The sequence below is a fragment of the Juglans microcarpa x Juglans regia genome, chromosome 7D (genome assembly GCF_004785595.1).
Source record: "Juglans microcarpa x Juglans regia isolate MS1-56 chromosome 7D, Jm3101_v1.0, whole genome shotgun sequence".
Classification (NCBI taxonomy): domain Eukaryota; kingdom Viridiplantae; phylum Streptophyta; class Magnoliopsida; order Fagales; family Juglandaceae; genus Juglans; species Juglans microcarpa x Juglans regia.
Genome location: NC_054606.1, coordinates 1,553,474 through 1,681,763, shown reverse-complemented (window position 1 = coordinate 1,681,763; position 128,290 = coordinate 1,553,474). Strand labels below are relative to the sequence as shown.

The window sequence follows — 128,290 nt, the reverse complement described above, 5'->3', positions numbered from 1 at the left end:
AACTTTTTATAATTTTTTTAAATATTATTTAAATATAAATATTTTTTAATTTTTAATTTTTTATCTAATTATTACTTAATTACTACAATCTTTTCAAACTTTTAAATAAAATAAAAAATAATATAACTTTTAAAATTTTAAAATTAAAATAATAATAATAATTTATATTAAAAAAATATTTAAATTTTATAATATTTTTATTCAACTTTTTCTATCTCATTTTTTAAAATTTAATAAAATATCTTAATTTAAATAATTTTACTTTATTCACAAATTATTTCATTACTATTTACAAAATTTTCATTTTATTATCTATTATTTTCAAAATTTACCATCGTAGAATAGACCACCCTTAAAAGAAAATTTTACTTGGGGTGAATGTCACTTCCAAAATTATTGGATTGTCTTTTTAGATAATTTTAAAATTATTATCTTAAAAGATATAGTACTTTTCAGAATTATTTATTTTTCTAGTATATAATATAGAATGAAACTTGAAAGAGACTTGCTCTGCTGTCTTTTTCCCTCTCCTGTTTTTTTTTCTATTTTCTGTCAAATTTTCAGATCACATCTCATCGTTTGTTGCAGGCCGTGATCCGATCCGAGACTTGGCAATCGCCATTGTTTTGTTAGCTTTGTCATTGTTCCAAGTTTTGATTAAACACCAGCCAGAGCTTTTCAGGTGAAGAAGAAGCTAAAAGCTGAAAGCAGATTGCCAAAAAGTTCAATGTAGATGCAATGCAGAATCTCTGAATCTCTCGCTGGCTTGCTGTTTTCACGTGCTGGTCTTCAGCTGATCATGTGCCGCCTCCTCATACTTCTCTGAAAGTCTACCCTCTTTCTACGTTCTCAACCCCACCACTACGCTCCACTTCCTTCCCCCTCTTGACTTTTCTCCCTGACTTTCATACTCCCACTTCAATCAGACACTCTCTGGTTTTGGTCTTTTTTTGTCTTGCTCTCCCATAAACCCCCTAACAAGGACGCCTGCATCTTTATTCTCTTCCATTTGATTCTGTTTCTCTATGTAGTGCTCATTCATGGGCTGCTTTCAGTCCAAAACCGCCCTCCTCACTTCCCCTGAGCAATACCCTCCCCTCCCTCAGCCCAACGCTGATCCAGGTAACTTTGCACTTCTCTTGCTTTTACAATTTTTTTTTTTTTTTAACAGTCGCATTTCCACCTACTCCTTTTACTACTTCTTCTTATTGCTGGGTTTAAGGTCATGGGGAGGAGATGGAGCAAGATGGCGCAGTGCCGGGATTCAAGGAGTTCGGCCTGGCGGAGCTTCGAGCGGCGACGAATGGGTTCGGCACCGAGTTGATAGTCTCGGAGAGCGGAGAGAAAGCTCCCAATGTGGTTTACAGAGGGAAGCTTCGCAACAATCGCCTGGTCGCCATTAAGCGCTTCTCTAAGCTATCCTGGCCCGACCCACACCAGTTTGTGGTAGATAATCGTGTGTCTGGTTTTTCTCTCTGATATTTGTGTTTGGGTTTCCGACTCTTGTTTAAAAATTTTGGCTGTAGGCAGAAGCTTCTGGGGTTGGGAAGGTTCGGCATAAGAGACTGGTAAATTTGATTGGATGTTGTGCTGAGGGAGACGAGCGGCTATTGGTGGCCGAGTTCATGCCCAATGATACTCTCTCCAAGCATCTCTTTCACTGTATGCTTTATCCTTCACTTGAATATGTATTCTGGGTTGAAGCTCTTTGCTTCTTGTTTAGTTTGTATCTATCTTTTTGTCTGTCAAAAATGTATTTTGGTTACCTAATAACCCGAGTTCAAGAAAAAACGGATGAAACCAAATTCAGAATTGCTACAGTACATTAGAGTTTAGAAACCAAAAGCCTTTTCGCATCTTTGATGGGAAGTAAGTCGTCAAATATTTACAACTGAGAGAAAGAATGTTCTAGAACCATTATAATATTCAGAAAACCATAAAGAGATCCTCCAATATCATCCAGTATAAAATAGTGTGGGAATTGTTTGAGAATTCCAACTTCTATAGAATGTTGCTATGAGTCATTACTGCAAAGTCCCCCTTTATTTCACTACTGATGTGTTGAATGGCATGGCTTGCTTACGCTAGCAGTCCTTATGTTTTAGCAGAGCAATTAGTAGACGTAAACTTGGTATGCCAAATGCATGCAGTTGGTAAGTGTTTAACATTTGCATTTGCTGGATTCATGCTTCGTTTGCCAATTATGTAAGCCATTTAGTTCCGTGGCACTATGCTCATGGGTATTATTAGGAGCGTATGGTATTTTGGTCATTTCTCATTCCCATTTGCATGCATGCTTATCTGTTATAGCAAAAGAAAATGTACATTTTTTTTATTGGTACCGGGTGTCCAGGAACAGCATCCCAACTAATGCCGGGGGTGCATGGGCCCTGGGATAATTCAAGAGGAAAATCCCCCATTCTGATGGCCCTTAGAGATTGTTTGCACCCAAAGGGATTTGAATCTTAGACCTGGGGGGAGCATACCTCCAAGCTCAAGGCCTTTACCACTTGAGCCAACCCCTAGGGGTTAAAAAAATTTAGATTTAATGCCAACAACTTCACACTAAATTCAATTCCATGACAGTTATGTTTTAAAACTGGATCAGAATCAATTTGAATCCTTATAAAGGCTAAGAAATGAAAACCTAGGGTCCGAGGAAGTGAATTTTTTTAGTTAATGGTAGGTTGTACGAATGAAAGATAAAAAGTTATGTTTTTTATGGATGTAGCTTCCCTGCATGTTGTGTGGGTTTAGGCCTAAGTGTGTGTGAACGGTCTAATTTTAGCTCTGTTCATTTTTTATTTTATATATCTTGGTATAGAAAATGCCCTAGTTAAGGGGGCTGGTTAAATGTTAAAATCTAATGCAAAAACCAGCATGAGATACCACAAGTATTGTAAGATGATACACTGATACATTTTTTTTTATCAGTAAGATGATACACGGATGCATATATGTATTTATTAAATATTATGATGTGCATGATTTGCTGGGTGCATATTTTCGTTTACCTGAACTCCCAGAGTTTTTGTGTGCCATTTGCTTATTTTGTTTGCATGTCTGAAGTAGGAAACTGCTGTCCTGGCTGCATGCTCAAGTTCTCTTTCTTTATAATCGATGATTGTTCTAGGGGTTAATATATTATGTTATCTTTTCCGTCTTCTTATGATAGTTTCCAAACATTTGTTATTTGCTGTAGGGGAGAAACAGCCATTGCCTTGGGAAATGCGTGTGAGAGTTGCATACTATATTGCACAAGCACTGGATCGTTGCAATACTGAAAACCGAAAAATCTATCACGACTTAAATGCATATAGAGTTCTCTTTGACGAGGTAAGCATTTGATAACAAGTATTTCAAAATGAAGATTGATCTCAGCTACAGTACAATAGGGTTTCAATAACTGTGAAATTAATGACATAAATACTTGAGTTTGGTGGACACTTGGGCACTTTGATGGTATATGCACTGTATCAATACATACCTATCTTAATACAAATGCATCCGACTTGTGTGTTTTTTAAACTACATTTGAGTAAACTAAGCCTGTTACTTGTGTAGTTTTTCTAGCAAGACTAAAAAAAAAAAAAAAAAAAAAAGTTTTTCTAGCAAGATGGAACAACTAACATAATCAAAATAAAGCAAATATATGGTAAAAAAACCTTTTTGTCTTGTAATTATTATACAATGCCGGCATCGGAAATGAATGCTACTTACAAAAGAAATTATTGTATTCCTGATATTTCTAATTTTATCAAACAATATACTCATAATGCATCGAAGTTGGAGTTTGATGCATTCCTCCAGAAAATTATAGAGATGGAGCAATTGTAAAAGTAAGGAATTTCTCATGGAAATTGAGATGTTTATTAAATATTTTTGGAAAGAATAAAAAAATGTAGGATGATGGAATTGGATTTGCTTCGATGCTTTGATTGTTACAAGATTTCTGCACTGCTTTTTGGGGCTTGTTTAGAGCTCCAATGGGATAAACAGGGTGACCCTTATGTTATATCTAGTCAAAACAGTGTTTGCTCAGGAAAAAAAAAATGGAGTGGTGCATATCTCTTAGTATCTTTGATATTTACTTTCATTATGATTGTTGGAGAAAGAGACTTATAAAAAAAATGATTGTCGGAGAAAGAGTGGAACTACTGTTACGCAGAGTGAAAATATAAGCTACTTAAAAAAGTGATGAATTGCAATAATCCATTAAAAACATCTGCATTATTGATATGAAAGATTATTGATTGCCTCCTTCATATTGAGGCAATTTTCTTTTTTTCTTTTTTCTTTTTTTTTTCATAAACTTGCTGTGTATTTGGTGTTAAAAGTGAACTTATGAGCTTATCCTTAAACCAAATTTTGTTCTTTTGTCAGGATGGTGACCCCAGACTATCCAGTTTCGGTCTTATGAAAAATAGCCGAGATGGAAAAAGCTATAGCACCAACTTGGCTTATACTCCACCAGAGTTTTTGCGGATAGGTACATCAATGTGATTTTACACACCTCTATGGTATTTGAAGTCTGCTTATAGGCCTTTTTTAACTTATTTATTTCATTGAATTAAGGAAAAATTACTAATCAGGAAAAAGTGGGAATGATGTGAAATTCTTATTAAAGTAAAGCAAACATGAAAATTGGAAACCTTTCTAGTGGGACCCACAAGATCAAGGTCCCACAAACTCACTAATGTTTTGTTGGCAAATTGTGTTACAAATGGAAATTTAATGACACCGATCTAATTCATTTTGCAATGATAAATGCATTTTGGCATTTCTTGACAGTTGGGAAAATAATTTGTAAAAAGTGACTCTATAACTCGTTAACGTACCGAATTTGTGGTTAAAACTTTTTGTAATCCAAGATTTTGTAATCAAGGTCCCACAAACTCACTAATGTTTTGTTGGCGAATTGTGTTACAAATGGAAATTTAATGACACCAATCGTTAATTCATTTCGCAATGATAAATGCATTTTGGCATTTCTTGACAGTTAGGAAAATAATTTGTAAAAAGTGACTCTATAACTCGTTAACGTACTGAATTTGTGGTTAAAACTTTTTGTAATCCAAGATTTGGGAAAAAATTAGGATGCTTTGTTTCCTTAATTTGAATATCATGGATGCCTTGATTTCTTATCTTCACCATATCTGTTTAGTTAGTATCCTTCCCATGTTCAAGAGAAAGTGAGGACTGTCTCTTAGTTATTTGCCCAAGTGACTATAAAAAAAAAAATTATTGGCCCAAGTGAAAGAGATGAGCCTCTGGATTGATTGATTGATTGGATCGAAGTAGGAAGGTGTTGATTGGTGTCAGATGTTTGGGAGTCATCACTTTGTGGTCATAAGTTACAAGTTGAAGCTGATGGTTGAAAGCATATATGATGTTGACTTTTTGCAGGCAGGGTCATCCCAGAAAGTGTGATCTACAGTTATGGGACTGTTCTGTTGGACCTTTTGAGTGGAAAGCATATCCCTCCAAACCATGTATGAGAATTCTGTCACATGTATCATCTTGATTGTTCTCCATTTCATGCCTGGTATTTGACAGTCGTTCAATTATCTGCTCTTAATCTGCATTGTAATCGATCCTCATCAAGAGTACTTTATGATGGTATTTATCTTGTTCTTAAGAACTATTAAACTGGATTTGATAAGAGGCTAATATCTAATTTGATTCTCTGCCGTGGTTTGCACTATTACCTTTCTAATATACTCTATTTTTAGTGATTGATCATGCCCATGATCGTCAAATCTTTGATGTCCATTGTGGTCATAATGGTACGCCATTACCTTGAATGATTATGATGCATGTGATCTCTCTCTCTCTGTGTGATTGTAATTTTGAATAAATTAAGCAACTTTGATTAATCCTTAAATGGACAACATATCAATGGAAACAAGGTTTAAACAGCATGTCCTCATCAACTTTCTATTTGTTTTCCCAGGCGTTGGATTTGATAAGAGGAAAAAACTTGTTGTCATTGCTGGATTCATCCCTGGAAGGACAATACACCCAAGAAGATGCAACTGAGTTGGTTGAGCTGGCCTCAAAATGTCTTCAATATGAGGCTAGAGATCGGCCTGATATTAAGTTTCTTCTTTTGGCAGTAGAGCCCCTACAGAAGCAAAAAGAGGTGAGGATCTGAGTGTGATTATTAACTTAAGAGTTAGTTGGTGTGCTATATCATTCTGAGAATGCTTGATTAGTTATTATCCTTTATCCTCACTGATGTGTTTTCTTTTTCATGTGCTAATCCTAGGTTGCATCACATGTCCTGATGGGCCTAACAAAAACGCCGATGGTGCTGCCAACCATGCTTTCCCCACTTGGAAAGGCTTGTGCCAGGATGGATATTACTGCAGTGCATGATATATTGCTTAAAATAGGTTATAAAGATGAAGAGGGAGCAGAAAATGAAGTAAGTTTCTTTCATTTCCTTACCATCCCTCCACAATTGCACCTAGGGGAAGACAGATTTGAAAATAAAAGATACTAAGGAAAATAATTAATAGCAGCCTTCCATAATCAAATTAGATTTTTTCCCTTCTAACTTTGGAAAGTAAAAAAACGTTGATGGTTTAATGCAACATTTTTTATTTGCTGCAACATCCTCTTGAAAGACCCTTGAATACCCACTGGTCTAAAGTCATGCTTCTGCTTATTAGTTGCGATACTAGTGATCTTACATAACGATCTGTTTTTCTTTACATCTGCTCTGTGTAGCTGTCATTCCAAGAATGGACACAACAAGTGCAAGATATGTTGAACACAAAGAAGTTTGGGGATATTGCATTTAGAGACAAAGATTTCAAAAATGCGATTGAGTATTATTCAAAGGTCGATTGTTTTATTTTTACTTATATATATAAAAACTTTTTTTTTTCTCTTCATAAAAAGTTAGAAATAAGAAACCGTTGACTTTCTCAGGATTGAGTTACCTTGAGAAAAGAATGACTCAGTTTTCAGCAATTTTCCTTGAATTGGATCGTTGAGGATAGACATAGTAACCTCCAACATTCTGATGGCATGGAAACAGTTCTGAGTGGATTACATTAATTTTCACAAGGGTCAGGCTTACCACAAATACTTGAGTAGATGGCAAAGTGTTTCAATTTGGAGGGTCTAACTTGTTAGCTATGCGATTCAACTCCCTAGAGTGTACATCAGGATGATATTACCGAGAGGTGCTACCTGGATGTATTCATGGCAACATGCACGTGGGTAAGGGCATGACTAATGATGTGAGATGAGTGATTGATTCTGTTTTCCAGGGACAATGAGCTTTTCTTTATTTCATAAATGTAGAAGGATATCTACTTATAATATATATATATATATATATATATATATATATAGAAGGATATCTCGCATACTTGGACTATGCCTACTTCACTCATCAATAAAATTCTTCTTTATGGATCATAAGAAGAAAAAAAGATCTTCTGACAACAACCAAACCACTATAAGGAGAACCATAGATAGTTGACTAGGCACAACTCTAACTGGAAATATATTCACCAGCCTGCATCTTGCATTTGTGAATATAGCCTTTCCTGAAGTTGATTGTTATACTTGGTTATGTGGAAAGTTTCCTGTAATTGCATTTTATCTCTTGTTACTTGGTCTGCTAAAGATTACTTTCAAGTCTAGTGTTGTGTTTGAATTTTGAGTTTCAGATACTTCTTAGCTGACTTCCATTATCTCGCAATTGCATATTATAGAACTTGATAATTTTAAATATGCAGTTGGTATCGATGATGTCTGTTCCTTCGGGAACTGTCTTTGTGAGGCGAGCCGTCTCATACTTGATGATTGGCCAACCAGAATTTGCCCTGAGAGATGCCATGCAAGCTCAGGTGTGCTTGCCGGAGTGGTCCACTGCCTTCTACATGCAAGCTCTTGCCCTCTCAAAGCTTGGAATGGAAACCGATGCCCAGGACATGCTTAATGATGGAGCCTCCTTTGAAGCAAAGAAGCAAAACAGCTGGCGCAGTTAGGATTTTCATGTAGTGGGGGAAGTCCATATCTGCCCTAATCTTTCTGCCCCATTTATACCATTATTTTGCCTTCGGCTGGGCAAGCATATCCATGTGAGAACAAATTTACTGTATGGTGAGAGTAGTTGTTTAAAGTTGACACCCACCATCCTCATTTGATTAGTTTCACAGAGAGAAATGTATAAAGCTTTTTAAAAACAATAATACAAGTTAATTTTGAGACTTTGTAGTGAACTTAAATCCCACATCACCTACCTAGGAAAATATCTAGGTTTTTTTTTTTTTTTTTTTTTTTTTCCAGTTTTTAGCAAACAACAAAAAGAGAAATATCTAGTTTTTATAAATATCTAGTTTTTTTAATATTTTTAGTAAAAAAGAAGCAGGTCTTATTGAAAGAATCAGACAATAATTCTTAAGTAATACATTATTCTATTATAGTACCATTAAAAGAGAAATCATACTCTTCACATTGAATAAATTATATCCAGGCACATATGATTCTTAAGTAATACATTATTCTATATTTGTTTTCATTTGTCCTATAACAAATATGTGGTGTATGGAGGATATGTAGAATAATTTAATTAGTTTAACAAGAATAAAAAAAAAATAAAAAAAATATTAAAATATGTAAAGTGTGTGGTGTGGGATGATTAGTAACATCTCCACACCTATTTTAATTTTTTTTTTTATTTTTTTATAATAAATATGTGGTATATAGATGATAAGTAGAATAATTTAATTAGTTTAACTAAAATAAAATAAAATAAAAAATAATAAAAATAATAATATTAAAATATATAAAGTGTGTGGTGTGAGATGATGAGTAATATATCTTTTTCTTTAAATAATAATAATAATAATAATAATATTAACAATAACAAACAATAAAAAAAAACACAGGAACCGGTTTAGATTCGACATTTGAATTTGATTTTATTTGCTGTTGGATGGCATTCGTCTAAAGGTTACAAAAGACATCTTCCCCGCGCTCTATTTCCTCTGTTTTGAAAGGGAAAGAAGACCAATTATTAATGAAGTAAGCAACACGCTGCAACAAGCCTTTGCCCGAGCTAGTATTAATATATATATATATATATATATATATATATAGTAATATTCGTAGACCAACACCCACAACAACGCTCATTTTCGCATTTCTCATCTTTCTCTCTCGGTAATATCTCTCTCCCCGTCTTTGAAATTCCCTTTTTTTTTTTTTTGGTGTTTTGTTTTGTTGATTATTTATTTTATCTTCTTCCTATATGATGATTCGAAAAACTTGAACTTTGGTTCTCGAGAATTTCTCTTCTTAATCTCGTTTCTAGGAGTTCGATTTTATTCGCTTATAGTGATATTGACAAGGGAAGCCCCTATCCTTTCTTTTAAAATATGTTTATGAAACTAACTTATAAAAAATATATATATAATATGTTTATGAAACTAAAGCTGTATGCTTCGTTTAGTTTGAATCGTGAAATCTCTCTCTTGTACGCTGAGGTGTGAAAATTCTAATTAATTATATATTATTGGTATCTAATGGCACCTGAAAGTTTTTTGGGGTCTTTTCGAAACAAGGACTGGTTTTTATACAATCGATGTGAAACTGTGAGAAGGGGAGAGGTTTCGTTTTGGTTCTTTTTCCTTTTTTTTGGATAGGCGAGGGATAATCTCCTAATATCTAAGGCTTTTTGCTAATTAATCAGGTAAAGACTCTGATTCTGGGCTTTTTTTATTGAGCAATGACCATGGCTTGGGCAGATATATTGGAGAGTTCAGTGGCAGTTGTAGTAGAAGTTTGAGGAGGTTTTAGGAGCTATAAGGGAGAGGATCTCCTGCTTCTCTTTGAAGCAACAGTTAATTTATTTTGTAGAACTGAAAGTGGAGGGACAACTAGGCCTGTGATGGATTTAACGTCATCTTTGTGTTGGTGATGCAGACTAGCTTGGTCCCATGGTTTACAGTACCTCCAACCCTGAAAAGTTTAATTGGGTGGCGAGTGTGGTCATGGGTTCAATCAAGCCTCTTAGCTTCTGTGAGTTGCTTACCAAATCAAAAGAAAAAAAAATATATAAAAAGATTAAAGTTTTATGGTACTAATTTAAAAATGATGGTTTAAACAAGGAAAGATTCAAGAAAATTATCTTGCAGTCACCTCAACATCTCGAGGATTTTGTTAAAATGGTGAGAGTTGGAAGAAGCTCAGTAGCTTGCACAGCTGCTTGATGTTTGAATGGCTTTCTCGTTTCTACTAGATTTTGCTTCATAATATTGGTGCAGCATAATGCTCAATATTTTGTTATGTTAGTTATGGTGGAGTTTCTGATGGGCTTGTTCTATATTGAGTGATCAAGAGTCCAAGTCAATGTATCAAAGAATTCAGAAACTTTAAAAGTTTCACTTTGTGAAGTCACAGCCTATATTGTATGCTCCTAGTTCAGGTTCTGAACATCTACAGCCTCGCTTTTCACCTCAAAATTTTAGAGAGAGAGAAAAGAGTTGGAAGAGTGACCTGGAAACAAAGTTGGATATGAAGGAATCAGGATTGTTGGACTTGAAAGCTCGGAGGAAGGACCACATTTTGCCCAGAAAAGGCCAACCCAAATCATCTGGAGGCAGAGAGTACTTTCTTTCTTTATTATGGCCGATATGATACATATGAAAAAAAGAGTACCGTCTTTCTCCCATTCGGTTTTCATGACCATGAGACCATGAATGGTCAAATTCATTATCTAGGCTAAATATTATCCAAGCGAGAAAATTTCTCCATGGTTTTGTGCTCTGCAGTGTAGTTGACAATATGAAGGATGAGATATGTGCTTTATCATGTTGCTTCATGGGTATATTGTTAGGTTGCCAAGAGACAACATATCTGTTAAATGAGCATGTTAAAATCTGAAACTTTGGATAGATGAGTAGCAAGATGATAGAAATGAATGCATTCATGAGGGGTAGGCCTCTATCAGGCACAAGATGGGAGAAAATTGGTTATGATGCTTTAGCCTTTACTGCAAAGATCAGTTGGTGAACTGGTGTGGGTGACCTGGTTTGGCATTATGGTGCTTCATTGTGGATGGTTAGACCAAAAAAGATTTAAGTCAAGATATTGAGAAAACAAAGGATGGAAGGATGGGTTGCTAGAAAGTGTCATTGAAAGTTGATTAGTGAACTGGTATAACTTTACCTTTAAAAAATGTGACAAATGATGTTTGAACTGATATTTTATGAAATTGGTTGAGTCTGATTTCTTGGGAAGGTTCTTTCAAATTGAAATTTGACCTAGGTAGGTAAAACTTAAAGAGTGTCTGTGCTGTGAATGGTAGCAGAATTTAGAATGCAGCGACGAGTGGTTTGCAAAATATTATACAAATCTTTTGATTATATATGGTTGAAGTTATTTTCCTCTTTATTCTCTTTCCAACTTCTGTGTTATGTTATGCTCGACAGGGATAATTCAATATTTAGTATCAACTTTTTTCTTTGCTGAATTAGTTAATGGGGGTATTTAGAGATTCTGTTAAAGTTCAAGGAGTTCGATGCATGAAGGGTCCTCTTATCTTTAGCTGATGAGGTGTCGGTCAGTGCCAGTCCCAATTGGATTTTTACTGACTGAATTGAGTATCTCGTTCCCTTGATGTTATTCTCATGGTATTTTTTCCTCCGATATCTCTCTAATAGTCCATTAATTGTGACCAAATGCATGCAGACCAAACAGATTGTCATTTTATGGATAAGACAGTACCTGGCAACGAGGTTCCTGAGGAGCTGACTCGAGAATCGCTTATTGCGATTTCTTATTCTCTTCCAGACAAGGATTCTGATTCAAAACTCTCATCTGAAACATTGAATGGTGAAAATCTTGTTGGAGTGATTGATAACAAAAGAGAAGAAAAGTACAGGTCTGAGCTGATTTCTATTTCCTACACACAATCACCAGACTCTGGGAGTCAACCTGTTACGCCTGGAGAGCACAAAGGTTAGCCTAGCCTGGACAGCAGGTCCGATCTTTATGGCTAGTTGTTGTATGTTGTGCTGTAGCACTGTCATAATATTAAGTGAATGGATACATGGCGCCTTTACATGTCTTTCTGGAAGTTGACATTATTGCAAAATAAACCTCACAAAGAATTCTGCACTGTTTTGAGTGAGGAAGCTTTATTTGGGCTAAATGATAGTGAAACCATGTACTCATCTTCCTTGCTATTTCCTTGTTTCATTTTACCACTTTTCTTTTTCCAATTGATCGAGTGTGTGACAATATATGTGTTGATGTTTGGCCTTTATTGTTCATGCCTCTTGGGGTGAGTACTTTCAAGTTCCACCCCCTAGGCTGTGGGTCATTTGCTGCTGTAGAAGACAGGTGCCAGCTGCAGGGCATTGCATTAGTTGTCTCTCCCAAGTGGGATTGGCTTTGTATCTTGTTACAAAAAAAGTAATGAGAAATGATGCATCGAGGGATGTCAATAGCAGAGGTTGTCCATTCGGTCAATCAGGTCGTTCATTTGTCGAGATTGTATGCAAAGAAACTTGCACTACAATGGATTTTACAAGTGGAGATCAGGAAATGACATTATGTAAAAGCTACGTGGATGGATGGATGTATGTATACCTTTGAAAATTCAATTATTAGTGGACGTCAAGCATTGATCTAAGATTTCAACCCACAACCTAGTATAGCCACAAAGCATTTTTCAAGTCAACCTCGGCTCAATTTTGTTCTAAACAACGATCTTCTATTTACCCCTGACTGACCATCGGTTTTGCCGACAAGTGGTGCTTCCTTCAATGTTGGTTTAATAAATTATTAAACCTCATAAAAGAATCTTGAGTTTCTGCATTACCGAAACACGACGATATCCGTGACTATTTGCACCGGGTAATCTTTTCCATAGATATAGGGAAAGTGAGGTTTCAAACTTTTAATTTATATTATGTGGGGGCGTTTTCCGAAGCTCAAATTATTGCTCCTTGAATTCACCTTAAAATTATTTGAAAACAAACAGATGCAACCTAATCGTGCGTTGAAAAAGAGAGAGAGAGAGAGAAATGCTAAATGTAATTAAGAAAAATTTACAAAAAAACTTATTTCTCAACGTGTCAGATTTAGGGGTGTCAAATAGTGTTAACGGGTCGTTTCGTGTCATGTCAAGGTATGTATATTATACTATATGGGTTAACCCTAACCCAATCCGTTAAACTTATCGTGTCAAACTCTCAAACCCTAACATGACCCATTAACATAATGAGTCGCGTCGTGTCAATCCGTTTTGACCCGTTAGTGAATACTATGAAATAAGTTAACATAACCCGATCCGATCCAACCCATTTTAACCCGTTTATAAAAAGAAAAATTATATTCATAATCCTCACACACCACACTTTTTTTTTTTCTTTTACCAAATGTGTGGTATATGAATGATGAGTATAAGAATTCAATAAGTTTAAGAAAAATCAAATAAAAAAAATAAAAAAATAAAAAAAAGTATGGTGTGTGGAGATGATGAGTAGCAAACTTCAAGTTGAACATACCCGAAATTAACCCATTTGACTTGGTTAAGTTTAGCATACTTTTATATAAATGTTAAAATCACAATATCTATAAAAAAAATATAAAACTAACTACAAATCTAAAATTACAATCTAAATAATAAAAATATCGAAATTAAAATTCTGACAATTTTATTTTTAAGTATAATGGTATAATTGTAACTTTAACTTTTTTAACGAGTTGATAACGGATCAACCTGTTTTGACCATAACCTGTTATTATCGTGTCGTGTTCGTATTGTGTTAACAGGTCGTGTCATATATTGTCATCAGTATGTCAATTATTGATACGCTGAAAATTATAAAATTTAAAATTTAAAAAAATATTAATAAAATAAATCTTATAAATAAAAGTATAAATATATATAGTACTACAAAAATAAATACAATAAAATACGATTTCTTTGATTTTGACCATTCAAATGCATCCATCTCAATGACAAAATCAGCCCAAGGTTTTTGGGAAATGGGAACTAAAAACTAATGCAAACTGTTCATCACCTCGATTTTCGACAATAAGACACTACCAATATTTTAGAACATGTTCTCATGTAAAGTATAACAACATTGGTTTTATACAACTTTCGTCTAATATGGTTTATCTGCGTTTGAAGATAGATTCAAAAGTCGATATTCGATCGCTAGAGCTTTAGAAAACAAAGAGCATAACCCAACCTATCTGATTTATTATTTCAGCATCATAATAAACTTATAAGGAAATTTAAGATGTCTGTTTTGATATCACGTGAAATCAACATTTATTTTAAAAATTTAAACTGACAGTAAGATATAGATTTAATTATTTATATTATTTAACAATTCCGAATTTGTAACTTATTAAAAAATAAAACAAAAAGGAAATTAAGAAAATTCTGAGCATTAAGACAAGACTAGCTAGCAATGGCGTAAGAACATCAATGTATATATATTATAAGTAATGGTGGTTTCGTGTGGACAAATGTCATAATCTAATTCTCTCTAATGGGGCAGGTGGGAAATGGTGACAGGCCTAACTAAATGTCAAAGGTATGATATATATTGATCTCTAAACTATATCTAGTACTGTCTGAGTTGGATTTTCACTACTACGTTTATCTGGTCATCATGTGTTCAAAGCATCGGAAGAGAACAATATGATATGGCCAGTTACATACTTTCCTATTGGCTTCATTCTACTTTTCACCTCCCATCACCCTTCCTAGAATTTCAAGATTTCATTTTTTTAACTGTCGATACTTTTTGAGTGTCTTATTGTTGAGACGTTACACGTTACCAAACAAATCAGATGTAGTGGAACTTGAATTGAAATCTCTCACTCTTCTTAATTTCATTACAAAGAATTGCTAAACTTCGAAAAAATCATCATTATAAATTAAGTTAGGAGAAGTATTAAAATTACAAAAAAAAAAAAATTATAAAAATAAATTCATAAACTAATATAATTTTATGTAATATTTTAAATTTATTTTATAATAAAAGTAACTTTATATTTTAACGTATCATATAAAATCAAATTAATTTATAAATTTATTTTTATAAAATCTTTTTATGAGTTAAAATATGTCTCTAAAGTTACACATCATCGCTAGCTACATGCTAAGAATACGATACATAAACCATATTACCGAGGACCGTGTAATTATCGTTGAAAAAAAAATGAAATAATAACCAAAGAATTGGGTTTTGTAGACACAAAGGGACAAAGCATGGCAGACATTAAGTTGGGTAGACAAATAACTCTATATTTGGATTGCAAGTTTATTTCAACTTATCTCATCATTATTAATTTTTTAAATTTTTACATAAAATATAATAATAATTTAATTTTTTAAAATTTTAAAATAATAATAATTTTAAAAAATAATATTTTATTTAATTTATTTAAAATTATTTTAACTTATCTCTCAATCCAAACCGAATGTAGCCTCACACCAAGGATTGCAGGCTTACCTATTTGATTGCAAAGCGTGGCATGAATGGAAAGGAAAAAAAAAAAAAAAAATTGCTTTTACGCGCGTACAAGGAAGAGAAGCCACTCTACAATTATGATGTAATTCTAGTGAAACTACACGAGATGGAGAGCTTTTACTTTCTGGTATTTCTTTTATTTTTTTTTTGAATACCTTTTGGTACTTTAGAGCTGTAATTAATTAAGGATTGAAGGAAGAAACACAATGATGAAGCACATGTGGTACGTAGATGCCCCTTGAAGTACAAAACGATCGTTTGACGGCATGCACCTGGCCGGCGAGAGATTGCCGGCCTGCCAATCAAGCTCTGGGATGAAATACCTTTGTATTGCTCATCTCTTGCTACTTAAAATCTCACGTAAGCCAATTATTTCGTTGCAATGGAAGAAATAATTAAGTTCACAAATATCGTTCGTGTATGTATATATATATATATATATATATATATATATATACACATGTGATTTATTAGATATAATTTATAATAAAAATAATTTTATAGTTTGATAAATTACATCAATTCACATCAATTTGTAAGATTATTTTTATATAATTACTTTATGATTAGATTTTTTTTTTTTTTTTACTATTTTAACAACTAACACGTTAACAGATATAATTATGTGAATAAAATTATAAATATATATATATATATATATCATTTTCTCCATTTTAGTACATATATTTCTACATTCATTAAGAATTATCCGTGATATACCATAAAATCAAATCACCTGGCGTAGACTTGCTTTTAATTCGTGGTGTTTTCCTTGTTCAAGCATTGATTACTTAAACAGGTGGATTTTTCCTTTTTTTTTTTTTTTTTTTTTTTCTTTTTTTTCTTTAAATTTTTAAGCTATAACATTATCATCTGCTTTTTCCGGCCATCACATTCTTCATTATCCTGTCTAGTGGGGGCCCCTACGTCTAAATCAAGATCAAGATGGACCTGCCTTGCTTAACTTAATTATTTTCCCTACAGAACAGCCGATACCTTGCTGTCCCTTTGTGAATAAAACTTAAAAAATAATTCTCAACCAGTGATCTGTACATAAAATAGAAGTAGTACTAGCTAACTAGTAGTAAAATTGATATAAACTTGTGACTCCCCAAAAGAATATACCGTATGAAATTTAAGAAAAAAGAGAACTAAATTGTTACAACATAAAAGATTATATAAAAATAAATTTATAAATTGATGTAGTTTTATGAGATTCGTTAGATTTATTTTATAATAAAAATAATTTTACAATCTGACGTACCACATCAAACTATATCAGTTTATAAATTTATTTTTATATAATTTCTTTAAAACTGAAGGATTTTCTAATTCCGTCAAAATTTCAAAAGGAGAAATTAAGCAAATCTGCCCATGTAGTGACTAAAGATATTCATGCATGCATCATTATTCTCTTTCTATTTTCTCTGCGGCAATAGATCATCAAGTAATTGGAGAACTTGCATTATGGCCAATCTATCAAATAACATGTCAATCAAGCTCATCAGGATCAGGACAAACATGATCCAGGGAAGGATCTGAACTACCATGAAGTACTTTTACAGGGTCTCGTGTTATGACTAGCAACCACTACTTCTCAGCTGGAGATTGTTCATTATCTCATCTAGACGGAACAAAAGTGTACTAATTAGACCTGATATTGTTGTTATTCCTTCTTATTAATTAATTATTTTAAAATATTAATTGTTACAGATTCAACCATTGATCATCCACCGATCATTCTAATCGATTTTATTTGATATTTGGAGAGCATTTGTTTAGAAAGTCTCAATCCTTGAGTGAATTGAAAAAATTTTGTTTTTATTTTTTTGTTATTTTTGAACAAAACAAAGCTTCCGGCCCCCTTGGCCCAACCAAAGATTCCTAGCTAGCTCCATCCATTGTAATTCCTAAACCATTGAAACCCTCAAAGCTGAAAGCTTTAGGTGTCCATTACTAGAAGGGAAACATTTGGAAGATATTTGAGTTAATGGAACTTAATGTAAAAATGTATTGCAACAGTAGTAAATGACAAGGATGGCACCAAACAAAAGCCTTTTCATATGTAGAATGGTTCCTTTACGTGTAAATCATACAATCACACTTTTGAGGAAATCTTTTATAGGAGATTGCAACTCAAACTAAAGCGATGATATATCCATGACATATTGGCATCCTGTCTCAACGAGTATGATTTGACTCGATCAATTAATGTAGAATATTAGTCATAGCTAGATATTAAAGCTAATAATCTTTTTGATATCATGAGATGAGATTGATTATGCCAATAAAGAATCTATAAATTGACACGAGTTTATATAATACATTATATATACTTTACAATAAAAATAGTTTTACAATTTAACTATCATATCATATCAAGTCAAGTTAATTTATGAGTTTATTTTGATAAAATCTTTTTATAGCGAAAGCATTTATCAATTACTTAACATCATCGGAATGGAAGTTCTTCCTTGAAGAATTCTCATGACTAATTTATGCCTGTTAAACCGTGTGCCCAGTCAAAAGATTTTTGTCACAAAGTTGTGAATTTTATGTAGAATTCTTCCTTGAATGGCTCGTGACACCCTGAGTACACAGAACATTACCATCGCGTTGATTGTTCAAGTTTGGCCTGATTTGTAATAAAGGAAAGAGGGTAAAGATATCTCTCAATAATTTATTTATTTTTTATTTTTTAAGTTTCTCATGGGCACCTTGGTTTTTGCTGGTATGGTAGTATTAAGTATCCCTTTTGGTTGTCACATGTAACATATTATTTCAGACATAGAGATTCCCACAATAACAATATTTTCCAGTACTCACCAAAATTGAGAGATCCTCGATGTAACTGATGAGGTCAGGTACCTAATTCTCATGGTTTGCACTTTGCAATGAAGAATGGTGCATGGCAGAGTGAGAAAACAGAGCCGGGAAAAAGAGTAACAGTTGGATCTATTTGCTCTAGTTAATGTTAGTGTCCTTTCCGTATCTGAAAAAACAGTTTGTCCTGGTATGCGAGGAGGACATGGGCTTCAGAATATCGACAGCCCAAAAATATATCAAATTATGAGCACTCAGCGCAGAGAGAGAGAGAGAGAGAGAGAGAGATGTGCAATATATATGCTTTAGAGATTCACAACGATTTGCAAGGCGACAAAAAACACAGATAAATGCCGGCCAGCTCTCTCTCCATCCTCATTCAAGCCCTCCTATAAATGTCACAGTGACATTCACAAACCTTTCTTTCTACTCCATCCGCCTCCTATACTACTAGTGTTCTTACTTCTTAACCCACCCTTTTTTTCACAGACTCGGCTCTTCTGTCTGTCTCTCTAACATTAATTAGTTGGAGAGTATATATCATACAAAAAAAAGTTGCGTGGGATATAGAATGAGAGTGATCAGAAAATCTGCAGTAATATTGTGAGAGATATATAATCGAGAACAAAAGACGGGGGCGGGTGGTTGCGCATAATATTAATGGAGTTGGGTATCATCTGGACCGTGGTGTTGTGCATATTGGGTGCTCGGGTAGCCCTGAGATGGCTGCTCAAGAACACAAATCGGTGGCTCCATGAAACCCGATTGGGAGAAAGGCAGTACTCTCTTCCTCCAGGTGATTTGGGTTGGCCTTTTCTGGGCAACATGTGGTCCTTCCTCCGAGCTTTCAAGTCCAACGATCCTGATTCCTTCATCTCCAGCTTTGTTTCCAGGTCACTCTTCCATCCCTTCTCTCTCTCTCTCTCTCTCTCTCTCTCTACACACATATATATATGTTATATGTATGTTATATGAGCTAAAGATAGCAGAGCTTAGGCCGATGTCTGAGCTCAAAGGATCGTTCTAACTTCTATGCTACAGTGGCACCCATAGCAGTGTTGAGAACCGGAAACCTACAAGGGCCTTTTCGTAATTTTCACTGATGTAACTAGTTTCGCATTTTTCTATTTATTTACCAAATTACCCCTTTTGTATGCCCTGCGTGTCGTCTCGAGTGTAGCTTAGCGAGCGAGTACGTACGGAGTCACCAAAACAAATCGTCCGACTCCGAGAGAGGAGACTGGTCCATTTTTGTCATTTTTACTGTCTCTTAAACGCAGTCTTTTCTTTTAAAATTAAAAAAAAAAACAAGTTCTAAATTCTAAAGACTTGGTCAGTCTATGATGCGGCGCAGAGCCATCATTCGTGATGAAATGCTCCAAATTTCACCGCCCGTTTGCATGCAAAAAGACAAAGTCTTGGTTCTGGGCCATCAAATCCAAACGGCTGCCTTTCGCATAGTTCAGCTTTAAGACGCCCGAGGTCCGCTTCATCATGTGGCTCTGTCTCTGTTTCTGTCTGACCGATGAGCCCAACTTCGTCTTCTAATGCGGCCTTTATAAATGGGTTTTATTATGTTTCAACTATTTATTTATTTTCACATTTGATAATTTCTTATTTTATTTTATTTTTTCATAAGATATGAAGTGTGTGCAATGAATAATAACTGATGTTCATAGCTGATGTTCGTGCAAGTTTGGTAAGTAGAATGAGACAAAAAATTCTCATTTCATTATTATAACATTTTCAAAATTTTATATAAAATATAATAAACAATTTAATTTTTTCAAATCTCAATTTAACTTTTTTAAATTTTAAAATAATAAAAATTTATCAAATAATATTTTAAACTTTCATCTAAAATTAAAATTTTTCATCACACTACCTAGACCTACACATTTTAGGATCAAAAGTTCATTTTTCTTGCTAAATTTTCACGAAGAATAATATTACTCGTTTAAAAAATATGACCATATTCATAAGAATAGAGTCAATGAGATTTATGAATGGTTTGTGAGAAGAAATATGTCAAAAAAAAAAAAAAAAAAAAAACAACAACAACAAATATAGTGTATTGCATATATATATATATATATATATATATATATATATACAATTGCATATTTATACAATTAATTAAGATTTGTCACATTTTAATTGCTGATGTGTTCACACTAAGCTTCAAATATTTTTTTAAAAAAAATATATTTTTTGGATGAGCCAAAGGCCCACTTTGCTAAATTATGAATATTTTTTTTAAAAAAAAAAATTATGAATAATTTTTGTTTAATTTATGCATTATTTTACTCCAATGATTGATTTGATCATCTAATTTCTTACAATATTCTTATACATCACTTGCAATGCGTCCTTTATTAGAATAAAATTTTATTGAAATTTGGTAGCTTCGATAAATAGGGGAATTTTTTAGCTTTTATTTAGTGGTTGAGAATTAGAAATATCCACCGGCCCCCTGCCTTGTTAGAATCTTTACTGCTTTGTTGTCCAAAAAGACGTACTAAAAGAAAAATCATTTTACTTTTATAATCTTTATTTAATTCTTTGATAATTAATTTTTGTTTGTTTTACTATCTGTAAAATCATTTGATTCCTTGGTTTCCGAAATAATGTAAAAATAATTGTTATATTTGCTTACCGCTTTTATTTTTATTTTTATTTTTTTTCATTTTTTGTTTTTTTCTGTGACTGCTTGTGTGGCAAAATGGGATTTCTCTATGTGATTCCGTAGAATACTTTTATTTATTTTGAAGCGAAAACTGAAAAAAGCTCTTTAATTGATATGTATCAGTATATCCTATCAATTGGTGAAGTTCTCGATGTTTTTGGCCAGAAGTTGATCTAGGGGGTGTGGTAACTGAACTTTCTCTGAATAATAATAAATAAAATAAAATAATAATAATAATAATAATAATAATAATAATAATAATAATAATGATAATGTAGTAACCTTTACTAATAATAGTAGCAAACAACTTTTTTTGTCAAGGTCCCACATCGTCTGAAGAAACTTGATCTCTTTGCTAAGGAAATATAATTTTTTTTTTCTGCATGCAACACTAGAAATAGGAGAGGGTTGCTCAGGATTAAAAAAAAAAAAAAAAAGTTAAGAAAAAGAAAAGAAAGAAGATTCCCACAAGGCACAATCGATCCATTTCTTTTAATGTCAACAAGTATACTATTTCAGAGTGGAAAAACTAATAATATAGTTGGTAGAATCATAAAGTCAAGAGACTTTTTCTATCATTGTCAAGAGTGCTTGTCCATTCAACAAGATATATGAAAATATGATGCATCATTGACATATTGAAAAAGAGAACCCAACATAAGAACAATATATAAGTTATAGCAACTACTGCCAAACTAGTAAAGAGTACTTTGCACTCTTATAAACTGGTTTTAGTGCTCAATTGAGTCATTGGATGAGTCAATTGAGCACTGAAACCAAGCTAGAGTTAAACCTCTGAAAAAGGGATATGTAAACTGCTGAAAAAAGGATGGCTCATTTTCTTTCTTCAAAGTTCAACATCACTTTACTCTTATTTTATATATATATACTTGATATGTTAATGGGACCCTGGATAATGATGCCATGCACTTTGGCCCGATGGTGGTGAATTTGGTCCTCATAATGGAACTGTTTGAATTATTCGTTGATTTCTTTTGAAGATGGATAGATGTGATTACAAGATTTCTTTATGCCCCACCTTTTAGTAGCATGCTTTTGGAAACTTTGCACCAAAATTTGAATCCTTTTAGCTTGAGTTTTTTTGGGACCCGTTTGAATACAGAGGTGAGATGAAACCATATCATCTCATCTCATCTAATTTTAATTAATAATTACATTACTATTCACAAATCATCTCATCTCATCTCACTATTCAAAAATGTTCAATTGTACTAGTGATAATTAGGTGTATCAGCATCTTACAAGTAAGTGAGAGGGAGGGACTGAATTAGAAGATCCCCTTAAGCTCAGACAAGAATTTTATAGGACTTTAATCCAAATGACGTACATAAAGTAGACTACAACATGATTTATTGTTGTCGATATAAATATTTTGAACAAAATTAAATGAATAATGAATGTTGTATGACTCGTTTTATTTGTTCATCGATCTTTCTTCCACGTAAGATGTTCAAGTTCATATAAGAAATTGAGGTGTTTTTTTTTTTTTTTTTTTTTTTTTTTTTTTTTTTTTTTTTTTTTTTTTTTTTTTGCTGCAAATGGTGTACGTACATATAAGTAACCACGTAATTTTGTAACAAAACTGCAGATTTGGACGCACGGGGATGTACAAAGCCTTCATGTTTGGGAGCCCTAGTGTCATAGTTACGGCACCTGAAACATGCAGAAGAGTTTTGACAGACGATGATTGTTTTAAGCCCGGCTGGCCTCGATCCACCATTCAACTCATTGGAAGGAAATCATTCATCGGGATTTCTTACGAAGAACACAAGCGTCTCCGAAGGTTAACGGCTGCTCCTGTCAATGGTAACGAGGCATTGTCCATGTATGCTAAATATATCGAAGAAAATGTCGTATCTTCCTTGAACAAGTGGACAACAATGGGAGAAATTGAGTTTCTAACCGAGCTTCGGAAGCTTACTTTTAGGATAATTATGTACATTTTTCTTAGCTCAGAGAGTGAACCGGTAATGGAGGCTTTGGAGAGGGAATATACAACACTTAATTATGGAGTTAGAGCTATGGGAATTAATCTTCCAGGATTTGCTTACCATAAAGCACTCAAGGTGAGTGAGTAATAGCTGGCATTTTAAAGGTTGAAAATCAATCCAAAAAGGATCACTAGGGCTACAAAAACATTACAATTGGTAATCATTATTTCAGGCTCGAAAGAATCTTGTGGCTACATTTCAATCTATCGTTGATGAAAGAAGAAATCAAAGGAAGAAGCTTGTTGTCTTGCCGGCGAAGAAAGATATGATGGATGCTTTGCTAGATGTGGAAGATGAAAACGGTAGGAAATTGACCGACGAAGAAATCATAGATGTTCTGTTGATGTACTTGAATGCAGGTCACGAGTCTTCAGGACACACTGCAATGTGGGCTGCCATTTTCCTAGAACAGCACCCAGAATATCTTCAAAAAGCTAAGGTACTGCTGAAACTTAACAATTGCTGATCAATAGCATTAACATGATCTAGTTCTTGAAATCAGTCCTTGAACGTGCAGACCTTCTTAATTCTTGGCCACACTTTTACTCGTTGAGTTTCAATTTTTGTTGTTCTTTGCGTGATTGAATCCTGTTTCCGAACAACTGCAGGCAGAGCAAGAGGAAATCGTAAGGAAGAGGCCACCAACGCAGATAGGGTTGACGCTAAAAGAATTTCGAGAAATGGAGTATCTGTCAAAGGTACATTAACACCCATTTTCGCCAGCTTCCTGCACTAACTCAATTTGGCATAACTTTTTTCGTACGTTCCTCTCTTTTTCACCTTATAAATATAATATTTTTATAATTGTAGGTGATCGACGAAACACTTCGCCTGATAACGTTTTCACTGACTGTTTTCCGAGAAGCGAAAATGGATGTCAATATAGGAGGTGAGTCTATGCTCAGGATTTTTCATTCCTTTTAATTTACTTCTCATTTATGGCTAATTCAGCTATGATGGTTTAGAGAGATATAATATGTGTATTTAGATGTTTTAACTGGAAAAACATGTTTAACAAGAACTACTCGTTCCGTTCTTTTCAGGTTACACCATTCCTAAAGGTTGGAAAGTCCTAGTCTGGTTCAGAAGTGTTCACCTGGATCCTGAAATTTACGTGAATCCAAAGGAATTCAATCCTTCCAGATGGGATGTGAGTAGAAACAACATGACCTTTTTTGCATCTTGCTCAAGTCTGTGCTGAGATTAGTATGCTGATTTGTTTTATCCTATGGGCAGGATTTTACACCCAAAGCAGGAACCTTCCTTCCCTTTGGAACAGGAAGCAGGTTGTGCCCTGGAAATGATCTTGCTAAGCTGGAGATCTCTATTTTCCTTCACTATTTTCTCCTTCATTATCAGTGAGTTATCTTGCAATCTTTTTTCTTCTTCTTTTATGCTACTCAGAGATTTCTATATATGTAAAAATAACATTTCAAATTAATATGTACTGATCATTTTGTTTTTGTTTTTGTTCAAATCATGGTACAACAGGATGGAACGGCTTAACCCCGGATGCCCAGTGAGGTACTTACCACACACAAGGCCAACTGATAATTGCTTGGCGAGAATCAAGAAATGTTCCACTTAATCTGTATAAGAAGAAAGTAAGTGGAAGCAACAATAAAACAGCATATTCATATTATAATTTTAATCAAGAGAGGAGTTTTATTTTTGTTTCGAGTCTATCTTTGTCCTCAAGTCCCAGCTAGATCGATGCTGATGGTATGAGAGTTCTAATAGGCTATATCGTGGTGTTTTGGATACCAGATCTTAGGTTTTATCTTCATGGCTACGTAGCATTCTCATGGCATTGCTGTTAAATGATTCTTGTAAGATCAAATGATATCATTACTATACGAATACAAGCATTTGAAATTATCTAATTCTCGAGCAAAGCAAGATATTGTCTTCAATCTTCCTGCCAGGGTGTGAAAATTAAATGACTGAAATCAACTGAAAGAATCATTCAAACATGCTTTGAGGCCGTTATTAGCAAATAATCATTCAAACGTGCCCATTGACTAAAGAAACTATAAACCACAAAGCCTCAAACATTTCACAGATAACTTCGATTAACGTTCACTGATTTGAGGCTACATTCAGTGTGAAGCTCCAATGGTGAAATATGAAATAATCTAAAGAGTTCCAGAAATAATTATGGGAAATGTGTATGAGTGAATGCAACAAGAGTCAGTAACACAAGCACAAAAGCTTGCAGAGACGTAAGGAGGACACCGGACAACAACGAAAAGAAAAAAATTAACTATGGAAATTAACACCTAGTTGCACCTTCTATAATTCTTTTTTGCGGCTACTTGTCTATGCCCAAACACTATAAAATTACACTAAGCAGCCCTTGTCGTTTCTTCTGGTAAATCATCTTCATCATGGTAGATGTTCTCTGCCATCTGCCAGATTTGAAGTATGTTATCCTCAGCTACGCTAGCAACAACCCAATCTTCACACGGGTTCCAAGAAAAATCGGATATTTTACTCGTGTGACCACCATGAATAAAGAGTAACTCTGGCGGTCCATCTTCAGCATCCTCTGGCGTTTGTTCTTCATCAATCCTGCCAAAAAAGAAATGCCAAGAAGAGTTGGTTTATAGGCAATATCTTCGTTCTTATTGGAAAAGATGGGTAGGTTATACAGGATCAACTTTATAGACAATATCTTTGTTCTTATTTACAAAGACTGGGTAGTTCGTCTGGCAACTACCTGCTAAGATCCCACACCATGAGTCTCCTACCAAGGCAACAAGAAGCTAATATAGTCTCATTTTTTGGATTCCAACCAACTTGGAAAACTTCCTCCCTATCGTACATCAAAGCAAAAAAAAAAAAAAAAATGATTTGAAAAATTAGCCACAAATGAGCAAATACATCCAGAAGTGCTAATAACATAAAAAAACAATTCAAGCAAAAATGATATAGAGATTTCTATCAAATCCAGACAAGAATTCTTACTTGTGACAATCAAAGGTGTGGAGTGCAGTGCTGATCTTGCGTAGATCAAACAACTTGACGGTTTTATCAGTAGACCCAGTTGCAACAACCCACTCGTTAAAGGGATTGAAAGCTAAGCAGTTTACCTGACAAGGACATGAAAAAAGAAGAAATTTTCACAGACCCAAAGAAAAAATATATATATGTATCGATAAGAAAAAACAAATATTCTCTGGACAACAGCCAAGGATAAGTTGAGCATGACAAAATATCAGTCTTTCAGCACTGAAAGCATCAAAAGCACAAAGGAGGAATAACTAATATTAACAATGTCATCCAAAAAAATAAAAGAAAGTTTCACCATCACACAGATTCAAAATGCAGGCTAGAGACGAAGAGAATTAGGTTCTCCCATGCTAGTTTGCATTACCTTCCCCTACTCTCCATATCATCCACAGCACCAAGAAACATAGTATTGACCAGGCAGGATTTCTATGCACAGTAAGGGCAATAAAAATAAAATCCAAGTAATGATGACTGGAAAAATGGTAGTGTCCCAAGAATACTTCAAATTTATGTAAGGTAGCCTGGTAGGCTTGCCTTACATGGGTAGGTGAAGTGTCCCAAGAATACTTCACCTACCCATGTCTGACAATTTGATATTGCCATCTTCTGGGCACAGTTTTGCCTTCGAAGAACCAGAATATAGTAACTAGTGTGTAGAAACTTAGACCATCTACAACAATTTGCCCATATGCATGTGCCACACTACAACAAATTGTAGCTTTTGAACAGAAATTTTTCCCGCGAATACTATTTGGTAACAAATAATTACGTTTTGTCACCAAATCCACGTCGTCAGAAGATTTTCGCCACAAATAACTATATTGGACCATTTTATTTGTCACGAGTTACAATCTGTGAAAATTAAAGACTTTTTCACACAAAATTAAGCTCATCAGAAAAAACTTGCAGGTAATATCTTTTTTACGATAACGTATGCATTCATTAGTGACGGAATTGATTGGTGACAAAAAATTTACAGCTCCCGCGAACAGTATTTGGTAGCAAATAATTATATTTTGCCTCCAAATTCACGTCATCAGAAAATACTCGCCGCAAATAATTATATTGGACCAAATTTTATTTGTCACGAGTTTTAATATGTGAAAATTAAAGAATTTTTCCCACCAATTAAAATCATCAGAAAAAAGTTTGCACATTATATTTTTTTTACACCTATTTACAATTCCCGCGAATCCAATTTGGTTGCAAATAATTATAATTTGCTACCAAATTCACGTCATCAGAAAAATATCGCCGCAAATAATTATATTAGACCATTTCCTATTTGTCACGAGTTACAATCTGCGAAAATTAAAGGTATTTTCCCACCAATTAAAATCATCATAAAGAGTTTGCACATTATATTTTTTTACTTTTCCCACAAAATTAAGCTCATTAGAAAAAGCTTGCAGATAATATTCTTTTACAGTGACATGCATTCATTAGTGATGGAATCAGTTAGTGACGAAAAATTAACAGTTCCTACGAATAGTATTTGGTAGCAAATAATTATGTTTTGCTACCAAATTCACGTCCTTAGAAAATTCTCGTTGCAAATAATTATATTGGACAAAATTTTATTTGTCATGAGTTTTAATCTGTGAAAATTAAAGATTTTTTTTCACAAAATTAAAATCATCAAAAAAAGTTTGTAGATAATATTTTTCTACAATGACATGTATTCAATAGTGACAAAATTGGTTGTTGAAAAAAATTTAAAATCTTAGATATAAACCTCCTCTTCTCTTTTCCCTCTCATCTCTCTCTCTCTCTCTCTCACAGCCAACAACCCCTCCCTCTTCCCTCTCTTCTCCTTCGGCCACAGCGGCGCCGTCGCAATGCAGCCACGCAGTCACCGGCATCAACCTCCCCTCGCCGGCGCTAACCTTCCCCAACCCCCACGTCTCCAGCCTCCTCCCTCCATCCCAAAACAGCCCCTCCCTCACCCGATCTGCTCTCCTCTTTAGCCCAGCGTCGCAGCAGCCTCCCATCGTCGCAGACCACCACCACCACCACCACCACCTTGCCGAACCACCCCCACCTCTGACCTGCCTTCCCGCACCCCTCCCTCCCTCTCCTCCTCACCGAATCGAGCCCCCTCCCTACACGAGTTCTATACCATAGCATGGCCCAGATCCGCAGCCAGTGGTTGCCGCACCACCTCCTCAAGGCTACCAGCCATCCACTGGCACCCCCTGCTCCCCCATGGCCAGCCCGAATCCCCTCTCCTCTCATATCTATGTATACCACTCTCTCCCTCTCCTACGTGCATCACAGCCTCCACCACCCATTTTGGGTTCTACTCCCCTCCACCACCCATTTTGTTTTTGTAGTTCTATCACACTCGTTCTTTATTGTGTGGTGAATTGTGCAGATGAAATCTTTAGTGTGGATAAGAAATCTGTAGAACCATTACTACTTCAAAACAAGGTAAGCTTCTATGGCTTAATGAATTATTATCAATTTGTTAATGTTGTCAAATGCATTTCATGCATATTTGATAAGCTATGCTATGTTGTAAATTGCATATGTGAAGAATGTGCTCTGATTGTGCTAGTTGAATATGTATATACTATGAACAATTAGTTGACATGATGTTGTGTACATAGAAACAAACTTGCATGCTTTTTATTGTGATCAGATCTTAGTTACTCTGTCACTGGTAATGGAAGTAGATCCTTGCAATACAGGCTTTAGGCTCAAATTGATCATAGCCGAGAAATGGGTAAAAATCTAAAGTACAGTTAATCACTTACAGTAAAGCAGCCCTTTTAAGCCTAATTTCTTCTTGTGCTAGTTTTTTTTGTAATGATGTCTTGTGCTCTGATAATCGAGATTGGGAAGGGAAAAAATCCTACTAATTAAAGTTGTGGCTTGGGTAGTTTTAATCATTGAAATTAATAGTTGCTAGCTTATTTTTTTTTCCTCTTATTTGGTTTTAGATGCTAATTTGTGCATGTTTATGCCTTGTATATTAGTCCATATTTTATACTCCTACTTTTGATGTTGGATGGTCAATGTCAATTGAACATCAATAAAGCTAGTTTGAAAGTTCTACACCTATTGTGATTAAGTTTTTTAATTAAAATATTTTTTTTTTTTTGGTGTAAGGGCTGCACCAGTTGGTAGCTAGCAATCAAAGTGGGAATATGAGAGGGATCAAGCTGGTGGGCCAACCCGGTAATCAAAGTACTTCATTAATCTATTTTATGTTCAGAGTAGTTTTTCTTTTTTTTTCCAGTTTTATGTTGTCTCTTCTTTGTAAGCCTAGAGAATTCCACATATGTGTACTTAGTCAATGTGACCAAATGTAGTTGTAAACTTTTCTAGTTTTACTTTTCGGCAATTATAAGCTTTTCTAGTTTTACTTTGCGATTCTTTTGCTTTCAACTCTACTTAAGTGCATAATATATTATTACTGACGTTAGTGTATTGGTAATATATTATTCACATTTTTGTACTTTAGGTATAAGGTTTTGATACTATTCTACTAGTATTTTTTTTTTAATTTCATAAAAGATTATTTCTAGCGAACATAACTTGTTGGAAATATTTTTTTGGTCGCAAATGCATATTTCCCGCGATTTCCACCATGGCCGATAAGTATTTCCGACCCTAGTTAACGATGGTTAGCATACTTTTTACGATGAAAGTTTCCACTTTTGCGAGGAAAAGAATTGCCAAAAAAAAGAGTATTTCTAACATATAAGTCAGCTACGACTTAAAATGGTGGGAAAAAATTATTTTGGACAAAAATATAGATTAATTGCGACAAAATCACTCGTGAAAAAAAGGCTAATTTGTTGCAGTGCCAGAGAGAGATGGATTCTTAACACCTACCTCACTTTGATGAGCGATGACGGATTGGACAGGCTTGCTAACTGATGGAGTCCGGAGATCCCATATAAGCAGGTGCTGATCATCACCAACTGAACCAAATAAGTATTCGTGCCTCAGATGCCAAGCTACATCTTCTACAACACCTTCATGAACCTAATATTGGAAATGGTAACATTTCCAACCCACGGTCAAAATGAAATTAGATCGGAGTGGCTGTTAAATTTTTATAAGAATGTTTAATTAACTTTAAAATGAAGTAATATATATATATATATATATATTGGTCTATAACTGAATGGTATTTTATCCCCCCCCAAAAAAAAAATGGGTGCACGTATGCTTCGCTAGCTAGATTGTCTGAAGAATAACTAGCATAAAAGTGAAATGCACCTTAAAAATTTGTGTGGCGTCGAGGCTTTTGTTCTTTGGACTTGCATTAATATCCCACAAGCATATCTGAGCATCATCAGAGCCACTCAGTAAATGGCCCTGCTTAAACTTACTCCAGGATAAGCCATATCCTTCAGTGTTGTGGCCCCTCAACCGTAAGTCAGGACTACACGCCCCATCTAGAGGAGGCTTAGATGGGTGTTTGCTATAATCAAAAACATAAACTTCGGCACTAACTGTCTTAGTGGCGATAATAAACGGGTTTTGAGGCATATAGCGAGCACGATTAACCTCTCCATCGTGATTTATTTGCTGGATTATTTGCACCTGCAAGAAAATAATTCAAACATCAACGAGCTGAAAAAACTAAACCGACTCAGAAGAATATATAGATAATTACGAATAAAACGTATCAGTAGTTTGTATCATGCGAAATTTGCCGTAGCAACTTTCATTTTCTGGCATTAAATTTCAACCAAAAAGAGAGGAGAAAAATTGGGTTTTTTGATATAACATATAGCAGTTTTCTAGAATGCAGAAAAACAACACAAGTGATAAAACACTTTCTCAGCCACCAAACAGACAACAAAGTTTGCTAAAGAAGTTAGTGAAAGGAAAATACGAACCTTGCCATTGGCGCAGCCGAAGCCACCGACATCGGCGCGGTCGTCATCGTAGTGGCGGGCGTCGTTCTCGGAGTCCTCGAGAGGGAGCTGGACCTGGGCTAGCATAAGGTAATTGGGCTCGTTTTCGGAGGTGTGGGTGCCGAGGATCATCTTCTGGACGGAATAATCCTTGCCGGGGGGCTCCTCTCGGTCCGGAAGCCACTCGACAGTGAGAGAAGGCCACTCGAGGGCGTGGGTAATGACCAGATCGTAGAGGAAGGGGGTGTTCTTCTTCCATATCTTGTACTCCTCATTTATGAGCCTCTCCTCGATCTCCCCCCTCATCTCCTCCTCGTCTTTTCCCATGTTCCTCCTCCTCCAGCTGCTGGATTGGAAGTTCTCTTTTCCTTCTAGGGTTTTTCTCTTTGTGGGGAGTTTTCAAGGATGTTCCCTCCACGACTGGGGCACTGACTGAGAAGTGAAACCCTAGAGGCTGGAGCTGATTACCACCGGGAAATGTTACCACCGTGAAAGTTCAGAACTTTGGGTCGGGGATTGTAAGAAGGATGAGATCCAAAGGTGAAATTACCAAAAACATGTGTAGGAACTACTAACTAGTTCACTGTTATAACTATTATTCTTTAATTAAAATGACAAAAACGTCCATATCTTAATCCAATAAATTAATATTATTTTTACATGCATAAGGAGAAATGAGTTGAAGAAAGAATATAAATTTAGTTCACTCTTGTTTAAAAAAATTGGATAAATTTAAAATTTATATAAAAAATCTCACTTTCTTAGTTGTGGACTTCATTTTTTCAAAAAAAGTGTGAAAAAATAGATAAATTTAAAATTTATGTTCACTTTTTAATTATGAACTCCATTTTTAAAAAAAATAAAGCCTAACTTCTTAAAATTATATCTAACATTACGTCTACGTAAAAAATATAACAAAAGAGATATACCATTTAGATATTAAGAAGTAAAGATCATTGATAATAAATAAAAATAAACTATATTAAGTGAAATTGAGATAATCAAATATACATATCCAAATTGACAATTTCTTATAATCAAATAGAAGAAATTGTTTTTAAATATAAGAAATTTGTTCTTATAATCAAATATATATATATATATATGATATCCAAAAGATCAGATTGTTTTTAATCAAATATAAAATGATTTTGTTATTGAAAACAGTTTTCAGAAATATTTTTTTCTTAGAACATATCCCTTATTTTTTGGGAAAATTGACAATTTCTTGATTGACATGTATGCATTACGGGCAAGCTCCTTCTTCTTCTTCTTCTTCTTCTTCTTTTAAAAAAAAAGGTCAATTAGGGGCAATTTGCAATTTGCAACTTGCAATTTGTCAGCTGTAATTGAGAAATAATAAAGCAAGCCACATAATCGCCATCATAGCAGGAAACGATGATTCAGCTACAAGACATCCACAAAATTCTGTATTTTCATGGTTTCATATTGTGCTCAACTGGTCACTTCAGAGTAACATTGCATTCCCTTGTATGTGTGTTAGAGAGAGAGAGAGAGAGAGAGAGAGAGAGGAGATGGTTCTCAAACTGTGATCGTATCAACAGGAATTTAACCACATTGTACGATGTTTTCCTATGGCAATCAAGTTGCAAGTACATGCTTCCTGAATCCTGGGAATAATAAAATAGCTACATGGTTAGTTTGACAAATTGGCTGCATAGTTTTATTGTTTTGATGTCTCACCAAGTTTACAAACACTAGTTTTACATGCTTTAAAATGAACTGCATTTTGGAAAGAAGAGTTGGAACAAAACCGTGGGTTAAGCCATCGTTGAATTTGATTATTCTTCATTTAGAAGTAAATCTGCGGCGCTACCGCGTTCTCGGTCACCTTGGACCTCATACTTTTTCTGATCTTGGGTGTGATTGGCATCCATCTTCATGAAATGGAAGCCCATTATATACCTATACTCCCCAGTCCCAACGCAGCGAGAGCAGTAGCTGAGACCACTTCCACCACAAGTCCTGCACCTACAATAGTGATTCAAGGAAGTTGATGGAAGGCCAAAATTGGATGAAATAATCATTGAGTGCACTAAAAAACAAAAAAAAAAAAAAAGAGTTCGATATGTCACCATTCTGGCCATTCGCCTTTAGGAAGCATTGCTAAATGCACAAAGTTCGTCCTTCCTATGATATTCAAGCTGAGAATAAAATTAGTAGCAGAAGGAATAAAGAAAGAACAAAAAAGTTTGACTTCGTTTTAATGTCACATGCTGCTTATGAAATGTAACAACAATCACTCAATGGAGTTTGATAAAAACGCAACGTTAACAACAATCTGCAATTCAACTAGAGCTACAGGGACAGACGTGATAACATGTCTACACTTGAGGAAATAAAATATAGCTCAGCCTTTTTTTGTGCAAATGATAAGTTACAAACACCTGCTAAGTTTTGAAACCACGACCTAATTTCACCCACATACTACCACCCTACAAAAAAGTTATGGTATCTACTAGAAACAACCTATATTTTAATGTTTAGGGTGCAAAGTAAAAAATAAGTGGTAGTTTGCAGGTAAAAAATATAATTTCTCCTCCTTTTCTTTTAACCCGAAAAGTTTATGAGACTTCATGCTGCTTAGCAAATTTGGATATTTTGAAGAAAAAAGAAGTTGAGTTCAACAATTTTTTCAATATATCTACAGCGTTGGGAAATAAAAGCTCGTGCCACACTTGTGACCTGACTTGGTGCAACTTAGATTTTGAAAAACTCAAGTTGCTTGTTGTGCTATGAGAATTTAGGTTCCCAAAATTCACACACTTTCTGACAGAAAAAGTGGAAGCTGAACATACTGTTAAGACGCACCCTAGCAACATTGGATGAGCCAAAGTAGCACTTCTTATGTCAGACTAAAATCAGAGAAGGCAATTATTGAAGTACTAAAAAAGAAAATTATCGTTGTTGGAAGGAAAAAAGATGGATTAATGTTTGACATAAAAAAAAAATAGCCATACAATGGAACTAATGTACACATTTGTGTGTGCACCAAGGAGGGGGAAGAGAGAGAGGGAGAGATACCTCTTCCACGACAATGATGGCAATCAGCCCTTCCACTCCCTTTACAGACTACACAAGGTGGATCTGGCTGCTTTCTTACTTCTTTCCGAACATTTGACTGGAAAAACAAAGAGGCAAAAAAGAAATAACGAAAGGGGCTGTAAAATAAGTTCATTTGCAAGTTAGCCAACATATTTATAATCTTTCACATATCTCATCCGAATTGAGAAACATAAGCTTAGGCTTAAACCTCATCAGATGCATTCCTACTCATAAACTATCAAGAAAGAAATACTTTAGAGGGTTTCGGGCCTGGATAAGCACTCTTTTGGGATAATTTCCTGGATAGCTTGAAGTTCGATCCTCCCAAAAAACAAGTGCAAAATAGATGGATCTGTCTGTGGCTAGTTCCCTGTGCAAGGGCAATCCTTTTTTCTTGAATTTGGCAAGCAAGGACGGGATTTTATCCAAGTTTGGGTTTGGATTTCGGTGAATATGTTAACAGTCAGATATCATTACCACTTCAACATATTAAAAAGTGGTGACTGCAAGGGTGGGAGATAATGTGGTTAGAGGTGTTTAAGTGGTATCTACGTAACACGAGAACATCAAAGGAAGACAGAAGTAATTTTCCATTATATCGCTAGAAAAATGAATGACATAAGAATACAGGGATTCTCCAACGTGAAATGAGGTGCATGACTTCTCACTGGAAACATGGGAAATAAAATTCAAATCCAACAAAGTTTATATCATAATCAGGTTAGAGGGCTTCAACGAGCACAAATAGCCTTATCTAGTAATGAAAGCAATTTGCGTTAAAAGGAAAAAAGTGCTGTAGATTTTATAACACACTTTGAGCTATGATGATGACTAATTCTATTTTGTAAAGGGAGAAAAAAAAGCACTTCCATTGCTTACAAAGCTATAGTTGCACCCAAAGTGGGAATCACAACAAAACTACATAAGCTCAAGCAATCTAAAGTTCGATACAAACTTCAAACTATCTTTGCATACAGTAACTAGCAATTAGAAAAAACTGAAGTGCCATTTGGCTCCTGAGAAAATGTGAGAAAGAAAGAGGAACTTGAAATTCAAATAAATTTACCCAACTAAAATTCACACTTCAATGAACCATTATTTTGATTTTTTTTTTTTTAATTTTTTTATAGGGATGAACCCAATATTTTAAAAAAAAGTTCTTATACTTAGAAAAACGTTCTTTATAATCAAAGAAAGAACATTCTTGCCTTTCCCACCAATTTTCTCGGCAACCAAACAGGGGATAAGAGAGATGAAGTGAACTTGCCTCCGTCCTGACGACCCAACAGGGCTTAGAGAAGGAGAGACGGGGCAAGGGGCTCGGAATCCGTGGAGCAGGCGCACCGTTAGAATTTTCGGCCTCCAATTGGACGGCTGTCAGTAAGCTCGATGTTCTCAATGCCATTCTACCAATGCCGACTCTGAAACACGGCGGCCATGGACCGTGCGTCCTGATTATCTAATGTTTATGAAACGACGAAGTCGTTTATCTATGTTCTTGGACCCCACAGAATATATCAGCGAAGCGAGGGACCGTTGTCAACTTGTCATATACACCCGCCCCGCATAGGCGGGCGGGCGGGCTACCCCACTCAGCCCATGCTAGGGTGGGGGCCCCGCCCTACAGGGAGAAGGACCAGTGGAGGGTAAGATGACCCCAACGGGATCCCGTCCCGCCCTCCCGCTCTACTCCACATATATAAAAAAAATATTTTTTTATATTTATATATATAAATAAATATATTGTATATAGATATATAAAATTTATTAAAAATTAAAAATTGTATTCAAGTTATTGCATTGCTTTGGCCTCCTGTTCAAGTATAACTATTGTATTGCTTTAGCTAAGGCAATACAATAGTCATACTTCAGCAATGTGAGACTTAGGCTTCATTTGGTTACCAAACTCACCTCAACTCATCTCAACTCATCATTACAACTTTTTCAAATCCCAATACAAAATATAATAAACAATTCAACTTTTTCAAATTTTAAAATAATAATAATATTAAAAAATAATATTCTAATAATATTTTATCATCACAACTCAACTCAACTCAACTCATTTCAACATCCACACACACCCTTAGCAGTAAGTCACACATTACTTAAGTATGACTTTTTTTTTACAAGTAAAAATATTATATATACCAAAAGGAGAAACCAAATACACTAAATATATACAAGAAAAAACATTGCCCAAAAAGCCCAAAAAGAACCAAACCCGACCTCAACCCCTTGTTTCCTGTAGAACTAAAACTCTACTCGAACACCCAACCCCAACCCCTTGATTTCCCACCTTCACAATGCCCTCCCTTTAGACTTCCCTCTAGTTGAGCTACCACCCTTAGTGTTATAGGTGATTACCTAAGAAAGACGTTGTAACTCTATGCTTTTCTTGAAACTTGATTTTGTTTAAATATGATTATTGTATTACTTTGGTCTTCTATATAAAGGTTGACCTAAAAGACCAAGATAATCCAAAATATAACTCTAATGAGTTTAAATTCTTTTTGTATCTTTAAATTTTAATTTATAATTTGGATCCAAAAAAATAATTTTGGACTCAAAAATAATTTTTTAGATTTAATGGGTTGGCCTAGGCGGGGGGTGGGGTTCCCGAGCACCCCTAAATTATATGATTCAATTATAATCTTTTAATAAACTAATCAAATTTAGATTGACTTTAACATGTGAAGTGTTATAGTTGCAAAATGATTTCATAAAATTAAATTTATAAACTGACATAATTTTATATAATATGTTAAATATATTTTACAATATATTGTATCATATGAAATCATATCAATTCGTATGTTTAATTTTACAAGATTTTATTTGTGATTAAATCATTTCTCTTAAAACATTACGCATTTCAAATGAGGTTAACTTGTTTGGTACAAATAATTAGATTGATCTAAGTGCTTGATTAACCTTATGAATACAATACAATCCGTATCTTGTATAAAGAAAAGAGTTATAAACATAAATCTCCTCTTTTTTGTTTTTTGACAAAGCAGCCTACTAGCCTAGTTATATCTATTCCCCAATAAATCCATGAAAAAAAAATCTGTCTTTATCAATTTTCAATAAGATGCATCCATTGAGTTTTTAAAAGCCAATATTCCCTTATTAATCTCATTAGTTACTAGTGGTCTTCGGTTTCTAGTAAGTGAATTGCATTAGGAAAATACCAAAGGCAAAATGGCTCCTATAAAAAAATCTCGCAAACTGATTATAGTACTATATCGTGTCAGTTAAATCCCTCCCTCTTCCCTTTCTAGAGCCCCCATCGCCAGTTCCCCCGCGCCCCATCAAACACCGTCGAACCTAGAGTCCCGTCGAGCCCAATCCCATTGAGCCGTCAACAACCCAGATGACGTTGTCAATAGACTATGGCTGTCACCGACAGCCATTGTTTTGATCTGAAGGATGTTTGAAAGATGTATACAGGCTATACACTTTTGATATAAAGGTTGTTTGTGATCGAATGTCAAATTTTTATAATTTTTGTACACAAGCTTTGTCGTTATTGGGGGCACGCCGGCGGGGTTGGGTTTAGGTTTAGCTGAAAATGATATTCATAAATAAATAAACTTAAATGAGGTCAATTTGTGGATCTATTTATGTTCTTAGTGTGACTCATTGCATTGTAGAAAAGGATAAGTAAATTTCATGCCAACTTGCGATGCAAGATGATGCGTGACATGTTGAGACTCGATTTAGAACATCGCGTTTTGATAAAGAGTATACTAATTTTTGTTATAAATTTAGGTTAGACATATTTCAAGCAAGTCTTTTGTAAATGACTAAATTAATTAAATGTGGACGATAAAAAAGAAAAAGAATAAGAAAATATGGGTATCCTATCCTTTATTGGCAGAAATAATGACTAAAGAAAACTGCTACAAATATAAAGAGATTATACAAAAATAAATTTATAAATTGACGTGATTTTACGTGATCAATTATATCTATTTTATAGTAAAAATAACTTTACAATCTAACGTGTGCATCAAGTTTATAAATTTACTTTTAAGTAATTTTTTTATGACTAAAATATTTATCATGATTAAATAATGCTGATTAAGTCGTTACAGGTTATTGGATGGATAATTATAATTTTCGCAAGGACTGGGGGACTCCCTTTATTTTTCCTTGTAAGCATATGGTCTTGGAAATGCAGTACTTGAAAATAAACTACAATGTCTTCGCTCTTGGGGCTGGTGTCCTCTGGCTTGGATAATAAGCTTAGTTAAGCTTAATTCAGTCAAATTTTAAATTAAATTTAATATCTAAATAGTCAATTATTAAATTATTAAATTTATTATAACTCAAAACCTTCTTATACATAAGATTTATAATTTTTTTTAACTTAAAATATTTTTATATATGAGATTCACAATTTTTTTTAATTTTTTATAAAAATATTAAACTCATCTTAACATCCAAACACACTTAAATTCAATTTAAATAAATATCACACAATTTTTTTTATTATTTAATTCACTACTATTCATAATCAACTCAAACTAATGTTAGCTAATCTGAGTTCAAAGGCTAAACGCAGCCAATCGAGTTACTGCACCTAAGGTAGTCGATTCATCTCCCCCAAGTCACGGTCGTGAGAACAATCAACCATTATCTCGGAAGGTATGATCTATGTTCCTCCACCGAATTTGATTGATACCCAGATATTCTTTGAAGCGGGGGAGCTAATTATGCATGTTTGCTAAGCTGGTGAAACTTTGTGATCTTGAGGAGTACTCCGTATGAGTTTAGAGAAGAAAGATTCCGACCGTTTTAGGAGCTTTCCTGGTGTGTCAAATTCTGCAATTCTTCCTGTTCAAACACAAGTTCTTTAATCTCTCATTCGATATGTTCTTGGTATGTTTTAGTGAAGAATTATATATATACTTACCTTCGCTGAGAACCAAAACATGATCGCTATCTATAACCGTGTGGATTCTGTGAGCTATAGTGACAACTGTCCGATCTTTGAACTCTTTACTAATGATCTTCTGTATCACTCCATCGGTTGCAGAATCAACGGAGGCTGTCGCTTCGTCCAGTACCAGAATGCTACTCTTTTTCAGCAAGGCTCTTCCAAGACAGAATAACTGTCTTTGGCCCACACTCCAATTTTCTCCGTTTTCGACCACTGTTAAGAAGCAGGCATGTTAGTTTTGGTAATTTTCTATTTTTCAAATGCATACAATCAACTGTTTCCATGGTCCATTTTGATGAACCTGACCTGTAGAATCCAACTTTTCTTCCTTAGCACGCACGAGATGACCTAGCTGACATTTGTTTAGAGCCTGAAAAGTTTGGAAGTTATTTCAGTGTACAATATGGAAACATTGATAATGAAGACTCTTTTTGTTGAGTATATTTATATTTAGATATTACAAATGATCATTATGAAACTTATTATGGAAAGTTTGAATTTTAACTCTTACGGGGTAATATGCCACCTCTTGAAAGATGCTGTGGATTCTTTGTTTAATTCATAGGATAGAAAATAGTACCTCCCATGTCTCATAGTCAGAATATTGCTTTAGAGGATCTAGGTTTGCTCTAACTGTTCCCTCAAACATTGCTGGGTCCTGCGGTATGATGCTAAGACTTGATCTTAAGTCATGAAGGCCTATCTTGCAAATGTCCACGTTGTCAATAATGATGCTGCCCTCTCTGGGTTCAACAATCCTGAAAATTGCTTGTATGAGGGTTGATTTCCCACTCCCTGTCCTTCCTACTACACCAACTTTCTTCCTTCCAGGAAATGTGCAGTTAATGTTTTTTAGGACAGATGGAAGATGTTCAGCATAACGAATCTGCAAGGCAGTCAAGTCAATGGCATGTGTCAGTAAATGCAAGGCAAACTTAAGAGGATAGGTTGAGGATTTCTTTTGCCAGATTTGTCAAACTACTATGCTGTTACTTCTTGGAATTTTGTTTATGATGGATGGATCATAAAAAAATATTTGGTGTTGAAGATTTTGAACTTTGTTTTGTCATGGTTTTAGCTTTGCTATAAAGGCTTACCTGCAAATTTTTGAAGCAAATTGTTCCAACCTCTGGCCAGTTGTTTGGTGGCCTGCTCTCTTCAATCACGAGAGGTGCTTCACTTGTTATGTTCGAGTACTGAAGGATTCTTTCAACAGATATCATCTTGTTTTCTGCATTGCATATGTTCCATATGACTGAAGCTTGCAAAACATTCAAATTGATCCCGTATGTTACTGCCAACCCTGCAATGCCTGTTAAAAGCCCAATTCCAGGTAAGTTTTCTCACTAGATTCTCTTATTTCAGTGTCTTCTGAAGAAACTATTACTTGTATGAAAAGGGGCAATTAATTGGGTAAGCGTCTACTCCAATGCCTTCTTGTTATGGAGGCATCTATCCTAATTTATCCTTCTCTAGGAAATTCTCAAACCCCAAGTATAAGATATTTACATTAAATTTACATTCAAGGGCAGATTTTCTGTAGATAGTTTCTAGAAAGATTACAGAGACTTACTTGGATTGATAATTCCTTCGGGGAGTGTGACTAGTAAAACCAATGAGAAGGCAAACACAAAGTTAGATAGTAAATTCAGTCTGAAAGAAAGCCATTCCATTGCTGACACATTGTGAAACCACGGCCTTGAGTGGTTGTCAACAAGACCAAGGTTTCCACCAATGAAGCGATTTTCTTGATCAAAAGCACGGATTGTTGCAGCTCCTGCTAGTGATTCAGCAAAGTGGTGGAGGATTGGTGCTCGTTGAATACCTGCTAAGCGGGCCAGTTCTCTTGCTGTTGGTATGTAATATTGCTGAAATAATCACAATTAACCATTGATCAGAATCAACAGGGGCCAACCAGGGCTCATGGAGGGGGTAGAGAGATAGAGGTCATTCCAAAGCTATTTAGAAACTCTGAATTTCTTTTCGTAGTGTAAAAAATGGAACAATTGTTGATTTTAAGTTTTCAAGACATATTTTATGGCTGTTTTTATCATTTATCATTCTGATTCTTTTTCCCTGTTGGCAGCATAATTCTCGTTAATAAACATGATGAATATTTAGATTGGTTTAGAAGTCAAGTTTTTTTTCCCTCATCATTGTTCCCACATATGAAGTAATCATCTCTGGTATGTCTAAAATATGAAAGAAAGTCTCTTACTTGGTACCATATGCAGATTGCCGTTACTGGAATGAAGATGACAAATACTTCCCATGCCACCTGCGACATCACTGCAATAGTTCCTAGAAGTTGTATTATTGAGAAAGCACACCAACCTACTCTTCCTGCCAATTCCAAGTCCAGCACACTCTGATCTGTAGATGCCTGCAAGTAATTTAACTTAAGGCTGTCAGTCTTCTTGAAATATATTGTTTTGGACTTATACAATATGTAGGCTGTGACTAATAGGTTTTTTTGTTATTTACCAGTTTACAAGGTGGGGAAGCAAGAGCTTTCCTCTTTAGTCTGTTCTCTCTCGGAAGCAAAAACTTGCTGTATATAACCCTTACAAAATTTTAATTGCAAAAATTACTTTGTTTTTTTCTGCTGGGTATTGCAAGTCCCTTTACTTCTGTCTATTCTCCCCCCCCCCCCCCCCCCCCCCCAACAATTGCTTAGTTATTCTTCTAACGTCTTAGTAATATTTTTTCAATAAGAAAATGATAGTAAACTTACTAATTGCATAAATCTTATACCAAGGTAATACTAATATCTACACTCAATTGAAATCAACATTAAAGTAAAAGTTACCCGGTTCAAAATTCTTCCAAATGGGGTTGAATCAAAAAATGCCATTGGTGCCCGGAGTACACTATTAAGCATTTTCATGAAAAGCTTTTGTGATGTCCAAAGTCCTGCTAATGCTACTAGCGTTGCTCGCACCAGCACACAAAGCGAACTTCCCACAGCAAGTATTACATAAACAAGCAATATGAAGTTCATTGACAGTTTCGGTTGAGTCTCACTTGTGGTGGGAGAAGCCCATGCCATCCAGTAATTACTCGCTATCTGTAATACTTGGAATGATGACTGTGCCATAAGGATGAATGGAACTAGGGCTCCACTTTTCACGGTTGTCAAGTAAGACCAGTAAACTTCTTTTCCAATACTTCCTTTCTCTCTTTCCTCATCTTGCACCAATTTACCTCCGTTTTCTCTTATTTCTAGAGAGAGATTATGCTCTGAGTCATGTTGTGTGTGCAGAAGGTCTCCATTTGAAGTTGAATCTGTGTTGGATTCATCATCAGCTGTTGGACATGGAGATGTTCTGCTTGAGTTCTCAACTGTAAGGATTGACTCTAAAGCTTCGCTATGAGCACCAACTAAAACTTCAAACCCTATTTGTTGCTTTAAAAGTTCTTCGAAATGTCCAGCTTGTACTATTCTCCCATTTTGCATCACCTGTTGAAATTTGTCAGATGCAGTCCATGAACCACAATCGATAGCTTTGCAAATTATTCAAAATTTAGAACTGCAAAGGTAATTTTCTTGTGAATTATATGTACATAAAAAATAAAATTAACTATACACCCTTCTTGTTCCTGATAGCATTGCAAATTATTCAAAATTTGGAACTGCAAAGGTAAATTTCTTGTGAATTATATGTACATCAAAAATAAAATTAACTATACACCCTTCTTGTTCCTGACTATCAGCAGAGTTCTCAAAAAGTGAAAAAATTCTAGAATCAGAACATTTGCTTCTTTTCCTGGCATCCTTTTCTGAGTTTTTTTTTTTTTTTTACCTGTGCTCTAGGATCTCTTTTTTCAAACAGTCGAAACTATAATGTCCTATTCTTTCATCTTTAAATGACTAAAGAATGGAATGAGAAATTTACCAGAATAAGGTCTGCTGCTGGAAGAAACTCTACTTGGTGGGTAACAAAAATTATAGTCTTTTCTTTGAGAATCCCCATGAGGCATTCCTGCAGAATGTATATGAATTAATAACCAAATACTAAATTCAATTGCATTGTTGCTTCAAACTAGGAGATTTGATTAGCTGTATAGTTACAGGGCAAAATCAGCTGGCATTGTCATACGACAGCTGCTAACATGGTCTACTAACCTCAAAGATTTGGGTGCCTGTATGAGCATCAACGGCACTGAAAGGGTCATCAAGTAGATATATATCAGCATCCTGGTAAACTGCACGAGCAATCTGTATCCTTTGCTTCTGTCCTCCACTCATATTTATCCCCCTTTCTCCGATCTCTGTTTGGTCACCACAGGAGAAAAGTTCAAAGTCCTTTTCCAAAGCGCATGCTTTAACTGTTCTGTCATACCTAGTACTGTCATATTGATTCCCGAAGAGAATATTCTCCCTGACGTTTCCTGTCAGTATCCATGGAGATTGAGGCACATAAGCCTTGGTACCACTGATCTTCACTGTCCCTGACAGCTTTAGTATCTCTCCAAGAATGCTTGAGAGCAGGCTAGACTTCCCCGATCCCACAGTGCCGCATATTGCCACCTTCATTCCCCTCTTCACATTTAACTGTATTCCTTCAAGAGTTGGGTTGCTCGACTCTGGATCCCAGCTGAATTTCCCACTGTCGACCTGGATGCTAAACTCTGTTTGGTCTTTTGGAACATACTCGATGGCGTCATTTTGAATTTCTTCTTCCTGGAGGTAGGAAGTAATTCTGTCCACGGAGACTTTTCCCTGTGCAACTACATTGAGCAAGTCGGGCAAACTGAATATTGGGTCTTGTAGCATTCGAAAGGTGGCCAAAGCAGCCAAGACTTTCCCAGCTGTGAGTTCAATCCCCAGTAGGATACATGTTCCAAAAGTTATTACAGAGATAAATGTGGGTGATCCCCAAAAGATAAAAGCTGTCAATGCTGACAGTCTCAGTGACTTCCATAACCAATTATACTCTATTTTCCTCAATCCTTCTAACATTTGAAGGAACTGACCGTCCCATGCTTGGAGTTTAAGAGTCTTCATGTTTCGAAGAACTTCTGAAGTGGCTTTCATCCTACTGTCTTTGGCTTCCATGATCCTAGTCTGGTATCTCTTCTGAACTCTTGTAAGTGGTATATTGCAAGCCATAACTGTAAAAGTTGCAGCTAAGGCACCCAATGAACCCAAGCCTAGATTTGTATGTAGAATGTAGATTGCCAAAGAAATTTGTACAGGCAGCATCCATACTATGTTTAAGTACCACATAAAGTCTGTAATTCTTTGGATATCTACACTCATATAGTTGATGATCTCTCCACTAGTATGGCTTTGGCGGGATCGGCTTGACAGGTGTAAGCCCTTTTTATAAATGCGAGATATCAGAGCAGCTCTAAGGCGAAGGCCGAGTTGGCGTGCCCCAAAAATCCATTGCCTCTGTGCTATTGTCTCAACCATTTTTGCTCCTAAAAATGCTAGTGCAAGAAGGTAGCCACTCTTTAAACTCTGGGTGCTCTTCTCTGATAAGAAGTTCACAAAGTCATCAATCAGGTATGGACCGACATACGATGCTCCAGCACTTACCACTGCAAAGAATGCATTGATTGCTGCTTTCTTCCTGATAAATAAATAAATTGCCTTGTAGATGGATGGGTTTGTAGTTCCATCTCTCACCTTAACCTGCTCTAGACTCTCGTTGAACGAGCAGGAGAGGAACTCTGCAGAGTCCCTGATATCAACGTCTGGAATTTCATCCTGTTCGAGGGGTTTCTTAATCCCAACTGCAAAGAGTGGATTGAGCCAAGAAAAGGTAACCAGTTGGATAAGAGTGGCTTTCCCGTATATAGATTCCCTTCTGTGTTCCGAAAGTTTATAATCGGGTTTTGATCCATTGAGAAGTGGCTCAGAAATGGCACCGGTGGGAATGAAGACGAAGCCTGTCTTTCCACGGATTGAAATGCCCAAGAGACTCGTCGATGCTAGCACACCAAGGATGTCTGCAAAATCTCGTATTCCAAGTTTGACATGATTTATTATTCTAAAATGGGTATCAAGAGCTGTGCAGATGATGGACAACAGGAAGATGCAAAGCCACCATGCTCTTAGAATCCATGGGAACTTAATGTTCCCTTTATTTGGGATTATGTATACAGCAACCAGCGAGATTACACACGACAGGGCTAGCGAAATCTCTGATGAAAAAGCCCAAGCCTTAGAGTTGCAACGAGTTCCACTACCACTGAGCAGCACCAGTAGCATTAAGAAATGAGTCCCCAGTAGCAAACTGGAACAAATCATAGCAGCCTTGTAGGCAATGCTCAGTTTTATCCTGATGGGATATTTGTCATTAATACTTCTATCCGTAACCTTTGTTTCGCGTTTGAAAATTAGGCCTGGAAGTTTTTGTGCAAGATGTAGTAAGAAAATCGCAGAGAACCCGAGTTGGAAAGCTATGCTGACATGCTCCCACAAGCAGGGTGAATCCAGCTGCGGCGCCCATGCTGTCCGAAATTGACGAATCTTCTCTTCTGTCAAACATCAATTAATGCATGATCGGCAAGGTGGACGTTGATCTAAAGCTGTTAGTAAATATCAAATAAAAGTGGTATGATCAAAGATTGTTCATTTGCAGAAAAGATTATTAATGCATTCGCGACACAACGTGGGATTTAGTATTTCTATTTTCCTCGAAACTGACATCCTTTCGTTGCTGAAGAAGGCCGGTATTTTCTCGGTCGTAAAGTCTTGTTCTCCCTGAGGTTGTTTGGTAAATTGAAGATCATGAGTCTTGGCTATGTTTGTTGCTCATACTACTTCCCTACTATTCATAAATTATAAACTACTATTCGTTACTTTTTCACTATGTATATCTATCTATCCATCGCCTTTTGTCCTCTCGATGTCATCCTGATCTTTGTTCAAGAAATCAAAAAAGAAATTCAGATGAGTCCTATGTCGGCTAAAAAAGACAGAAAACTAGAAAAGTCTGTTGTCCCTATATTACTTTTTTTTTCTGGGTACTTTCCGTCTCGGCCGCCCCCTTCTCCAATCTCCACCGTAAATGAACAATCTTGGTTTTGGAATTACGACATTTTTATATTCTAGCTAGGCTGATTATGAACTCCATGTGAAAGTACCTAAACAGATGCCGCCACATAAGGGAGTAATAATGGTAGGTGATACAGTTTCTAAACATGCATGGCTCCAGAGTGGCGAAAGTTTGAAAAAATAATATTCTTTGTGCATATGAAACTACTCAGCAATGTATTTAGTCCAATCAATAGTATAAAGAAAAAAGACTTGGAAAAGTCTACCTAATTTACATACCTTTCATATATATATATATATATATATATAGTTTATGCAATGACAACTTAGGAAACAGCCAATATATATATATATATATATAAGTATCGAAATTTAAATTTGATTTAGTTTGAAGGTCTAGCTGGCTAGCAAATTAGTCCATAGCCATAGGATTTATCCACCACTAGCTAGCTAGCAAAAATGTCGTCATCTAGTTAGGTGAGTTTACCGGAGAATGATGCTGGTGGAGCATTAATCAGCACTAGCTCCTTAGCATAGTTTGCACCGATTCGAGACACTTTGGCGAGTAGCTCTTGATGAGTTTTAAAAAGTAAAAAAGGATAAAGAAAATTATTTTTGGTCCTCGAACCATGCGTTGGATTTTGTTTTGCCTCTAAACTATTGATTGTTCGAATTTAACATTTTCAATAATGATATCATTGTCTTATAAATACCATCATTACGCCAACGCAAAGCTGTAATGAATTTAATATCCCCAAAATAAATATAGAACAATTAAAATTAGATAATATTCATGTGGTCTTCAATGTACGTACGTCTGTTGTTTGAGAACATGATCATGAATATTAATTATCGCATTGAGAATTATCATAATCCGCAATGCTAAATTGAAGTTCATGACTGAAACTTGAAAGTACTTGACAACACAGAGTTCAAGAACCAGAATCGTATTCAAATCAAACGATGAATCAAGAACTTAACAGAATGAAAGGGAGAGAGAGGGAGGGAGGGGGGGGGGGGAGGAGAGAGAGAGAGAACATAAGAATAAGCTGGTTGTCAGGTTAATGTGTATGCATATATATCAGTCAATAATCTGCAGCTAAAATAACAAAAACCAATCTCTGTTTCACATTTTCAGGACATGAGTACTGGAACTGCTTGATTAATTACTTCAATCATAACAGCAACTAAACGTCATTACTTACGGGTTAATCTGCTTTATATATATATATATATATATATATATATATATATATATATATATATTTTTTGAGGGAACAATCCCTTGGGAGTGGCTAGAACTTACGTGGTAAAGCGAGCATGTCCTCCCAGACCATGCTTAATTCCGGCCTCTCCTGCAGATAGCTTAGAGCTTCAGTACTCTTCCTTGTACGTACGTACGTAGCTGCTGATGGAATTTATATGTATATTGAAGGATATCAGGATCTCGGACTAATACAGAGAGCTTCGAGAGCAAGTTTCAGAGAGTTTGAGAGATCCTATTAGTTTGGCCATTCATGGTAAGGGGTGGGGGCTGTGGTAGAGAGAGAGAGAACAACTCTGAAACTCGAACACCACAAAGAATACCTCTATACTAGGAATTCGTTTTATATTGTGGATTAATTACAAAATTAATCCCTCTATTTTACGTTTTTTACTTTAAAAAAACCCAAGTTTTCAACTTTTGCATAATGTTTTGATACATAAACTCATCTCAACTCATCTCAAATTATCATTACAACTATTTCAAATCTCAATATAAAATATAATAAATAATTCAACTTTTTCAAATCTTAAAATAATAATAATATTAAAAAATAATATTCTAATAATATTTTATCATCTCAACTCAATTCAGTTAAATATTTAAACTAAAATTTTTAAAAACATTAATTTTTGGTTTTAAAAACATTCTAAAAGTTTTTTTTTTTTTTTTAAATAACAAAAAAAACTTCTTACAATTTGAGACCAATATAATAAAAAAAGAACCTTTTCATGCTTGAATCATTCTTTTGCGCGAAATTTAAGGTGCTAAACCTTAGCTATCCTTGTCATTTTCAAATTAATCATGAATGTCGTATGTCTGGGAGTGTAGAGAGAGATATCACGTGGAACTAATTTGAGGCGGCAGTACTGGCTGGTTATTTGTTTTTTTACGAGTATTGTCTGTTTTAAAAATTTTAACTGATGTTGGAGTTTTCTGCAGGTGTAGTACCGTACATTGAACGCATGTGAGGCGTAGCAATAAAACTAGCAATTTCTATTATTATTATTTTTTTAATTTTATTGTAATTTTTTTATTTAATAATTAACAAAATAACTATTAATAAAATTGTATATTTTTTAAATTTTTTTCTCAAAGATATTAAAAAAATATTTAAAAGAAAATAAAAATAAATAAAAATATTAAGAATAATAAAATAATGATAAAAGTATTCTAATTCTATCATTACCCATAAAAGTAGCGCCAAGCCGAAGTAATGGTGGTGCTCTGTACTCTTACAAAAAGTTGAAAGACATGAAACCTTAGTGATAGGCGTCAACTCATAAATTAAAGCTCGAAAGTGATCAGAAAGAAATAAATGGCTTTCAAACAAAGCTGCAGGAGAGAACCACGACCCCCACTAACGTGTTGCAGAGATGATAGATGGAGAGTTGCATATAGATCTATCTCTCTTCAGCTTTTCAGGGCCCAGAGTCCTTCCAAAATCACAACAAGCTTTCATGGGAATATAATATACAGAGTAATGATATATTCATAATATTTTATATAATATATTATATAATAATATATTAAATGATAGATATTTTAATAAAATTATATTATTTTTATAAAATATTTTATAAAAATACTATTCATTTAACACATTATTATACAATGTATTATACAAAATGTTGTAAGTAAATCATTTTCCTAATATATATTTATTTATATGGTTTGCAAGATCGATATATTTTTGGAAAATTCTTCTTATAAGTGAGTTTATATATTAAATCTTGTATTAATATTGGCGTGTAAGATATTTGTTTAATAAAATAATATAAATTGAGATAGAAGATCTTTTTCTTTTTTTATTTATTTATTTTTCAATAAAAAAAATTATGTCAACGTTGATACACGATTTAGTGTGCCAAATTGCTAATACTTAGTATGGTTCGATCATTTATAGGTACATGAATATATGACATGCACATTGCTGGGAACCTCATTGTTGTCTAGATAATATGATAGAATAATTCTATTTGTCATCTCCACACATCACACTTAATTTTTTTTTTTTTAACAAATATATAATATATAGATGAGATCAAGTAGAATAATTTAATTAGTTTAAAAAAATAAAATAAAATGATAAAAAATAACTTTAAAATATGTAAAGTATGTTGTAATATTGGAAGGATATCCTATCATCATTGGTTTCTTTCAGAACAAAATGGCCAGCACGAGTACGTAATTAATATTGAGATCTGCGACTTTATTGCTTTCGAATAATTGTGATGGACTCGGGGATTGTCAGGAATATACCCATTTTTATTTGGAAAAATCCAAATCCATTATGGGGAAAAGAAGCTACTTTAATTTTTTTGTTCTTTCTTTTTTTTCATTTGTTTCTGTTGTTGCATGCATGGTTGGAATGCAGGAATATTAGTTAAAGTAATTTTATATACAATTGTAAAGTATATAAGTATTGTATAGTTATTTTAAAAATAAATAAATTTATTATTAAAATTTTTTTCATATAGATATCGTATTTATTCAATCTTTTAAAAATGATTACACACTATTTACATATTCACGATTGTAACTATCATTTATCAATTAATTTTTTATTTTATTTTATTTTTTTTGGCGAGGTTAATAATATATTAGGTTGAGGCCATAAATCCCACATACTTTTAATGTCATTGATGATCGATGGTCATTAATGGAATGGTAGCTGTGGACTACGTAGTACTGATCAATGCATGAGTAGTACATTCTCTTTATTTGACTGATCCAATGATGTTGTATTAATTACATGCATATAATTCATTTTTCTTATTATTTTTCATATTTTCCATGGAGATCAACAATTATTTAAAATTAATTTTAATTCAGTCAAACTATATCAATTATCAACTAATTGATTGAAAAATAAGTTACAAAATAATAGTTAAAATATCATTATTTTATTGTATTTGGAGATATAATATATATATATATATATATATATAGTTGAAAGGGTCCAATTGTAACGAAGTGATCAAACTTGGAAATTAACTTGAGATTTCTATACTAATCCACCGGAAGTTGCATTGCAAGTTTCTATATATAAGCTAGCCATGATTCTTATTTAAAAAAAGAAAAAAAGAAAATAAAAGATGAAAATTATGATCAGGTGGTTCTGAAACGCACGTGTTTTGGTGGACTGGTGGTTTTCCAGGTGGACTACTAGCTAGTTGCAGTCTGTCAGATCCATAGGAAGTGATGTTTCAACATTGAATAATTGGTAAAAGGAAGATGTCGAGCACAATTATTGATAGCATGACCACTTTTTATGGACCATTTGTCTAATTATCGATCATCATGGGACCTCTTCATCAATCAATCTTCATGTTTTGTGCATCACTACTTTCTTCACTCTTTACTATATACCATACATTAATATATATATATATATATATATATATATATATACACACACATATACACACGCCTCTAAATTAGTAGGTGGCCTGCTTCAACTTTGAACCTTTTGGATCCAATAGCTGTGAATTTTTTTCCCTCTTTTTCGGCTTTTGTATTTTTAATTTAAATCCATAGCTGTATACAAGTACTGATCTTGGTACGTAAGACTCCAACAAGAGACATATATACATATATATATATTGCATTTGAAAAAATCTATTCATCATCTCAACTCCCATCATCTTCTCATCATCCCATTATGTGGCATTAAATTATAGGTTTACAAGTGAAATGTAATAAATAATTTCAATCACTTAATGCCACATCATAAGATGATGAAAGGATGATAGAAGTTAGGATGATAAGTAACATTATTAATTACATTTAGAAAGACGCGAAGACAATAATATTGTCGATGCCTCTTCAGACTCGCGAGGGATGCATCAAATTATTGTAAGGGTATTCTCACAATATTATCATGACGCAAATTAATGATCTATTCCATCAACAATATATTTCATTTAAGTTGTCAAATGTTATTTCATTTGTTTTATTTTATTAGAATTGTTATAGTTATAAAGAAATTTCATAAAAATAAATTTATAAACTGACGTGATTTCATATGATACGTTAGATCTATTTTATAATAAAAATAATTTTACAATCTAATATATCACATCAAACTATATCAGTTTATAATTTTACTTTAGTCTCCTCTTAATTGAACTACAAATCAATACGATCTAAATATTTGACATTTTCTATGATTTTCAATTGTGGGATACTAGGTAATATGTATGCATGATTTAAAGAGCATCGTCTCCAAAAAAAGCTTAGAATTATGTCCAAAATCTTTCTTATTTTGTTTCCTACACTTGGCAGGGAACGAATCCTTTACAAACATAACTTTAGGATGAACTATATAATTTTTAAGCCGTGAAACATGCATGAAGAACTTTATGCAATGATTCGATAAATATTGCATCCAATTACCTTTTTTCCACAAGGAAATTTCTGGCACACTTTCGCAAAAGCTGCATGCAACTTTAATGCTTGGGTTCCAATTATTTTTATTGTCATTCGTATCAGCACGTCCCATCTATATGTACTTGAAGATTCGAGGTCCGAATATATATTTTAAAAAAAGTAATGTCAGATGCATGCACCATACTACCATGCTAGCGCACTCGTTTTAGTCAAATTTATTATTAAAAAAAATTATTATTTTTTTTTTTACACAAATCTTAAATTTATTTTTATTTTTTAAAAATGTAAGATTTTAAAAAAAGATATTTTTTCACAATACTTTACATAATTATATTTTTAATAAAATATATTTTATAAAATAATTTATAAAATAACATCATTTCATAAAATTATTTTTATTTTAAAATATTATTGTGAAATACATTATCCAATATGATGCGCGTTTAATTATTGTTGTTTGGTTTGTATGTGTAATCACGCATAAGCAGCCATTGATCAATGATAAGATAAGTAGGATTTCTCCCTTTGTGCGTAAGCATGGAAGCTGTACATTTGTCGCTTACACACACATATATCCCTTACGGATAGTGCTACAATTACTACTCAAACATCTCGATTGAACTTCCCGCTATATGTGGCATGCTATTTGTTTTAAAATCATTTTATTAGGAAAAAAAAATTTTATCTCTTGCCCAACATCCTCCCTTCCCTTGCTCCTCATTTTGTCTTCAGAAGTGAAAATTCCAAACCCGACGTAAATATATGAAGGAGCTATGAACGAAATTATCCGAAAATAGATTTATCCATCAACTAAAAGGAGATATGAAGGAAATTATCTACTTTTAGGTCATGCTTTCAAAGTCCATTGACACCCAAGTAGTGAGATTATTTCAAAATATTGATTATCACATTACTTTACATATAAAGAAAATTATGCAAAGTTGTTGATTTGCAACACACACAACTAAATTATAAACTGGAAAAATTAATTTTCTTATGTTGGGAGGGAGATGGATAGCCATCAGCTAGCTATTCATGTATTGATCTATTAAGGCCAACTATCTGATACCCAGACCCAGTTATCAAGGCTAATGACACCATCAAGCTGGGCTTGGAAGCCAACAAAATTGTATCTTTTCATCAACTTTGATGTTGGGAATGCTGTCATGGTGACTGGTGGAAGAAACAGGGGTCGTGTTGGAATAATTACGAACAGGGAGAAGCAAAAGGAAATTTACTGGGACATTGGCGTGAAAATGGTGAGTCGACGGAAGCTTGAAGGGGAGGCGACAAAATGGCTTCGACGGAAGGGTGGGTTTCTCGAACTGGGATGGAGACTTGAAGGGAAGGCGACAGAAAGGGTGGGTTTCTCGAACTGGGATGGAGGCTTGAAGGGAAGGCGATGAGAAGGGTGGGTTTCTCAAAATGGGTATCTTTGGCCTTCTGATGGATGGAGGCTTGAAGACGAACTGGTTTCTCTTTGGCGGGATGGATTTTTCTGGCTTGAAGATGAACTATTTCTGGGTTTCTCTCGGTGCGAGCACGGGATGTGTTTCTCTTGTTTATGGGTTCGTTTATTAATGAAGACTCAGAAGGTTGAAGACGAAATGGTGCGAGCACGGGATGGGTTTCTTAGAAGGTTGAAGATGAAATGGTAGATGCTGGATGAGTTTCTCAGAAGATTGAAGACGAAATGGTGGGTGCGAGAATTTGAAGACGAAATGGTGCAGGATGGGTTCGTTTATTGAAGACAAAGAAGGAAGGTTGAAGATGAAATGCTCAACATGCGGTTTTAATTTTTAAACACTTACAACATGGCATTCCACGTCAAGCGGGAAGGGGGAACGGGAAGGGAGAGCGGGGCGCATAGCATTTTCCATTCCTTATATATACATGTACTATAAATCGCTTACACACGCATATGAATAAGAATAATAGTATATTTGTTTGACATTTTCTATTTCGCTATTGCTTATATTTGATTGTTATTACAGTTATATTCCTAAATGCTCAGTACAAAATTAATATATATATATATATAATCATTGAAGCATGTTTTAAAATAAAGATTATTATATAAAATGATATTATTTTTATAAAAATATTTCTCATTCAAAATATATAATTATATAAAAGATTATAAAAAAAAAATCTGTATATCACTTTCCTTGCTACAAAAACGAATTACTACGTGCATCCGAATAAGAGACATGAACAATTAAATTATGTTTACACAACTAGTTAAATCATTGTTTATAGCTCAGCTTGTTTATGTACATGCACATGAAGAAATTCGTTTTTTTTTTTTTTTTTTTCATTTATGATGTACTTTGGGTTAGGGAATATTGATGCAATTACAGATAACTATTTTTATTTAATAATTTGTGGTTTTAGGTCAGACATTGATTAGTGGACACATGTGGAATGTTATCACTCCACGTATGAGAGAGAGAGAGAGAGAGAGAGAGAGAGAGAGAGAGAGAGAGAGAGAGAGGGGGATCGAGATCAGATTTAATATTGCCTTGGAGGAGGGAAAAAAAAAAAAATAAGGAGGACTTAAGGAGGACTTGGAATGATTGAAGTTAGATAATCACGTGATATAATAGAACATTGGTAGATGGGAGAAAAGTTAGCATCATATGATCTCATCTTTGTATTTGCATCGTACGTAACGCAAATTGTCACATGCATGGAAATATTTCGATTCTGAGGAATTTTTTAAGTTTGAGAACAATAATATTCAATATTAGTGGCTGGGGGATAGGTCAGTACGCATGATGGGCTCGCTCTAATTCCTTTGTACATGCATCGCATTTTAATTAATTAGTTCAATATTATAAAAGAGATTTTGATGAAATGTAATGGTTAAAATTATTAGAATTAGGGGAAAAAACAAACAGACAATTAGGAAATACTATTTTTGTGTATTGAAGAATAATGCATGTCACGCCCAGAGATCATCTGCCAACCCAAAAGAGGCCAATGTAAATGTACAAAGTATCATAACATGAGGGCTAGGGATAAGAGGTAGTCAAGTGATAATCAGTACCTCAAGAGTAATAATATATGATGCCAAAGTGGTGATCGATCAGAGAGAGAGAGAGAGAGAGAGTTGGATTATCATTATATATACATTATTTGAAAACAAGAGGTCGTTTAATGGGTCACAAATGACATATTATATGGTAAATTAATTTGATTTGTACAAGAAATTTAAAATTAAAATTTTCTATAAACTATTCATATGATCTTGTCAACGGTCTAGATGATATGTTTCCACTTACAAAAATAATATATATATACATACACACACATGACACATGACACACACATGCATGACACTAAACTTTTTCTAGCTACGTGTCATATTCCCCTTATAATAATAAGAGAAACCCCCAAGAAATTTCAGAACTGATCAATCACCACTTTGACATGCACTTTCAACGATCTTAATTTACTGGTTTTATTAAATTTAAAGAGATAATCAACAGTGCCTTTATAAGATTATCGCTATTGATTGATAATATTATAGCTAGGTTATTTGGTGGTCAAGAATAAGGACAGCTTATACGTTGTGTCTACCTCTAGAAGATCATCTCAATCCATTTTTTGGACATAATTTCTTGGAACAAAGGAATAGATGGCTGCTTGTCCGCGTGGACAGGTCTTCAGGGAGATCTACTGGCGGCCTGGGAATATTTGCCCTGATCCAGCTGCATGCATCTTTGGCTTGATTGTTCATAAGTGATTATATATATAAAGATTTAATTATTATTCGAAGGAAAACACTCAACCAGTTTCAAATGGTTTCTCAGAAACTCCCAAAACCACTTTATGGAGTTTCCTGATAGCAAGCTGGTTTTTGGATTCGTGTATTAGGTTTGCCTACCTAAGAAAGGGACCTCGGATTTGGACATAATATATTTGGAAGCATTCGCCATGAGTTTAAGCTTTTATTAGTATGATCTTATCGGTTTGTATATAATAATCTAATAAATATTAGAGTCCTTTTTCTTTTTTTTTTTTCTTTAGTCGAGGGAGGGGGTTTCAAACTTCATACCTCCATTTTGAAAGTTAGAAGTTATGTCAATCAAGTTACAGGCTTTTAGCAATATTAAAATCTTTTTACGTACAAAGTCAGGGTAGAATGAAGGGTGTGCCTTTTACAGCAACTTACAAGTATAATTTTTAATAAAATAAAATTTTTATGTTTTTGATAAATTATCTAAACAGGTGAAAATAGACTACTAGAATCATTTGAGCTTGAGGTTTGATTGATCAGGCAATACTTTTCTTACTCAGAAATAAAATAAAGTTGATCAAGATGTGATCGTAAATATCGATCTTTCATTTATGAGAAAGACGTAACATAACTAGGTGGGAAACAAAAATATAATAAATGAAAGTTACTGACCCTCTGCTTCACAACAAGTGGGAAGGTTATATCATATGACAGCGTCAGGAGAATGGAGATGTCTACCTACGCGTAACATGATTAAACTAGCTAGGTCAATGTCTAATTGCAAAACAAAAGTAACACGACATGCCTAGCTAAGATCGAACATAATTTCCAAGGCATATACCGATTGCATCAAAACATGGACCTATGTGAGATGCTTGGTGACCGAATTCTATCATCCATAAGACGAGTAATTTTATTTATCATTCATTTAATTATCAGTATTTAACCAATACTATATGTGATATCGAATAATTAAAAAATTATTTGTTATTTGTCAATTATTGAATACTATATCAAAAAATAAATAATAGTGGAATTTTTCATAGACCGGGTGCATGTTTTGAGCAATTTTATTTTGGATAAAAAAAAAGGTTAGAATTTTGAAGAGAGGAGAAAATATAAGTGTTGGTTGTTTTGGACAAGAGAAATGCTTTAGTCACAAAAAGATTTTACAAAATTAAGCATGTATGTAATTTCACAAATTAACGTCATGACTTGATATGATATGTTAGATTGTAAAATTATTTTTATTATAAAATAGATCTAATATACTATATCAAGCCACGCCAACTTAGATTATAAGATTATTTTTTTAAAATTTCTTTGTGACTGTTGATGTGGTCGGATGTTGACGGAGAGCCGAGGCACACACATTAACAGCAAATCCAATAATGTTAATGACATCAATTATATAAACTTTATAAATCTTAAGAGGCTCTAAGAGCACTAGCATTGGACTCATCAAATTTATTTTCAAATTTTGATAAAAAGTACATGTTTTTAATATATCTAAAACTTCCTTATCCATAACTTCACATTGGATTAGTTATTGAATTCATCAAAATAGTAATATAATATAATTTTTTTAATAATAATATTTTATTTTATTTTCATGTTTTATAATTACACTAATCATAGGTTAATTAATAATTTAATTTGATTCTTACATTATTATTATAAGACGGTTAGAGATTAAAAATGAATAAAAAATAGATTTGATGAGTGAACAGTAACCCTTCAAATTTAAAGAAATATATCCATATATTATAGTTCAAAGTTTCACACTTATCTCTTTAGTTAATTAATAATGCAGTTTTCTTTTGATAAAATTTATCATATTTTATATTTGATTAGACTTTTGATGAAGTCAATGTCAATACTCTAATAAAAAAGAAAAATAAAAAAATAAAAAGGTGAACAACGACAACCGAGGGAAATTTAACACGGAAAGTCACGTGTACGTACGTACTCTGTAGCCTGTTGGGGTCAGAAAGAAGGGACAATGTTATACGGCCCGTTTTTGCATACTGTGGCTCACAGTCCTTGTAGCCAACACTGACCTGACCAACACTGCCGGGTGCCGCACGTGAATGCAGTTCGGCGCAGCCCAGCTCTATTAACTAAATTTGGCAAACTGTCCGTGCCAACGGTAAAAAAATTTAGAATAATGATATATGCGTAATTCCATATATAATTGTAAAATATGTAAATATTGTGTAATCGATTTGAAAAATAGTAGAGTTTATGATTAAAAAATTAATTTTTTTATATAAGACTCATGTTTTATTTAATTTTTTTAAAGTAATTACGTGATGATTGCATAATTCATAATTACAAATATCTTTTTTTATGATATATTCTGCTCATTATCTTCATATTATACATTATATATAATTTTTTAATTTTTAATTTTTAATTTTTTTTTCTTATCAAATATGTGAAATATGGATAATGAGTATAAGAATTTAACTATTTTAAGAATTATAAAATTAAATAAATTAAAAAAAGACTTGTAGTGTGTGGAAATGATGAATAACAAAATTCTTTTAACTAGTAAAAATTTTCTACAGGCTTTTTGTAAAATGTATAAATCTTGTACATGACATTACTTTTTTTATTTATATTAAAAATTATAATTGAATTAGTATTAAAAATGTTCTTTTTATAATTTAAAAATATAATATTAATAATGTAAGATCACAAGTGTAATATCTCTAAAAACATATATAAATCTAATTATTATGCTTAGTTATACGTTTGGCAATATTAAAATGAGAAAAGCTAAACCCACGAGGATCCGGTATAATTTTTTTTTAATTTTTTTTTATTTAGTGATTAAAGAAGTGTTTTTTTAATGGTGTGATTTTTTAAAAATATTTAAAAATATGAAAAGATAAATAAAAAAAATAAAATGATCTTGTCCGGCGCATTCTCGTGCCGGTGGGTGTTGCACTGCTCCCTTAAAATAAAGGGGTCGTGGGCTGAAAAAAACGATTTAAAAAATATAGTGGTGGATAATTAGACAAGTGACAACGGATGGACAACAGATAGAAGACAATACAAGAAAAAGAAATGATGTGCACCATGCTCATGTCCATACCAAAAATAAAACAAAAACATGAAGGTATCAATAATGATTTGACAAAAGGTTCTTGAATTGAGCTGGCAAAATAAATTCTCGATCGAACATTGTTGGATTTATTCAATAATTTCGACAAGATATATATAGCTAGCTAGGTGTGACTCTGAGAAAACAAGAGACATGATCATATATATATATATATATCAAAAAATAAGTATTTTTAATATTTTTTTACAATGAAAAAAATTATTTGTGATGAAAATAGATTTATTTTAGTTAAGAATAATCATTTTGTTAAAAATAATTAATCGTAAATAAATAATTTTCTTATAGTAAATTTATATATATATATATATATATATTGTAATTATCATCGATCATCATGGAGCTTTGCAATAATGTAAAATTATTGAGTCCCAACTCATGCATGCATGCATGCATGGATCAAGTAGTAGTGTCGCCTTTAGGCAGGCAGAAGAGACTAGAGAGCCACATTTATACAATGTTATACATACAGTACCCATGCACAATCCACAACACCGCGATCGATCATAATGACTTGTTGGAGTTATCTGATGATGATCTGTCTCGTGTTTTTCTATGACGATCTCTTTCTCTGACTTTCGTCTTCATCCCAACAGATACCCACCATGCACGCATGCAGAAGCACTCCTACTTTCGTCACCCATATCTGTTGTTCTCTCTGCCCAATAAAACCTTAAACCGCCATATGCTTCTTATAATTAAGGCGGTGGCCGGTTCTTTATAAAAACAGAAACATCATGGTCGACGCATTGATCGGCATGTCAAAGCCTCACAGGTCCTAGCTAGCTAGGTTTCTTCCTGATCATGGGCTCGGTAGATGGTCTTCTATTATGTTGATCATGCCGCTTGCACGTTAATAACAATGACAATGAGTATTTATAATGAATTATCTGGGTAAAAATGACTATTAATTGTGACGAAAATATATTTATTTTAATAAAAAATAGTCATTTTTATAAAAAATAACTGGTTATAAATAAACAATTTTCTTATAGCGTTGTACATTATTCTAAGAATCTTATTAATTTGATTAAAACTAAAATTGAACTTTTAAGAATTTTGTCATAGAATTACGTACGTACGTACTGCTAATATAATATAATAAAGGATCCTGATCTCATACGTGTGTAATGAGACATTGTCAACGTTTGGAAAAAATCTTGTTCAATCCTTCCAAAAGCAACCCAGTTCTAGGTAATGTAAAATGAGATCTTTGAATCCTAAATTATTGTGTTTAAAAATGTTTTTTCACGTTTCATCCCCAAGTGTCTGGGTGGTGTAGTTGGTTATCACGCTAGTCTCACACACTAGAGGTCCCCGGTTCGAACCCGGGCTCAGACATCTTGATTTCTTTGTTTTTTATTATAGTTCATTTCACTGGTGCGTTCCTTATTGAGTAGATGGATGCTATAAGATACGAGGAGGTATGAATGGTTTGGATCTTGTCAAGTGGACAGCTCACAGCGCTGCAACTTGGGCTAAAACAACGGATCGGAACACTTGGTTTGTAATTAGATCCAGGACTTTTTCAGATGGGCTTTGTATTTAGAAACTCAGCACATTTTCTTAGTCCAGCCAACTCATTTTTTTCTTTTTTTTACGGGTGGGTTGATCTTTTCCATGATTGGTTAAACAAACGATGAGAACGGCTAGAAACTATAATATTATCATCGTCTCATATTTATGTTCATATGATATTATTAATTTTTAAATAATATTTTATTCAAGAGCCGTTGATGGTGACATTTCAATACAGTAAGATGTGATTGTAATATATATAATATAACTCAAAATTATAAATATAGAAACCATAATCAACAAAAAGTACTACTCTTACAAACACACACATATATAACGACCACATGAATCTGCAGTCTAGTGTTATCTTGCCCATATATATATATATATATATATATATAACACTGCCCATATATGATCAAGATCATAGGTATATATTCATTATTTCCTGCATTTATTTTGGCAACAATCAAGTGCTGCAATTAAATACAATGAGGCCAGAAAGTCAGATTATCGATCAGTAGTACGTACTACGTACTTTGATACTGAAGAAAAGATATCATGAGTATTATCGTTGGAAAATGAAACTAGTTAATTTGCTCCTCCAAAGTGCCCTCACTTTGCTTATAATGTAAAGAAAAATTTTTTTTATCAGTCATTATTCATTATCCCACATCTTATATTTTATAAAAAATATCTCATATCTTATGAAAAAGTTATAAATATAGGATATAAGAATGAATAATAGCTGATGCATAGTTAAGGTCAGCTCAATGGTAAGACCATTTAAGCCATTGCCTAAGGGCGCCCCTACCCTATGTAAGGCCTCCAAAAATAAAAATGAGGTATTTTTTTTTGAAAAAAAATAAAAACCATTTCATTAAATAAAATTTTAATTAATTTTTATAGTTTTCAATGTGTGCAAGGCCATACTAAATTTAATATTTAATATACAATGAATTTTTTTTATAAGTAATACAATGAATGATTTATATTTTAAATAATATTTTTAAGATCTTGCTAAATTGAGGCACAAAATCTGCATTGATACCTCATTTTAATTTTTAGTAAATATAAATTTACAAAAAATGTATTTATAGATTTTAAATAAAATCTCATTTTACTATAAAGTTTGAAAATATTCTATATAATAATTTATATTTTATTTTATTATAATTATGAATGACTCACTTAGATCTCGCCTTAGACCTTAATTTGTATTGAGCCCATAGTAAATCTCTAGTGCAAAAGTACTTTATTTATTTATCATTATTTTAATGCTAGTTTTCCCTATCCCAAAATGGCCACACTTTGGCCCTAGCGTGAAATGTGTTTTTTTCTTAATATTTAAAAAACAAATTGTACTAACAATCACTCTGGAGGCTAGGCTTGCAACCCAAGCTCAAACAGTCGGGTTTATACCCAAACCGACCCGCAATGTTCTGGGCTAGAACTCAACCCGATCCGACCCGACCCGACCAAAATAAAAGCAGGTCGAACCCGTATGACCCGATAAATCTTCCCTTTTCACGGTACTGTACCTTTTTCGAAGGAAGAAAAGCCATGAAAGACCAACAGCCTCGACAGCGATGAGATACGAACTTGAAGCAAATTGTGGATTTTGTATACATATCGAAACCAAAAGCCATGAAAGACCAACAGCCTCGACAGCGATGAGATACGCATGAGGTACAAATTAGATTTCTTGGTGGAATCGGTAAAACAGTTCTTTGTTTATGTGTGCGTGTGAGATGGGCCCTTTGATTTTCGAATCCATCCTCCAGTGGCAAGTAATGTAAAAAATTACCTTTTGTAAGAAGCGATTGGCGACTTGCTCACAATGTGACAAAGGCATGAAAAGATTCAAGAAATGCAGAAAATCTGACACTGTCGGCTCTCAGAGAACCCACATCGGACTCAATCCATGGAAAGTTGTATAAGGCTCAGAGACCATCACTCGTAACTAAGCATGAATATCTGCGTTTTACTTTGGGCGAGTTGGAGAACTGAAGATGAGAATGGTTTACGGACGGGTTGAAATAAAAATACAAACCCGTTAACTAGTCGGGTTGGAGACCCGATCATATAAAAACCCGTCAAAATCAGGTCGGTCGGGCTACTTTAGACGGGTTCATCTGACTTTCGGATTATTTGCACAGCCCTACTGGAGGCAGAGTAGTAAATTCCATATGCGCATTATAATCTTTTAGGTTGTCTTGAATATTGATTGTCGTGGCAGATCATCATGTATGCATGGAAATGTTGCAGAGCTGCTGGAATTAATAACGTCCATGTAATTTATCAATTACATGCTATTTGTCTGCTTAATCATGAAGTTTATTGTGAAATCAAATATACTTATACTCACATCTTGCAATGAAAAAAATCCAGTGACTTACAAGCTTTTTTCTTTTTCTTCTTTTTTTTTTTAATTTTTTTAGAAGAGCCAATAGCCACTCACATAGTAGCCCTATTCCAATTTTATTAAAAAAACTCTCACTTCTGGCAGATGAATACTGTGGTAACAAAAAAAGGACATTTGGGATTAACAAAATATCCATTAAAAATCCCAAGCATCAAACCAACTAATAAAATAAAACAAACCTATACCCAGACCAACATAAAACTATATAAACATGCCTAATATAAGCCGTACCCATCTTGTCCAATCTATATAACCCTTTAATAACTCTAGGAAGTTGAGAACTATTTGTAAACAACTTATTCCTCCCCATGACACCCTGTCTAGCCAACGCATTTGCCTCTTTATTTCCTTCCCTATACAAATGCTTTATTGAAAAATCTACTCCCTCTAATAAGCCATTAAGCTTCTCTAAAAAATCTCACAAATACCATAAAGGACATTTACGAGATCTTATCCAATTCATTACAATATTCGAATCACATTCAATGTCAATACTATTAAAACCCATCCGTTTACAAAAATTTATTCCTTCCAACACCCCTCTCAATTCAGCTTCATTATTAGTACAAGAACCAAAACATTTTGAAAAACCAAAGATAATCAAACCTGTATAGTCCGATCTAAGGACACCCCCTCCACCAGCTGGCCCTGGATTCCCAAAGCTACTCCCATCCACATTGAGATTCAAACGCCCTTGTCTCTATTTTTGCCATCTCACAACTTGCGCATTTTTTTCTCAGCAATCTGCACTTCCAAGTTATTCAACACCCAAGCATCTGCATCATTCAAATGCTCCATAACAACCATGTTCTTACTCAACACCCCCACCCAATGCTTAATAGAGAACCAAACCTCTGCACTACTGTCTAATTTCCCCTCCATTCTAGCCACATATCTCATTCTCCACAACCTCCACACTACCAAATAAGGAATCAACCCCATCAAAGTCCTCAACTGGGAGTACCTGAAAGCTTTATTAAACCAAATCTGGACTCCTTCTTTCCAGCTTTGGTGCCTAAGGAATGGCACACCAACTTCCACCGAAACCTTCCTCCATACTTTAGTAGCAAAATCTCCCATATTCAATACATGCTTGAGATCTTCTATATTTCTCAATTGGCAACAATCACATGCCAATGCAAGAGACACCCCTACCCTTCTCACCTTTTCATTCACACTTAAACACTTAAAAGCTGCTTTCCACATACATATAGCAATTTTCTTTGGCAACCATTTGTTCCAAACCCACTTAGCCCATTCAAACCTTGGTGCTCTAAGTCTAATAACATCCCATGCCGATTTTGTATTGAAACAACCATTTTTTTCCAGGAGCCATAAGAGTGTATCCGATGAACTTCTAAGATTACCAACTCTTTCCATCACCTCTTCATCTTTATTAATACCCATCAGCCTTTGTAAATTTTCAACATCCCACACATTATTAAGTACCAACTCCTTTATTCTAATATGGGAATGTTCACCTTCTGAAATTTCTGAAAACAACGGACCTGAATCCAAAACATTATCATACAACAATCGTACTTTCCTTTCCCTGACCCTCCACTTAGACTTGTTTAATAGCTCAGGCATACACTGCAGTATTTTCCTTAAAAAAGAAGAGTCCGAACCATGTGCCTTACAAATAGCCAGATGCCCTCCTTTAACATACTTTGCTCTGAAAAATCTTGCTCATAGTGAATTTTGTGTTAATAACTGCCAACCAAACTTCATAAATAAAGACCTTTGCACTTCCGAAATATCCTTTACTCTTATACCACCTCCTCTACATGAACACACAACTTCCTCCAAGCCTCCCATTTCATTTTACCTTTCCCATCAATTACTCCCCAGAAAAAGTGTTAAACATACCTTGTATCTTTTTTTATCACCATCTTTGGTTCATTTAAAACAGCTAACAAATGCAATATCATGCTCGAAAGCACATGTCTTAACAACACTAGTCGACCTCCTTGAGACAATAGTCTACTTTTCCAGCCCTCAATTTTCTTATTAATTTTGAATTAAAGAGTCAAAATGACAACCCTTTAATTTACCTTCCACAATTGACACTCCCAAGTAAGTAAACGGAAATTTACCTTCAAGAAAACCAGTCTCATGTAGCAATTCACCCTTCCGTTGAGCACCCAACTTCTTTGAGAAAAAAATAGCTGATTTAGCCTTATATATTCACCCTTTGGCCAGTCCAGCTTTCATACTCCTTTAGCACCTCCATTAAATGTCAAACAGATTTTTTGCAAGCATTAGCAAAAATAACGATATCGTCCGCATACAATAAATGAGATATAATAGGACCACCACTTGGATGTGCAAACGGTAAAATACACTTCTCTGTCATCTTCTTGTTAACCAATCTAGAAAGAATTTCTTCCATGATAATAAAAATGTACGGGGACGACGGATCCCCCCACCTCAAACCCCTTTTAGACTTGAAGAAACTCCTATAAGTGCCATGCATCATAACAGAAAATCATAGAGTAGAAATGCAGTTCTGAATCAACTTACAAAAGCAATCTGGAAAACCAAGAGCATGAAAATTCTGATCTATCACCTGCCACTCCACTTTATCATACGCTTTACTTATGTCAAGTTTTAACATAATGTTACCACCTCTCACCCGCCTATGTAATAGTTTCAACATCTCTTGAGTAAGTGTTACATTTTCAAAGATACTCCTACCTTTCACAAAAGCACCTTGTTAAGGTGATATTAAATTCCCAATCACCAAAGATAGCTTAATTGAGAAACAAGAAGCCTCATTTAATTAGAAAAATATATTATCAAGTCGGTATGTAGAGTATACTTAGCTAGTAAAGTATTTTTTTTTTTTTTTTTGCTAAATCAGTGGTTGGAGATTAAACCGGCCACGTCAACTAGGTACGTACTGTCGAGACTTTTAATATGGATTTTTATATATATATATTATATAATTGAATGTCTCTACTTAGAATTGGAACGTCTTTGAGACGTTCGATGCATGGTTGAATATGGTATTTGATAAAAATATGAAAGGAATTAATAATAAATAAAATAAGAGTTAATAGAAAGAAAAGAAAATAACTTTATTATAAGGTGGTTCATTATTAGAGGCTAATTACGTCAACTTACCACCAAACCCTAGAAGCTACATCGATCTTTGCATAGAAAGCATGTTAAGGACAAAATCGGTGTCAAACGTACAAGTGCTAACAATATTAATTAACGTCTCAAGTATTTTTTTTTTGGTTTGTTGACCCATATGCATGCCAACCTGGCCTATTTGAATGTGAGAGGAGATCATGTTGGAGAGCGCAGGATCATTGTTGAGAAGAATTTTCATTTTCAATATATATAGATGATCATGATCAAGTTACGTACGTACGTTTTGTATTGGTTAATTCATTAGAGATGACCCATTAAAGAACTCAATGTTAAGATATAATAAACTAAATAAAAAATTCACTTCTTCACTCCAACTTAAACTTTTAGAAAAAATGTTGATTTCATATAATATGAGAACAAAATTCCTGAGTTCGGCCTATGATTATATAGATTCTAGCTAATTTAATTAAATATTCCACGTGTTAGGCACACTAAAGTATCAAATTTCACATTAGGTCTTGTTTGGATTCACAAAATATTTCAACTTATTTAATCTAATCATTATAATTTTTTCAAATTCCTAAACAAAATATAATAAACAATTCAACTTTTTCAAATCTCAAAATAAAAAAAATATTAAAAATTAATATTCTAGTAAGATTTTATTCAACTTTCAATTTTCATATATAATCTCATCTCATCTCATCTCAACTAGCTAACTATTCAAACTGTCCCTTACCTTAATTAATTTGGCGAACCTAATTTCAAATCTCTTGTAAGATAATCATATATAGCTTTTGTAAAACCGAACTTGTTGGCATAAACCATGTTCTATATTGGACTCTGATTTTCTCGACTCAATTGGTGATATAATCAAGATATAAGAAGAAGAGTACGAGAAGAGAAGAGGGCCCCCGGGAGGGGTGGGGCCGGGTGAGGGTTGTGATTGATAATAACTCTTGATCAGCTTAGTGGTGAATATTATATATATATATATATAATATAAGCAATTTTTAATCGGCAAAATTACATTGATTTCTGTTTTGTATACTGGTACTTATTCTTTTGTCCTTTGTATATTTTTTCCACTTAAATAATTATTTTTAATTATTTTTTGTTTTTGGGACAATGTTGGTCGCTCAGTGGCTTAGTGCCCTTGTTCCATGCTTGTCGATTAATGGGGCGTTTTTCGAGCTATTAATTTTTTAAACAAATAGAAAGTAAAGTTACTTTTCTTTATGCGAGCACCTACCTATATCATTAGACCAACCAAAAGCTAGCCAATGGTTGGGGCATCAAATCTAAGACTATAATCCATCTTAGAAAAAGAAAAGATAGAGTGCTCATGAATGGGGACCATGATCAATATTGCATATTCTATGTTTTTCTTTCGTGACATGCACATTTAATTGTGTGAATGATTTAACATCTCTCTCTCTCTCTCTCTATCTCAAGATTAACTCTAATAGTATATTATTAAACTTCTATTACGTACAGTGGAAATTATGATGAAACCCAATAATAAAGTAACACATGAGATGATCATATATTGTTTGTAAATCCAGATTATAAAAAGACCATTGGGTCGCAAAGTTTTCGCATACACGTGCTTGTGCTGGTTTTGATCAGCTTAATTATAATTTACTTTTGTTTTATTATCATCGACGAGCTAGATAGCTAGCTAGGCTGTGTCATAATTTACTAATTAAATTAATTAATAGTATAATCAAAACGAAGTAAATCATCTTTCACCTCATTAATGTCTTTCGGTACGGATTGAGTTATATATATCGATACAGCATAAAACGAGGATAACTCACTCACTCACTCTCTCTCTCACTCTGTCTCCCCCTCTCCCCATCCCCTTTTCATGGCCGGATTAAAAAAAATGTTTTAAATCTTTAACTTTCTTTTTGGTGTTGGGGCAAGATTAATACCTATCCAATAGATCCAGCCATCCTCGGGCGGGCATGGAAATATATATTATAGATCAAACCTAATCAACCCATGTTTTAGTACTTTATGAAAAGCTCATTAGAAAACTAAAAGTAAATTATACTCGTAATCTTTGATAATTTTATACACAAGCTTACTAATTTGTTGGTCCACAGAATTATGGCTGCCTGCATCACTTTTGTCCCTTTCCTGATCTTCCCTTCAGCTTCCCTTCTCTTTCTCCGCACTTGATTCCCTATTTTTTTTTTTCTATTCGTTCTAGGGTTTGAATTATTAGAGCCTTTCACTAGCTTCCTTAAAGAATCATAAAATAATGAACTATTATTTTTAGTTTCCCTTATTTTTCTATATTTTTTTCCTTTGTTTTCTGTTTGCTTTAGCTCTGTGTATGGCTGGCTTAGACTTGGGCTCAGCTTCTCGCTTTGTTCAACAGCTTCATCAACGCCCTGACCTTCACCTGCAAGGGCCATCCGACGATGATGACAACGACCAGAACCAAGACAATAGCGTCCCACAAGAGCTTGAGCGGGTTAACCCTAACCCAGGTCCAGGCGATGTTGTCGTGGGTCGCCGGGCTAGGGGTCGGCCCGCGGGTTCAAAAAACAAGCCTAAACCACCCGTGATCATCACCAGGGAGAGCGCCAACACTCTCCGAGCTCATATCTTGGAAGTAAGCAGTGGCTCCGACGTGTTTGAGTCCGTGGCCATGTATGCACGGAAGCGTCAGCGTGGGATCTGTGTGTTGAGCGGTAGCGGCACCGTCTCCAACGTCTGCTTGCGGCAGCCTTCGGCAGCTGGTGCAGTCGTCAAACTGCACGGCCGGTTCGAGATATTGTCTCTGTCGGGCTCTTTTCTTCCTCCGCCGGCGCCGCCCGGTGCGACGAACCTGACCATATTTTTGGCAGGCGGGCAGGGACAGGTAGTAGGAGGGAACGTTGTGGGAGCTCTGATTGCAGCCGGGCCAGTCATCGTTATCGCCTCGTCGTTCACTAACGTGGCGTATGAGAGACTGCCCTTGGATGAGGAACAGGAACCATTGCAGCTGCAACAACCAGTCTCACAGTCGTCCGGTGGTGGCAGCGGTGGAGGCGGTGGCGGAGTGAGCAACCCATTTTCGGACCCGTCTTCGGGGCTTCCTTTCTTCAATCCGCCGCTCAACATGGCGAATGGTCAGTTACCTGTTGATGGTTGGGCTGGGAACTCAGGTGGCAGGACGCCTTTTTAATTGACCTTTTGTGGTCAGAAATTAAGGTTAGGGCACATCTCAGCTTAGACTTGATCAATGTCTGCGTACGCACTTAATTCCTCTCTTGTTTAATTACGTTTGGTAATGTTGTAAACTTAATTTGTTCTCTGAATTCTGAGATTCTTCTGAGCTACTACTTGATCTGTATGAAATTCCGCCTCCTTTACTTAACTAGCTAGTAATTCAGTCAGTAGTTTGAGCACATATATCATGTCTCGATCATATGAAGGAGGAGTACTAATTAGAATGATCAATAACCTATATATATATATATATATATATATATATGATATCTAGGCTTCCTTCAATCTATATATGGGGTTAAGAAAAATGAATGAATTTATCCATTGACTGTTCTTGATCATGAGTATTATATTGGTTATGAAGTACTTGTACGTCCTTAATTAAATTAAACTCATTTAAGATATATATATATATATATATATATGCATGATATATAATATACATGGTTTCATTTCAACCGAAGGATAAGTACTAGTACTGGTTATCATGTGATGATCTTGTCCATAGCTTTTATTAATTAAATCAACAACTATATATATATATGGTGGTAATAATATATAAATTAATGACATTGCTGACCTACTAATTTGATTGACCTTCATCTCTTTGATCTTAAATTCTAGCTAGCTAGCAAGCTAGGCAGTTACTAATAATTATATTTTGGAAGTCTTTTCGTTTTTTTTGTTTTCCCTGGCAATTAGAACTCATAGATTCCGTGATCATTATTTCCATAAATCGAGTAGTACTACTAGGGTTTGCTGTTGGAGCATTTATTGTAATAATTGGATCATATTCTCTCTAATTATAAGCTAGCTAGGTTAATAATTTTTCCACATGATCATTTGATCGATGCATGGTTTCTTTGATATATATATATATATATATATATATATATATATATATTTATATGTAGTCACGACTCATCCCCTAGATCATCACAATTAAGCCAATATTTTCCTGATCTTGCTTGTTATCTTGAAGAAATTTAGGGCGAGCAATTAGCTAGTTAGCTTGCAATATGGTTGAATAATTGCTAGACGTCAAGTATACCAGTCTACAATCATCAAGTCACTTCTCTCTCGTACGTACGTAATGACTAATTAATCGCTATTCGCTAGTGTGGAATTGGATCTTAGACAATATATTATATTTAAAAGCTATGAGAACTTTGAAGAAATGCTTGTAGAATATTGCTGGTGTACGTTTTAGTTGATAAGCTAACTTTGAAGAAAAAGGATTTAGTACAACCTTTAGTTTCTTATGACCTTATAGATAAGATCACGTCAATTAGATTCTTAAAGGAAGGAAGAAAAATTTATAATATATTCAAACATATTTAACCTACAAACATTTATAAGGTCATAGCATAAAGACAAGTAAAACACTTATCTAGAAGCTGCAAGCTCATGATATGTGCATATATCGTTTCAATTAACCGTGAGAGAAATGGTTTGACGTGATCTGTAATACCTTGGACTTTCTCATGACATGCCGCCTTTATATCTTCTTCTTTTTTTTTTTTTTTTTTCATCCTCTATATAAATATAACCAAACTTAGTTCATTTCAATTTGTCACATGTACGTGTATATATATTCACATTGAATAATTTGTTAGTACTTCATCATCCTTGTTCGCTGTTTCTACTGATGATTCAGCCGGAGAATTCATGTCTTCATGTATCGATTGATCTTGGAGCATCTAACTAGAGAAAAATAGCCCAAAGCTTTATGAACACAGCTAAAATTTATAGATGGATTCTCTCTCTTCTCATGCTCCTTTTCATACGATCATCATGTGTTTCATGTTTTACACATTTAGTGATGATCACCATCTCCAAATTATATATATATATACTGGTTCATGTGAACTTTCCGGCCAGTTTTTTATTTTCTTGATCTGGTTCTAGTACTGATCATAGATTCTTTTTTTTTAATCATAATCACCAAATCAAACAAATTAAGTTCATGTACTCTTTCTAAGAAATTCTTGGTGCATAAAAGAATTACAAAAAATTATCTTAATTAGTAACTGACGTATATATATATATATATATATAATATATTAATATATATAGTTCAATGTGGTACAGTATATTATTTAATTAAGCCTTTTTATTGTAATATAAAGTTGACATGTCTCTTCAAATTACGTTAGTTGACAAGTTTTTTTCTTTTTTTCTGTTTTTTATTGTAATTTTCATTGTAGTCTTAACATGACTAGTCAATTTGCAAATGAATCTGATAATCGTTTGAATTAATGGAATGATTCTTCCTAGTTTCCACTTTATTTTAGATCGCCATTGCAAAACAGAACATCAAAGCATTATTATATATGCATTGGTGTAAATCTATGATATATATTCACCCTTTTATTTTTTTCCTATCCTTTTATTTTTTTTCCTATCTATTAATATAATTACCTGGATTTTATTTATATGTCTCTTAAAGCACTTCTCCCACGACCTTATTGGCGTGACTCAAAAAATGTCTTGCCTGGCCTTTTCCAATTTGATATAAAAACCATCCAGCATTAATCACCCCGGACAGCTATGTATGTGCATATATATATATATATATATATATATATAATAGCCTGGATAGGGATTTTTGCAGGGAGCGACCGATCGACCATGCACTTACAAGAAAATTTCAGAAAGCTAGCTGGCTGGCTATATGTTATTTTTCAGATCATCATGATCTTATATATGGACTAATCGATGTTCATGATTTAACTCTCCTTATAAGCATCATATGTAGTATTTTGCATATATTAATGTTGTTTTATATTCCAATTGATTAATGTAAGAAAAAAATGGGAATAATTAATCCTGAAATAATTGAAGTGACAAAACTCTTCAAGTATCACCCAGTACTCTTGATCATGAACTACCATGCACGTCCCATCTACATTACAGATCATGGGCATATTGAATTAAAATTGGGAGCATTCCCTCTTAAGTGGTAACCTAGCTGTCTCCACGATCTTTTGTGCAGGTCTCTTGATTAACTTCTTTACTCTTTGTTGATTCAGTTGGTAATTTAGCATCACCAGCTTTCTCGGTGGATTTGTCAATGGGTTTGCTGTCCTTGATGATCATAACCTTTCTCATTTTCTTTGTTCCCCTCCTTTTTCTCTGGTTTTGAGGCTATATTAATCCGGCCTGCATGCATGTTTGTGCACCTTCTTTATCAAGTACGATATATATATATATATATATATATATATATGTAGTAGTAGCTTAAATATCTGCAGGCTGCATGGCTAATCCTCAAGATGTCATGAGAGTTTGTGTTTTCAGGCGGTACGATCTGTTTAATTAAACGCGGGAAACACCTGCAAATGTTGTATGTTGGCATGCAGTACGTAATTATGAACCCAACATGGAAGCCCCTAATTCTTTTGGTACGTTGTTACCTTTGTGCATTAGAAGCCCCTAATTCTTCATGAGGTCTTGCTCCCATTTATTATATATATCGCACAGCTAGCTGGATTGGCTGCATGTACATGAGGACCGGGATTTAAATTTCCACAAGAATATAAGAACTGAGGATTTTTTAAAAAAATTTAATATATTTATGTCTACGCATGTATACAGAACGTCACAGTATGGATCACAAAATATAGGGGTTCGTATTAATTGCTATATATATATATATATATATATATATATCACATGATCTGCTCCTAATTCTTCAGGTTGTTTAGAATATAATATATATATTGATCTGTTTTCTTGTTATGACTATATATGAGGTATATACATACATACATATATATATATATATCATCTGTAACATGCATATATATATATATATATATATATATATATATGCATGATGCAAGAGTCTATGTCCATTATATTGGACATCTATATATACCATGCTAGCTTTTTGCTCTCAAAAGTTGATGAAACTCGCAATCATGCATGTGTTTTCATGTGATCTTTAAATGCAAGATGGATAAATCCGGATCCCCTCTTGTAAAATCCAAAAATATTGCCCCACGGAGTACTAAATGATCAAGAATACAAATCAAAATATATTGAAATGATCTAAAGATCGGGAGCATATTAATATATATATATATAAGGAATTATTAGCAATGCATTAATTAATTTGTAATTACTAGCTAGCTTGTGCATGCATATTGTGTCTACACGAAGAGCCTGGCAGCATTAATGCAGGTTAACCTTGTAATTAAACAGCTCGCTAGCATTGATTACTTCCTTAACCTTGTCCTTTCCTTTCTTAATTTGCATATTTTGCTTTATCTTATATTTCTCCGCTGTCAATATTATTTTAGCTCGCTCCAACTCCAATTAATATATAATATGGAATACAATAGAACAATTAATTATAAATTCGAGATTACTATAAATATATATATATATGGTCAATTTATTACTATTTGTGGATATATATGTCCCTAATAGAGAAATTATTAATAAGGCTTCATGTTGGTGGGATTTGCTGAGGGTAGCTCAACGGCTATTAGAAAGTACTTCAATATCTTCAGAAAATGGATAAGTACTGCATACTAAATTCTTTCAGCATATATGTTAAGATATAATATAAAATAATAAAACTTATCTCTTCCTATCGATGCGTTGAATAGATCATAAATTGAATATTTTGAGTCTCTTTTTCATTCTTTTTTTTTTTTTTTTTTGTCTAGTCAACATCCAAAAAATCAGCAGCTTACTCTTGATGATGATCGATCGGGCTCGATATAATTAAGTGCCAATTGTGCCAATATTTAAAGATCACTGATAAATATTCTTTTTTCATTATATTATAGATCTTATTAATAATATTTATAGCTTTCTTATAATATAGTGAAATATAAATGATAAATATTAATGCAGATCAATGTGAAAGAAATTAACCATTTAATTTGAAAATTAACAATTAAGGATATTAGAGATATAACAAATTTTTAATAGTCTCGATCCCAATTTGATGATCACATCACATGAATGATAATTATAGTACTAATTCTAACATGATTTTTGGACTATATATGTACGTACGTACCCAGTTTCACTAGCCATGCCATGACCAAGTTCACCTCAATTTATTAATTATTTTTTATTTGATGGACCGACACCAATTATTGATTAAGCCTCTGCAGCTATTTTAATTATTGTAAATTACCCAAAGTGTAATTGGTTGACTAATGGATCACCAACGGGAGCAGCAAAAGACTGATTCCCGCCTTTTGACAAATTCCATGCATTTCGTTTAATTAATTTCATGGAGGTGACCAACTTCACGAAATTATTATGAGATAATATTGAATTAACTTTGTAACATGATGTCGTTTGTCAATCTCTGCAGGCCTCTGATCTCGTAATTAATGAATATCCGAGGATCCCACATCTAATAATAAAAATAAAAATAAAAACTGAGAAAATGTCATGAGTTTCAAAATACGTCTAATTTTAAATTCTTTTGTAAATTTCTTGTCGTCAACTGGCAATAAAATTGTCCTACGTACTAAGAAAAAGGGAAATAAAAAACCAAAAGAAAAGTAAAATAAAAAGTCATTTTCGAGACAATCTATATATATATATATATATATATATATATATATATATGATGAAGTATATATGCATGCATGAATCTGGTTGGCCATTATATATATTTGGATATAATTCATGACAAGGTGGCCGATCGAATGGCCGAATTAAACATGAACACCTAATTTTGATGATCAGACCTAATTAATCCAGTAGTACTACTTTTGGTGGGCCAACTCGATCGTCCGATGTGCATTGCAAATTGCAACGCATAATTTGGTCAAGCAGTAGCAGTAGCAGCTATTAATTAATCAAAAAGTAATTGGGGTTTTCATACAGAGTATAGTAATAATCGATATTTTATAATTTATTTTCAAAAAATCAATAAAATCATGTTATTTTATTAAAAATAAATTTTAATATTGTAAAACTATCCTTAATTTTACGTAGAGTTATAAAAAAAAATTGTAAGTTATCATTTTCATTCCATGGAACATTATATATCCGACATTGTACGAAAGTAAATATTTTTCCTAAGATATCATGATATATACGACTGACAACAACACACACGTGTGTGTATATGAGTTATAACCTAGAAAGAGAAGAGGTACGATGAAAATAAATATTTTTTTCTCCAAATTAATAAATGACTTTAACCAATGAGCCCAATATATATAAAACAAAAAATATATTTGCAATTTTAAAATATGTAAATCCTGCGTACTCCTATTAAAAGAGTGGATAAATTTGTGATCTACATGAAAATCATTTTAGAATGGTGGTTCAAAGAGAGTGCTCGGAACTTACACAGCTTAAGACTATATCTAGCGTTACTTATATAAAAAGAAGTTATTCTATTCTTATACCGGTGTGTAAAACACATCATTCATATTACTTAAACGATAATATTTTATTTGTAAGATTTCAATTTTAAAATTTATTTTTCAAATCAAATTATGTCACGTAAGCACTTTACTAAGTGTGTTATCTACATCGGCTTATAAATATAATTTTTCTATAAAAGAAAATACTCTTTTATTTGAGAAACCAACTTAATTAGTTTGCTTCTGAAGTCCATAATATATAACATGATCAGGTTAATTAAAAAGCTTATATGTTTTGATATCCACTTATATCTATATATATATATATTGCAACTAATAATATTTAGTTATAAATTATATATAATGACCTATTCTAAATTGTCTAAGAATATAAAAATAAAAAAAAAATCTGGTTGAAGGGGCAAACGAAGGTGTGCCGTTTTGTTATTTGACTTGGCGATATTGACCTCTAAAGAGTCGGTCAAAAATTTCAGAACGCATACACTTAAAAAGAGAAACCCCTGGTTTGAAGTAAGATTAATACATATACATAGAAGTTTTACTACGTCGTATGAGAGAACCAAGCAATTAGGCACGGGAGGGAGGGAGGAACTTGAAAATTATGACTCCGGAAATTGGAATGGTCAGCTGATTGGCTTAGTCAATTCATTCATTCCAGTCAAATATTGTTTCTCCACATGATCTTAACGCCTAGCTAGCCAGCTTGTGATCACTATAAATACAAGCCTCCTACCCTCTCTACATCCATTCTCAACGCCTTTCATCTATAGCACAGAAATACAACGAAAGAGAGAGGCTGATCTCAATCCGTATTTCATGGCTTCCCTACAAACTTCACCTCTGCTATTCCCTTCATCTTCTTCTTCTTCTTCTTCTTCGAAGAAAATCCATGCTGCTATTCACGTCCCAAAGCTTCCAAGATTCTTCCAGCCTAATTTGTCGGTTCCAAAGATTCCAACCAGAGATCTGGTTGAGGATATGAACATAAGGGATACTTTCACAAATACAGTCCCGATAGAAAAAAGCATTACTAGTACCAGACCTATTGATGTTAAATCATGCAACTCCAGTGCTAATGTTGTGAATTCCCAACTCTATGCCATCTTAGAGGCCGTCTCTGACAGAGTGGAGATGCATGCCAACATTGGGGAGCAACGTGATAACTGGAACACCCTTCTTTTGAACTCCATCAACATGATAACTCTCACTGCTTCTACCTTGGCCGGCGTTGCAGCCATTGGGGGCGCCGGAGTGCCACTTTTGGCTCTGAAATTATCGTCCGCGCTCTTGTATTCTGCTGCCACGGGGATGTTGCTTATTATGAACAAACTCCAGCCTTCACAACTTGCCGAGGAACAGCGTAATGCTGCAAGATTGTTCAGGCAGCTCCAGAGCCAAATCCAGACTATTATTGCTCTACGTACTCCAACTCAGGAGGATGTGAAAAAGGTTATGGCAAGTGTCTTGGCCCTTGACAAAGCCTACCCACTTCCCTTGCTGGGAGCCATGCTTGACAAGTTCCCTGCAACATTCGAACCTGCTGTTTGGTGGCCTGAAAATCAGTTCAGAGAGACAAACAAATCAAATGTAGGGAAACAGCATTACATGAAGACGGAGAAGAATGGATGGAGTGAGGAACTGGAAGTGGAAATGAGAGATATTATCCAAGTTGTGAAGAGAAAAGACATTGAGGACTACGAAAGGCTAGGCAACTTGGCCTTGAAGATCAACAAGACTTTAGCCATCTCTGGCCCATTGCTTACAGGCATTGCAGCCATTGGCTCTGCTTTTGTGGGTAATGGATCGTGGGCAGCCGTTGTAGCAGTGACTGCAGGGGCTTTAGCAAGCACTGTTACTTCTTTCGAGCATGGTGGGCAAGTTGGGATGGTGTTTGAGATGTATAGAAACTGCGCTGGCTTCTTCCGCCGATTAGAAGAATCAATTGAAGGCACACTAGAAGAAAAAGATTTGCAGAAAAGAGAAAACGGGAAGTTGTTTGAGATGAAGGTGGCTTTGCAACTTGGGAGAAGCTTGTCACAGCTCAGAGAACTTGCAAGAAAATCAGCTTCTTCCCATACCGATGGAATTGAAGTAGATGAATTTGCAAGCAAGCTTTTCTGATTTCGGATTACCGGTCCATTCTTTGGTTTCTTTGATTCTTTTTTACACCAAATTCTTTGTATAATCAACAATGTAACAGAGAAATGTAAACTTTAATAATTCTTTGATTCTTTTTAAGACAAACTCTTGGTATTATAATCTCAAAACATTCGATACAAAAACGCCGATTCCAAATTTCTTGCACCAGCTGAAAGGGACCCCCACCCCAAAAAAGGTTAATTGACGATTTGGTTGATGGCTGAACATGTGCCGGCAGAATATTCAAAAAGTACGGTCCGATTGGACGGCTTAGATTTTCTGAAAGTTGACTATTCTTGCACAACGATTCACAAACATTTTAGGGGACAAAATCCCATATTACGAGACGGAAAATGCCATCATTAATATGGGTATTTTTACCTTTAGAAATACGGAGAAATGATATATATGTTTTAAGAAAAATGATAAACATATAACATTCTATATAATAATATTTTAAAAGAAATAGTATTTTTGTAAAATACCTTATAAAACTAACATCATTTTATAAAAATATTTTTATTTTATAACATGTGTTTTGAAAAGTATTGTGTGTTTATCACTACTCATATTTTAAATGCACAATTCTTGCAAAATTTTTATAAAAAAATAGATTTCATTTTAAAAAAGTATAAAAAATTTCTTTTTTCTTAATAAAATCTACAATTTTACAAAAAATTTAAATAAAACTTATAAGACTTGTATTTGACATTACTAAGAAATATATAGGATGGTATCTCTCTCCATCTGTTGCCTAGCGGAGATAATCGATATACTCTGATGATTTGATTCTATATATATATATATATATATATATGATGTCTGAAGAGCTCAAGGTTGGGAACTTGTAACTGCTGAACATGTTCAATGATATTCCACATTTGGAAATATTATATATATAATTAAATAAAACAGAACTGATCGGGAGGAAAAAACTTGGAGGAATGACATACAACATGGTATATTATCAATGAATATTACTGTTATTCTAATGATTTTACACCACACAATATCTACATAGTATAATTTGATTTAAAATATAAATTTTAAGTTTTAAAATTTAAATATTATTATATAAGTAATGTGAATTGTATATTTTACGCATCAATTTGAGAATAAACTAACTCATAATTAGTGAAGAAAAATGCTAGGGAGTCCGTTTTGGACTCCTTTTTTTTTGTCCGTTTGATTTTTTTAATTTTTTTTACTTAGTGATTAAGAAAATATTGTTTAATAATATTGTGAATTTTTTTCTTTTTTTTTAAATATTTAAAAGTGTTCAAAAAAATGATGTGAAAAAAAAAACAAAAAATCTTTAAAAAAAAATTTGCAAATTATTGTTTTAACACTTTTAAATATTTTAAAAAGAAAATTCATAATATTATTAAACAATATTTTCTTAATCACTAAGTAAAAAAAATTAAAAAAACCAAACGGGCAAAAAATAAGGGAGCCCGCTAGCATTGCTCAATTAGTGAATGATCGGCAATGCCATGAAAAAGGGGGTAAAAGAATATATTCATGATATAAATGCATGCATTTAGAAATGATACCATAATTAATGTTGAGCTTTCCTTTCAGGCTGAAGTTAAATTATCTTAAAGTTAGAAAAACTCTTTGAACAATATATAACATCTAATGTATCCGATCGACGAATATATATTGTACTCATCATTAAATAAGAAGACCGAATGATCCAAACAAACAGTACTGGATAAAAAATAATGAGAAATGATACTTGCAGTCGTGAGTGTGCAAGCGTCTTGCAGTCGCTTTGAAAAAATTGAATAAATATGGGACCCACATGAAAATAAATTAATTTTTTAATAGTGAACCTCACTCTTTTTCAAAACGACTGCACAGCATTTGCGCATTCCACGACTTATGTAGCATTTCTGAAAAATAATACGGAGTATTATTTCCTTGAACGCTTTCCAATTTTGACGTATTAGGAGTTAGAACCTCATCTTCTCCTCTTTTCCTCTTTGGGTGGATGTGGAGGAGATATTATATTTATATATATATATATATATATATATATATATATAGTAATGAGGTGTACAAACTTGGTGTATTCTTTTGAAAAAAAAGTGAGATATACCATACAAAAGTTAATTTTTTTATATGAATCTTATATTTAATTATTTAATTTTTTTAAAAAAAGAGTATGCGGCGCATACGTAATTTATAACTGTAAATATCATTATTTTTTCATACGAAATACAATCTTAACATTTCAATACATTAACAGAAATGGTTTGTTTTTACTAAAATTTGTTGTCTTTTTGGGACGAATAATTGTTAGTAAAAAAAATGCGTTTTTTGTTTATCATATATTAATTTTTATATTGGTATAGTTTTATTGTCATGAAAAATAAGAAAATTTAAATTGGGCATAAATATTAAAAGGATCAGATAAACATCACTCTAACAAGATCTTAAGAAATCTTCGAGCATTTCAAACTCCATAAACATAATTAAGCGAGATAAAAATGTCGTGAAATTAGGGATGGGAAAAATAAGAAGCGGCAGATGAGTGGTTATGTGCGTGATTCACTTGATCATACGTACGTTCTTGCTTGGTCTAGCTTGTTTTCTTCTATTCAAATTTGATCCACGAAGAGATAGCAGAGGATATATAATTATATCCATGATCTTTTCCTGGGAAAACTTAAGGGAAAGGGAAACTCGACCACAAACCATTACCATTGAATCCATATGGCAGCATGTCTTCGTTTTTGCCAAAACCCACGTTCTCATTCGATTTCAGCAAATCCATCAGCCATTGATGATTCTGCGGTTCCATCATGTCTTCGTTTCTGCCAAAACCCACATTCTGATCATTAGGTTTCAGCAACTCCGTTAACCATTGCTGATTCTGTACTGTTGGATCCATGGCCGTATCAGTTGTGTTCTTTGCTGCCTGATCATTCTTCTCCAGATCATGAGTACTACTGATCATATGGCTGCTCGTCGCTGTCACGACTTGAGGAGGCGGCATTTGATGAGCCTGAAGTGACTTAATCTTCTCTTCAATTTCCTCAATATTTTTCTCAACGAGCCATCCCAAGTCTTTCAAGTCGACAACACTCAGATTTTGCAACCCTTGATCACCAACCAAACTCCTGTACATGACTTGGGTCATCTCCTTCTCCCGGTTCTCTCTCTGCTGTTTCTTCAGCTGTTCCTCAGCTTTGCTAATCCTTTGCCTCAGGAAACTATCTTGGTTCACCATTTTTCTGCTTTGTTCCGCTTCGGGCATCTTCTTAAACCTCACAATTGCACGTTGGACTCCCATGGCGGATGGCCAAACCTCAGGTTGTGAGTCATAGGGACAGTAAATAATTGCGCATGTTTGGATTCCACAAAGGGTACTAAGCTCACTCATCTTCTTCATCAGTCCCTTCTTCCTTTTCTTGAAAGTGGCCTTCCTTGCACTATCATTTGTGATGTATGCAAGCTTAACTTTCTTTCTTGTCATGTCTGGATCGAGGCTAACTAGCTAGCTAACTTTGCTAGAGATGATTTCACAAGGAAATATGAGTTGGAAGGGTGTTAGCTTTTTTCCCCAAAAAGCATGGTATATGTAGTAGTAAATTAATGTAGAAGATATGGGCTAGTACTTAATGTAGAAGATACGAATCTTTTAAAATAGATGCCTTTGTTGATGTAGAAGATATGGGCTTGAATAGGGAGCAAGAGATATGGACTGGTTGGCAAATTAATTTTTTGTACTTTTAATATTTCGGTTTCCGATCAATTTATTGTAGACTTTATATTGAATAATATATCTTAATATATATATATATATACTATGATCTAATTTGAACTAGAAGGTTCAATATTCCATGACCATTTTAGCATTTATAAATTATAAGTGAAATATATAAATCAGGAAAAAGTATTAATGGTCGATCTAATTTTGATCAATATCATAAAAAATCATCATGAATTGACGAAACCTCTAGTACCATTTAATTAATTTAAGAGCTAGATCTACCACGAAGATCATCATAAAATTATCCTGATGCGAAATTGATTCCATATCGAGTGATCTTGATAATCAAATATTAATTCCATCGTACGTATACATACCCTTTTAGAAGAGATACGAAAATGATTATGATGAAATCATCCAGAAAAAATCTCCCTATTTAGAAGATAAGGGAAACGTATATATATATATATATATATAGAACAAATGGATAATTAATTTGGGATCGTTTATTATATCCTTCATTAATTAATTGGATAGATTCTCACAAACCGTGCGTGTAAACGTGCTTGCTCGATTCGCTGTACTTCTGGAACGTAATATTAATTTACACGTACATTCGCTAGACTCTCCCGATCTGTATCCATATGCGTGAATGCATGCATGGGGACGTAGCCAAGCCAAGTCACGATGATCATGATGATCAGTACTTATACGTAAAGAAGTACACAAATCACGTATTCTGTAGATTATAATCGAAATCTATTTTCCCGTCACATCATGATCAGTTAATACAAAAAAGAATATTCATATTATAAATTTTTTTTTTTAATAGTTGTAATGAACCTCACAACAACTCTAGATTATATATGTGTAACATGACCAACAATATTCATGTATAAGAGGCGAGAATGATCGCTAACATGAATCATGTGCATGTCAAATCACGAGATTCAACATACAATTGAACAACAACTATATAATTAGTTGACGAATGGTCGGGCAGAGTGGGTAAATGGAGCTCGATCTGCAGAATGCATCAGCACAGCAGGGGCGCTGCTGTTTCCAGTCTGGTCTGCCGGGGGTCGACGCCACTTGCATCGGGCTGCTTAGGCTCATGCTTGGCTGCTTCCCTTTCTACCAGCTTTTGCCCGGCCTTGGCCACATGCAATCCCATTGCAGCCTCGGCCTCTTTCGCCAGTCTCACCTCATGAGCAACCTCCATTCTAGCTTTTGCTATATCTTTTTCGGCCTGAGTTTTTAATTAAGTTGATAAGCATAACATTACATGCTTTTATTTGATACCGCATTTAATTACACTTCAAACTTTAGTTGGTAGCTAAGTAGTGAAGAATCCATAAATAATTAAAAATTGGCATTATATATATTTGTACTTATAAATACTTATTAGCAGTACCCCAAAAACAGTAATTACTATCAAAGTGCGCTGCTTTTATATATATATGATCATCATATGATATTTCTTCTTAATTACCTTCTCTTCGGCCTTTGCTTCGGCCTTGGCCTTGCGCATCTCACTCATGTCATGCAGCTTGTCCTTCACAGCCTGCATTTTCTCACTACTCTGGTCCCAGTATTCTTCACGTACAACCTACGAAAACTCGAATGAAGTTGTCTTTGTTTTTTGCGAGCAAACACATTAATGCCGAATGGCACCCCTTGTATATATATATATATATATAGAATTCCACAAGTTCCCTTCTCTCTCTCTCCCCTTATCTTGTGGCTCTGGACATGACAAGCGTCGTGTATGCAGATTTAATAGCAAGTTCTGGACACTTGAGGACACAGATTAATCTAGCGCATTCATCTAAGCCGTAAATAACGATTCAATAATGAGATCCAATTCTTACGATAAATTGCTGAAGAATGGCTCATCTCCTGCCCGACTCGATTGTAACCAATCGCATTTACCATTTTATCACTTCAGAAAATACTATATATAGTCCCCTTCATGATGCACACAGTGTATCAATCAGGAAAAACAACGTCTATTAATCTGCCTTCAGTTACATAACACTGCACCGAAGCAAGTGGGAAGAATCTATAAGAAACTGAAGCAATCTTAAGTTTGGCTAGGTCAGATCGTTCCTGAATGCACTAAACCACTGGCAGTACAATTCATATATCCTCTCTTTACATGTATCACTTCGCGTATATTCAACGCGTTCTACATGCTCTTCAGAGACATAGCACACCAACATTACAGTAACAGTAATCAACATGTTTTACATGCATCTCAATGACTCAGCACAGACATTACAGTGACAAGATAGCATGTCGATATCATCATTACACTCTTTCAAACTTGTTTCCCATTAATTCAAACGATCTGTCTTTAAATACTCGCAACTTTATTCATCCTAGGAAACTTGCAGCAGAAATACAGCCAAATTATTTGTCTTCTGATCTACCACAAAGTTCTAGCTTCCACGGTAAGTACTGAACGAGAATGGTGAAAGAAGCAGAGGAACATGAAAATGTTCCTTCCCCTGCGACTCTCTGATTTCAAACACAATAGAAACATAAGGAAAAAACCCAGCTGGGTTGTATTTACCAGTGTTGAAACTTATTCTGTATATCCCAGGGTCCACTACATTAACTATGCTCGTCAATTGACCACTTCGTCCATCATTATCTGTAGTTGAAGATCCTTGAAATATCCAACCTCCAATGTCTGTCTCACCAAATGATGGGCGGGGTTGAGTGCCCTTCCACATTTCCAAACGTACTTCAATCCCAGCAGCTGGACACCCTCGGGAAACATCCAAGACATGAGTTGTAATGGGCGGACGAGTTCGAGTTGGAATTTGAGATGTTTTCACAGCTGTTGCTTCAGAAGTGACAGTTAAATGGCCTCCAATAATGCTCACACGATCTTCTAGAAAAAAAAAAAAAAAAGGAATAGATTTGGCATGAATTCAAATGATAGCAAAACATGTAAGGAAGGGTAAGAGACCTATCTCACAATCGGGTTGGGAACAATTAAAAGTTGGCGAGAAGTTGGAAGCAAAAGGAACATATCATAGAAACTTCAAAGAGCCATAGAAATAGGCAACAATTTTCAGAGTAACTATAACTATAAATTAATCTAAGGAGAAAGAAACTAGGAAAAAGTTGATAGCATGTGACAAACTCTTTTAAATTTTGTTATATGACGCAGGTTTTGAGATTTAGGCAGCAGCCCCGTTCAATCCTGGACCACACCTTTTGGAGAACTTGCTAGGTGTAGGACCTTTGTAGCTGGTACAGAGATCACCACACTGCACCTACAATTTATCCCACTGTATTTGATTCTAAATTCTCTTCAGAGAATTTGCATGTTGGGGTAAAGCAACACCTAAACCTGAGATTTAATAATTTGACCAAGTATATTCCCTTTTCGGACATAGAAAAAGTTGTTCTAAAACAAAACAAAATATAAAGTACCTTCTACTTTCTTTGCAACAGCTGCAGGATACCGGTCAATTGTATCTTTGGCTTTGCTTGAAGAGAGCTTTGCAAGGCGTAGTTCCGTTATTTTCATTTGCTCCTGAGCAGCAATCTCAAACTCAATTATGGGCCTATTTGGGTAACGATTCTGCAAAGATAAAAGAATCAAAACTATTTACACCAAACAGCCACCTACAAACTCCATAGGCCTTCCAAATGAATTTCATCTAGAGAGAAATCAGGTACCATTTTACATTCAGTTGATCAATATGAGAAACAATTACGTAAAGTCGGACAGTATAGTTTTTAAACAAGCAGCATATTTTCCTCTATCTCATGAAATTATAAGCAAAAATCAGGTAACTATCTCCCAGCACTATAAACGTACGCTACAGAGCAAAAGAAGAACTGCCATACGTGAAATTGTTTACCGATTACATGGAACGAGAAAAATATCTTAAGACACCCTTGATAATTCTGGCACTTAATGATGGCAATCCCAAGTATTTCCACAAAATCACGTTCACCATATTATGGTCAGTTGAAAATCAAACTTTAACTTAAAATTTACCTTCAACTCTGAAAGTATTTCATCAGAAGTTCTCCCGGATGCACATATGAGAAATATAAAACCAAACTTTTCCCTATATCGAGCATTCCATTCAGAGAGTTCCTGCACAGGCCAAGTAGACATATTAATGCAACGACAGATGAGCAGATTTAAGTGAATTAAGTGTGGACATCCCACACCACCACCCCCCCTCCCAATGGAGGGTTCTTGATATATAGCAAGAAGAAAACATCAACTTGATTTGCTTATTTCCACAAAATGTATCAAGAGGAAGGTACAGGCCATCTTCAAATAGATACAGTCTATTCTATTTTGTGGCTACAGCATACTAACCTGTAAGGTAGACCCGGTAGCAGTTGCAATAGCAGTCGATTGCTCTCCCTTACTCCACCTACAAAAATTTTCTTGACCAATCACTTGCATTGCAAAGGCATATAAGAAGAATAATCATTCCTACGGCACAAAAAGCAAGAAAACGGGAAAGGGGCTGGAGATGACAACAAATTAGTTGGGAACTACAGAAGCCATTTCACTTAATTGCTCCTCCGATTTTCAATTTGTGGGTAATCTTATAATAAACAGTATTCAACTACACTAAGATTTAAATCAGTCCAAGAATAACAAAGCAAAGGAATTCAGACTAAAATTTTAACAAAGAACTCAACTGGGCACTAGTGGGACTTGTGCGGTGGTGGGGGGGAGCAGGGGTGGAATCACCGATCGGGGGATGAGCGGAAAAGGCTTGGAGCCAAGCATTAACGTCAACCTTGTTGAACCATATGTCTCTCGCAGCACGGACGGCTTCTTCCAGTGAAGCGAAAGGGGAGGCCAAAGCCATTTCCTTGGCGAATTTGGTGCTTCCGCAGCATGCTAGGAAGTCCTTCTCTTCGAAGCCTAACTCCATTGCTTGACTTCTCTCTCCCACTCCGTGCGTGTAAAAATCTCTGTTTTTTGTGAGAAAGCGGAGCCGAACGCTTTGATGGCTTAATGGTACACGGCCTTGAGTGCTCCATAAAAAATAAAAATAGAAAAGTCCGATTTTGTGGTTTAATTTTTGAGATTCTTTAACAATTACTAGTGTCAATTTTTATTTTTAACATTGAAGCTTAGTTTATGTTTTGACGTTTAAAAGTTAAATAATTTAAAATAGAAAAAAGAAAAAGGTAATTTATAAAATTTTAATTTATATCCTAAATTATCAAAATTATTAATTTATTTCCTAAATGATCTAAATTATTGATTAATTTGATTAACATCTTTTCGTTTTCTGTACAAAAAAAAAAAAAAAAAAAAAAAAAAACATATGACATAATTTTTACTATCAGATCTGAACTATTTAAGGCATAAAATGATCCCTTTTATTTAAGATCATGTAAATTGAAGTTAAAAACGTAATTTGTTTTTCAAATAAAAAAGTTAAAAAAACCAAGATGGAGATATGACTTCTAAAAACTTGGACATATTTATCATGTGTTTTTATTTGTAGTGATTCCTTGTTTTTATTTCAATTTATATCTCTGAAAATATTATGTAAGATTAATAAAATAAAATAGAATCGTTTCAAATGAATTATCGATTGACCTTTAGGAAAATTGGGAATTTTGAAATTATGTTGTGATTTATTGTGTCGGATATTGCCGCCATAGAAAACTATTCTATTGTGACTGTATTTAGGATGTCGACACTTATCAAATTAAACTGATCATGTTGTCAACGGCCCAACGGAGGTAACGATCGACCTGTGTGTGGGTAGCTTTACAAAAGCAAAAACAAAAAATGTTTTATTTTGATTCCAATGATCAAAATCAAAGAGAAAGTCTACTTTGCCTCCTTAATTTGATACTTCTATTTGACTCTTAGTCAAAATTTATTTTTTTATTTTATTTTATTTTTACTTAATGGTTAAGGAAGTGATTTTAAGTGTATTGGTGTATTTTTTTTATTTTTTAAATATATTTAAATATGTTAAAAAAATGTGAAAAGAAAAAAGAAAAAAAAAATTTACGCTGGGCGGTATGCCCAGCGGTCAAAATGGGGCGGCATAGTAGCCGTCCCCAAAATCAAAAGAGCACGGTTATATATCAGCTGTACTCTTCGCACACCAACTTACATGTTTGTTTGTTTGTTTTTTTTTTTCCTCTCTCAACACAGTGTGTTGCGGCTATAGCGCCTGATGTAAATAATTTTTCAAATCAAAATATTGGTTTCTTCATGTTCATTTGGCCGCTAAATTCATCTTTTATTTCCTTCTTTTTGGCCCTTTGTTATCTGGAAGCCCTCAAGAATATTGGAGCAGCTTAGTGCATGGTGATGGTATGGTTGACTCGTACTTCTCTATGGTGGATGATAAAGAGTGGGAATTAGATATTATAAAACTCCGTGCAAGCTCTAATATGCCTATATTGTCCATTGCAATGCTATAATTTTGGTATTTTTGAACAGCGCGACATTGTACATTGAGAAGTAATATTTGTAGTTACAGAATGCGCAAGCGCCGCACGAGATTTTTGAAAAAAAGTAAATAAATATTAGACCCATATAAAAAAAACTAATTTTTTAATAATAGATCATACTTTTTTTTAAAATGATTCATGCACGACGTTTGTGCACTCCATGATTATACGTAGTATTACTCTTATACATTATATATGTCTCTGCTAGTGTGCTGACGGTTTCTTGCCGGCTTATTGGTTTTTGAATCTGAATAATTGGGACTGCTTGCCCTGGCTTAGTTTTATTGTGCTTTCCGTGTAGGCTCTTTTGGCAGCTAATTGGATGGTGTGATTAATTTCTATCCATATTACATGTTATAAGCTTTGTAATTTCTATGTAAGCAGTACTGTGAATTAGTGTTACAGATTGCTTATGATCAGCTTATCATGCCTTTGTAAGCATCGTAGCTTTCAGTCTAGGGTTGGATGTTGTGCAAGGGTGTAACCGCTTTGCAGTATAAGGTACTGATCTTTGTATTGGTTTCTTCCAATGAATAAAATTATTAAAAATGCATATCAAGACAATATATCACCGAAGAGGTTGGACGTATGCTACTCATTATCCAACACTACACACTTTACATATTTTAATATTATTTTTTATTATTTTATTTTATTTTTATTAAACTAATTGAGTTGTTCTACATATCATCCATACATCACATATTTGTTATAGGAAAAATAGAAAAAAATAAAATAAATAGGTATGTGGTGTGTAGAGATGATAGGTAAAATTATTCATCATGGAAATTTTGTTTTGCTCATGTGTCACAAGCTGCATGCATAGCCTCGTTACTGGTCTCTTCGGCAGAATGCCTTGCAGCTTGCAGGAGCCATCCTTCAAATGCAGAATGCCAGTTCGAGAAGACATGACTGCTAGTGATGATGTTCTTTTGATAGCGGACCTGCTCTACAATTTATCATAACTTCCTACGGCAATGGAGTCTCACCACGCCAAAGTTCTCATTTCAGGATCAATAATCAATTTATTCAAATAAGCAGAAGTGTGCCTTCGATTGCCTTAAATAGAACTACTAACAAGTAATTGATCCTAGAATAATTAACAAACTAAAATTCTAAATATTAAATACTAACACAAATGGATTAACATCTTTATTGATAATCACTAATGGATTAAAATCTTTATTTCCTTGTAGATAACTACGACACTAATAGACTCCCTCTGATGATGCTGCTTTAGAATAAAAATATGGGCCCCTGCTTCTAAACTACCAAAATGTATTTTCTGGGTAAGAAAACACCTTAAATATGAATCTATAAACCTTACACTACAAGAAAAATGAGTTTTTGTGACTAATTTATTACGATTAAAAGACTATTTACAACTAATTTTAGTTGTAAATAATCATTTTGTTAGAATTAACTGATCGTAAATAAGCAGTTTTCTTGTAGTGTTAATATATAATATCTAGCTAAGATAAGAATTCATTGTAGTTTTGGTGGATTTTTAATAAGGTTTGGGCCATGGAAAATCTTAGGCCCATTTTTAGCTATTGAACATATCTGACCCGATCCGTAATTAGGGAGTTTTATAAATTATATTAAACCATTGTATGACCATACTGTATCTTTGATCTTTCATCTGAATAAAATTCTTTACAATTCTATGAATATAGGCACGTTGCCAAATTATGTAAATCTTGTATCCATATGTAATTAATTGTGTTTTTGTTTTATTTTTTCTCTTATATATCATTAGTAACAATTTGACCTTTTATGATCATAGAATAAATGATGAGGGTCTCTCTTCATCATGATATGAATTAATCTTAGTTGTAATGCTTTTATTTTGTCCAACGGAAAGATATCCATCGGATCAACACGATCATTAATGTGGTCTCTACCCTCTGTTTTCTTACTACACCTACTAATAATATATATATATATATATATATATATATATATATATATACATATATATCAAATTGTAAGGAATATATGACTTTGTACGTACAAGCTGTATATATATAGTATCAGTAAATATATAGAGAGTTCAATTATGAGTTGGGAAAAGTTGACATGACCTCAAATATTATTATATATTTAAATACTCATATGACCCAAAACCAATTATTTATTTATTGATGAAAAACATTTTTCTTTTGACTTGGCATATATGAGTTGTACGTACCGAAATATAAAAATATTTAAAAATAAAATAAACATCTTTTTAGCAAATGGTTGTTCGGTCCAAATTGGGAACTCCAGATCATCAAGTAGTACTACGTACTAGGAAGTAACAGATCGCCTAGCTAATTGGACTTCAAACCTTCGATCATAGCTAGGCATTAATTTATAATTAAAAACATTGACAAAGTAATTACGTACATGAGGCCATCGATCATCATGAGTTTAACTTGAGGTCTTGGTCGTATGACGTACTTTGAATTAATATGGACAGTACGTAGTTTTCCCAACTCCGAAAGGAGTAGTAGTATTTATTGTATTATGGGACCATAGAATTTAGGTGAAACCGTGCAACATTAACGCAGGTTGCTCGTGTTCTTTACAATCTTGAACCTTGTAGCTAGCTAGCTAGGTAATTGACCAGCGCCCAACTACCAACCTCTTATATATGCACCACACGTCTTTGAACAATTTCCAGAAGTCACTGTTCTGCATTCAACGTAAGCTAACTACAATTGAATATATCATGTACGTTGAGATCATATTGGTAGAATATACATAAAGAGAAGAGATCAAATAATAAAAATATATATATATAGCATGTTTTACGTACTTTCTTTTTTTAAGGTGGAAGAATCATGCTAGACGTTATGTGATCTCAAATTAGTTGCATGTCGGCAAGACTTGTTTACCGATTACTACACGAAAAAGGTTTACCGATTAATTCCTCGTTTTGTTTCCAATAATTAAGGGCATATTCTTCTAGTTTTTCAAGTAGAGCTATCAAAGAGATTTAGGGCATAGTTTGACCACCAAATTATTAAGTTTGCGGTCCACACAAGAAAGCAACATACACAGATACATAGCCCAACAAGTTTTTCTTGCATGCATGAGTATTTTAAAATAATTGCGATGTTCATGAAATGGATATATATGTATGTGTGTATATATATATATATATATATATATATATATATATATATATATACATACTAAAAAAAGCTAGCCCATTAAAAAAAATCCATCATTTCTTATTAAGATAGTTTCCTTAATTAATTTGACCACCATATAAGTACTTTGAATAAATTCAATAATTACATGAAAATTATGATGGTGTTTATATTTTCTTTTTTTTCCTCTAGCTACCAAATTAAATTCCATGGCAGAAGTCTAAATCGCCGTAATTGCCAATAGCCAGTGAGAGGATCATATTCGATTACATTATATATGTATCAGTGATCAATATCTCAATACATATATACATATGTTTGTTTTAATTTCATTGTAAGTAACGTGTACATGCAGATGATTCCATTCCTAAACTCAATTGAATTCTATCTAAGTTAATTAGTTTGATGGAGATTTGAGAGCATCCTTAAGGACTAGTAGTAGTCCTCTTGCATGGATTAGTTGATTAATCAAATTAATTCAGGATGTTAATTTGAGAGTAAGCGTTGCAATATTATCATCATGATTGGCGTACCCATCTGATCAAAATTATTTGGGAGATTAAATTTGTATTCGATCGTGATCTTCCTTATCAAACCAGGAAATTAAAAAAATCTAATCATAATATAATATATAATTACGGCCATGAGTTTAATTAATTTGCTTATTCAAGGGATATTTCTGGCCTTAATCATGTGTCAATAACGTTTAATCATGAATGAATGGTCCAAGGGGAGGATGCAATTCATTATCAATAAATACAAGAAACGCTAATTCCATGTGATTAATCAATAGAAAAAAAATGATAGCTAGGCACGTACAATATATATATATATATATGATCATGATCATAAGATAATATTCAGGAATAGATGGATATAAAGTACGTAACAAATTAAATTGAAAACTCCAAAATCCAAACCTCAAATTCGAAATAGAAAGCAGGGAAAAATGACCAACCATATGTATTAATTTGATCATGACTTAAACTCAAACTTTCTTAAGAAAATTATAACATTCTATATGTCTCTGTATTAATTTCAGTTCCATCATCATCAATATTTTCTAATCCTTAGCAAGCTATAATCATTCAGTACTATTCACTAATGCCAAATATTCCTTCAACTCACTAGGAAAACAAGGGTAGCGCCTCCATGAATTGCCATGCAACTTGAATATCTTTATCGTCTTATCCTTGGTTGAAGAGCGGCCATCGATGTGCAACAATGGCAAGAGCTTCTTCACGGATCCACAAACGACCATTTCCTCCAAAAGTCTGTCCGTAGGGTGAAAGCTACAGATCAACCACAAAATCTTCACCACAATCTTTGTCGCGGTACTCGAGAGATGCAACATTTTCTTGGAGATCGCAGCGATGCCCATGCCATGCTCCACTAACGCCTGCCTGCCTTCTGCGCATTCACATAGTAGTTTTAGCAACAGCAACGCTTTCTCGCATTTGGATCGGCTCGAGTCCGGGAGAAGCTCGATCAGAACACAAACTGCGCCGGCTTCTATTGCCCGTAATCGGCTTTTCTTTGAACCTCCAAGTATTTCTATTAGAACTTCTAAGGCACGTGAGCTTGCCTTGGTGCATATCTCGTCCGAAACCAGCTCTAACAAGGATTTGAAGAAATCTATACCTTGATCTTGAATGAAAGAGTTCCAATCATAGTTACTTTTGGCCATCTTTTGGAATATGGTAAGGGTGTATAGCCGGGCCTCAGCACTTCCTCTTTGGAGCATGATTTCCATGGACTTCATAGATTCGGGTTTGGATAACAATTCAAGGGTTTTTTCTTCCTCCGAAAATGGGAGTTTTTGCAGCACACCCAAGGCCTCTTCACAGGCTCTAAACGTTCCAAAATCGGAGCTCTCAGAGAGAATTTGTACGACTATTTGGACTAGTACTTCAACCCCATTAGATTGAATAAAATCGGCTTTGATCTCATCATCGCCTATTTCGATAATTGACTGGAGTTTCTTCAAGGAACTTACCTTGAAAGGCGAGGATTCAATCGTGTTGAGTAGTGACAAGATGTCATCATGCTTGACCGAAGGTTGAGACGTCGACGAAGACGATGACGACGAAGAGCAGGATTGCGATATTGCTTTATTTAACCAGGCAATGATGAGCCTCTTGAGGGTATGATTCGGGGTGATATCAAAGTTCTTGATGCTCTGCATTGTAGCCGGGCAGGTCGCCTTCTTGTAAGCAAAGAACCATTTCTCGATGTTCTTTCTTTCATAGCTGACGCCGGTGGAGATGGTAACCGGGTCTTTCATTAGCTCAATGGAAATGGGGCACAAGAAATCATAAGGTGGAACATTCATGGTTAGATCTGGTTTCCTCTCTATCTCGTCCATTAATCTCAATGTGAAAGAGAGTGTGAGGCTGTAGATAGCTAGGCTACATATATACGAATTAAAAGGGGTGTAGAAATTTTAAAGAAGGAAGAAATCAAAGTCAAAATCTAGTGGATGTCTTTGCTAGCTAGTTGTTAAACATGGAAACCACAGGGAAGGACATTTATTTATGGAAATTTGCAAAGTTTTCCTTCCTTTTTTTCATTAATACATATACATCTTGAATACTCTCTCTTTCCGGCCACTTGTCAGCTAAGTGCGTACGCCAAGTACTAATAATTTGTAGAACTTTTCCAGTGTACCCCAACATTTTCAAGTTTATTTTATTTCTATCCCTTCCAAAGACCATGGCACCAAATCAGGTTATAAACATTGAACATTTACTGGCATTACTGCAAATTACGTATATACATGTCTATATATATATATATATATATTTCTTTCTTTCTCTTTTCTTATATGTTTCTAATTACCTAAAGAGATCGAGTCATGGTTATATATTGATATATATATCTGGGTCTAGGTTGTCTGCATGCAGCCTCGTTGAACAAACTTAAATGCTGATAATCAGTCATTAATTTATAAATGCGTTTATGGTTTGAGCATTAATTATGTGTTTTTATTCCAAGGACGAGAAATAAGCAATATTACATGCTGTATTAAGTAGCTATATATATGAAAAATAATATTTGTAGTCGTGAATTACGTAAGTACTGTGCAATCTTTCTGAAAAAAATTAACAAATACGGAATCTACGTGAAAAAAAAAACTAATTTTTTAATAGTAAATTTTACTATTTTACAAAAAAATTGCATATCGCTTGCACAGTACTCTACAATTGTATCTAGCATTTACTTAATTGTAATAGCTAGCTAGATAGCCAACTCATTAACATTAACATATATGAAATGACAGAAAGCTAGAATTTAAATGTATTTTGTGCACTGATTCATCATTCAATAGGTTTCATTTAAAGGCCAGCCAGCAATCATGTAAAGGAGATCATCATCAAGTAATATGCAGGTTGCTAATGTAATTCATTATAACCATGCACAAGGCGACTATTTTAATTTCTCGAGATATTCCTCAATGTTTTAAACCAGTAGGAGAAAGACATACAAATAAAATATATATTGGATGCATATAATATATACGCATAATATATATTTACTGCTCCACACACACACACATTTATATATATACATATATATATATATATATATTGTGTGTGTGCGCGTGTGTGTGTGCGAGCTTTGTATAATTCCTTTAATTTATATTTTTTATGGTAATATTATAATGATTTCATGAATACTTAATTACATCATGCATCAATTGTTACGGGCTAACCATTGTTCTACGAGTTTAAGAAATTGTGGATACTGATTAATTTGGTTAAAGATCATCAAAATTCATGGAAGAAGAAAATTTGAACTAGATCATGATCATATACACGCATGCATGCAACATTAATATAGATTGTACAGTATTGCAAAGGTATACGTACGTACGTATAAATATGCGGATAAAAAATAAAAAGTGGAAATGCCGATCGAGTGCGGAACACAAATAAATAAACCAAGTCGTAGGGACTGTATTTCAATTTCAAAACCTCAAAATTATTATCAACGTGGCGGACCGTTCAGGGTTTGACTTTAGAAAGGACGTAGCTAGCCCACAGTACACATGATCGTGAGATGTAAAATAGACGAGATCTTAATTTGCGGAAGACATGCATGCCTTAATTTTCAAACTATTTTAATTAATTTCTTTTATGAAAATCAATTTTCAACAGTTTCAATTTATATATAATAATTTATTATTATATATTCAAACTTAATTTACAATATATATATATATATATATATATAAAGCATCGGCGAAGATCACTGAGATCGATGGCTTACATGTTCCATACATATATTATATATACTCAAATATATAACATCTCTGGGCTGTTGAGCTGCCTCTCTGACTCTCTCTCTCTAGATCGATCTTTCTCTCTCTTTAGGTGATCAGATTCTGATCACACATGAAAAAGGAAAAGAAAACAAGAGAGAAGAAAACCCGTGCTGATGATATTGATAGTTTGGCTCAATAGATATTGAAAAAGAATGAATAATGACCCAATTAATAATGTTTAGTTTTGAATTGGTATATACACTGATCGATACGGTGAATTGATAAAGCTGGAAAATGATTAATCTGTTCTAATGTGTTCAAATAGCGCACATTTTTTTTAAAAAAAAAAAAGATAAATAAAAGAATAAAATTATTCATTTTTAATAATGAGTCCAATTTTTTTCAATGAGAATGAGTGGAGCCGATATTTTACCAATTTTATTTGAATATTTCAAATTTTGGAGTCTATTGTCACGCTATACACACAAACAAAAAGAATTTTATATATACAATATATACTAAGTAAATGGCCGAAGCATGACATGTCATGCCTCTCAAAACCAGCCGGATCGAATATTTAAAAATATGAAAAATTCTATTCATAAGTCTCATATACCATACACCACTCTTTTTGTTATTTTTTTAATTTTTTTCTCTTATCAAATGTGTGGTATATGAATGATGAGTATAAGGATTCAATTATTTTAAGAAAAACAAAACCAAAAAATAAAAAATAAAAAATAAAAGAAAGTGTAGCGTATAATATGTGAGGCTTATGAATAACAAAACTCTTTAAATATATACTAATTACACAAACAAGATCAAAGGAATTAGAAAACCTTTTTTTTCAAAAAATAGTTAAAAAAAATAAAATGAGTTGGCTATGATAGCCAATGGAGAGTTGATTGTTATTCAAATATATTGCCGACGCCCATTAATTGAGCAGAGCTGCCAAAATTTGACCACTTTGGTTCTTTTCACTTGGGTGTGCATGCCTTGGTTAACGTAAGTACGCACGCATATGTGTATATATATATATATAGGTGTATGTATGTATATATCTATGTATGTATGTATGTATGTATGTATGGGGCTGGCTAGCTAGCTATTAACAAAAATGACATAATACTAGAGTTGACAATTAACTAGCTAGCTAGGTTGTCATCTAAATGGACACTTCCAACTTAAATATTCTTATTCATGAATTGTGTATATAAACTAATTATTAAAAAAAAAAAATAAAGCACAATGAAAACTCATCGTTCGTGCACTCAATGAAACCAAACCAGCTGAATCAAAAGCTGAGATATTGTATGGCTAAAGGAGGGGAAAATTGGACTAAAAAAAGTCAAAATCAAAATATGTATAGAACATGTAAATTAAAAATGATCAATATTAAGCAAAAATATATAAGTGCTACAGCTACAAATTTTTTTTATAAAAGTAAACAAACAAATTGACGTACCTTAATGTTATAGGTTAGATTTATTCTATAATAAAAATAACTTTACCATCTGATAAACCACATCGAGTCACGTCACTTTATGAGTTTATTTTTATAAAAAAAAAAATTATGATTAAAGTATTTCTTTTGAATAATTGTGGGTATGATCCCCTTGTACATGTTTGTTCTCTTTTTAGGGCCCTTTTCTTGATAAGTGACGTCTCTTTGCCTAGTTTAATATCGGATATATGTGGGAGAATTATAACCCAATTGACGAAGAGATTTGCTTGAAGGTTAAAGGATGATAATCAGTCAGGAGAATCTGTAATATTAATATATGGTCAAACTTTAATTTGTTCAATAATTCCGGTATAAAATAATTGATCAAAGCATTAAGCAATTAAGGACCATGTCATCCACGTGGGGAGATAGAATAGAATAAAGTCATAGATAGAGGGAAAAAATCTTCAGTGACGTCCACTTATAGCCTGCCATTGTTGTACCTCTACAAATATTATATATATATATATATATATATATATTACGTACAACTTGGAAAAAATGAGTAGCTGATCATGATCAGTATATTAAACTATAGTGTTTAATTTTCTTTCCTAGCTTTTATTTATTTATATGTAGCCGTGATTGGAAAAACCATGCAATTAATCTATCATGTCTGTGATTTGAGTTATTAGAAAAATGTGTTGTCTTTTAGCTAGCTAGGCTCGTTTAACTCTTGTTCAAAAAATTAAAAAAAAAAAAAAAGGCTCGTTTAACTCGATGGACACCTTTTTTCATCATGGGCTTCTAGTTTTGATTAGGTCAGTGGGTTACAGGATCTTTGTATATTCCCAATTTTCTTTGTACTTGATGTTGGGGTTATTTTATATTTTATATATGGATTGAAGTTGTAGAAAAATATCTTCAAGTTTCTATGAAATTTTGAAGTGGAATAGAGATATACAAATTAATAAATAGGTACTACAATATTTATTGAAATTTTCATATTATTAGAAAAATACACAAGGACACTAATAAATATAACGTGATTCAGTTTATGAGTTGTTTTTTAATCTTTTTCAGCCAAGAACTTGAAAGAATTTTGATAATTTGAAGTTGGCTAGGCACATGAAGTAGGCTTTATAATATTTAGAAAAATTCTTCTCATTAATTATTATTCATTACTTCTACACGTAGGGGTGTAACCGGTCCAATTTGATCTGATTTTGAATAAAATTTGAGACCGAATTGATATGTACTGATTTTACATTTTCAAAATCTGATTCTGCACTGATTACCCATTTTAATATACTATATTATATATTATATCATATATATAATAATATATTATAGTATATAATACTACAATGAGAATATATTGTAGTATATTATAATATATATTATAATTGTATTATAGACTATAGTGATGTAAGATTTTAAAATTTAAAATTATATTAATTAGTAATTTATCATATAATACAAAATTATTTTATATATAATTATATATCATATATAAAAATTATATATAATGTAAAAAATTATAATATATATAAACCGGTCCGGTCCGGTTCAGTTCGGTTTTAGAAAAAGAAAAACCAGAACCGGACCAATTTTGACCGTTTTAAGAAAAATAAAATCGGTACTGGACCAAACCGTCCGGTCCGGTCCAGTTTACCAGTTCACCGATTTTCGTTTACACCCTTACCTATACTCTACACTCTATGAAAAGTATTCTCATACCTTATAAAAAAAATATAGATGTGAGGTATGAATGTGAATAGTAACTAATGTATAGAATTATTTAATATTTATACCTACACAATAAATTTTTTGAACAATGTTGGATGCTCAGTGAATATTACGAGGTTCATTTATCTTTCACTCCCTCTAAATTTTAGAGAGAAATGCGTTAGACATAAATAGATTACATAAATAGAATCTCATAAACTAACAATTGGTTTAATATGATTGGTTAAATTATAAAATTATTTTTATTTTTAAATTATTATTATTATGTTTTTGGGGATTGTATCGTCAGTCTGACTCAGTCACGACCTACGCAAACTAAAATTACAGCCGCAAAAACCGCTCAAAGCTTTTGACTAGAACGGTTTGCGATGTGACCCAAGCGTAGATGATTGTGAAACTGGAGCACCACCATTTATATGCATGGAGAGGGAAGAAAGCACATACGTTTGAGTCAAAGACTTTACTAGAAATTAGCACATTCACGTAGAGATTTATATAAGATCATCACGATCAATTAGGAAAACTGAAGCTCTGACTTTTTCCTCTACTAGACTCCAACAAAAACGTCGCCATGCATGTAGATCATGAGCAGATAATTACTTATTCATAATGTCCAATATCTCTTACGCAGCTAGCTAGATTGTAGTTAATTTACTTCGTTTTATCTTTTAATTTTTACAAAATTATCCATCTTTTATTTTGTTACTTTATCCGATATTTTCTTATCTATTTGCTTTGGTCATGGAATATCAATCAAATTTCAGTCAACTGTAAGGGTTTAGCTCGATCGAGATGTGAGATGTATATATATATAGTCCTATTTATGACCTTATAATGTGAAAGGGGTGTTTTGTCTTCTTATTTAGGCTTCTTTTTTTAAATAAATAAATAAATAAATGTTCCCTAAGAAATGTAGAATCTCTCTACTTAAACTCAAAACAAGAGTTAAAAAGGAATTTGAAAAGCTTTAATTTGACAAAAAACAAATATTCTTTTAAAAAAAAAAAAAAAAAAAAAAAAGGAAAAAGAGATCAATGAAGTCGTACATGATCCGCGCGCGAGATGCATTCTCTTGCCATCCTACATGTACGTCGTACGTGTTATATGAAACTGGACCATGCAAGATAATTTTAGATAATATTGATTCAGCAATAAGTTACTAATAAGGGAGACTACTCATATTTAATTTTATTATTCTTATAAATCACATTGATAGATGTAACATTTTAATATAACTGGAGATGATAAAATCTGATTAATTAATGATCGATGCCTAACACATGATGGCTCTTTTTTGGTGATAATTTTCTACCAACCAGGTTCCAACTCCAATATTTTTTAATGATTTTCACACTACAATGGTTCATGCTCAAAATAGAATTTTGAAATGCAGAAAATAGTTATTTCCCGTGAAATATTTAGCAAGAAATACTTTTCCGGTAAGGTAAGCACACAAGAAAAACTTATTACTAATAAACTTTTCATGTGAGAAAAAAAGCATTTACTGTCATATTTATTGTATGAAATACTCATTTATGGTGACATCATTCGCCACAATAAACTTTTCTGGTGAGTAAACTCCACTCATGTGTGACATATTTTTCACAAAAATTCTATATTTCCAATGACCATCATATGCCAGAAATAATAGTATTTCGGATAGCAATTAAATTCACGAGTAATGGTATTATCTATTGCCAGTTATTTCTAAGGAGTCTGCTACAAATTGAAGTGGCAGGAAAATGTCATTACTGGCAATAACTTTGACTATTTCGAACAAAATTGATGGTGGGAAAAAGACATTTTTGTTGTAGTGTAGAAGTTGTTAATTATATTCATATTAATTACCTCTTATTTAATAGAGTCCTTTTATAGCCACCGCTTGCGTCTCCCTTTCGCACCTCCCGCTCGACGTGGCATGCGTAATTTTTTTTTTTAAAAAAAAAAGGAAAGGAACAAAAACGTAAAACATAAAAGGGGGATTTTCATTGCATCGTGAGACACTAAGACCCATTTCTCCTTTCTATGTGAATTTTCCAATCCGACATCGGCCTCCAAGCGCAGCTTCCGGCATGCAGATGTAGTCGCAACTCCATTTTTGGCGTCCACAACTACCAGAATTTTGAGGCTCCTCAATTATTATTTATGTGGGTATTTTCATTAACATTCCATCATTTTCTCTTGCATTAGGATTTTGTGTATGTGATTATCTTGTTAGATTTGACTGTATAGTAGGTTCAATTTAATAATTTTTTGAGGAAAAACGAAATCGATTTGAAGAGTGAACTAGAACTAGAACTGGGATGACTTGCCATTTGGATGATGTGGAAAAAGTTTGGGATGGGTTGCCTAGGTTTCGTTAATGATTGATTGGAGGATCTCCATCGTCCTAGAGATGGGTTGAAGGGTTTCGTTAAAGACATCAACCTTCTCAAAATGGATGATTCAAATTTTAACTATTAATCCTACCATGTGGACATTTCATGTCAAGCGAGAGGGGTGAGTGGTGGGAGTAACATTTCTCTATTTTTGTTTATTTTTAGAGATGAGATGAGATGAGTTGAGATTAAAATTAAAAAGTTAAATAAAATATTGTTATAATATATTTTTTAATATTATTTTTGCTTTAAGATTTGAAAAATTTGAATTGTTTATTTTATGTTGTGTAAGAATTTGAGAAAGTTGCAATGATGAGATGAAAGGTTTTCAAAATTTTCAAAATTTTGAGTTTTAATCTTGAAAACAAACCAGTTAATATATCTATTTCCAAAAGTTATTTTCTTCTAACTTTAAATCCATATTTATAAGTAAACGTATCATCATAAATAGTTATTGGGTGTCATGTTCGGAATAAAATCTCCATTCCATAAATTTTCTTCTTATGGAGAGATCTGCTCAGAAAAATGAGAAATCTCAAAGAGCCTTTTTTTTCTAGCCTTGTAATAAAGGCCTAGTGTTGCAAGGTGTAAACCATGCACACAAGCCGAGAAGCACTCAGGTGACAGCCCATGTTAAAGAATTCGTCACAGTTTCTCGAGAACCATCCTCCACGAGTTTAACGGTTGATTAGATGGGCTTACTTGGCATCATATTATTTGTCCTTCTGGAACGCCAGTTGACGAGCAATTCATCCCTCCCACTGCCTGAAATGGGAAGTTAGAGAGCTTCCGGATCTCCTACAGTCTCCTACAGACTTATATAACCTTCGTTGAGAGACAGAAATCTATTTGGACTACGTGGCGGAAGAATATTGGAAGAAAATTAGCAGTTGTAAGTTGAATGTTATAATCAAGCTGTAGAGGAGTTAAACACCCCTAATTCGAAATGCATTGGTGCCAGGGGGCTCTCTCACTTGCAGAGTTCCACTTTGAGCGGCGAGCGCTCTCTCTACCTCTCGAGCTCTCTCAGGACTTAAAGTTCAGACCAAATTCAAGTAACAGGTTAGTGTCTCTAAGCGTTGCTTGAATGATTATCTCAGAAGCATGAACTTTGTTTTTCGAAAATTCGTGATTTTATTTTGTTTGCTGTTTGGTTGCTGAGAAGAAAATGCAGGAGAATCAATAAGAGGAAAAATAACTTAAGGGTTATTTGGAATTTCATTTAGTCTTTATGTGATTCTATTATCATAAGAAAACAAATTGAAGGTTGAAAGCTTCTAGATTTAAAAGTCTTTGGTTGAGTATGGTATATGCAAATGGATTTGGTTACGGGAAAACTGAAGATAAACTTGAAGATGTTCAGCTAAAATGTTGGCTAGTTTTTTTTTTGTCCCATCTTCTTCTTTTTTGTTTATTGTTTGCTTTTCTGTTCAGTTGAGATTGTTATTGCTCTTGCGAGTTACGTGTGGGGGGGGGTGATGTGGCGGGCGGGGGAAGTACATAAATCTGAGGAGCTCAGAGGTTTTGTTTGCTTAAGGTGACAGGGTTTTAGGATTCTTGTTTTCATAAATATTCTATTTTACAACCATTTTCAGTGTCCACAAATGGGTGGCTCAGAAAAACATGCCAAGAGCAAGCAAAATCCCCAGCCCAAGAAACTCAATAACGACAATGATGAAGAGAACCACCACCTACCAGAGACAACAGAACCTGATTCTGAATTGGTTCAAGCAGAATATTATCCTACTCCAAGAAAATGTGACCAAAACCCTGAACTGGGCCAAACTTCATCATATGGTGATTCGAGCAAGAATAACGATACCAGTAATGTTAATCTGAAACCGTCTGTGAGTACGGATTTTGACATGAAAAACTTGAAATATTACTCTGAGCAACAGTTAGAAGAATTGCTTCAAAAGAAACTCGAAATGATTTATAATGAAGCTTATGTGAGGTTAATATGTCATGGCTATTCACATGATGTTGTGCTGAAGGCGATCTTGACAAATGGACACGGGTTTGGTGACATGGATATTTTGACAAATATTGTGCAAAATTCGCTTAATTATATCAAAACTGGTTTTGTACTTGATGATGGAGTTTATATACAAGGCCAACAGGTTTTTGGGGATATGAAGATGTTGGTTAAAAATTCGCTTGCGGTCATGATTTACCTGCTTTGCCAAGTTCGGCCCAACTTGATCAAAAGAGATGCCATGCGGTGTCTCCTCATGAGCAATTTTCATTTGGGGGTATCCAGTACAATAAAAGTACCATCTTCGACAGATGTGTGTGAGGATCAGGTGGCTGAGGATGACAGTTTAGTTAATGCATCTCCCGAGGTTTGTGAAGTTCAAAGTGATCAGTTTTCTGGTGATGGCCAGTCCAATGATTTAAGCAAAAATGGCCCATCCGAGAACCTTGGTTTTTGGTTAGATAGAAAGTTTAACGTTGTTAAGAACTTAAAGCATACACCATCGTTGGAAGCTATGTTGAAAATGAACATTGAAACTTTTGCAGCTGCTTGCCGTGCTACAGTTAAGATGTCTCCAAAAATGCAGGCCACAGAGACCTCCTTGCCAAGGAAAAAATCCACTGAACCACTTGAATGGGAGGACTCTTGTATGGTTAACTTAATTTTGGGTGGATTTGGTGATTTAAGGCTAAATGAGCAGTCACAGAGTGAGTCCCTCGATCCTAAGATTGAAACCATCTCAAGTTTAGTCCAGAATATTAAAGATATCAAGCAACAGGTAAAGGACCGAAAGGAGTGGGCTCAGAAGAAAGTAGTTCAAGCTGCTAAAAAGCTCAGCCATGATCTTTCAGAGATCAAGATGTTGAGAATAGAGAATGGAGGAGAAAGGCAAGCAAAGAATGACGGAGTGGAAGTTAATAAGGAGGCCTTAAAGAAGCTTATGCAACTGGAGAATGCTCTGAGGAGGGCTGGTTGTCAAGCAGACCTTGCAAAACTAGCTAACAGAAATATTTCAGCAAAAAATGCAGAAATCAGAGCAGAGGTTGAGGCTTTTAAGTTGAGTGCATCGGAGTCAGATAAAATGTGCATGGAGGTTGGGAGGAGGGAAAATAAGTGCTTGAAGAAAATCTTGGCCTTGGAGAAACAGAACAACAAATACCGGGAGGAGATTGAAGAGGAGAAAAAGAAGTCCTCGCATTTACATCAGCAGTTGTTCGACCTCAAAAAGGCTCAGGAGGAAACTGAGGTGCATAACTTTCTTCTGGAAGTGACCCTAACTATTACTTTTCAATTGTTTATTGAGCTATGTTGTCAATATCTCAACTCCTTTCCTCTTAACCATTTTTTACATGAAGCAGGCTCTCTATGTTATTTGCGATATAAATATCATCATACTAATCACACCTACCTCAAGTTCTGGACAGAGGTTTTCTTAAAACTTGTTGAAATTTGTATCTTATTGTCTTTTTTGCCCCACCATCCTCTTTGCCTTTTCCATTGTAGTTTGGAAAATGATTTACACGCAACATTTTTCACAACACTTTACACAACTATATTTTAAATGAGAGGTATTTTTGTAAAACATCTTATAAAAGTAACATCATTTTACAAAAATACCCTCCTTTGATTATTACATCCATAAAAAAAAAAAATACACACTTTGAAGAAGTCCTTGGTCTGAAAGAATCTTAAATTTAATTATGACCATATAATCAAATTGGCAAAACACCAGTGACTCTTTACGTGTTTTCTCCTCCATGCATTTTTCATTTTCTTGAATAAGATCATTTGTTGACCATTAATTGTATGGCCCCATCATTTCCAAGGTAAGAGAAAGGGAGTCCGAAGTTCAGAAGCAAAGGCAATGGCCGCTTCTGTCTGTTTAACGGGGATGCTTGTTATGGTGGGAGTTTTCTAAGAGCAAGCTAGATACCTCATAAACTTCTTGGAAACAAGTTTTCAGTCATGCATCTATGTAAAAGTTGTGCAGTAATTGCACCTCATGTACCTCACGTATTTCCTGTCAGACACATTGAACCTATATGTATTATTCAATTCAGGAAATAAAATTTGATAAATGGTTTTAAGTACAGGTGATGTGGCGGCAGGAAGTAGAAGCTAAAGAGCTTGCCATAGCCCATGTGCAGGAAGAACTGAGATTAAAGAAAGAAGTGGAGGTCGACATAAAAAGAAAGCATGGTGCCTTGCGGCAAAAGATGGACCTAGATTATCAGCGTTGTAAAGATGACAAGCAGCGACTTGAGCAGGAAATATCCTCTCTCCAATTATCTTTAGATTCCAGCAATCCAAATCATCTACAAGATGTTTCTGCAAGACCTGAGGAAGATACAGTTGGGGTGATGCTTCCTGATTTAAGTGAACTGCTAGATTTTTCTGAGGAAGAAATCGTCCATGATCGAATATGCTTGATCTGTATGGAAAATGAAGTTTCTGTTGTTTTCCTGCCATGTGCCCATCAAGTTCTATGTGCCAATTGCACCGAGGATCACTGCAGGAATGCAGAAGCTAAGTGTCCATGTTGCCAGGGCCCAATTGCACAGACAATCCGTGTTTATGGTACAAGTTTATAGATTCAGATCAACATATTTCCTTGACAGGTAAGATCCTAACAATGCAGTTGCAATGTCTTTAGTTCAAGGTCCCATCACTGTCATTATTGCCATCTTCTTTATGGAAGAGTTGAAGTTAGTCTGATATTTGATGTATTATTATATCATAAACCTCAAATTATAACAACGTTTAGCTTAGTATTTAAAAGATACTACGAGCTAGCCCTGTGGCCATGAGATTAGGTTCAAGATATATCTGCTGTAACTTTTCATTCATGTTAGGCTACTTATTGAAGTCTCATCGATCCCCGTATGGGAAGGTTAGTGATTTGAAACAATTTTTACAGACAAGATGGTTTTTAATTTCCAAACATTTTGGTAATTGTGGTTTATGATGGATAGGCAAGACATATATACCATCGGCAGGTTTGGTAGCGATACTGATCGAACAATAAGTTATTTAGCGATATCCCTTCTCTGCATTAGGTATTATTACTTAGGCCATACAGTCTCACTAACCTCATTCTTTTGTTTTCGATGTGGGCAGGAACTCTAAAGACAATAGTAATAATCAAAGGACAATGTGTGGACGGTGTCGCAAATAAACGGTACATCTTCCAGACTTCCAGTGGCATAACATTCAAGCAATAAAAATGTAAAATGTGGGAGTCCCTATGTTTTGCTTCTTTCTAGCCTAGTTATCCTGTTCTGTGCAATGACTATTAGCTCAACTAGAGCCCGGTTTGAATTCAAGAAGTGTCTTATCTCATCTCATCATTACAACCTTTTCAAATTTCTATACAAAATATAATAAACAGTTCAACTTTTTCAAATTTCAAAACAATAATAATATTAAAAAATAATATTCTAACAATATTTTATTTAACTTTCAACTTTTATCTCAACTCACTATCTAAACATCACCTAAATAATCTTTCTTTTTCCTTTTTAAACCTGTTTGGTTTTCCTTTATAGTATTGAGTTATGTTTTTCATGCACAACGATAGAGGAAAAGGTCTGGATACAACATAATGGAGCATTTCAAGACCATCACAATCCCATTGTCATTAGAACACATTGGCAATGTTGATTGTATCTTCTTTAAACTTTCTTAATAAGATCTCAGCTTTAAACCCAATTAGGCCACCTCTTATGGACATTTATTGGCCAAGATAATGGGCTACTAGAGACTCATTATTTTAAGTAGGCAGATGAACTTTTTTCTATTATGTTTAAAAAATCAAAACCATATGAAATAGGAATATCATATTCTTTGCAATTTCTAACCATACCTCTCAATTCTTCATTCAATTGTTTAAAATCATATATCATTGCTATCATTTTCAGTTAAAAATACTAAGAAAAAAAATGAATCTAATCAAAATGAAGATCTTAAGAATCTCAGGCACTGTTCTTGTAGCACGTAATGCAAAACATCCGATGACAAACACATTGGCAGACGTGTGGTGTCTGCTATGGCTTTGTTTATTGTGGACAGTACTTCTATGAGAAGATATAATATGACCGACAGCTTGAGATTGTTTCAAATCAAAAATAAAAAACCAAAAGTCCAATAATATAAACATTCAAGGCAATGAATAGATGACACCTAAAAGGGCCATTGGGTGTGCCGTGGAATGGCATCTAAAGTATAATGTCCTAGGCGCCCAGTACGATATAGATCCAGTAACTTGGCTGCAACTTTGTTTTGAGCTTCTTCACCAACTTCCGTGGGAATCCGAAAAGCTTCAAGCAATGAAGTGAACTGGGTCTCAATAAGCCTTGAAAGATCCTTTTCATCTTCCATATTACCATGGAAAGTTGAAATTGACTCAAAGAGAGTTCGACGGACATCATGCACGATGAAATCCTGCACCAACAATCATGAATGTTATTTTCAAGTAACGAAAAGGAGCAAAGGAGCCATAAACCTATAATCAAAGACATTCATGCTGAATCACTTCCATATCTGCCCTTAACGAGAGAATCAAATTTTACTTCAAATACTGCCAGACCAATGGGGTAGAAAGGTCTCCCACAAGTAACAAATCAAAGTGCTCCTCCCACTCATTGTGAGGCCATCAAATTTGCTTTGTGGAGGGATCTAACATTTTTTTTTATTACTATTGAACATTACTAATAAAAAGAAGAAAAAACACAATTATATAATCCAAAACAATGATAATTTACAAAGATAATAGTTTGAGATATGCGATAAATGAATTGCTGATACCTGTGTGTGATCTGTGGGGTACTGCCTTTTCTGTTTCTTACCCAACTGAGGGCTGCTTAAAGACTCTGCTTTGGGGTCTAAGAATGTTCTGTCATCCTTACTCACAGTCAACTTTTCCCATTTCTTATATTCATCACTTAAGTTGAGAATAGCAAGAAAATATTGAGCAATTTCCCTTTCTCCTACTAAGCAATCTCTGATTGATCCTACATTTGGTAATAAGCAAATCTGAGCTAAGACTGCTGGAAGCTTTTGGAATTTTCAATAACCATTCCATGCATCCAACAAGTTGCACTGCAGTGCATGTGATAATTACTCAGGTTTCAGACCAGAGTAACTGGCTGAGTTAGACTAGCTCCAGGACTCATCCAAATCTGTGGAAGAGAAAACATAGCAGGTATTGTTATACCTGTTAAAGCTAACTTGGAGCAAACCTCATCGTCCAGAATTTCAGGAGGCAAAACACTTGGGGTGTCCAACACATAAATATTGGGATGGCTACCAATCTGAAAACAAAAGCAACAAAAAAAGGAAATAAATGATTAGAGAATGATAATAATTAAAAATGAGTATACAGAAACCCAGTAGCTACTTGATTCTATTATGCCTTTTCATTCTAGAGAAGCTAAGAAATACTCAAAACCAAGTAGCTAATAATCTTTTCTCTCTTGGTTTCCAAATGCAGTATCAAAGGGAGTGACGACAAGGGATACTTTTTTTCCTTTTTATGTATCTATAAGATCAATAATAAGAGTTAAACCCATGGCATCCTTATGGTTGCAGATATAACCAGAACCAGTGGCTACAGATTATGGTCATCCAAGCAGGGATTCCACTGAAAAGTTCAACCAAATGGTGAATTAACTGTTCAAATTAATGATAACCAAGTACACTAAAAAAATAACAATAACCAACTATACAACTGATACCACATTCTAAGGTATTAACAGATGCCAGAAAATTTCCAATGGGAAGTGAGGACCTGCTACAGCCATCCCTTGTATGCCCCTACTAATATGTACATGGCTCCAACATAACTTCCAGAAATACAATGTTTTATGAAATGAACGAAACAGACCTTGAAGCTGCTGATATCTTTCGTCTCGCCTGGATGTGGACTCACTATCGCATGCTTCAACTTTCCTTTCTCTAATGTCCAAAGATGAATATTTATGAATATAATAGACATTTAAAATTAAAAGAATAGAAGAGACACAACAATTAGAACATATTGATGGCAATTCCTGCAAAACAAAAATAATCTTGAGCCAAACAGGTTATAAGATGGTTGAAGTACCTGCGGCACTAATCCTCCCAATTTGATGTAAAGCATTGGCAAGGGCCGACTTACCAACATTTGGAATCCCAACAAGCATTATTGTTGTGGTATAACTATAAGGATTTGTTTTCTTTAATTCTCTGACCCGGGCTTGTAAAAAATTTAAGAACTGTAAGAAGTGAAAATCCTTGATCGCTACTTAGACTGACCAAAAAAATAAAAAGACAGATCAAAAGAATTACAACGTGGTAGATAAATCACATTTACCTCCTTTATATTCTGTTTATTATGTGAATTGACTGCATAACAAATGCAGTTTTGTTGCCCGAAGTACCCCATCCACTCCTATAAACATGAAAAATAATACAATATTATTGAAAGAGATAAAACTGACAGGTACCATGTCTGAGACAAGTTCATATTTTCATTGCGCTCGGAGTATATATAATTAATGGAGGTTAGTAAGTTTCATAAAACTTTTTGTTTCGTCAAAAGGACAATAAAGTTCAGATATTCTATATTTAATTTGTGATTTAACTGGCCAATTACTTCAAGCTTGGTGATTATTCTCCTAGAAAAACATGAGAAAAAACAGAGAAGTGAAGCAGAATATCCACCTTAATTTGAGACCGATTTGCAAGGTCCATCTTGTTCATTACTACAATCTTCCTTGACGAAGATGTGTAGTCTCTCAATTGCTCATATTCTGATGATAATGGAATCTAGAGCCAACAACAGCAAACATCAAAATAATGTTAAACCTATTGATTGTTCCAGATCATCCAGTGCCCAACAAACTGGAGAAATGAAAATAAGTTGTTTAAGTTCTATCCGCATCTTGATGACTGACTAATTTGTAATTTAAATAGAAAGATCATGCAATACAATATTCTATAGGGTGAACCAAGCCACTTCGATTTCAAGGTAACAAGAGTACTCTCCAAACCAATTAAAAAACTCGCTTTTGAATAAGCCAAGCAAACAATTTTCACTTTAAAGCATGCAAGTTACTTGATCTACTAGTGAAAAAAAATAAAAATTTATTATAACGAAAGAAAGAAAAAAAAAAAAAAAAAAAAAAAAAAAAAAAAAAAAAAAAAAAACAGAAGATTACTACACCATGAACATAGAGATGAAAAAAGAAAATTTCAATAATGAAACAAAACTGAAGCCAGCCCGAATCCAGACTTGAAGCCTCGTCCACTACTCATTGGAACATTCATCCGAAACTCAAACACATATATGAATAACAACAAAAAAATATCCTCACAAAGAAAAAGGAAACATGCATGGAACGCCAGACATTCCATCGAACAGTTAGGGTACTAAATCAAAGGGGACTTTTATACACAGAGTAAGAAACGTTGACGGAAACGGGGCGTACCCTGGCATCTCTGACTTCAAGAATAAGATCAACAAGTGGAATCCGTTCGGCGATAGCACGAGAGGCCGCAGCCATGTGAGGGTCGTACCATCCTCCACCACTTGGCCCTTTCTTGGCTGCTTGCTTTATTGCTGTGCCCATTCGCCTTACCAGAGTAGCCGTTGCCATTTTAGCCGGCAAATGTTTTTTAAAAAAGTAGTAGGCTTTATTTCGTCTAAATTATCCTGCCTATTTAATATTCTATCTTTCTCTGTAGAGATCTCCGGCCACTTTTTTTTTTTGTTTGAGGGGAAGAAAATCTTTTATTGATAAAAAACTGTATAAAAGAGATTGAATACAAAATGGAACTTCCTCTATGTCAGTGATGACATCGGAGATAGATAATGCATTGAGCAACAATATTTGATTCTCTCCTTTACATGTTTAACAGCCCAGCTATACTGAGAAAGCATTCTTTTAACATCACAAATGAGCATGCCTTTCCTGGCAAAGTTGTTTCTTGCTTTCAATAGCCTTGACAACAAGAAGAGCATCCCCTTCTAGTATGATCCTCTTGAAACCCAGCAGCACGATCCCCAGAATACTTGCATGAAGATAAATACCAAAAAATATTATATATCCTCTCGCTTTCTTATATAAAATAGGATAATAGCTTTCGTTCAACCATTTCGCATGATAATCTGTTTCTTCTCATTTTACTGCAACCTTTCTCTGTTTTATCTCATTACTTGATCTTGTTTATGGGATCAAAATATGTCATAATGAGTTGCATCAAATGGCACATAAGATGGAGATGTGTAGAATAAAGGACCTATATCTTTTAAAATTTTTTAAACTCATCATCCTAATAGGACACACACGTGCTAATGAAAAAAAAAATAAAAGAATAAATATAGATAGCAGCTACTGTTAAGAGCAATTATTTTACATACATGATGTGACATTATCTAAACCATACATCTTTCAAGTTTAAAAAAAAAAAAGAAGTAGAGAATTAAAAACGGCCATGCAGTGAGTGCAAAGTATGCATTACTATAATAACTTCTTTCTAGTATTATTTAAAATAAAAAAATAAAAAATAAAAGAAAAATATTATATAAAGATGATGAGTAATTTTTTTTTCTATATTTTCAATCATAAAATCACGGTATTCTTTGATCATTAAATAAAATATAAATAAATTCGGTGATAATCCTCTAGATATTTTATCGATGGCTTCAGCATTATTATTTATAAAATTGACACACCAAAGCCGATGCAGCGAGCATCCTCATTGGCTTGATTAAATTTATCTTTAAAATTTTATCAATATCACATTTTTTTGTATTTATTTATTCTATTTAAATTCAACCCCATATTAAATTATCCATCCACTCTCTATATAATAATAAAATATTATTAATTTAATAATTTTTTTATTTAATTTATTTTTATCACATTTTATATTTCTACCAATTAAATGTTAATAATAATTATATTGTAATTAAATTAATATTAAAAAATCATATTTTCAAAAGTCATTTAATGCTAATAATAAAAAATATTTGATTAAACTCATTTAAAATTATATCTAAATTTCTTAATTACAAACCAAATAATATTTTTATTTGGAGTGAGAAACTAATATTTTAATATTTGTTTGGAATGAAAAATTAGTATTTTAATGTTTGGTAAATCAATTGTAATTATTCATATTTGACCAACCACTGTAGCAAAAGTCTAAATTATTTTACATTTACCCAATTCAATGTGAGATATTTTTGACATCAATTATATAAATTTTAACCAATCTCGTTATTTGGCCAAGCCAATAAAGATGTCCTAATAACTCCTATTATTGAAAATTACATATAGCTGTAAAGACCTATAATTAGAAAAGCTTATGAATGAAAAGTGCATCTTAATCCGCAGCATCAATTCCAAAGTGCTTCATCTCTGGCCAAAAATAGAAGAGGGGGAAAAGAAGCAGTGCTTCATCATTTAGTAGATCAAAAAATGGGAGTGATCTATGTCTGAATTATAAATCTCACATTGTAAGGTTTAAGGTTTTTTCTTGTCCCTGTGTTCAAGGGGGCTAGATTTTTTTAGACATGATTTCAGATTCACTGGTTTCCCAGTCAGCTCAGGTGGGGAAACCGGAATTTTGGTTCCTCTTTTCCTGTGCTCCATTGCATCAACCCAAAACCGGACATTCGCCTCACTAGATAAAACCCGCTTTTTCTTAGCATATTGGTAAGCAGCTACCGCATCTGTTGGGTTTAGGAAAACCACCTGGGCAGCACCCGTGCAAGAATAGACTTTGGTCTTCGTGGAGTCTATTGTCCCAAATGGACTAAATTTCTTTATCAGCTCCTGCTTCGATGGCGGCTTGGAATTCTTAGAAAACTTCATATGCAAAGCTGTGGAAGCAGTACCAGGGGCAAGTTCTTCCAATTGCTCACCCCCTTGAGACTTGAACGAGGAAGTAGAACTAACAGGTGGACATGACTTCGGATTCACTGGTTCCCCTGTCATCGATGGAGAGGGAGCTGAAAACATGGTCCCTCTTCTCTTGTGTTCCAGCGAGTCAAGCCAAAACCGGATGTTTGTATCACCAAATAAAACCTTTTTCTTGGCACATTGGTAAGCTGCTATTGCATCAGTTGGGTCTGAGAAAACCACCTGGGCAGCACCTGTATAAAAAAAGACTTCTGTCCTCTGGGAGTCAACTGTGTGAAATGGACTAAATTTCTTTAACAGCTCCTCCTTTGATGGGAGCTTGAAGTCTGTGGGAAACTTCAAATGCAATGTGGAAGCAGTAGCGGAGGTAGGTGCTTCCAATTTCTCACCTCTTTGAGACTTGATTGAGGACGTAGAACTAACAGGTGGACATGACTTCTGATTCACCGGTTTCCCTGTCATCGACGGAGAAGGAACTGAAAACTTGGTTCCTCTCCTTCTGTGTTCCAGTGGGTCAAGCCATAACCGGATATTTGCCTTACCAAATAACGTTATTTTTTCCTTGGCATATTGGTAAGCAGCCACTGCGTCAGTTGGGTGTGAGAAAACGACCTGGGCAGCACCTGTCCAAGAAGAGATTCTTGTCTTCAGGGTATCTACAGGGCCAAATGGACTAAACACTTTTACCAACTCCTCCTTTGACGGCAGCTTAAAAAGCCTAGGAAACTTCATATGCAAAGATGTAGAAGTAGCAAATGCTTCCAACTGCCGACCCCTTTGTGATCCGAATGATGAAATAGAAATAACAGGTCGATAGAGCTCCTTGAAGCTGTCACCAAGAGACAAATTAATGCTGGAACATTCATTGGATCTATTGGATATGGCACCATCACCGTGCAATTTTTTAATTATATCAGCTATAAGACCAGATTGCAATGGGCATTTTTTGGCTGCTAATCCAGAATCAACCTCAGTAGAATTAGTATGAGTACCAATCACATGGTTAGACAATGATTGAGTTGCAAGCGGTTGAAGTGATCTCAAATTGCTATCAACTCCAACATCCTCATCCTGAACCCCGTTATATTCCCAATTACATACACATTTCCCAAGTTCCTGTCTTTCAACACAAGATATGCAGGGTTTAATATCGATTTCAACATTATCACCATGATGAGATGCTTCTTCTGAAAGGGAGATGCTGAACATGTCCAGAACCAACTCCACAAAGCTACTGTTGCATAAATAGGTAAAGCTCTGAGGACTGGAGGCAGAGTGGTGTTTGATTTTAAACTTTATTGGAGAAATTGGAAAGGGAGCATTAAGCCGATCTATGTCAAAACCATTATGCTTTCTTTTCAAATAAGCACCACTGCCATTTAATTGGAATGCAGACATAGCCATCTGCAACTCGAAAGAAGGACCAGATAAGGGAGCTGACATGGATGCATCAAGTGAGTTTGCCTTACCGCCAGTTTTATTTATATGCAGAGAAGCACTAGTTCCAGTGCCTGAAAAACAAGGCTTAGTTTTGTGTACTTTAAAAGAACGAAGAGAAGCAGATGGCTGCTGAAGCTTCCTCTTTATCCCCAGAAAGTTAACAGAAGTGTCTGTGCAAGATACAGAAGAGGAAAATTTTTCTACACAACTTTGTTTTCTATCAACTTTCACACTCATCTCGGGATTGGTAGATCCAGGATGAGAAAACTGGGCTTCAACGCCTTTAGATTGCAAGCATTTTGCAAGTGTGTTCTGGAATGATAAACTTCTGAACTTCAAAACATTCTGCTCCAACGTTTTCAGGAATTTCCCAGCTAGAGAGCATGGATCTAGAGCAAGACTGCACAAGTTTATCAGCATCTCATCAACTGATTGTACCTTCAGCTGCTTGATTCGAGTAGGTGAATTAATGTCAAGCTGATGAGAAGATTGGGCTTCGATGCTTTTAGGTTGCAAGAATTTTGTCAAACAGAAGTCAGGGGTGTTCTGGAATGACAAGCTTCTGGACCTCAAAACATTCTGCTCCAACGTTTTCAAGTGCTTCCCTACTAGATAACATGGATCTACGGCAAGACAATGCAAGTTTACCAGCATCTCATTAGCTGCATGTGCCTTCCATTGCTTGATTCGAGCCTGTGACATACTGTCATGATGGCGTTCATTAAAAGATTCTTTCACAACCGGAAGTCCTGAGTTTGGTATCTTTGTGACACCAGCTGCCAGAATCTTTTCCACTTCCATAAAGAAAAGCTGAGATTCACCTTGCACTTCTAAATTATCAGTTTCAATTGAATTCTCGTCCTCACTACCTAGAAATATATCAAACAGAAGGGAATTACAAACACAAGCATCCCAGCAAGATGGCCAGTAGCAATAAATTGTCAACCCTTAAAAATGTCCAACAAACGGGACAAAACGCCAAGAACATTTGACAAAGATATCGAACTTAAAACTTATAGTACCCTCTAGCATCAGATTACTTAAAACACACTAGTAGGACTCTTTGCTCTCTTCTCTTGACGACCACGGTTGTTGACCCCATCTGGCCTGTGATTGTGATGGAGTACACTTGTCTCCTTCGCGCACGGAACATCAACAATCACTCGAATACTCGCCAGGTGTTTTAACTTCCCAAACTCAAATTCTAGATTTAGCAATAACGAAATATTGAAAACGAAAAGCACGTTTCATATCCAATAATTCCAGCATATATTGAAATCATCATTCTTACCTCTTTGGTAGTTTCGCTTGTACCTTGATCTCTGATTGCCTGAACTATACCCACGAAAGGCCTGAATTTGGGCGAGCACTCTAACTGCATCAACAAAGTCTGCCTCCTCAATCCAGGGTAAAACAGCCCTGCTCCGAACAAATCCCAACACCCCAACCGCCTGAAACGACGTCGCCGCTGCTGCGGCCGCCTGAAAACAATCCCTCGAGTTTTTTTTTCTCCTCCGGCAAGGACATGTAAGGCTCCAAAGAGTCCTCCGACCGAACAACCTCAATGCCCGATCGAGCAGAGCATCGGACGTGCTGCAACTCAGCGACCGGAAGTTGTCCTCGAAGGGACGGACCTCGGGTTTGAAGAAGTAGCGAGGGGGTTGAAGGTCGAAGAAGGAGACGAAAACGCCAAGAGCGTCGGCTCGCAGAACTAGGCCGGGCCACCATTTTTGAGGAAACAAAACTCTTGTCCACACAATCTCTCCAGCCTGCATTCTCGTCCTAGTTAACCCATTGTCCCATCTCTTACAAAACCCTTTAGAACCCAATGAGAGTTGAAATGGCGGGAATCCGAACATTTCACGTCTCGTCGTTGTCGATGTCGTAATAATTGTACTTTTATTATCATTATAAAAGTTCTCAAATGTTTTTCTTATTTGTTAATGTTCTACTTTTCAGAACCGAAATTTGAAAAACACGTGCTAAAAATACGTCTTAGTTGTGTTGAATGGCCGAAAATTAAATAAAATATTATTTTTTAATATTATTATTATTTTAAAATTTAAAAAAATTAAATTATTCATTATATTTTATATAAAAATTTAAAAAAATTATAATGATGAGATGAAATGAATTTAAAATCTAAGCTCACTCTTAAAGTGTATTTAGATATTAAAATGAATTAAGTTAAGATGATAAAATATTTTTAGAATATTATGTTTTAATATTATTATTATTTTAAAATTTAAAAAAGTTAAATTATTTATTATATTTGTTATTAAAATTTAAAAAAATTATAATAATGAGTTGATAAAAATTTAATAACGAAACGTACCCTTAATTTTGAATGTTTTGCTTTCTTTAAAAAAACAACAAAAATCTCACTTCGTACTTATTATTATTATTATTATTATTTTAATTTACTCTAAAATTATAAATATCATATTTCTCATTAAAAATAATTCTTTTCATCATTCTTATATTACACACTATACATAATTTTTTATCTTTTTATTTTTTTTTCTTAACAAATATATAATATAAAGATGATGAGTAGAACTCAATTAATTTAGTAGGAATAAAACAAAAAAAAAGTTTAAAAAAACAAATTAAAAGTAGGATGATGGTTATCAAAACCCTTTTTAAAATCAACTCCATCCTGTGTAACTTGATCCTTGTGGTTCAAGATCACAGCCTTCCACTCCATTGCACATAAAAATGATTCACCCCCAGACTTCTGTCAAATGCTGTTGTTATGACCGTATCATGGGCAAGCGTTGGTAATACAGCTAAAATGGCATATTTCTAACCAAAATGATCGACCAGCAACTGATAGACCAGCAACTATTTCTACATTCTCAGTCACGAGTCCCAAAACATGATTACAAAAGCAAATACTACTGCTGCAGCTGCTGCAAAAGTTTTCAGGATGACAACCATGATGACCATTCTACTACAAGAACCAAATAACTTTACTATCCAGTCATACACATTTGGAAACCAAAGCACCACTACTCCTAGAGAAGGGGCAAGGTAAAATCTTTACAGCAAAATATCTAACAAGCTAGGCTGCCGATTGTGGAAAATGTATGGCCACTGGATATTAACTTTGACCAGAACTGGCTTCCAAAAGGCCTGGTGTTTATCCTGTTACGCAGTAAAAGGTGGAAGCATTCAGCGTGTATAGGAAAAGAAGAAAAAGATTAACAATATACAGAAAAGACAAACGATGTACAGCACTATAATATGCTTGACAAAAAGTTACAAAACCGGTCATACAACATGCAATGGCCTTAATTGATAGATAAGAAACAGCCACCGATAACCGCTTATTTCCAATCCACAATCAACTTAGAAACAGGGTAAAAATTAAGTGTCTCAAATAAACAGGGGGCATCTTAAAACATGGAGATGCAGATTATGCAATCAAAGGTCTACCCGATCAAATAATTAACATTTGCGGAACGGAACCTGACAAGTGATACTTCAGCTTAGAAATTAAGCTGTAAGTTCCACAACCATATAACCATTTCTTCCTTTTTCTATGCACAAGCCAATGAACACTTGGGATGAGGACTCAAGCCTACAGAGAGCAAGTAGAAGATAGTTCATGCCACTAGACCTGCAGTCCTAGAGCATTAACTTTTAGCTTGTGCAAACTAGTATCAGGTTAAACCTCGAACCTCATCTGATAATATAGAGTTACTAGAATTCTATCATACTTGAGAAGCATCCAAGCGAGAAGAGGCTTCTGCCATTCCCGACAACATCAATCTGTCAGTTTCTCTTGTAGCATCAATATCATATGCACAATCATAGAATTTAACCTCCAGAACCTCTACCCCTCGAGATTTTAGCAAGAAAATGAACCGATAAACCCAACTCATGCCAGACCATCCAAAACAGTGAAACTAGTAAAAATTGGCACGTCCATAATATCTAGGGATGGAGAGGCTTCATTCCAACCCTGCCTGGAAAGGGGGAAGAGGGACTGCGGAAGGGTAGTTACCAGCTTGACCACATAATATTTCCCATAGCATATTAACTGCCTTAATTTACACACTGGCTGTGTACAAGATGGTTGTGTCTCTAACCATGAAACCCAACCTAGGAAGAAACTAAAGCGTTCCAATCCTAAATATAACATTAAAGAGCTCCTGGAACATACACATAGTCAAACAGGATAAGAGGTAACTTCTTGGCATGGTCCAATTATGGACCTGCCACTGCTACTAAGACAAAGCTGTCAAAGGATTATTTCCAAGAAAAATTAAAAGGAGACAAAATGATGGTAGAATCCTTGTCAAAACCCCTAGGGGTTGGCTCCCCCTAGGCCTAAGGTTTAAATCCCCTTGGGTGCAAACAATCTCTAGTGGCTATTGGATTAGGGGATTTTCCCCTTGAATTACCCAAGATGCACTTGAGGGAAAGTCCTTGTCGAGGGCTGTGAACCCCCAGGATTAGTCGGGACGCTGTTCCGGACACCCGGTGCCAATAAAAAAAAAAAAAAAATCCTTGTCAAAATCAATTTGAATATGCATGATGCTCCAGATTTTTAGACCTCAAAAAAAAAAAAAAAAAAAAAAATCCTTAATAAACTGAAGTAGACTGATGGGCATTTTGAACAAGATGCATGGGAAAAGGATGCTTGATGAGGCTTGTCCTGTCACTAAGATGACACAATGGAACATCTAATATGAGAGTAAGCTTAATCGCTTGACTGAATTATTAAGAGAGCCCTCAGAAGGCAATTGCTAAACACATCTGGTTCGCTGTATTGATTCCTTATATGAAGAACTGCCACTAGCCATCCTAACTGCATTCATGGATTAATACATCCAAGCCTCAAATGCATGAACTTTTTTACACTCACGAGTGTACTATTCTATGTGATCCTTGCACAATTTACCTACCTTGACCTTTTTTTTTTATACGTAGATATCAATATCAACCACTCACATCTAGATGCACATACATGGCTAGCACTGTTACATAATAAAATCACTCGACATCATTTGACTAACATTGAGGAGAAATTTGTCAACTGCAGAATGGAACTGTTTTATTTTACGATCACCTCGAGCATATACACATATATTCTAAGATCACCTCAAGTATATACACTTATATAGCACTATTCCTGTGTACTTGGCTTTGCCTTGCTACTTGTCTCAATAAAATTTCTTATTCATAAAAAAAAACCTTATATAACACTATTCTAAGTGTATAACCCAAGCAATTAAGAAGAAAACAAGCAAACTAGCCATTCTAAAATCCTTCAAATTGAGGTTGAGAAATTGTTAAATGCCTTCTTACCTAGAGTTCCCAATACTTCAAAATTAATGAACAAATACAAGCTGCATAAAAACATCATTGAAGACTCGTAAGATATAAAAACATGTCATCTAACAAAATGAAAAGATGATCAGCTTAAATTTATAAGCTTGCTAGCAGTCTTGATAACAGGTACACATGAGGGAGATCTCAAACCTTTAGACAGGGTAGTGTTTGCCAGCACTATGCACTTCTGCTGGTATGCAAAACTTAAAACATTAACCAAAATAACCACGGCAGCTTGATGATCCACATAAGCATTTCTTTTTCCCAGTGAGTTCGTTGTTTCCCTCAACCTCATCAGAGCGGGCAATCCCATAATCATAAGTCAACTCTGTCATAGGCGGGATATGTTTGATTGCAAAAAAGGCAATATGAAGAAAGGATTGATTATTGTGTTCATATAAAACTGGTTGCCAGAAAACATTTGGTGAGCAACTATGATTCATAAATCGTGCTACGTTTCCCATATTCTTGGCACTTATGATTAGGGGAGATGGAATTTTGTAAACCTCATTAGATTCATTAGAACATTCCTCCTCCAATAAGCCAGGTTCATAATTCCACTTGAATGGATTATAAAAACGAGTTGTATCAAAAACATACTCATCATTTTCACCTTCCTCCCCACCCTGCTTTCCCTTAACTTTGTCAATAACTTCACCTGCATACTCACATATAAAAGTACCTGCACGAATAGGGTCCCACGACCGTAGACCCCAGCCCCTATCTGTTGTTTTGAATACTTCCAAGTGAACTTTCAAACCATTCTGGGATACTCGGTTTTTGCAGTTAGGAAGGCAAGGACATGTGGGACCACATTCATGTATCAAAGGCTTTCGGCCCACAAGAACCCCATTGTTAGTATAAGGAAAATCGCCTTCATTTTTCCGAATGCAAGAGCAGTTGGGATCGCCTGGTTGGCAAGCGTTTTGGCAGTTGCAGCCAAAAGAAGGCTGTGTTAAATTGAATGATTTTGAATACTTGACAGTGGGAAAATAAGTGAAATGAGCTGGGCCCTTTTCTTCATCAACATCGTTTACAAGTGAAACAGGTATACTTTCAGCCCCTGAGGTGAGGTCTGGAAGGATAAGTCCAACCCTTGGAGACAAGCCTTCCTTCCACTTCTGAATTGATTTCCAAATAGCAAAAGCATCAGGCTGCCCTGGCATTCTCACAAATTTGTACTTGAATATATTGCAACCAGTTTTGTTCTCAGTCCAGGACTCTTGAATTTTATAAAGCCCATCATAGACATAAATCTTTGATGTTGGATTAAAAGCATCTTTGATACCCCGGACGACTCTGATGTCATTACCCCGCTGAAAGCTTCTCTCCAAAGCAAGATTTCCCCTCTGAAGCTTCTGATCAGTTGCCTGTTTGTCCCTCTTACCAAAATTGCCACCCTGACCACTATAAATCAGAACATCCGTATCCTCCACATCATCATCATATCCTGCAGACGAAACAATGCACACAACCACTGGATCTTGGTCCAATGTGTCCTTGAAAATAAGATAGTCAATGCCACCCATAGACTGAGAATGTAATCCCACCACACACATTTCCATACGGAAAAAGAAGATATCCCCAATTTCAACCCCAGGCGGCGCTCCAATCCTCCTCCTCATGTTCGTCCGGATCCCCTTGCTCATCAAGAGATTTGCAGCTTTTAAATCCGCACGTCTGATAACCCCATTGCCCAGTTCCTTGGCATCTTCAAGTTGGCTGAGCCTTCTCCGAAGTGCATCAAATCTCATAAGCACCAGATTAACCACTTCCCTGTTACCATCATCCCTTTCTGCTTGATTAATATCTACAACAAAACCTGGACCAGACCCTTTTCTGGCCGCAAAGGAAAAGGAAGGTTTAGCATCCTGATTTTTCCTTGTCTTCTTTTGCAAGCGAGAAGCTGCTCGTTTTTTACCAACAAAATAACCATCTTCATTCCCATCAACTTCCCTAAATGTCCCCATTGATGAATCAGCATCTCCATTAAATGCTCTCGAATATTCTTGTGATTGCGGACTTCGAAACGCACGAAGGGGAGCCGGTACAGGACCCATTGGCATCTGCATTGATTGTGGGTTCTGGTGGTTAAGATCAGGTGAGGCTTGAGATCCTTGTGGCACACTGAAGGGGTAAAACGGCATAAATCCATGAGGGAAAGGGCCATTGGGTGGGGCGCACACGAATGGGGGAGCTTCAGATCCACTTGGGAAAACTGGTTTTAAACTACGCAGAGGCTTCACATCCAAAACTCTGGACTTATCAAAAGAGGTTGAAGGAGGAACATAGTTGAAACCTGACCCAGATTCCATTACAACAGGTCCTCTGAACTAAAAGAACGAAAATTTCAAAGTCTCGTAACCTTAACCTCCAAACCTAGAAGTACCCACTTCTCCAAAACCTAAAAATAGACCCATTTCAATCTCATCTAAGTATAGAGACTTGGACCTGGAATTTGTAAATTCTGTGCCAAGAGAGTACCAAGAGGGTTACACATTGTTGAAAAAGAATCGCACTTTGAGCATTAATTAAGCCAAAAATAAAAATAAAAAATAAAAAAGGGAATTTTTCAAGTAGATGAAGCATGATTTTGGAAGGTAAATGAAACAAAGAGATGCATATGCAAGGGTTATTGGGTAATAAATCAAACATGATTAGTGAATCGGAAGCTTATTAAGCAAAACTGTTTCAAAAGACCAGACAAAGTCGAGAGTAGCAGATCGTTACCTGATGGAAATCTGGCACTGACTGGGTTTTGTCGATATAAAAGAGAGAGACAAAGGATGAAAGTTCAACAGAGAAAAAAGGCTGCTTTGTGTGTGAAGTAGCTCTATGCTTTGCCTACCCGTCCCGTACGGGAATTTTCTGTCTGGAATTTTCTTCCCGTGCTCCGGCCCTTCAGAGTTCAGACTCCCCCTCTTTCTCTATCTGGGGTTTTTTTTTTTTTTAATGTTATTTATATTTTGCCTTTCGTTTTACTGGAAGGACACGTTGCAAGAGACACAACGTTGTGCTTCAGAACCTTTATTCGTTTCCTTGTACAGGTGTCATCTCGAAACACCTGGGATAAAATTCATGCTGTCAAACGAAATTTGCAAACGTTACGCTTCTTTAAATTGGCACTGCTACTGTTATTTAATTTGCTTCGTGTGATATCTCAATAATATATCGAAAGCATCGTATATTTACATTTTCAAAACACTTAATAATTATTAAACATACTTCTTTAGATTTTACAAATATAAATTCTTCCATATAACTATTAAAAATTCATAAAAAAAAAAAATTGGTTAAATTAAAAGAAACTCGTAACAATGAACGGATGAGAAAACACTTTAGATTTATAAAAGATAAATACTTTAACTAAAAAAATCGTATAAAAATAAAATAATAAATTAACGTGATTTGATATAATATAACTTTTATTATAAAAAATAAAAGAATCCAACGTATCATTATAAAATTATATCAGCTTATAATTTTTTTTTTTCCATATCTACGACTATATAACACTATCTTTATAAAATATTAAAATCACCAACTTTTTCACCTCCTAGACTAATTACTAGCATTTTGCAAATTATTGAACATTCACACTAAACACGGTGCGGACAGAATGTCGACCGTCAAACCATGTGAGAGACCCAAAATTGTAGCCACTAGGAGCCTCCTTGCCAAAGAATGAGACATTGTAGGACAACTTTGCCACACCCTTGAGAAAAACAAGCTTCTGAGGGAACACATCGACCACTAACCCCACCGGAGCATGAACCTTGGCAATGTAAGTGGCATTTGAGAGTCCCACGTTGGTCACTGTTCTTTGGATTGTTTTAGCTGCAGTTTGATTCCGACTGAGGTTAGCAATGGAGATGGATGGATAGTTGATGTCTGAGATGAGTTCCTTGATGGAGTTACTTGGGCAGCTGAAGTTGGTGTTCGATATCGATCTTATATCTTTCTCTGAATAGCCATAATAACAGAGGAATCTGAGATAATCTGTTGTCGTGGTTTCAAAGACCAGTCCTGGATGGAGAGCTTTGAGTGGGCTTATTTCTCCAGCCCCCATCTCATGTGGATTTGCAGACTTGCCCGAACCCTTTGTCAAAGGTTTCCCCACGTTGTCGCGAACGTTTGCTGCAAAATAAAGAAAGAGAACAAACTAATTATGCAACCACTTTTTTTTTTTGTTTATCTGTTCATCTTAAATCAAACTGATCATGAGCGTCATCTCATAATCATGTTATAAATTAAAGAACATTATATACATGTTGTTGACTTTTGTTTGTTATTCTCTTGAATCAATAAGTAATTATAATATATACCCTCAATATTCATGAGGTACGTCAACATGCAATGGCAGAGGCAGGCCGCCTGGGGCGGCGGATGTATCTTGGTAAATTTCCAACCTTAAAAACCTACGTACGTACCTGTTGTCATCAGTGCTGATTTGATCATGGAAGGAGTCCACCCAGGGTGCACTGACTTGATCAATGAAGCCGCGCCTGTTACATGGGGGCAAGACATTGACGTTCCAGATCTTATGGCAAATTGGGCTGGCTTCTTACCAACTGGAACGCTGCCAGGCTCATCAGTACGTGGAATCGTGCCAGCTAAAATAGCCACTCCCGGCGCCATTATATCAGGCTGCGCATGCAGTGCATAACTAATTAATGTCAAACTAGGGTTTTAATCTCATCGAACTACGTATGCCTTGCACCTCATATTGAAGTAATGGCAGTTGGACGCAACCACAAATTAAATACGTTGGCTAGAATAAGACTCAGCAGAAAGAAAGAAAATAACCTTGAGAATGTTTTCTGCTTGCCGAGCGGGACCTCTGGATGAGAAGTACGCCACAACTGGTGCAGGTTTATACCTTGGAATTTCAACTGTCGGAAGAATTGTTGCTCTTGGGTCCCTGTCGTAAAAGAACAGGAAAAATGAGCGTGCCTAGCTAGCTAACTTGATTATAAAGAGCTTAAAAAGACAATCACACTGCGTCAGATTGAAGAAAAGAAAGGAACGACATGGAAACTTTACAAAAAAGTACTCACTTGGTGGAATTGATGTAGTTAAGAATCTGCAACCCTTCAACACTGCCAACTTGTACGAATGGGAAAGTGCCCGAATCATATGGCACATCTTTCTCAGCCTCACTTATGAAAATAATCCCTATGGCTTCCATATCTTCTACGACTAGTTTCTTGATGTTCCTTGATATAGTTGGGTCGTTATCAACACAAACAACTATCTTGCCTGCAGCTTTCTCTGGATCTAATGATCCCGGACGGCAATTTCTGCAGTTTAATGTGGAAATTAGGACTTGTTCTTAACTAGAAACGGGCCGGAAAAAAGGGAACAATTAATATATTTGGAGGGAAACTTAGTGCGAAGATATCGATTAGTACTAGCTAGTGGCGCTGGCTTTTAGTTATTTGATTGAACGTATGCACTTAGAAAGTATATACAATGATAGATATTCAAAGAATAATGATCCACAAGTACCTTGCTTCATATGTGGGGGTAAAGTTAGAAGCAACATCCTTTCCGAAAACAAGAGGATATGTCCTCTTCTTGGTCAGGTTAGACAAGTTAATGGCAGATCCCTGGGAAAACATGATAGCACTCGGAGAGATAAGTTTAGATATTGGACAGCTAGCAATAAATGACCCCCCACGACCGAGAGAGAGAGAGAGAAAGAAACGTGATGACCCAAAAAAAAAAAAAAAAAAAGCGTTCTTGAGTTTGCATACTAAATTGCTTACCAATTTTGATAAGTAAAGTATCTATTTAGTAAAATAGTACGAATTGAGATGAAAATAATTGTTGTGAGATAGAAAATTTTATCCTTTTCTCAAAATTTTTTCTTTTTATTTTTTTAATAAGAAAAAGCATGTCACTATCGGTCTATGATTTGATGAACCAAACTGCTTGTGACTAGCAAGTGCTAGACTGAAAAAAAATAACTTACCCGGAAAGTTTTCCCGTTTCCAAGCTGTATGGTGGAGCAGAAGTCCCTATCAATACTAGAAGCCGCAACAGTAAAGATCCATGGAGCCGTATTTTTAATGGTGTAAGAAAAAGGACCATCGTTGCCTCCAGAGCAAGCAACCATGACCCCCATATTCTCTGCATGAAATGCTCCAATGGCAATGGGGTCATTTTTGTAATCTGACAGAAAGAAGTTGTCCGCTCCAATGGAAACTGATATTATGTCTACACCATCTTTAAGTGCATCGTCAAAAGCCTTCAATAAGGAGGAACTAGAGCATCCTACTTTTGAGCATGCCTTGTAGCTCGCAATCCTTGCTGATGGGAAGCCACCCATTGCTGTCCCTCCTGCTAAGCCATAATAACTAGCATTGACGACTGGGAAACCACCTGCTGTAGATGCTGTGTGAGTGCCATGATCTACATAATCCCTAGGCGATCCAGAAGAAGTTTTGCCTGCTGCTGGACTCATCTTGCTACCATTAATGGAGTTCATCTCTGGGGTGGGGTAGTATCTTGCTCCTATCAACTTCCTACATTAATGTACATTAATTTTTGCTAATAAGTTACCAATTCTAATTAAATACTGCTTATCCTAAAAGCTTGAACCGATCGACCAAAAAATAATGCATTTTTGCTCCTGACCTTTGCTACATTTCTTTTTCTTTGTTCTTTTTGGGATGTTATCTCTGAATTAATATTGTTTTTGGGAAGGTATTTGAAGTGTATTTGGATTAATTACCTGTTACAATTGGATAGTTTGAAGTCATGTCCCTCTATGCAAACTCCTTTCCATCTTGAAGGAATTTCCCCAATTCCCTTGTCATTGAAACTTGGACACTCGGGCCATATACCTTGAAAAAAAATGAAACAAAAAGAGATTAATATTCTCAGTTGATTACGTACACAGACCATGGCACTCACACAGCATCTGGCCGGCCAGAAAATTAATGTGAATCGTTGGATATATATATATATATATATATATATATATATATATAAAATCATATCATAGCTTTTTAAATAATATATATATATATATATATATACCTGTGTCTATCATCCCGATTATGACATCACTTGATACATGCTTATTATATGTTGCGCTCGCCCTCAATATCCCTGTTTCTGTTTCCAAGAAATCCCAAGAACGTGTGGTGTGTAGTTGAAGGACAGAATCGGGGAAGACGGACACAATATCAGGATGGCCTGCAGCTTTCACAATTTGATCACTTGTTTGGTATTCGATCGGCTTAAAAATTAACAAAATAATAAATAAAATTATGCTCAAATAAGTAAAGTGATAAACAAATTAATAAATAAATTTTTTTTTTTTTCAAGTGCGTGCATGCATGTGTCTTTCACATGCAAACAGTGCTAATTTTGGTCTGATTATATATTCTTTATCATTAATTAAATAGAAGTAGTAATTTCCTTGTTTTGATCATAATTATTAGCTGCACGTTATTTTATTTCACATTATTCATGTTTTGTCATGTCATCATTTTAGAAAGAAAAATGTTATTCTTTATTCTAGATTTTATCATCTTTAATTATATTTATTAATAAGGAACATATTAATTAGTGGTCAACATAAAAACTAGTAGTACTTAAAGTATACTATATCATGATCAGTATCATGCGGTGTGACGAGAGATTTAAATAATCAAGATAGCATTGCTCTATTAGAAATACGAAGGCGGATCTGATCTGTTCATGATATATATAATAAGCATGTTGATCACATCTTACCCATTGACGTATTACGATTATCTTCTTCTACTGTATATATAGAATAAGATACATTGATTAGAAATTACCACCATAATTATTATTTTTTTCAAATTATCCAACAATAGTAAGAAGCGGGAAAACTATTTAAAAGAGAGAGAGAAAAAAAATATTTACCAGATAAGATAGAAGCTTCATTCTCAGTAAGCATGGCAGAGAACCCTTTAAAAGCATGATTATAATGGTGGATTAAAGATCTTCTCTCATTCTGATCTTCACTGTCAAAAACGGGAAGGAGAAAACGAAAGAAAAAAGCCAGCTTATGATCAGTAGAATATATTGCAAGAAAAGATCAGGACCACAAAATAATGAGAAAAAAAAAATACAACATTATTGATGATGATAATGACAACCTCGGAATAATGGAGGACAATAATTGCATGTAAGCTGATTCTGCAACTTGATCTGATCCCAGCTCATTATTTGATGATGAAGTACTTCCCATGTAAACAACATAAGGCTGCCAAGAAAAACAAAAATTTATAGGTAGAGATCATCCACATGCAAGTTGGGATAACTCTTATCTTTCTGCTTTAGCATGCAGGCTTAATCAAATATTATGATTCATGGAGTTGAGGTGCGAGCTGACAATAAAATGATATATATATATATATATATATATATATATATATATATATAATACTCCTAATTTTCTTGGCCAACAAAATGGAACATAATAAATTATCACTACCATATATTTCGGAAAAGCTTCATGCAATCCGAAAATGGAGATCACTGATCTGATATAAACACACAAATCAGAATTATATACCTTGGGAGTTTGATTAGATGTAGCGATGCCACAGACGAGCAGAAAAGATATGGAGAAGATCAAATGGAGGAGTTGCAGAAGGGAAGCCATGGAAGATAGGATAAGAGTACTGCTTCTACGAGAGAGAGAGAGAGAGAGAGAGAAAGGACTTTCTCATGCAACCACCTATCTGTATATATATATATATATATATATATTTGAATGCCTTTTATTTTCGTTCTGGCCCTACATCTCAGATGAATGAAAAAGACAATTCATAGACTTGAAATGCAAGTAAACGAGTTTCTCTTTTGCAAAAGAGTACGCGAAGAAGCCTAACATGATATGCATGTTTCATTCACTTTTGACCTGCATGTACAAGATTTCTTCTTTATTTCCACCACCTTTATTCTCTCTCTCACTCTCTTTTCTATTAATTACGTGTTTTTTTGTTTAATCTTTATAATCTTGATCTTCATATATATATATATATATATATATATATATATATGTACACTTTGTTACGTCTTTTGTATTGGGTAATTCTCTGACGAACGAATACATGATTAATTGTATCATTAATCGAATATAGCCAGCTTGACCAGCTAGCTCTCTCAGAACCTCTATATATATATATATCTTATTAATCCATATAGCGCATGCAATTAATTTTAAGTGTC

General features: G+C 34.4%; 17 protein-coding genes, 2 long non-coding RNA genes and 1 other non-coding gene across 24 annotated transcripts; 9 read left to right on the top strand and 11 right to left on the bottom strand.

The window, feature by feature from the left end:
- The first annotated feature begins 524 nt into the window (after nt 1-524).
- Nucleotides 525-8,240, top strand: LOC121239240 (serine/threonine-protein kinase BSK2-like). The gene is made up of 10 exons (XM_041136435.1): nt 525-1,122; nt 1,223-1,446; nt 1,527-1,662; nt 3,203-3,336; nt 4,384-4,489; nt 5,407-5,492; nt 5,954-6,142; nt 6,269-6,427; nt 6,733-6,846; nt 7,755-8,240. The coding sequence occupies exons 1-10, from the start codon at nt 1,041-1,043 to the stop codon at nt 8,004-8,006; spliced, it is 1,482 nt and encodes a 493-aa protein (XP_040992369.1). The 5' UTR covers nt 525-1,040; the 3' UTR covers nt 8,007-8,240.
- Nucleotides 8,241-9,998: 1,758 nt separating this feature from the next.
- On the top strand, nt 9,999-12,209 carry LOC121239241. The gene is made up of 2 exons (XM_041136437.1): nt 9,999-10,041; nt 11,713-12,209. Exons 1-2 carry the CDS (start codon nt 10,014-10,016, stop codon nt 11,985-11,987), a joined length of 303 nt encoding a protein of 100 aa, XP_040992371.1. The 5' UTR covers nt 9,999-10,013; the 3' UTR covers nt 11,988-12,209.
- Nucleotides 12,210-18,682: 6,473 nt separating this feature from the next.
- Nucleotides 18,683-24,920, top strand: LOC121239644 (ent-kaurenoic acid oxidase 1-like). The gene is made up of 8 exons (XM_041136920.1): nt 18,683-19,237; nt 22,640-23,117; nt 23,215-23,481; nt 23,651-23,740; nt 23,853-23,931; nt 24,086-24,192; nt 24,279-24,400; nt 24,534-24,920. Exons 1-8 carry the CDS (start codon nt 19,005-19,007, stop codon nt 24,628-24,630), a joined length of 1,473 nt encoding a protein of 490 aa, XP_040992854.1. The 5' UTR covers nt 18,683-19,004; the 3' UTR covers nt 24,631-24,920.
- A 155-nt stretch (nt 24,921-25,075) lies between these two features.
- LOC121239645 (WD-40 repeat-containing protein MSI1) lies at nt 25,076-31,502 on the bottom strand. The gene is made up of 6 exons (XM_041136921.1): nt 30,911-31,502; nt 30,285-30,611; nt 29,895-30,047; nt 26,010-26,134; nt 25,762-25,857; nt 25,076-25,613 (listed from the first exon to the last, which is right to left on the bottom strand). Exons 1-6 carry the CDS (start codon nt 31,253-31,255, stop codon nt 25,388-25,390), a joined length of 1,272 nt encoding a protein of 423 aa, XP_040992855.1. The 5' UTR covers nt 31,256-31,502; the 3' UTR covers nt 25,076-25,387.
- A 786-nt stretch (nt 31,503-32,288) lies between these two features.
- LOC121239646 lies at nt 32,289-35,486 on the bottom strand. The gene is made up of 5 exons (XM_041136923.1): nt 35,262-35,486; nt 33,974-34,070; nt 33,025-33,079; nt 32,704-32,920; nt 32,289-32,559 (listed from the first exon to the last, which is right to left on the bottom strand). The coding sequence occupies exons 1-4, from the start codon at nt 35,397-35,399 to the stop codon at nt 32,731-32,733; spliced, it is 480 nt and encodes a 159-aa protein (XP_040992857.1). The 5' UTR covers nt 35,400-35,486; the 3' UTR covers nt 32,289-32,559; nt 32,704-32,730.
- A 3,171-nt stretch (nt 35,487-38,657) lies between these two features.
- On the bottom strand, nt 38,658-47,537 carry LOC121239643 (putative ABC transporter C family member 15). The gene is made up of 11 exons (XM_041136919.1): nt 47,258-47,537; nt 43,069-45,431; nt 42,839-42,925; nt 41,752-42,402; nt 41,161-41,325; nt 40,516-40,810; nt 40,040-40,254; nt 39,523-39,828; nt 39,249-39,312; nt 38,916-39,155; nt 38,658-38,836 (listed from the first exon to the last, which is right to left on the bottom strand). Exons 1-11 carry the CDS (start codon nt 47,286-47,288, stop codon nt 38,727-38,729), a joined length of 4,527 nt encoding a protein of 1,508 aa, XP_040992853.1. The 5' UTR covers nt 47,289-47,537; the 3' UTR covers nt 38,658-38,726.
- On the top strand, nt 40,747-41,543 carry LOC121239647. Of its 2 annotated transcripts, XR_005935334.1 has the most exons (3): nt 40,747-40,888; nt 41,177-41,349; nt 41,430-41,543. It is a non-coding gene; the product is annotated as an uncharacterized LOC121239647 (long non-coding RNA). The 2 variants fall into 2 exon arrangements; XR_005935333.1 differs by having other exon boundaries at nt 41,177-41,543.
- Nucleotides 42,344-43,822, top strand: LOC121239648. Its single transcript, XR_005935335.1, has 2 exons — nt 42,344-42,480; nt 42,757-43,822. It is a non-coding gene; the product is annotated as an uncharacterized LOC121239648 (long non-coding RNA).
- Nucleotides 47,538-59,743: 12,206 nt separating the features above from the next.
- On the top strand, nt 59,744-59,817 carry TRNAV-CAC. Its single transcript has one exon. It is a non-coding gene; the product is annotated as a tRNA-Val (tRNA).
- A 7,568-nt stretch (nt 59,818-67,385) lies between these two features.
- On the top strand, nt 67,386-68,966 carry LOC121238416 (AT-hook motif nuclear-localized protein 23-like). Its single transcript, XM_041135262.1, has one exon. It carries the CDS (start codon nt 67,863-67,865, stop codon nt 68,697-68,699), a length of 837 nt encoding a protein of 278 aa, XP_040991196.1. The 5' UTR covers nt 67,386-67,862; the 3' UTR covers nt 68,700-68,966.
- A 6,922-nt stretch (nt 68,967-75,888) lies between these two features.
- LOC121239737 (probable F-box protein At4g22030) lies at nt 75,889-77,306 on the top strand. The gene has a single exon (XM_041137042.1). The coding sequence runs from the start codon at nt 75,928-75,930 to the stop codon at nt 77,230-77,232; it is 1,305 nt and encodes a 434-aa protein (XP_040992976.1). The 5' UTR covers nt 75,889-75,927; the 3' UTR covers nt 77,233-77,306.
- Nucleotides 77,307-79,756: 2,450 nt separating this feature from the next.
- Nucleotides 79,757-80,731, bottom strand: LOC121239875 (agamous-like MADS-box protein AGL80). The gene has a single exon (XM_041137230.1). It carries the CDS (start codon nt 80,729-80,731, stop codon nt 79,922-79,924), a length of 810 nt encoding a protein of 269 aa, XP_040993164.1. The 3' UTR covers nt 79,757-79,921.
- Nucleotides 80,732-81,690: 959 nt separating this feature from the next.
- LOC121239638 (late embryogenesis abundant protein 6-like) lies at nt 81,691-82,934 on the bottom strand. Its single transcript, XM_041136916.1, has 2 exons — nt 82,461-82,934; nt 81,691-82,217 (listed from the first exon to the last, which is right to left on the bottom strand). The coding sequence occupies exons 1-2, from the start codon at nt 82,536-82,538 to the stop codon at nt 82,005-82,007; spliced, it is 291 nt and encodes a 96-aa protein (XP_040992850.1). The 5' UTR covers nt 82,539-82,934; the 3' UTR covers nt 81,691-82,004.
- Nucleotides 82,935-83,073: 139 nt separating this feature from the next.
- LOC121239637 (uric acid degradation bifunctional protein TTL) lies at nt 83,074-86,027 on the bottom strand. 2 transcript variants are annotated; one of them, XM_041136914.1, is made up of 5 exons: nt 85,655-86,027; nt 85,323-85,380; nt 84,990-85,091; nt 84,416-84,566; nt 83,074-83,867 (listed from the first exon to the last, which is right to left on the bottom strand). In XM_041136914.1, the coding sequence occupies exons 1-5, from the start codon at nt 85,891-85,893 to the stop codon at nt 83,410-83,412; spliced, it is 1,008 nt and encodes a 335-aa protein (XP_040992848.1). In that variant the 5' UTR covers nt 85,894-86,027; the 3' UTR covers nt 83,074-83,409. The 2 variants fall into 2 exon arrangements, with proteins under 2 accessions (XP_040992848.1, XP_040992849.1); XM_041136915.1 differs by having other exon boundaries at nt 83,074-83,864.
- A 5,440-nt stretch (nt 86,028-91,467) lies between these two features.
- Nucleotides 91,468-93,043, bottom strand: LOC121239730 (E3 ubiquitin-protein ligase PUB23-like). The gene has a single exon (XM_041137036.1). It carries the CDS (start codon nt 92,942-92,944, stop codon nt 91,664-91,666), a length of 1,281 nt encoding a protein of 426 aa, XP_040992970.1. The 5' UTR covers nt 92,945-93,043; the 3' UTR covers nt 91,468-91,663.
- A 7,979-nt stretch (nt 93,044-101,022) lies between these two features.
- LOC121238077 (MND1-interacting protein 1-like) lies at nt 101,023-105,733 on the top strand. The gene is made up of 4 exons (XM_041134935.1): nt 101,023-101,476; nt 102,010-103,635; nt 104,483-105,007; nt 105,507-105,733. Exons 2-3 carry the CDS (start codon nt 102,019-102,021, stop codon nt 104,978-104,980), a joined length of 2,115 nt encoding a protein of 704 aa, XP_040990869.1. The 5' UTR covers nt 101,023-101,476; nt 102,010-102,018; the 3' UTR covers nt 104,981-105,007; nt 105,507-105,733.
- A 601-nt stretch (nt 105,734-106,334) lies between these two features.
- Nucleotides 106,335-110,632, bottom strand: LOC121238078 (DAR GTPase 2, mitochondrial). Its single transcript, XM_041134936.1, has 8 exons — nt 109,856-110,632; nt 109,089-109,193; nt 108,739-108,816; nt 108,490-108,640; nt 108,271-108,341; nt 107,602-107,698; nt 107,193-107,398; nt 106,335-106,829 (listed from the first exon to the last, which is right to left on the bottom strand). Exons 1-8 carry the CDS (start codon nt 110,021-110,023, stop codon nt 106,569-106,571), a joined length of 1,137 nt encoding a protein of 378 aa, XP_040990870.1. The 5' UTR covers nt 110,024-110,632; the 3' UTR covers nt 106,335-106,568.
- A 1,152-nt stretch (nt 110,633-111,784) lies between these two features.
- Nucleotides 111,785-115,647, bottom strand: LOC121238083. The gene is made up of 2 exons (XM_041134940.1): nt 115,026-115,647; nt 111,785-114,603 (listed from the first exon to the last, which is right to left on the bottom strand). Exons 1-2 carry the CDS (start codon nt 115,591-115,593, stop codon nt 111,896-111,898), a joined length of 3,276 nt encoding a protein of 1,091 aa, XP_040990874.1. The 5' UTR covers nt 115,594-115,647; the 3' UTR covers nt 111,785-111,895.
- A 917-nt stretch (nt 115,648-116,564) lies between these two features.
- Nucleotides 116,565-122,024, bottom strand: LOC121238085 (histone-lysine N-methyltransferase, H3 lysine-9 specific SUVH1-like). 2 transcript variants are annotated; one of them, XM_041134944.1, is made up of 4 exons: nt 121,805-122,024; nt 119,226-121,541; nt 119,051-119,093; nt 116,565-116,881 (listed from the first exon to the last, which is right to left on the bottom strand). In XM_041134944.1, exon 2 carries the CDS (start codon nt 121,387-121,389, stop codon nt 119,287-119,289), a length of 2,103 nt encoding a protein of 700 aa, XP_040990878.1. In that variant the 5' UTR covers nt 121,390-121,541; nt 121,805-122,024; the 3' UTR covers nt 116,565-116,881; nt 119,051-119,093; nt 119,226-119,286. The 2 variants fall into 2 exon arrangements, with proteins under 2 accessions (XP_040990878.1, XP_040990877.1); XM_041134943.1 differs by lacking the exon at nt 119,051-119,093 and having other exon boundaries at nt 116,565-116,883.
- A 517-nt stretch (nt 122,025-122,541) lies between these two features.
- Nucleotides 122,542-127,797, bottom strand: LOC121238084 (CO(2)-response secreted protease-like). Of its 2 annotated transcripts, none has more exons than XM_041134941.1 (11): nt 127,632-127,797; nt 127,213-127,319; nt 126,977-127,077; nt 126,119-126,283; nt 125,811-125,922; nt 125,049-125,601; nt 124,583-124,683; nt 124,132-124,374; nt 123,881-123,995; nt 123,505-123,721; nt 122,542-123,211 (listed from the first exon to the last, which is right to left on the bottom strand). In XM_041134941.1, exons 1-11 carry the CDS (start codon nt 127,719-127,721, stop codon nt 122,658-122,660), a joined length of 2,358 nt encoding a protein of 785 aa, XP_040990875.1. In that variant the 5' UTR covers nt 127,722-127,797; the 3' UTR covers nt 122,542-122,657. The 2 variants fall into 2 exon arrangements, with proteins under 2 accessions (XP_040990875.1, XP_040990876.1); XM_041134942.1 differs by having other exon boundaries at nt 126,119-126,277.
- Between the last annotated feature and the right edge of the window lie 493 nt (nt 127,798-128,290).

Bases quoted from the DNA above. Each gene is read 5' to 3' on its own strand.
- LOC121239240 (XM_041136435.1), top strand. From the start codon at position 1,041: ATGGGCTGCTTTCAGTCCAAAACCGCCCTCCTCACTTCCCCTGAGCAA. The intron at 6,428-6,732 runs GTAAGTTTCTTT...TGCTCTGTGTAG, and splicing joins AAGAGGGAGCAGAAAATGAA to CTGTCATTCCAAGAATGGAC. The intron at 6,847-7,754 runs GTCGATTGTTTT...TTAAATATGCAG, and splicing joins CGATTGAGTATTATTCAAAG to TTGGTATCGATGATGTCTGT.
- LOC121239241 (XM_041136437.1), top strand. From the start codon at position 10,014: ATGGGTTCAATCAAGCCTCTTAGCTTCT. The intron at 10,042-11,712 runs GTGAGTTGCTTA...AAATGCATGCAG, and splicing joins AATCAAGCCTCTTAGCTTCT to ACCAAACAGATTGTCATTTT.
- LOC121239644 (XM_041136920.1), top strand. From the start codon at position 19,005: ATGGAGTTGGGTATCATCTGGACCGTGGTGTTGTGCATATTGGGTGCT. The intron at 24,193-24,278 runs GTGAGTAGAAAC...TCCTATGGGCAG, and splicing joins TCAATCCTTCCAGATGGGAT to GATTTTACACCCAAAGCAGG. The intron at 24,401-24,533 runs GTGAGTTATCTT...ATGGTACAACAG, and splicing joins TATTTTCTCCTTCATTATCA to GATGGAACGGCTTAACCCCG.
- LOC121239645 (XM_041136921.1), bottom strand. From the start codon at position 31,255: ATGGGAAAAGACGAGGAGGAGATGAGGGGGGAGATCGAGGAGAGGCTC. The intron at 30,612-30,910 runs GTTCGTATTTTC...ATTTTCTTGCAG, and splicing joins TCGGCTGCGCCAATGGCAAG to GTGCAAATAATCCAGCAAAT. The intron at 25,858-26,009 runs GTAAGAATTCTT...GATGTACGATAG, and splicing joins CACACCTTTGATTGTCACAA to GGAGGAAGTTTTCCAAGTTG.
- LOC121239646 (XM_041136923.1), bottom strand. From the start codon at position 35,399: ATGGCATTGAGAACATCGAGCTTACTGACAGCCGTCCAATTGGAGGCC. The intron at 34,071-35,261 runs GCAAGTTCACTT...TTGTTTTTCCAG, and splicing joins GTTGGGTCGTCAGGACGGAG to TCAAATGTTCGGAAAGAAGT. The intron at 32,921-33,024 runs GTGACATATCGA...TCACTATTGTAG, and splicing joins AAAGGCGAATGGCCAGAATG to GTGCAGGACTTGTGGTGGAA.
- LOC121239643 (XM_041136919.1), bottom strand. From the start codon at position 47,288: ATGGTCTGGGAGGACATGCTCGCTTTACCAC. The intron at 42,926-43,068 runs GTTAGTAGACCA...TACATTCTGCAG, and splicing joins CAGGCACCCAAATCTTTGAG to GAATGCCTCATGGGGATTCT. The intron at 39,829-40,039 runs GTAAGCCTTTAT...ACTGCCTTGCAG, and splicing joins TTTGCTTCAAAAATTTGCAG to ATTCGTTATGCTGAACATCT.
- LOC121238416 (XM_041135262.1), top strand. From the start codon at position 67,863: ATGGCTGGCTTAGACTTGGGCTCAGCTTCTCGCTTTGTTCAACAGCTT.
- LOC121239737 (XM_041137042.1), top strand. From the start codon at position 75,928: ATGGCTTCCCTACAAACTTCACCTCTGCTATTCCCTTCATCTTCTTCT.
- LOC121239875 (XM_041137230.1), bottom strand. From the start codon at position 80,731: ATGACAAGAAAGAAAGTTAAGCTTGCATACATCACAAATGATAGTGCA.
- LOC121239638 (XM_041136916.1), bottom strand. From the start codon at position 82,538: ATGCAGGCTGTGAAGGACAAGCTGCATGACATGAGTGAGATGCGCAAG. The intron at 82,218-82,460 runs GTAATTAAGAAG...TTAAAAACTCAG, and splicing joins AAGCAAAGGCCGAAGAGAAG to GCCGAAAAAGATATAGCAAA.
- LOC121239637 (XM_041136914.1), bottom strand. From the start codon at position 85,893: ATGGAGTTAGGCTTCGAAGAGAAGGACTTCCTAGCATGCTGCGGAAGC. The intron at 85,381-85,654 runs GTTGAGTTCTTT...AAATTTTTGTAG, and splicing joins ACAAGTCCCACTAGTGCCCA to GTGGAGTAAGGGAGAGCAAT. The intron at 84,567-84,989 runs GTAAATTTTAAG...TTATCTTTGCAG, and splicing joins AAATACTTTCAGAGTTGAAG to AATCGTTACCCAAATAGGCC.
- LOC121239730 (XM_041137036.1), bottom strand. From the start codon at position 92,944: ATGGACGAGATAGAGAGGAAACCAGATCTAACCATGAATGTTCCACCT.
- LOC121238077 (XM_041134935.1), top strand. From the start codon at position 102,019: ATGGGTGGCTCAGAAAAACATGCCAAGAGCAAGCAAAATCCCCAGCCC. The intron at 103,636-104,482 runs GTGCATAACTTT...TTTTAAGTACAG, and splicing joins AGGCTCAGGAGGAAACTGAG to GTGATGTGGCGGCAGGAAGT.
- LOC121238078 (XM_041134936.1), bottom strand. From the start codon at position 110,023: ATGGCAACGGCTACTCTGGTAAGGCGAATGGGCACAGCAATAAAGCAA. The intron at 109,194-109,855 runs GTACGCCCCGTT...TGTTGGCTCTAG, and splicing joins TTGAAGTCAGAGATGCCAGG to ATTCCATTATCATCAGAATA. The intron at 107,399-107,601 runs GTATAACAATAC...TACCAAATGTAG, and splicing joins CTCCAAGTTAGCTTTAACAG to GATCAATCAGAGATTGCTTA.
- LOC121238083 (XM_041134940.1), bottom strand. From the start codon at position 115,593: ATGTTCGGATTCCCGCCATTTCAACTCTCATTGGGTTCTAAAGGGTTT. The intron at 114,604-115,025 runs GTAAGAATGATG...ATATATTTCTAG, and splicing joins CAAGCGAAACTACCAAAGAG to GTAGTGAGGACGAGAATTCA.
- LOC121238085 (XM_041134944.1), bottom strand. From the start codon at position 121,389: ATGGAATCTGGGTCAGGTTTCAACTATGTTCCTCCTTCAACCTCTTTT.
- LOC121238084 (XM_041134941.1), bottom strand. From the start codon at position 127,721: ATGGCTTCCCTTCTGCAACTCCTCCATTTGATCTTCTCCATATCTTTT. The intron at 125,923-126,118 runs GTATATATATAT...TTTTTTTTCAAG, and splicing joins AATCGGGATGATAGACACAG to GTATATGGCCCGAGTGTCCA. The intron at 123,996-124,131 runs GTGAGTACTTTT...CTTTTACGACAG, and splicing joins AACTACATCAATTCCACCAA to GGACCCAAGAGCAACAATTC.